Source organism: Plecotus auritus (genome assembly GCF_963455305.1).
Source record: "Plecotus auritus genome assembly, chromosome: 3".
Lineage (NCBI taxonomy): Eukaryota > Metazoa > Chordata > Mammalia > Chiroptera > Vespertilionidae > Plecotus > Plecotus auritus.
Window position 1 is genome coordinate 212,840,180 of NC_137772.1, and position 144,179 is coordinate 212,984,358.

Genomic DNA, 144,179 nt, shown 5'->3' on the forward strand with positions numbered 1-144,179 from the left:
CTTGCAACTGTGGCTGCCTAAAGATTTAAGGCACTAACCCTTCATAAGTCCAACAGAGGACCGGGTCTGAGAATTGATGAAAATGGGCACCATATACATATGTTTTATGTGAATTATATTTTACAGAGTCGTCTTAAAGAAAGTATGTCTCAGCAAAGACTAGAGATGATATCAAATAGAGGCATTTACTAAGTGTGGCTTTTTAGGGACCTACAAATCCTGACAGGAGACACATTTAGGTGCTTCCCTGATGCTCAACCACATCATCTCAGAACTCAATGTGGTCACCTCAGGGTTGCATCAACATTGCATTATTGTTTTAATCACAAATTATAAAATAATCACTAGGCATTACACACATGTGACTGTAATGGTGAATCATCTTTCCAGCCTTTAGCCCTGGGAGAGACTGAGCACCTCCAGCCTGGCCATGACCTCCCCAGGCCTGCAGTATGGATGCTGAAGGCTGCTCTGATTCAGAGGGCTGAGCTCAGCAGTTTGCATTGTGTTGGCTACCTTACCTTCTGGTGGACTCCTTGAAGAGCTCATGCCATTTGTGTTGCAGAGAACTACATTTCCCAAGTTCCCTTGTCAAATAGGTTTGGCCAATGGATTGTGCTGGTAGAAGACTAGAGGGCAGGATGAACCAGACTATTTCTCCTCCTTTTTTTGGCTTCAAATGAGGCTTCCAGTACTGGCTGCTTTTGTTTGTTTGCTTGTTTATGCAATTTCAGCTCCTGGTGGTCAGCCCTATCCTGTATTCCCATTCCTAGTCTCTGCTGCAGATCGCTCACCCAATAATTTTCATTTCTGCCTCTGATCGCACGGCATCCTCCCTATGTCAGCTCTAGAAGTGGTGGTGGCTTTCTGCTCCTGCTACTATCTGAGTTGCCTGACCATCCTTCATTTAGCTTTTTACTTAGCTCTTTCATCACCTGTGAAAGTAATTCTTTGTATTAAATTGTTTCTGTTGGAAATGCTTCAAGTGGTGTCTTGTTTTTGTTATCTAGACTCTCACTGCTACAGCCCCTCAGTCAGTGCTATGTCACCTTCATGTTGGACCTAAATCCCTCATGCAAGGTCTATTGTCTACCAGTTCTGAAACTGGGAAACTAAGCAATGGTTCCTTCAGCTAGTTCTTACATTTCCCTGAACATAACCCAAGTTTTACTGACTTTTTGGGCTTTAGACCCAAAGGGAGGCAAGGTACTTGCCATTTCTTAGTGATCTACTTTCTATAAACACTAATCAAGCTTCCCGAGATTGTCCTTTTGCTCCCCATCCACTGGTTAAACTAAGTTCTCTTGGAGTTGAAAAACTGCTCTTAGTTTAATCATCCATTTTTCCCTTTTCTTTTGATTATTTTAAACTCTATGTTATTCTTCTAGACTTTGGTGTTGGAGACAAGCCTTTAGGTAAAACAAAGAGACACAAACACAAAAATGAGCTAGGGATGCAGAGCATCAAGGACCACACAACACATATCCATTCAAGTGGTCAGCAGCTACATCTGAATTTCAGGACAGCAGTGGTGGCAGGGCTGTTGGCGATGTCCAGAGATGGGGTGTGGTCATCTAGTGCTAGAGGTGCTGCAGTGGTGTTTTCACCAACCAGGTTCGGTAGCATGATTTTGAACATGAACCCTGAATGTGTAGCAACTAAGCCTGGGTTGCTCACTTTCCTAGAGATTTTTTTGAGCTACTCAATGTGATATTTTTGGTAAATCATCAAAAATGTGTTTCTGATACAACTAAGTATCAGAATTAAGAATTATTTATAACTAAATAATAGTTATAGAAACTAGAACCATGCACAGTGTTTTCTGATCCACAAAACCACACATCCAGGTGTACCCAGGAATACTACAATCTGATGAGCTCTCAAAATGGGTCCTCAATATGAATTTCATGTAAATATTCACCAGAAGGGACTGCAATAGTTAGGACATCAATATGATCTTGCCCTCTGAATGCCCTAAAATGTAAGTTTCTTGGTGAAAAACAATAATGAGTGGGATACTGCTGAGTTTAACAATCAATCATACCTACATAATGAAGCCCCAATAAAAACTCTGAATGCTGAAGCTGAGTTTCCCAAGTTGGCAATACTCTGTTCATATTGTCACACGTCGATGCTGGGAGACTGATGTGTCCGGGGACAACAGAAGCTTTGCATTGAGAACCCTCCTAAACTCTGTCCTATGGGAGTTTTCCTTTTGTTGGTTCTAATCTCTTGCTGTAACAAATCATGACCATGTATTTACTAGCATTCAGTGAGTTCTCTGAATCTTTCTAGTGAATGATCAGACCTATAGTGGTTTGAGGAATCTCCCAAACTTGCTGTCAGAAGTTACTGTTGGAAGTGAGGGCAGTCTGAAAGACTGCCCTGAAACTGCAGTTTGGCTAACTCTGGTACTCACATCCCCATGCTCCCCTCCTTTCTCAGACTTTGAAACATGACCTGAATCACAACATGGCATTGTTGTAGTTTTAGAGAGACAGGGCTGACCTTTGCTTGCGTTCTGATTTATTTTTCCACCCACTCTGTCAGTGCCTGGTTCATTTCCACAGCCTTACTCAATCTCTGGTTCCTCTCTCCACAATCTTGCTCACCTTGGACTCAGCCTTACCCAGCTCTGAGCTTCATGGAGGTAGGGCAGATAGCAAGAACTGCTTCTCAGCTGGTACAACTCACTATTAAGGTTCTCTGAGAGTCAGACCTGGCCTCCTGGGACTCAGGGATGACCCTTGGCCCCTGTTTCCCAAACAACATTTTCCTCACTCTCCATCAGTTAGGAACTTAGTGCCACCAGAGAAGGACATTAAGTGCCTGGGGATGGTGGCTTTCCTTTGCATTAAAACTCTCTGTACCCATTCTCAGCATTTCCTGAAGTTGCTTAGCCAGGTGTTTCATAAACCCTCACTGATCATAAGGATCACTTCTGGCTCTTGTTAAACTTCCAGATTTTTAGCATGTCTCATGGAGATTTTTATGTAGGTCTTGGCGTTGGCTCCAGAGTTGTGTTATTTTAACTGAAATAATTAGTGCTTCAGTTATTCTCATAATTACATATCTACTCCTAACTTTTAATTACTATCCTATGTATTTTCACTGCTGGTATTAGGAAACAAATCTGTTTTGCATGCCCTCTGAGTTGGAGGAGTTGTGCCCTAGCCCTGGTGCTGAGTCTGGCAGTACTCCCATCCTGCTGCTTTAGGGCCAACCCTTCTCTCTGGCATGAGGATCTTTCCTGTGCCCTATCCCAGCGTCTGTAGTCTTTCCACACTCGGGTAGATGGATATCGAATATGATGACCAACTCCACAAACAACTTCATTTAATTCAATAAACATTTACTGACTTGAGTTATGTCCCAGGCACTGTGCTAGATGCTGGCAAGATGAAAATAGGAAAATACTCATAGTTTAAAGGGTGTGACAGACACTTAAAGAAACAGCCATAATACCGTGTGATGAATGCTTTAGCAGAAGCATGTACAAAGTGCTATGGAAAATCAGATGGGAGAGTGATTAATTCCTGCTGGGAAGGGTCAGGAAAAGTCACAGAGAAGAGTTTACGTTTGGAAGGTGACCGAAAGTTCTCTCAGAGGTTGGGGGAGGGCATTCCAGGCAGAGAGCCTGGAGAGTGAGAGTGCTCGCTGTGCTCAGGCAACTCAGACTGAGTACCCTGGTGGACCAAGAGCAATGTTGTTTTTTTTCAAGTGTCCTCAGGACATCTTCATCATAATTTCTCAGGGATCCCCCACTAAATATGCACATTTCCAAGTCCCCACTCACACTTATGGATTTAGAATCTCAGGGTTGGGGCCTCAGCACTTTTTATTCTTTACAAGCCCCCTAGATGATTTTTAAACCTGTTAGAACAGTGGTTCTCTACCTCGGAGCATCAGTGGGGATTTTCAAAATATTGATGCCTCAATCTCATCCTTAGAGATTCTCATTTAATGAGTCTTGGGTGTGACCTGGGCATCGGGATTTTTAAAGCTCCCCTGGTGACTCTAATGTGGAGAACCAACTAAAGAATCACAGAACTAGAGCATTCAATTCAAGAGGGTAAAACAGGCACATGGAGAACCACTATGAATTATGATGGAGTTGGAAGTTTATGAAAGATTTTCCATGCCAAGCTGGGGAGTTTGGTTTTGATTTTATAGGTGATGGAGACAAAATGGGGAAGTGGCTCCTAAGAGTTGCATTTCTATTTAGGTCTCAATAGATGGTGGTTAGAAAACAAGACCCCATGTGATTTGTACACTCTTTGTGTTGGGGAAGTGATGCTCCTGGAAGCTTGTCTGCATGAAGTGGCTCAGCTATGCCCTTGGGATAACTGTTCTTTCCTGGTAACTGGGCACTGAGTATTCCTGTTACATTCTCAGAGATTCATTGGGCACCTCTCCTGTTCCCTCTGTTAAAAAATCCTCATCTGTACCCCAGGTGAATTCTGAGCCATGCTAAGTGATGGTGGTGAGGAAGGGGTGGGTTACACATTCACAGAGTCTCTATTAGGCCCAGAGATTGGAGATATAAACTTCAACCAAGTCACTGAGATTCATGAGTAGAAGGAAATGTGCTGTGTAGATTACAATGCCTTTGGAGCACAGAGGAGATCTTTTGGAATGGACCACAATAGCATAGAAGAGGGGGAGGTAGAAAGTGAGGGTGAAAGTACAGGAAAACAATTGGTCACTACCTCAGATCCTGGAACCATGGTGGGTTAATTTGATTACGATAGAATAAGATATTTTATTGGTACAGAATGAAAGGAAAGGAAGTCAGAAGTCCAGTGCAGGAGCCATCTGTAGGCCCTGTCTAGCAGCTGGTCATGCAGACCTCTCTGAAGTCTCTCCCTCTTCTAGATTTTTCTCCTCTTTACCTCTTCTATCTTCTGCATTCCTTCTCTTCTTTAACGATCTGCATCCTTACCATTCATAGTGTTTCCAGGAACAACCAGCAAAGCCCACCAGATTCAAGTTATTTAATGACCCTGAGTCAGAGCCTTTGTTTACTCTTAGAGCTGAGAAAGGTGTGGGCAAATCTTTGGTCCAACCATTTTGTAAGTGAAGAAATAGAGATTCAGAGATAAGTGACTGCCCAGAAAGGAGAAAATCACACCTTGTTACAGACCCATGTCTTCTTTTAAAAAAATTTTTTTATTGTCTAAAGTTTTACATATGTCTCCTTTTTCCCCAATTGACCACCCCCAGCCATTCCCATCCCAGGCAAGCCTCTGACGCCCCAGTGTTCATTGCATGCATACAAGTCCTTTGGATGCTCTCTAACCTCCCCTGTCCCCTACCATTTGTCTCTGGATCTATTCTTGTTCATCAAATTATGTTGATCATTATATCCCACATATGAATGAGATCATGTGATATTTATCTTTCTCTGGCTGGCTTATTTCACTTAGCATAATGCTCTTCAGTTCCATCCATGCTGTTGCAAATGATAAAAGTTACTTCTTTTTTTATAGCAGTATAGTATTCCATTGTGTAGATATACCAAAGATTTTAATCCACTCATCTGCTGATGGGCACTTAGGCTGTTTCCAAGTCTTAGCTATTATAAATCGTGCTGCTGTGAACATAGGGGTGCATATATCCTTTCTGATTGGTGTTTCTGGTTTCTTTGGATATAGTCCTAGAAGTAAGATCACTGGGTCAAATGGGAGTTCCATTTTTAACTTTTTGAGGAAACTCCATGCTGTATTCTACAGTGGCTGCACCAGTCTGCATACCCACCAGTAATGCAAGAGAGTTCTTTTTTTTCTCCACATCCTCGCCAGCACTTGCCGTTTGTTGATGACAGCCATTCTGCCAGGTGTGAGATGGTATCTCATTGTTGTTTTGATTTGTATCTTTCAGATAATTTGTGACTTTGAGCATGTTTTCATATGTCTCTTGGCCTTCTGTATATCCTCTCTCGAAAAGTGCCTATTTAGATCCTTTGCCCATTTTTTTGATTGGATTGTTTGTCTTCATTTTGTTAAGTTGTATGAGTCCTCTGTAAATTTTGGAGATTAAACCCTTATCAGTGATAACATTTGCAAATATGTTCTTTATTTTCCCTTTTCTTTATTTTCTCCTTAGTCTCCATTGCCTTAGGAGCTGTGTCTGTAAAGATATTGCTACGACATATGTCTGCTATTTTGCTGCCTATGGAGTCTTGTGGGATTTTTTATGATTTCTCATCTTACATTCAAGTCCTTTAGCCATTTTGAGTTTGTTTTTGTGTATGGTGTAAGTTGGTGATCTAGTTTCATTTTTTTTGCATGTATCTGACCAAATTTCCCAGCACCATTTATTGAAGAGACTGTCTTGAATTCGTTGTATGCTCTTGCCTCCTTTGTCAAATATTAATTAAGCATAATGGCTTGTGTCGATTTCTGGGTTCTCTGTTCTGTTCCATTGGTCTATATGTCTGTCCTTGTGTCAGTACCAGGCAGTTTTGAAAACCATGGATTGGTAATATAGCTTGCTATCTGGTATTGTGATCCCCGCAACTTTGTTCTTCTTTCTCAGGATTGCTGTGGCTATTCGGGGTCTTTTTTTATTCCAGATGAATTTTTGGAGCGTTCGTTCTAGATCTTTGAAATATGCCATTGGTATTTTAATGGGATTGCATTGAATCTGTAGATTGGTTTGGGTAGTATGGACATTTTAAGGATGTTGAGTCTACCAACCCATGAACATGGTATATTCTTTCATTTGCTTATGTCTTCCTCTATATCAGTGGTTCTCAATCTTTCTAATGCCACGACCCTTTAATACAGTTCCTCATGTTGTGGTGACCCCCAACCATAAAATTATTTTCGTTGCTACTTCATAACTGTAATTTTGCTACTGTTATGAATCGTAATGTAAATACCTGTGTTTTCCGATGGTCTTAGGCTCTAGAGCAGCGGTTCTCAACCTGTGGGTCGCGACCATCGGAAAACACAGATATTTACATTATGATTCATTAACAGTAGCAAAATTACAGTTATGAAGTAGCAACGAAAATAATTTTATGGTTGGGGGTCACCACAACATGAGGAACTGTATTAAAGGGTCGCGGCATTAGAAAGGTTGAGAACCACTGCTCTTTATCTTTTTTCAATATCCTGTAGTTTTCCAAGTACAGGTCTTTTACATCCTTAGTTAAGTTTATTCCTAGGTATCTTAGTTCAGACCCTTGTCTTCTGACTTTCTCTCTGAGCATGTGTCTATGCTGTTGCCATTGTATTGAATTTTTGTGCTTTTCATGCTTTGAGTGGTAAATTTTACATTCATCATGTTTGATTCCTACAACCACTTTGTAGGAAGGCTACATTAATTAATTCCTCATGTTTGCTAAAGCAACTGGAGAAGAAAAGTTCTTTGCTTAGAAATACAAGTTTCACCAGAAAGGAAGTAGAACTTTACAAATAGGGAAATTCAGGTTCACATCATTTTAGGCCATGTGATCAGATTTTTCATGTAGTAGATTCTAGAATTATGGCTTGCTGTTATCATGATCTAGAGTCCCAGAACCAGTCCCCTGGAACAAGGAGAGACTTTGATGATTCAGTGGTTGAGTGCAGGAAAGGACATAATGTGGCTGTATTACTTTGGGACTTTGACCTTTGTCTTGCTTCCTTTCTAAGTCTTCTGGCTTTGTCTTCTGGGGCTCTCACACTTGGATGTAGGAAATGAGCTCATTGCTCCGTCACAAAGCAACAAAATGGTGCCTTCCTTGTGTTATTATGGAACCTGGGGACCCAACCTAGTTTCTGACTCAGTGCCTGGCACACAGCAGGTACTCAAGGGTTTTTGTTGAACTGAGTTGAGATGAAGTCTACAGAGCTGCACTGAATTACTACTGAAACAGCCTTGGAGAAGTCATTTCCATTCTCCAAGTTCACTCTTTCCTCCTACAAAAATAACAGGTGAGAACCAGACCACTTCTGGTGTTCCTTCCCACTCAGAGATTATATATATTTTGGCATCGCTTTTTTAAAAATCTCAGAAATTGGGACCCAGATGTTGTTTTAAAGGTCAATTAGCTCAACCCACAGCTTGTTCAAGGCAGAGCCAGATTATTCAAAGAAGTAGAGATTTGGCAACTTTGTGGCTTGTGTAATAGTAAAAGTCAGCCAAAAAGAATAATTCAGATTAAAAATCATTTGAAGGCCAGTGTTCTCTTTTGCTCAATATCTGTCCAGTTAATGAGAAATAGTTAAGTCTTTGCTTTGTTTTCCTTCTTTGGTTTCTAATGATATATATACTAGAGGCCCAGTACACGAAATTCATGCACGGGGGGGTATGTGTCCCTAAGCCCAGCCTGCACCCTCTCCAATCTGAGACCCCTTGAGGGATGTCCGACTGCCCTGGTAGGATCGGGCCTAAATGGGCAGTCGGACATCCCTCTCACAATCCAGGACTGCTGGCTCCCAACCGCTCACTTGCCTGCTTGCCTGCCTGCCTGCCTGATTACCCCTAACCGCTTCTGCCTGCCAGCCTGATCACCCCCTAACCACTTCCCTGCCAGCCTGATAGATGCCTAACTGCTCTGCTGCTGGCCCGATTGCCCCTAACTGCCCTCCCCTGCAGGCCTGGTTGCCCCCAAGTGCCCTCCCCTACTGGCCCGGTAACCCCTAACTGCCCTCCCTTGCAGGCCTGGTTGCCCCTGTCCTCCCCTGCAGGCCTGGTCCCCCCTAACTGCCCTCCCCTGCAGGCCATCTTGTGGTGGCCATCTTGTGTCCACATGGGGGTGGCCATCTTGTGTGTTGGAGTGATGGTCAATTTGCATATTACTCTTTTATTAGATAGGATATATATATATATATAACTTGCATACAGTAAAATGCACAAATCTTAAATGTACAGCTTGATAAATCTTTACATAATCTCCATCCATGCAGTTACCTCCCAAGAAATGGAGAGAGCTCTCTCATGTCCTCTTCTAGCCACTACCACCCTCCTCCCAAGGAATAGAGGTCTACTTTCCATCACCATAGGCTGGTTTTGCCTAGTTTTGAACTTTGTATGAATGGAATAACGGATTATATATTCTATTATGTGTGACTTTTTTACTCAACATTATGTCTGAGCTTTATCCATGTTGTTTCATATGTCAGTAGGTTGTTTTAAATTGCTATGTATGAATGGTATGACCATATTATATTGTGTGACTGCCACACGTTAAAAATTCACCAGTAGAGAATATTATCTACAGTCTAGGAGAGAAAGTCAGAAGACTTGGGTTCTAATATTAATTTTACCACTAAGTAACTATATGGTCCTTAGTTACCTGGCCTATTTTCCTCATTTGTGAATGAAAAGGCTGGGCAAGAGAATCACTAGCAATTTTTCTAATTCTAAAGTTTGACAAATAGTATATGAGTCACAGACCCAATAAGCAAATGGAAGATAGTCACAATCATATACCTGACAAAGAACTCATATCAAGAATGTACAAGGGACTCCTATAAATCAACCATCAAAAAAATGTTCGAGCCGAAACCGGTTTGGCTCAGTGGGTAGAGCGTCGGCCTGCGGACTCAAGGGTCCCAGGTTCGATTCCGGTCAAGGGCATGTACCGTGGTTGCGGGCACATCCCCAGTGGGAGGTGTGCAGGAGGCAGCTGATCGATGTTTCTCTCTGATGTTTCTGACTCTCTATCCCTCCCCCTTCCTCTCTGTAAAATATCAATAAAATATATTAAAAAAAAAATGTTCGACAACCCAACTAAAAACAGGAAATATGCTGTGTGTGTGTGTGTGTGTGTATGTGTGTGTGTGTGTTACTGTTGTTCTGATGGGGGGAAAATTGTCGAATGGGAAATGGGAAATCATTGGTGCTATGACCATGTAAAAAATATATTTAGATGCTCAGAAACGTTTAGTCATCTACATGTTGCAGAAGCTGATCCTATCTAATAAAAGAGTAATATGCAAATTAACCATCACTCCACTACACCCACAAGCCACGCCCACAAGCCAATCAGGAGCGAATATGCAAATAAACCCAACCAAGATGGCTATGGCCACAGAGAGCAGGAGGGAGGCTTGGGGTTCCCCGGCAATGGAGGAAGCCAAGCTTTCCACCTGCCCTTGCCGGCCTAGGCCTTCCCTCAAGGCTACAAAGTTTCAATGATAGAAGATACATAAACCCAAACAGAAATGGCGGCAGCCACGGAGCTGGAAAGAGCAGGAGGCTAGGGTTGCCCCTGGTGATGGAGGAAGCCAAGCTTTCCGCACACCCTGGCTGGCCCAGGCCTCCACTTAAGGTTACAAAGTTTCAATTATAGAAGATACATAAATCCCAACAGAAATGGCTGCCTCCACAGAGCAAGCAGAAGGCTTGGCTCTGCTCCAGGCTACAAAGTTTCAATTGTAGAAGATAAATAAACCCCAGATACCAGGGCCTCCACTTGGGTCACCAGGGGGCATGGCCGGCCTGCAAACCACCACAGGCCCCTCACCCAGGCTGCCCCACGCCCCAAGGGAACCCCCACCCTGATCTGGGACACCCTTCAGGGCAAACCAGCTGGCCCCCACCTGTGCACCAGGCCTCTATCCTATCTAATAAAAGAGTAATATGCAGATTGACCATCACTCCAACACACAAGATGGCTGCCCCCATGTGGTCAAAGATCCTGCCCCCATGTGGACACAAGATGGCCACCACAAGATGGCCAGCAAGGGAGGGCAGTTGAGAGGGACCAGGCCTGCAAGGGAGGGCAGTTGGGGGTGATCAAGCCTTCAGGGGAGGACAGTTAGGGGTGACCAGGCCTACAGGGGAGGGCAGTTAGGGGTGACCAGGCCTACAGGGGAGGGCAGTTAGGGGTGACCAGGCCTGCAGGGGAGGGCAGTTAGGGGCAAACAGGCTGGCAGGGGAGCAGTTAGGCATCAATCAGGCTGGCAGGGAAGTGGTTAGGGGGTGATCAGGCTGGCAGGCAGAAGCGGTTAGGGGCAATCAGGAAGGCAGGCAGGCGAGCAGTTGGAAACCAGCAGTCCTGGATTGTGGATCGGGCCTAAACGGGCAGTCGGACATCCCTGAAGGGGTCCCAGATTGGAGAGGGTGCAGGCTGGGCTGAGGGACACCCCCTCCCCCCCCGTGCACGAATTTTGTGCACTGGGCCTCTAGTTTTTAAATAAGTATCTTTTTGTATCATTTTTGTGAGGGAGTCACCATATTTAATTTTAGCAAATGTGTTAACGGCATCAAATAAAAGGATTTCCTAAACCGTATAACTCTGCAAGAGAAAGGCGTTATTATTACTTCAGATACAATATGAATGCATCTGACATCAACCACCATTCATCCCAATTGGAGGTGGAACAACCATCGAGGTTGGGAGAATGTCTGAATCCAATGAGCAAATCACAGCTGCGATTTTAATTGAGACTTCTGAGTGGATACGCAAGGTGTACACTGAACGCATAGCAACAGATACATTTTCACTTGGGCAGCCACATTATTATTTCCTCAGACTTTGAAAAGGGAAAGTTTTAACAGAACTATTGGAACTGACCCTTGATTTTCCCCCACCTGTTGCAGTTACTGTCACAGAATGCGTCATCTGTCTCCCACGCGCACAGTGGGAAAACAATTTTGTCATCCCGAGCGAAGGGTGTGTTTTTGCTGTGTCAGGGATGCAGTAGTCTGCATATGGTTCATTGTTCATTTCCCAATGAGGCTCCCTCCCCTAGGCCCTGGAGTTTCCTGCCCGGAGAGCCTCCCTGGGATCCTTATCATTTCAGCAGAGTAAGTCAGCATGAGAGGCCACTGCTAACCAGAATTTTGCCAGAATGCTTGTGGTCTCTTCCTCATCCTTTTTAAAGATGTTGCAATTCTAGTCTAGCCTTCGCAGAGCGAGAAATCATCCCAATGATGTAATCAACCCAGATCGGTCAACCAAAGGGAATGTCCTTTTCCCTCACATTTGCTTCTCGTGTCTTCTTGGGCCAGGATGTCCCTATGGCTCTGTTTCTTTACTAGGGTGACTGACTATTGAATATTCCTTTTCCAGGATTGTGCATTGATGTGTTACACAGACACACACACACACACACATACACACACACACACACACACACACCCCTAATCTAAATTCTATAGTTGTAGAGTGGCAAAGGGTTTCAGAGTCCAGAAAACCTGGATTTGAATCCTGGATTTATCATCTGTTCCTGGATGATAAGCCTCAGCTGTCTTATCTGTAAAATGCAGATAAAAATACTTGCCTTGCTCTTGCTCCTTGGTAAGTCAAGAGAGGCAATGCATTCACACCTTCCCAGAGCGGCCTGGCCCCCAGGAACTGCCTCATGAACAGTGGCCAAAACAATTGTTCCATACATTGTGCAACTTAGGACACATCACCCAGGGCAGAGGAGTAGCCAGCCCACGTTTTGCAGTAAGTTAACCCTTTGTATGCCACAAGCATCTGTACACACAATTAAATTCAAAATATCGTGGCGTGTGGGGATGGTTTCCGTTTTGGACGCGTGGCAGTTAACTGGTTAATGGCAGACTTAGGACAAAATCTAAGGCCCACAGCTCTTTCCACTCTAGAACAAAGGGGACTATGTCCACAAACTGCTTCTGAATGTACAGAGAGAAGGCAAAACAAAACAAAACAAAATGGAACAAAAACACTTCAATGAGGCGAATTATTAAACTTCAGTGATTTCTTAAACTGAGCAGCTTGTAGCTGACATGAAAGGAGGGTTTTGGTTTTCATTTCTTAAATCTACTTTCTCTTTATGTTCCAGCATTGCTTCCCTGTTCGGCCAGAGGCATTTGTATTGCTTTAAGGAGTGTGAGGAGTATTAGAACAGAAAGCAAAAGGGAAGAAACTAATGGCATAGGTTCTTGCAGCCCACCACAGAAGCATGGATTCAAATGTGAAGCTTCTGGTTTGTAACAGCCAGGTTTTGGTGTGAGAGGAAAGAGCCCTTGAGAATCTAAGGGGGAAGGTTCTTTAAAAAGCTGGATGTAGAATCGATGACATAAAATTAGGTGTCAAAGAGAACAGGGGAAGAACCAGATTATAGTGTCCCCTCTTAGGGCTCACAGGTGGTGGTCACCTGATTACAAGAAGGAGACAAGTGGTGGGCTGAGGGTTGGGATGAGCAGGACAGACCTGAGGAGACCCATGGAGGGGGCTGGTGAGCACAGAGGGACATTGTGCCCTGAACACTATGCACTGCCATGTAGGAGAGGGCTGTGTTAGCTGTTTCTCTCAGCCTTTTCCATTGAGGACCTTCTGTAACCAGCTGCCTACATGTCACCCATGGATTCTGTCCAGAAGGGATACCCGGCAATGTCCCAAGATTTTGCTAAGTTCCATATGAGCTATTTATTTTGATATTTCACTTTTTTAATGACCAAAGACCAACTAATAGATGCCATGAAACACAGACACAGTCCCCAGAAGGTGAATGGAGACGTGGAGGGAAAGCCCCTAGCATTCTTACTGCTTGTGCAACAACTGTCTTCATTACTTAGGTTTAATTTTAATTTTAGGACTTAATAGAGCATGGTGATTGAGAGTATGGTCTCTGCAGCCGGGCTGACTGTCTTATATCCTGCTTCTCTCCCCTTATTAGCTGGGAAACTTGGAGAAAGTTTATGAAACTCTTGCTTTCATGTCTGCCAGGTGGCACAGTCACAGTATCTGCCACATAGGTTTGCAGTAACTAAATGAATTAATATGCATGAAGGACTTAGAACAATGCCTACTACATAGTGGATTTCAACAATTGTTATAATTGTTCTGACTATCCATGTTCAGACATACCATGGCAGACGTGTGTGTGTGTGTGTGTGTGTGTGTGTGTGTGTGTGTGTGTGTGTTACAGAGTTGACAAACTCTGACAGTTTTGTTTTTTTAGATTGGACTATGGTTTATTTTTATTAATTTTTATTTTTCAAACTCTTTAATGTTGAAATTATTACATATACCCCCTTTTATCCCCCATTGACCTCTTCTAGCCCACCCCCACCCACCACCCCAGGCCTTCACCACCCTATTGTCTGTGTCCATGGGTTATGCATACAAGTTCATTGGTTGATCTCTTCCCACCCACCTGTCCTCCTCAGTCTTCCCTTCTGACAGTTTTTTTTTTTACAACAACTAAGAGAGAAGTTACATTTTTATTACCTCAACTTTCTGGGCGTAATTCAGGTGATTTTTCTATTCATTCATTTGTATATGCTTTGAAGGAATATTTATTGAGCCCCTTCTCTATGCCTGCCAGGCACTGTGCAAGGTGCTGAGGACAAATGACATATAAGGCAGATACATCCCTGCCTTTATTCAGTTTGTAACCCCAACTAGTCCCTTCTATTAACTCCTTTATCTGATCTGGGGGCCTAGGGCAATCTCTTGTTCTGGCAATGCGGGGTCCTACAGCAAGAAGGCCATGAAATGCATGGTATATGGCTTTAATAATGTCAGGGGAAATTTTCAGTTAATCCCTTGGACTGTGGGTACACTCAGGATTCGAAGGCCAGACCAAAACGGCACGAAGAGAAACAGAGAACTGGTAATTATCTGGTGAATTTGGGTCATGTGGAAAGCCAAACCAAATTACTTTAGCCAAGGAAAAAATGATTTTTTTCTCTTCAGATGAATTAGTAGTTTTAGTAAGGTTTTATCTGGGGTCTCCCCTCCCGTTTTTGCTTTATTCCACTAGGTATTCCCTAGAAACCAGGATATTTTGGGGAACATACAAAGACAAGGACTTTGAGAGAAATATCCATTCCTGGGATGTAATTCGGGGTGCCCTGGTCTTATTTCCACACACATATGGAAAAACCTAAGCAGTGTTCTCAGCAGTATTAAGCTGGCACTGTTATATCATAAATCCAGTCAAATCTTAGGTGTCTAATTACGAACTAAGTCTGACAGCTTCTCCTCACTTGTGAAATAAGCATTTCAGGTGAGATGCTTTCTTATGTCCCTCTTTGTTATAAATTATATTGATTACACTTTTGTGTTTATAAAGCACTTGCAAATGAAGGGAACATGCTTCAATTTTTATGTTTTGGGCCATTTATTATCCTTTTCATAGAAGATTTCAATGTGTTCCCCATCCAGGAAATGGTAATGGAAATTGCCTACTTCAACACGTAATCTATAAAATCTTGTTAAATCGTGTAATGAGAATTTGTCACTTTGTCACCTAGCTTACCTTTTACAACCCCCAGAGGCAAAGTGAAGTGACACCTTCCCCTGCTTGGCTTGGATAAGACACCCACATATTTTACTGTTTTCTCACCAAGAAAACCCTTTGGTCAAAATTTCAGCTAGTCCAAGTCAATTTTTAAGCAAAGTGCATAACCAGAAATTGGCACACACATTTGCATATCACCCTTTCCATATTCAAAAGCTGTCTGAGACTCATTTGATTAAGCATAAAAATAGCCCTGCAAATGCCATTAGAACGGCTGATGAGCATCCCATGTCTGGGCCCTCAAATTTGTATTCTGGAGATGTCTTCCTCAGTCACCACTGAATAGCTTCCCTTGTAAAAACCTGATCATGCTCTCTAGAGTCTGAAGGGATTATTTTCATATTGAGTTTAGAAGGTTTAATTTCTCTATTTCCACTCAACAGAAAGGAAACAGCTGGTAAATTAGGGAAGGCCGGCACAGTTTATTCGGCTGCATAATCTCCTCTGGCTTCTTTGGTTGAGAGAATATCTTTATTTCAACCAGGGGCCCTTCCCTGCCAAATCCCCTCATTAAAGTGAGTTGTGATCAGGAAAGAGTAAATGACATTTTATTTATATGTGGCTCCTTCCAAGCTTCCATATTCTTCTTTAAGTTTCCCTCTTCTACAACTTTTCCTTGGCTTGGGGTGTTTCTTCTCCCTGGCAGCTCTTCACCCCAGGAGGTGCAAAGTTCTTGTCCAGTCTCATAGACTACTACCTACTGCAGCATCTCCTCACCCCTCCTTAGGCTCAACTGTCATCTATGCATTTATCAATTCTACAAACATCAATTCTTACACGCAAATGGCCGTTTGTACTTTAGACTCAAGCAGTTGTCTCTGAGGATAATTTATTGGCTCAGAAATGGAAGTTCTATTTCACTTCCTCAGATTAGTTTCTCTGTTAGGTGGGGGCATGGGCATGCTTCTTCCCAATCTCTGGAAAGACCAAAATACACCTTACATATGGCTACAGGTGGCTACAGGAATGAAGGAGAGAGAAGAGTCAAAGAGAAACCTTTTATACATATTTATTATTTCTCAGTTCACAAAATGAATGCTGCTCATTTAAGTAATAGGGAAGCTTCCCGAACAGTTTTAAAGAAGCAACACCAAACAATATTCCCCAAGTAATTCTTTGATCTCAAAAAAATAAATGCCAGATGGAATGCACAATTTTGATTGACTGTAACGAGTTTATTGAAGGTTGAAAGAAAGTAAAACTTAATGTTGTATTTAACAAAGACTGATCTTTCTCTCTAACACATTCAACCTAGAGCCACAGAGACAAATGGTAATACTGGCATCACCATATATGTGTGTGTGTATATATTTAACATCCAATGGATGTTCATTGTGGCTTAATTTTTATTATTTTTCTGATTATAAATGAGAGGAAGCACTTTTTGCATATGACTATCAGTCATTTTGCTTGTTCATTTTCACAAGTTCTCTGTTTATATCTTTGCCTACTTTTCTACTGGGTTATTTGTATTTTTATATTGGTTTATAAGAATTATGTATAGATTCTACAAACCTTTTTCTATTATGTATATTAAAGCTACTTAATCTTTCTAAACTGTTTGCTCAATAGGTAATCATGAGTACCTATGTTAATCTAAAAATAAAAGGACAAAGTGAGAGATAAAAAAGTATTTATTTGAGAAAAAAAGAATAGCTATTCTGGAAGCACTGATTCAGGCAGAAACCCAAATAGTGTTCCAATTAGAAGTCAAAGGCATGGGGTATTTATGATAAAGAGTAGGGGAGCAATCACATCATTAGAAGAAAGACATTTCTATAGGTGCGTATAGCTAACATTGACACTAATTCTAAACAATGTTTTAAACTTTCAGTCTGGTAGTCATTAGTCTGGTAGTCATCAGTGGGTAGTCATAATATCTGCTTTCTTGTTCCCCTTGCAAACAGTTCTTTGGCACACAATGTTGCTTTAGGCCCAGTCCAAAGGTTATTTTGCCCTGTTTTAGCATTCCAAAGGATTGAGGCATAAGATTTGTAACGCAGTTTCGTAGGGATGGCAGCTCTGACCCTGTTTTAAAGTAGCCCCGGTTATATTATTTTGATACCTAATAGAGTCATTTTGAAGATTAATTGAGATAAAATATGTAAAGCTCTTCATGCAATGCCTGGCACACAGAAATCCCTCAAGAAATGTTTGCTGCTACTATTGTTTATATTTTTATTACCCTGACGTATAATCCTTGGCCCACCACACAATGCTATCAAATTTTTCTCTGGCCCTGACTCAATTCATTTTTCATGCATTCTGTGAATATTTATTGAGGGCCTATTATGTATTAGAGTCTGTTGTAGGTGCTGGGGATGCATCTGTGAGGTCAACTGACAAACCAATCCATGAGCACAACAACAAGTACAATGGGGCAGGGTAAGAGTATGCTATTTAAAGTTTTTAGGGTGGCCAGGGATGGCCTATCTTCCTTCTCAATAGAAACTTGTATGAATTGAGGAAAATCCATGGGAATAACTGGGGGAAGAGCCTTCCAGACAGAAAACAGGAAGTGCAGTGGCTATGAGGTAGGAGTATATGTTTGCCTCTGAGAAACAGGAAAAGGCCAGAGGGGCTGGAGCAGAGTGAGTGGACTTAAGAGGAGAAAATCTGAGAGCAGCCCAAACAAGTTCACATCCTGCCTGGAAGGCAATGGGCAGGACTTTGAATATTATTCCAAGTGTGATGAGAAATTGTAGAGGGAGGATTGTGAGCAGGGAGTGCCTTGATCTGGTTTTCAGTTGAATGGACAACTGGTTGCTATGTTAAGAATAGACTATGGAGGAGTTTGTTAATGGATTAGGGATGCCATAGCAAATTACTACCAATTAGGTGGCTTAAAGCAAAAGAAGTTTCATCCTCTCACAGTTCTGGAGGCCAGAAGTCCAAAGTCAAGCTGCTGACAGGGCACACTCCCGCTGGTGGCTCTTGGAGTTCTTTGGTTTGTGGCAGCATATCTTTAGTCCCTGCCTCCATCTGTCTGCATGTGGCCTGCTCTCATTTGTGTCTGTGTTTCGATGTCCAAATCTCCCTCCTTTTTCTCCTATAAAGATACCACTCATTGGATATAGGGCTCACCCTAGATTCAGGATGATTTCATTGTGGGTCCTTAACTCATCACATCTGCCATGACCATTTCCAAATTTGGTCACTGTCATTGGAATGGTGGGGGGTTAGGAATTGAACATAACTCTTTGAGGGGCAGGCACAATTCAATCCACTACAGTAGTAAGGGGCCATATCAGAATTGCAGGTGAGCTTATGATGGGGATGTATGTCTGAAGATAGTGGGAAGTTGGACTTGGGATACAATTTGTAATAGAGAATTGATGGGGTTTACTGATTAATTCAATTTGGAGTGTGACAGAAAGGGAGACATCAAGAACTCAGGTGTTTTACCTGATCCACTGAGTGAATAGTGGTAACATTTACTGATTTAAAGAAAATGGCAAGTTTTGAGGGGCAGACTTTCCCCATTTACACTGATAACGTGGCATAGAAATTAAGAGCCAGGCCTCAAAGGTCAGATAGACCTGGGCTCACCACTAGAGTTGTGCCTTGGGGCTTGTTAGTCTCCCTAGACCTTGGTATCCCCATCTGCAAAATGGGTGTAACACTATCTCCCTCATGAAGTTGTTGGGATGATTATATGTGACTAGAGGCCTGGTGCACGGATTCATATACCAGTGGGGTCCCTTGGCGTAGCCTGCAGGGATCGGGTGGAAACCGGCAGTCCAACACCTCCTGCCACACCTGCTCATCCTGGCCCCGCTGCACCTGCCGCCACCGCCACTCTGCAGGCTCACTGCAGCTCTGCTGCGATGTCCCAGTTGTGGCAACCAGCCATGAGCCCTGCGTCTGGCACCTGTAGGTCAGCTGAGCAGTGCTCCCGCTGTGGGAGCACACTGACCACCAGGGGTCAGCTCCTGCATTGAGCGTCTGCCCCCTGGTAGTCAGTGCATGTCATAGCGATGGGTCATTCGGTCATTTGGTCGCTTAGGCTTTTATATATATAGATGATATATATAAGGTCTGTGGCAAAAGGCAGTACTCCTTCAACAGATCTTATCTGTTCATTATTTTGTAAGGATTCCCAGTGTCCCTTTGATCATACCATTTTTTGATTCTGGTATCAGTGTGATGGTTAGGAAGACTGATATAGCAGCAGCAAATAGGTTAGAATGGAATGGGGACACATGGACTAAACCAGCAGTCGCCAACTGGTGGTCTGTGGACCACTGGTAGTCCGTGAGGTCTGAAAGGTTGGCGACTGCTGTACTAAACTTTCCTTTGAGAGGTCAAAACAGTGATGTGAAAATAGAAGGAAGGGAGGAAACAGATATGAACCTACAGAGGAAACTGCACAACACTTGGCAAAAAATGAACTGTGAGAAAATATAAAGATATCTGACTTTCCAATTCTGGAAGGTTGGAGAAGAGTAGACAGATGTAGCAAAGCCAAAATGTAGAGTAGCCTTGGAAGGGGGAAAGGACACAGTTTAAATTCACCAAGTTGAAATACTGGCAGTACTACAATGTAGGCATCAAGTAGGGTCACGCCAGGTATACAGTAAGTGCTTGGTATCTGTTGAATGGCTGATGGATCTTCTAGGTCAGCACTGTTCAATAGAAATATGACAGCCACAATATTAGCCATGTGTCATTAAAATTTTTCTAGTAGTCACATTCAATAAAGTAAAAAGAAGCAGATGAAATTAATTTTTTTGCCTTGACTTTTTTGCTCAAGCAGGAAGCTCAAAGCCAAATTTAATATAAAATCAGCAGATACTAACATCAGTCATAGCACATTTACTTCACCCATTTTTCTTTATGGCTTTGATTTCCTTTTTTATTGTTTAAAGTATTACATATAGTATTGCACATTCCTTTTCCCCCCATTGACCTCCTCCCGTCCACTCCCACCCCAGCACATGCCCTCACCCTCCTAGAATCTGTGTCTATTGGTTATGCTTATATACATGCATACAAGTCCTTTGGTTGGTCTCTTATCCCCTCCACCCCCGCCTTCCCACTGAAGTTTGACAGTGTGTTCGATGTTTCTCTGTCTGGGTCTATTTTTGTTCATCAGTTTATGTTCATTATATTCCACAAATGAGTGAGATCATATGATATTTATCTTTCTCCAACTGGCTTATTTCACTTAGCATAATGCTCTCCAGGTCCATCCATGCTGTTGCGAATGGTAAGAGTTCTTTCCTTTTTACAGCAGCGTAGTATTCCATTGTGTAGATGTACCAAAATTTTTTAATTCACTCATCTGCTGATGGACATTTAAGCTGTTTCCAAATCCTAGCTATTGTAAATTGTGAAATTAATGTTAACATATTTTACTTAATGCCAAAATATTATTATTTTAACATGTATTAATTATGTTTCCTTACATGCTGTCTTTGAAAGCCAGTATGTATTTTTCACCTACAGCACAGCCAGATTAGGAACAGCCATATTTCAAGTGTCCATTGGCTGCTGTATTGGACAGTGTAATTCCAGGTGGAGGTGATTGGCAGGTGGTGGATTATAATCACTAAATTTCACAAGAGAGATATCAGTCTGGCATCATCTGCATGGAAGAAGCAACTGGATGATAGGATGAAATTTGTAAGAGAGATAATGCTAGAGGAGAAGGGAACCCAATACTGGTCAGAGTAATATTCATTTTGCAAAGGTGTGAGTTCCCCATTAGATTGCCTGGCCCAAGAAAGGAGGTGGTGAATGAATAGTAGTGATTCAATTCATGCTTTCTCACATGGCCCTCCTGTTTTCTCTACTAATTGCAAGCACCTTGTTCATCTATTTGTTTATTGTCTGTTTCTTTCATATTATAATATAAGTCTGTTTTGTTTGTTTACTGTGTTCCCAGCATAGTATTTCTCACACATTAGGTCTGAATAAATTCCTGTGGGATAAAAGCCAAATCCCTCCTTTCAGAGAATTTATAATATGATTGATAGGCAAGGGCTGCATAGAGGAAAGATTAACTAATGACAGACCAGTAGAGAATTAGATTCCTAATGAATGGTGTTGCTAATGTGGGATCCAGGAGTTCAAAAGAGAGAAAGACCCATAGTGTTTGAAGTACCCTGGAAAGAGAATTTGATATGGGTTATGTCTTAAATGGTGGCTAGCCTTTGGATATCTGAAAAGAAAAGGCTTATGCAAAGATAGGGATGCACATGAATAGTTGTAATAGATATTGGGAAAATGTAAGATTTCAGGATGGAACAATAGCCACTGAGTAGCCACTGCAGTTTCTGAGAAGGTTTGCTAAGCAGAATTTTAAGAAGGGTATACAGAATGGACTGGAGAGAGGAAGGCTGGGAAGTCATTCGTGCAATTCCCCAGAAGGTGATGAGGTTTGAACTATAGTGATACTTTGGGGAGTAGGCAGCAAGAGAGATATGAAAGATGTTTGAATAGAGGCCTCAAAGGACTTTGATTTGGAATAAATATTTACTGGGTGGCCAAATGTGATGTGAAGGACAACTCCCAAGCTCTGAACTTGGTTAACGAGTGATGGTGCCATAGACTGAAAGTTCAAATGGTAAATTCCTTTCAGGGGTGGGGGCTGAGAGGTTCCATCACGGGTCAAAGTTAAAGTGGTAGAACATATACAAGTGGAAATTTCCAGTAAGCCTTAAGATGACTAAGGGATTCAGAGAATGTAGGCTCTTTCCACATCTTCTGTTCTTTCAGCCTATATAGAAAGTGTTTACTTTTTATGTTTCCCTGTGGTTCTATTGATTACATTCTTTCGTGTGGTTTGAAGCTCCTCTGGCTTCAAACCTGTATTTGTTTGGGGTGTGTTTGGAGTTGAGTGCTAACGAGCCCAAGGTCATGGGTTTGAGCCCCAGAAGGGTGAGTTAGTTTCAGGGAGAAGAAACTTGTGTTCTGTGGTTCACAGACTTCACTCTTAACCTTCTCTGCTTGTCTCTAAACAGTGTTGTGTTGGTTCCAAGGGGGTCTGGTGAAAAAGGGTGAGTAGTTGTGTGCAATCCATTAGAACTATTAGAAGACGTGAGTTTGTCTGGGTTGCTTCTTCAAGGAGCTCTGTCTACCTTCCTCTCGCAGCTCATAGGGCAGAGGTCACATTTCAGAGACAGTGTCCTGACCAAATGCAAATGGAACCATCACTTGCCTGGCCACTCACCATCTGTTTTCCCACATTCATTTGCTTTTCGGGTGAAAAGGAATATGGTGACCCAGGAGTGTGTAGTTCCCAATGCAACTGTCTACTGGTAAGTGTTGAAATAGTATTAATTTGACTTTGAGAACTGACTTACTAATATTGTACAAATAAACTTTGGAGAGCATGAACGTGCCCAAAAGACTCTCTCAGCAAGCCTTTTGCTGAGATATTTTTCTTATCAGGCTGCTGTAACTTGCAGCATACTTTATTGGGAAATACAAGTCTAGATTCAGAATTCTTACAAAATGGTCATACAAGGCTACAGAGTAGACTGTGTTGTGTTTAAAAGAATAACAGTGTCCATAGAACAGACCATGGACAAACCCATAGAAGGCATCTCCCACACAAGTACGAAGTTAGCAGCATTTTTTGGGTTAGCATCTGCAGTCTGTTTCTGAGAATACTGTATTTTCAAAAACCAATCTTAGAACTTTTCAAATTGCTTCTCCAGTTGACTATACACCCTGGTCCTGCAGGAGGGACCCCAAAGAGGATTTGGAAGAATGTTATGTTCATATAGAAAGATTCAAAATAAATCAGCTCAACAAAGATTTGAAAATAGGTTCAGCCTAGTGGGTCTGGCTCAGTGGTTGAACATTGACGTATGAACCAGGAGGTTACAGTTTGATTCCTGGTCAGGGCATATGCCTGGATTGTGGGCTCGCCAATCAATGATTCTTTCTCATCATAGATGTTTCTTTCCCTCTGTGTTCCTCTCTGAAATCAATAAAAATATATTTTAGAAAAAATAAAATAGGTTTACTTTTTTCCAGGAACTTGGTATTTGCCACATCAGAGATATTTTTACTATTTGACATTATGGAAAATTTAAAAGGCTGATGACCATCAAATATTATTTAATAGATTGTTAAACATAACAGTGATGACTGGAAAGAATATGGTGTGGAACAAATATGACTAAAAGTAAAAGGCAGAATAACTAAAGTTAGATGCTGATAAATTCAGTAAAACTGGTTGAAAAATACTGGTGGTTTAGGTTGTGCATAATGACAAACAAGTGACTTACTAGTATTTGCATTGTTTCCTCAAACTGATAATATTGACAGGAGTAATTATTTTGGTATTATAGAGGAGACAGCCTGAAATATCATATATGTAGTTAAAAATTATTATATAGAAAATTTGTAGCTCTGCCTGCTGGACTGGGCTGGGGTGGGACGGGGAGGAAAAAGGACGATAGTGACACAGTAAAAATTTGAAATTTTACATTTACCTTTGTGGTGCAAAGATTTTTGGGTCCAAACAGTACTTTCTACCTGTTTTTGCTAAATCACGGTCAAGTTAGGGGAAAAGGTGGTCGCTTGGTCAGTGTCAGAAAAGTGGAGGCCGTGAATCAGAGTGTATATAGATCAGGGTGTGACAACGCCAGGGGAGGAAATGCTACGGTGGGTGTATCTTAGATCCTCAGTTAATGCTCACTTTCCTCATAGTAACAACAGAAGTAGTGCTAATAAAAAATCATACAAGTGTCAGTAATCACACCGAACAAGAGGTGATGAGCAGACTGAAGCTGGACTGGATTTTCAGCTAGTCGTAGAGAAACTAAAAAGGTGAAAATAATAGATTCAGCCAATGTGATCAATTTTCAGAAAGCTAACTTACTACATTTAAGAAACTGCACTTTATTCTGAGATACAGTCATGTTATGAAATGAATTCCCTTGCAATGACATAATGGTGATGATTGTTTTTTTTAAAAACATCCCCACTTTAGCCAAATAAAGATTTTGCCACCTCATGTCAATTTCTTGCAATTTCTACTTTTTATTTGTTGGAAATTTCACTATTTTGAGAAATGTAGAATTTAGGAACTATAACATGATAATGTTTAATCTTCAAATACCAATATGAGATGGATGATGTTATTAGTACCATTTTACAAAAGGGGACACTGAGCCTCACGGAGGTTGATTGATTTGTTCAGAGCCCGCAGCCGTAAGTGTCAGAGCCACATCCGCTTGACTCCAGTACTCACGATATTTGCCATTCCTGTGGCTATTAGTTAGGGTCCAGGCAGGGAGCAGAGACCATTCTAGGTATTTTAAACAGGGTATTTAATACAGGTGATAGAAAGGATGAGTAGACAAGAGAGGGGAGCCAACCCAGTGATGAACAACATAAGGAAGTCACTACCATCCCTAGGACATAGAGAGATGCAGGGAGGAGGTGGTGTTTTGAGAAAAACCTTCTGGATGGATGGGGGGACAGGGTGCTGATGGGAGCCGGCAGGGATCATGGAGGGAGGAATTGCAGTTACTGCCAAAGATGCTGCTTGGGGCAGAGAGAGAACAGGGTGGAAATACCCTAGCCACTTCCTTCCACCTGCCCTCATCTTCATTAGTGCCTTCTATTAGCCACACCTACCCAGGAGGCAGAGAACATAGGGTCTGGGGAATGTAGTCCCTTATGAAACAGAGCAATGAGTCCTTTATGAAACAGAGCAATGAGGGAAATGTTTGGAAATAGATATGAGAGCAAAGAGATAAACAACTGGTACATTCCAGCATAAATATGGATGAAATTATCTCACCATGCCTTTTACTATGGCAGTGGAGTCTAGAGACAAAAAGAGACTTTTCAATATTAACAGTCTAAGATAATTTATTAGGCTGTGTGGTGGGATGGGAATATTTCCATTTCCAAATGATATTTTTTTATTTATTTTTGTTAATTCTCACTGGAGGATATTTTTTCCCCCATTGATTTTAGAGAGAGTGGAAGGAAGAGGTGAAGGGGAGAAAGGAGAGAGAGAGAAACATCAATGTGAGGCAACCACATTAATTGGTTGCCTCCCACACATGCCCCAACAGGGTGGGGAACCTGCAACCCAGGAATGTGCCCTTGACTGGACTAGAACCCCGAGACCCTTCAGGGCACGGGGCCATACTCTCACTACTGGGCAACACCAGCCAGGGCTCCAAAGGACTTTTAAAGCAGAGAGACAGAAGAAATACAGAGAGAAATTTGGTCTTTGGGTAACTCTGTCTTTGGGTACTTAGGTTCTATGAGGGTGGCTGAATTAGAAGCTCTAGGCCAAATAAGGGGACACCACCATCCTGGGTATCAATCCCATTACTGTTTTCTCCCTCTCTCTCTAGAGCAGTGGTTCTCAACCTTTCTAATGCCACGACCCTTTAATACAGTTCCTCATGTTGTGGTGACCCCCACCATAAAATTATTTTCGTTGCTACTTCATAACTGTAATTTTGCTACTGTTATGAATCGTAATGTAAATACCTGTGTTTTCCAATGGTCTTAGGCTCTACAGCAGCGGTTCTCAACCTGTGGATCACGACCATCAGAAAACACAGATATTTACATTACGATTCATTAACAGTAGCAAAATTACAGTTATGAAGTAGCAACGAAAATAATTTTATGGTTGGGGGTCACCACAACATGAGGAACTGTATTAAAGGGTCGTGGCATTAGAAAGGTTGAGAACCACTGTTTTAGAGGAAGGAGATTATTTTAAAAAGAGGCCATGTTTTGACCTAGATGACATTGAAGGAAGACAGAATTCCTCTTAGGGACAGAATTGCTTTTTTGTTTAGGAAAAAAACACCTTTCCACCATATTCAGTAATAAAAGATGAGCAGGGCCCTGCCCCCACCCCTACCCCAGGCAAAGCTGTGATGGGGATAGGTTGCCCTGCATAAGAAGGTGATACAGTCTTCTAAGTTCTTTCTGATAGAGAGGATGAAGGGCTGTGTAGGAAGGAATTCCTGGGAAGAGAGGAAGAGGTCTTACTAAGATGACAGGAGGCAAATGAGCAGCCAGAAATTCCTTAATGGAATTTTTAAAAAACTATTTTTGTGAACTTTACTGAAAATTTGTGGGGACTAAAGGAGGAATTATATTGCATGGTATATAGAACCTTGTAAAAGTTTCTGAAATTTCTCTTAGTAGCAATGCAGTTGGGAGCTCGTGGCCACAGGACCCAAGATGCTGAGCACAGAGAGGATGAGGAGATGAGGAGGCACTGAGAATGCTAGTCCAAGGGAGAGCCCTGGAAACTTTGATGGAGTGAAGTTGGGAAGTGACAGTGAGCAACACAAGGGAAAATAAGAAAGGAAACTTCAATATTATTGTTAATTCCCTAAAATCAAGCTTAAAGCTCCTGAGCCTTTATTTTATATTTAGCTAACTTTCCAAACAGCTCACAGAGGGTTTAAGAAAAGGAAAAGGAACCCAGTAGGTGTGGCTCAGCGGTTGAGAATTGTGGGCTCAATCCCCAATGGGGGCTTGCAGGAGGCAGCTGATAGATGATTCTCTCTCATTATTGATGTTTCTATCTCCCTCTTCCTTCCTCTCTGAAATCAATAAAAATATTTTTTAAAAAAGGAAATGAGTTGTGTTTAAACAATAGAGAAATGGCTAATCTTTCCACATTGTATTCCACAAATGCTGCTATGAGTTTGATATTCACAGTACCTATTCAGTAAAGAATTAGATTTATTAAAACAAAAACTCAATGCTGAGAGATCACATTCTTATAAAATCTCTTGATATGGGAGTGTATTAAATGCTACTTGTATATTACATGTACCATATATGATAGGAAATCTTTTCCCAAATGCTTTATGTCATTGATTTTAACTCACTGGTGGGTTATGTGAATAAGATCAGTTACTTAAACCTGCTTTATTATCCATGAGGATATTTTACAATGCATGCATCTCACATAGTTGTACAAGTTTTTGGAAACATTTGTTTTTAAGTATAATCTGTAAATTCTATAAGATATCTCCATTGTGGTATATGATGAGTTTGATTTTCCTGGGTAAGTTTTCATGTTTATTTGTTGCAATGAACTTGATTAATAAAAATGCTAGGTAACAATAGAATTCTTCAGGAATGACACGTTACACCAACATTGTCCAAAAAGAACAAATTAATCAAACAGGATCAATTTTAATGTGATTACTAAAGAAAGATATATCACTTTATTATGACGCTCTAGCCATACATTTTCAAAATATGCTTATTAAACAGTAAATGTAAGATAATGATTTAGTTAGTTACATTTTTAGAAGTCATTAGGATTGATATTCCTCTTCCATAAATGAATAATAATTTCAAATACAATCAGAGTTCACTTAATAAAAAATATGCTTGTGCACAAAGACAGATGAAATGAATGACCAAGTCATTGAACCCCATTTTCTGCTTTCAAAGTAGCCGGAAAAATTAATTCAGTGTCTGTAAGTTTATTTATCACACTTGGCCTGAAAGTGTGATAAAAACATATGAAGCAAAACACATGATGTCATCCCATTTCTCAGAGTTTATTAACCCTCTTAGCAGAAAGAGATCCGACATGGTATTTGGGGCCCTTATGTAAACTGAATCTGAGCTGCATGATGTTTGAAAGTTTTTGAAAGTTTTGAATAGACATGTTAATGATACACAGACACAGATGAGAGATGCGAGGAGATGCTTGAGGTTTCAGAGTTCCTCCTGCAGTGTGTATAGCAGCAGGTACAAGATAAATACCCAAAAGAAATCAGGGTGTGGGATTATTATCAGTGAGTGAGGGTGAGTGAGTAGGGCCAGTGGGGGGCTTGGAAGGGATTTTAGAGTTCTGTTTTCAGTTTTCCTACTTTTACATCAGCGTATTTTGGGCAAAAGAAAACGAGTAATATTTATTTTTCAGATACTGTTGGCCTGGGAAATTAAAAAAAGAGGGCAGATTCTAAGGATTGTGAAAGATCATGTTGAAGGTGATTCTGTGGGTTAAGTAGTAGGAACTCTGTGTCCTCCATGTTAACTCATATTTCAGCGGGGAAGTGATATTTGGGCTTTTGTGTTCTCGGTTTTTAAATTTAAAAAATGTTTTTTTTTCTCCCCCTCAAAAGACCTTATCAATGACAGCTGAAGAATGGGGAAAAAGAGGGACCATGTTGAAGGTCAAGGTGTAATCAGAAATTAAGAGGCAAGATGTAAAACTTATGTTTTTAAAGAGGTCCCTTTAATTCTAGGCGCCCTCTATATTTTTGAGACAGATACTAAACGAATAAGGACTGGGAGGAATAAAGACAGTTTCCAAAATTCCCTGGGCCTCTGTCTTATCTAGGAAGAGGTTTCCTAAAGCAAAGCATTGTTCCAGATAGGACTTAGTTCTTTAAATTGATATCTTTATCTTGTACCGTACGCACTCAAAGCTTCAGACAGTCTTCTCATCTCCTTTTTTTTTTTAAATAGAAATTATACAAAAAAAAAAGATATCTATGCGTCAGTTTCTAATACCTAACAGGAAAGTCTTTTAGAATATTAAAATATTGATAAGCAAATATGTATTATAGGATTAAACACTAGCATTGAAAACAAACAAACCAACAACAAAGTACCAACAAAATGTTCTTCTTGTTTTTGCCTCCTCAGTTTCTGGGCTTTCTGGTGATTGCGGGAGAGGGGCATAAAGAATCACAATTTTTCTATTTAAAAAATTTAAAATTTTAAAATAAATGATGCCACAATGATGCATACGTCAGATTTATCTTTTGAAAACATTGCTGGGAAAGCCCAGGTGATTTGCGTGGGAATGCTCTTTCCAATGAAGAGAGCTAACAGGATCTGTCTCGAATATCAGTACAATCTTTTTAAGGTTAAAATAGCAAAAACATTTTAGATAGTCTGATTAGAGTTTTGACAAGTCAAATGTACATTTCTATCTAGCCTGTAGTTTTAAAGTCTATGTGGGTTTAACTTATCACCCCTTATTCCAATATAAAAGAAGAAGAAAGAACCAAGTAATTTTGAACATTAAGATATTCATAAAGACTGTATAAAGTAAAAAAAAAAAAGAAGTCTTCACAGATTGTTAGCCATCTCTTTCCATGATTTCTCCTAAATTCTCATCTTTCGTTATCAATCGATAACCCCCAGCTCATAAAGAAATACTTTCCAACACTTCCCAATGAGATTAGTGATTGCTTTTCATAGGAGCTATTGCTCCCTGAGATGTTTAGATGAAGGAAGAATATTTTCTATAAACCAGCCAATGCTAAAAATTTACTCAAGGGAAATGGGGCGGATGCTATTTTTAGAAGGTGAATTTATGCATTTTTTTCTCTTTGTATTTTTCTCTACTTGCTGAATATCTGTTTTAGAGCAGAGAGCACCCCCCCTACCAAAAAAAAAAAAAATCAATAAGTAACTTAACCATCTTTTTAGTTCTGCCATTTTCCTATAAAGTTTTTTTGCCCCATTTATATTCCATGCTCTTGATCCAGGTGTTCAGACTGGGTAACATAGTGCTAGTTTTGCTGAGAGCCAACAAAACAATGGAACCTTGTGATTCTAAAAATTTCCCATCTTCTGCCCCACACCAACACTCACAATTTGGTGAACAGTCTGCTACTTGTGAGCGATAAGAAGTTGAAAGGTGGTGGTGACTAGACCTAGTGCTGCCTTATGAAGCCACCTAGCTATAGAATTGTCGTTTTTACACTTTAAAAAAATATGTCCATGCTTTCTTTTTTCTTTTTTTTTTTTTTAGTCAAGTACTTTCTTAAAGAAACAATAGCACCATGTTGGCATAGCTGGCCAAACAATAAATGGGAAAGCAAAATTGTGCTACATCCTCCAATTTAATCCCATTAGCTCATGAGCTAGTAATGGAAATCCTGGAGCCACAGTGCATGAGATGGTTCCATCTACACGAACATTGACATTCCCAGGAGGGGAAGGATTCTCAAGGCAGCCAGACTTTTTATTTTTCCAGGAAGTTATTATTATTATTATTATTATTATTATTATTTTAAGTATTCCATTGGACTCTCGGGGGAGAGGTATTGGGAGAGTTTTTTTTTTTTTTTTTTTTTTTTTTTAGGTCTAGAAGAGTGGATTCTGATGGAAAGATTCATTAGATTTTTTAAGAGGAGCGTCCTCATCTTAAAATGTTCAAATAGTGCTGTTATACTATGTGGGGAAGCTGGACTAGAAATTTGACTTAGGTATGCTGTATTGTCATTTAAATCGGAAATAAGCCTATACGCTGAAAGCTAATTCCTACCAGTATGTATAGCTCTTTCATAAACATCCTGAAATTTCCTCATTTTAAATTTTAAAGCAAAGCTTATGAAGTTTTGAGTTGTGAAATGTTAGGTGCTCCCTCTCTGTCGATCCTGGGACATTCTGCTGTAGTGTATGGGGACCAATTGACTTTTTCAGTTTACATCAAATTGTCTTCTAGTTTTAATTCATTTGCAAATAAGATGCTGGGTTAGTATAACAATTAGTTACTTCTTAATTCATTGATTTATGATGTAGTTGAAGAGGACCATGTGTTGGAAAAAATTAAGAAAGATGATGTCTTTTTGTCTATTTAAGCTTTCCTCACTGGGGCATCTGGGCTGTGAATAGAATTGCTAAGTGAATCAAGTAAGTCATAGACACTCTTAGAATTACCCTATCCAGCTAGGTCAGCAGAAGAATACATGTAAAATGTTTCTGGGAGTCAGTGATTTTAAAAGGTGCATTCTAGGAACAAGAAATAAAATTAGAAGTGCCATTTTGGGAAGAGGAGTCCAGCACATCACTCCACAGAACCCATATGTGTGGAAACAGATGAAGGACAAAAATGACTTGTAGTTCCTTTGACATCTGTCCATAGTGATTAGAATACCACTCAGTACACCAGAGATGCTCAACTCAAATAGCACTGCGCACTGAGGGTTAAAATGCTTGTTGGCTGAGCAGGGGCATCCACTAAAGAGGCCTTCTTTTTGCATATGTTCTGAGATCCAGGAAGTCTTTAATTTATTTATTTTTTTATTTCTGGCCTCTGAATCTTGAGGTGAACCAGTGGGATGAAAACTAAACATGTAATTTTTGTTTTCCATATATACTTTCCAAGAATAAAAAGGATACAATGTGCATGAAATAATAAACATGGTTGCTTCTCACCAAAAAAGGTCTAAGGCTGATAAAAGATCCCAATGGTGGATGATGATTCATTGTTCTAATAAGAAAATTTTGGTATGTAGACTGGAAACATTTTTTAGGTCACCATGGGCCTGTCCTCAACATTGGATTTTCTTGATACCAATTTTTAGTTGAATGGATAATACACATTCATAGGGGCCATTCTTCTAAGCAGACATGAGGGAAAATTTCTAGTCCTGAAGAAAACTTTTGCCTATAAATTAGCAACTCTAGTCAAATGTATTTTAACAACAGCAACAACAAAATAATAATAATAATATATAGCCAATGATAAAACCAAAATTGATTAAAGAAAGTAACTGTGACTTTTTATAAGATATTATTTCAATAGTTGAAATCTTGGGCCATTTTCTTTAGATTGCCTAAAGACGGAATAACTGTTCAAAATGAATGGAGTATCATAATATTAAAAGAAGTATTACTAGATTTCTAGAAACTGCCTGGAACAGTCAGCGAGTGCTAACAAATCGAGTAATCACCCTTTTGCTGGTAGAAATCTTTTTGTTTTTCTCTTTATTTTCTTTTTATTTCTCTCTTTTCACTTTGTATTAATGGACCCAGGTGCAGAATTTAAAATCAAGTTGTTAATCAAATGTTACTAACTTATTTTGAAAAGTGTTTTAAAAGAGATCAAGCTGCTTGCTAGCTTTTAACAACTAGCTAGTTGGATAATTAATTGGATAGCTTCAATGACAAAAATTGGCATGTCAGGAGCACTTGGCTAATCAGTTTTCTAGCTATGCTCTGAATGAGCTATTTATAGAATTCCTTGCATCCCAGTAACTCAAGGGCTCTGACCCTGCACCCTCCTAGCAATTTAGGATAAAAATCTGGAGCTTTATCTTTTTAATCCTCATACCACCCCTGTGAGGTAGGTAGATGGCATATTGCCCCATTTTGCAGATGAGGAAACTGAGGCACAGAGAGGTGAAGTGACTTGCCCAAGGTCACAAAGTGGTGAGTCCGTGGCCAAGTTGGCAGATGTTTGTTTCATCAGTGAGAAGAAACCAGGGTTATTAAATTCCTAGCCTTCTGCTTTTTCCACTCCTCTCTGGACTTGCCAAACAAATTTGCATCAGTGGACTTTGTGTCTTCATTTTCTCTTGGAAGGCATAATCGGGGGTACTGGATTTCTAGGACCCTTCCCCTCTGTGTCTTCTTTGGCTCCAGGCATCCTTTTTTTTTGTTTTGCTTTCACCTTTTATGAATTTGGCCAGACTCTTTCATATCACAAACTACAAAATAGCACCATTGTACTAAAAAAAAAAGAGAGTTTTACATACTGTTTGATATATCCTGTAATGTTGATATGTGAAATTTACATAGTGCTCTATATGGAAAAAATCAAAGAAAAGTTACTAATTAGGTCGCATACTAACTCATCATTTGAAGGAACTGTTGAGAGTTTGAGACTTTCTAGACTTAACACATACACCTAAGAACGTTTGGCCTCAAAGTTGCAACTGTTTGCATTTTCTTTTTAGCAAGATGTGGAAAATAAAGCTTTGTGTCTACAGCAAATGCATCCAACTTATATTTGGTACAAATGCCACAGATAGAATCTTGTGGGTTAAATATTGGTGTGCTACTTGACTGCTTGCTGCTGCTAGGGAGGAGGCCAAATTTGGCAAATATAACGGTGATGAAGGAGGGTGGGCAGAGATAGACAAACAAGGTAATTAGACACTGTAAAATAAAAAATAAAAAACCAGCCTGTGTTGCATAGAAAGAAGTGCAAATAAAAAAATAATAATAAACCACTTAGACAAGACTGCTGAATGAATGGCTCCAGCAGCCAAGATTCAGAGACAAATTTAGTGCAACTGGATCTAGACAACACCCATGCATTTGTGGCTCTTGAGAGGCAGGGACTAAGATATATGTAGGTAGGTAGGTAGATAGATAGATAGATAGATAGATAGATAGATAGATAGATAGATACATATATTTTTTTCTCTGTAGAACATTAGTAATAAAGGATCAACAGCAATCTACCAACTCCAGGACCTTTTTTAGCAAGGTGCAAAGCTTTTAACAATCACTCCTAAAAACAATGTTTGAAATGTTTACTTGTGTATTTCATTGGGGGAATGCCCATCTTTTGAAATGTTATCAAACTTATGTTTTGGTGGGTCTTCTGGTGTTTAACCGGTAATTCATGCAGAGCAAAGGATCCTGCCGATGGCATCTCATTCTTCACTCCTCAGGAAGGTCTTCCTACATTCTGTAGTTCTTATTTCCTGCATTCCCTCTACTTGCGTTCTTCAAATGTACTTCCTAAAAGCAAAGAAGGAAAAAGCAACATTAACTTGGTGAAGTTTTATATATCCTACCCATCTACTTCTAACACTGGGTCTCAATCTTTTATAGCTTAAGACTCACCAGTCAGTCTAAGAGAGAGCTTGGGCCAGATTTTTCTGAGAAAGACGTATTTAAGTAAATAGGCTTTAGTTTTTAGTGTAGCTAAACCTCATTCAAGCTACTTCTATGTGCCCCTTTTGGCATGTGGACCACAGATTGCTTTATAACCACAGAAAATTGTGTTTCTATTCATCTGCTGCTATCACACATCCATTGGTTAAAAGGGGGTCCTGAAAGTTCCATCTCCTGGCCTGCAGCATCTTTTTTCCAGTGAGAAAAAAAAATCATATTTGGGGGTTATTTTGTATTGTTTTATTGCATTTTTGTTCTGTTTTAATTGCTGTGAAAATATATTTCTTTTTCATTTTTTTCTCTTTGAAGAGATTTAGAATGAGAAGGGTGGGGAAATTTGTAATTGTTTTAGACTCTATAAAATCACAGATATACTGAACTTGGCTCAAATCCTAGCTCTTCCATTTTCTAGCCCTGTGAGCTTCTTGGAGTGAAAATTTCTTGTGTCTCAATTTTATCCATAAACTGGGATAATAGTTTTTACCTTGTAGGATTAAGGATTAAAGGATTAGTACATAAAAGCACTTATAATAGGTCTGTCACATGGCAAGCACTATATAAGTATTATTATTATTTTATCTTACTCTTATTATCATTATTTCATCTTTACTAGGATGTAGCCATTCCTAGACTAAAATTTCAGGGTTCCTGGCTTTGGTGTTACCATTCACTCATCAACAAGCAATGCTTTCCTCTATGTTTTGCTTAGAGCAGAAGCCTTATGATAGCAGGGACTTGTCAGTTCACTGTTAGAGCCCCATGTTTAGAACAGTACCCAGGATTTTGCAGGTGCTCACTACATAGCTGAAGGATGAATTAAATGAATGAGTAAATGAGTATAATGGGCTCTCTGATAATGCGCAGAATCACGTTATTATACTTTTCCTTTAGTTATTATTTTATCCTTGAATATATTTAAATAGCGAATTTTAGTTAGACAAATAAGATGTGAAATGAAATCTAGGAGGAAGTGGCCTTTGCATGCATAAACATAAGATGCTTCTTATCTTGGTTTCATCCCTAGCCAGGAAGCCCTTATAGGAAACGTAATGGATAATTATTGGTATAGAATAGGGTTTAAAGATCTACAGAGGCTTCTTTCTTTCTTTTTTTAGAACATGTTTCCATCAGGACCAAAAACAAGAGTTCTTTCTTTCCATGGTGGCTGGAATCTCCAAATTCGTCCTTCTGGCTAAGGTAATGACCGCTTACCCAGTCATTGTTAGGAGCTTAGAGATCACTGTAAGGGACATTTGTGTTTAACCAGACCTGATACCTGGAGAGGATGAGACACTGGGGCAGAATCAACTACCAATCCCTGAGCTAAGGCCCATAGGGATTTGGTAATTGTTCTTACACATGCTTTTCAGCTCTACCTCACATTGGAGTTAGCACCAAGTCTTTCATAAAAACCAGTTAGCACTTTGTAAGTTGATGGTCAATATCCCGTAGGGACTGAATAGAAGGAGGATGGCATCATTGTATAAAAAATGTTTGTTAAAATATCTAGCTCAGGAGCCACTGGAAAAAAAAGCTTGTGGAACGAAATTGGGCATTTGTATAGGGCAGGGTGAAATGCCATCTGTTTAAAATCCTGGCACTTTCTCCCAAATATCATTGACCTTTTATCCAGCCCACTTAACATGTATTTCTTGCTGAATAAAAGCATCTACTGTTGAACTACCGGTAAATTTGTATTTCTGATCTTACATCTCATTTTGCCTTCTTAAAGGAGTTCTTCAGAAAAGTGGCAGAAAGACATACGGGGCCACAGTGTAGGATCACTATCATCCTAAACTCCTCGTTGCATTTTTGTGCAATTCTCAGCTGATTAGCTATGTGGCTATCTAAACTCCAAATAGCTATTATTAAGACTACTACTTCTCTATCAAACTACTGACCAAATTAACTGAGAGGGCTAAAAATATGCTGATTTGAGTTTTACCTTTTTTTCCTACCAACTTAGACAAAAATATTTTATGACTGTGGGAAACACCCAAACTAGGAGAATACTCAAGAATGAAATAATAACAAATTAAAAGAAAGCCACATGCAATGTTTAATCTTTAATCTTCCTCTCAAGCCAAATTAAATCCCAGATTTGCAGAGGGAGAAATTCAGGTATCTTCTATGTGTCACACATTCGTGAGGGCTGTAGCAAAAAGAACTGAGGTTAGATTGGCCAACCCCATAGATGTTGTCCTTTTCCCGACAGGGAGATGCTTTTCCTTTTGTCTCAAAGCTGAGGTGTAAAGTCTGTACAGAGGGATCCTCTCTATTTCTTCTGGGTCCGTGTCGGCATCACAGCAGAGCCATAGGCAGAAACTCACTTGAGAGAAGCCTCGCCTGCTCCAAGGAGCATGGTTCCTATGCACACACATGTTCGGTGGAGGCCATTCAAAACCAGCTGGCATGTCGTCTGGTTTGCATTTGGCTCTCTTCCCAGGCTCTCACATGGGACTTCTTTGTTGTAGACAATGATAGGGACAAAACAAAAGCACTCAGGGACTTGGTCTCAGTTGCATCTGTTGCTTTGTTCATTGTCTTAATTTAATTATGCTGGCCACCCTTGACAATGGGCAGCAAGTGGAGGCCTGTCCCAGGCAGCCTTTGAAACTGGCACCCACCTTCAGTGCACTTCTTGAAGGGTTATGAAACTGTCCCACATTCAGCCAAGCAAAAACTTTTCACTTCAACAGCTTGTCCAAGACAAACAAACCAGCCGAAGCTGTTTCTAGTATGCAACTAGACAGATTTTTGAAAGGAAAACAGTAGTAAGTAAATACTGTTTCCTATTGACACTAGGGAAGGTAAGCTTATTTTTTAAAAAAAATGTTGGTTCTCTAGCTCACAAGGTTTGGTTGAGGAAATTTATTTATCTGAAGAAAAGGCTGATCTGCTCACTGGGGAATCCGTTTGAGAAGGGCTTAATTTGCCATATACGTTATTACACTTTGTGGATCATACACAGATATTTATGAGCCTGGAAAATGCTTTGAAGGGCTCATTCATATTCTTCCATTATTTCTCCACTCCAATCCTAGCTTCTAGCACTTCAAAGGAAAAGTATGCATAAAATTTTTGATTAAGAAGGTTACTGAGAGCTAGTAACAATGCCAATAATAATAATCTTCATTAACATTTACAGTTTATACAATAATCTCACAATACCTCCTGAGACGATTTCATTTACAATAATCTCATATAGAATTTGAGGCTCACTAAGATTTAGTAAATTGCTTGAGGTTACATAGGAACAAACGGATAGATCCAGGACTAATAATAAAACAGTTTGTTTAACAAAAGAATAACAATTCTATCACTTGAATCCATATAACGTTCTGGATACTGTATTACATATGTTAATTGAATATGTCTTATTTATTTCTGCTAGTTCTTTTGGAAGTGGGTACTAGTGTCTTGCCCATTTTATCTTTAAGGAGTACGAAGCTTCTAAAAGTGATTTCTTGCAGTAAAGATGTGCCTGTTGCTGGCATTTGTACCAGTTCCTTCTGGTTCTGGAGCTCACCAGTTAGCTGCTCTGCCATACTGCCTCCCCAGAGGTCAAACAATATCTGTGCCTCAAGGCCCAAATCTCTCTCAGATAACTGTCATTGATCAAGTCATGAGCTACCCAGGATCCCAGATGGTGTAGATGCTGGTTTAGGGGGTGGGTGCCCTTCCAACTACAAGTGTGAGCTGAGCCCCATTTGTACGGTTGTTGATAGATGATAGTAGCACAGTGTTCTGTGAGCAAAAGCTAACCCCATGGGCATTATAAACCCTTCTTTTCTCCCTGCCTATCTTTATGAGACTTTTGCCTGAGAGAATCTAAATGAAGCATAATTAATAGGCTCTTTTAAATTTCAGGGAGGAAGCAGTGATATTTTCAATAGACTATGTTTCCACCTCTACCCTTTCCAAACAAATTGAGCATTGTGTGACGTAAAGTCCAAGAAAAGCCTCGCACCCTGTAAAAGTGCTGGGAAAATTCTGTCCAGCATGGAATATGTGTCTGTTACATAGCATAAGGTCCTAACTCAGCAGTGACCTTCTCCTAAGAAGGTCAAAAATAGGAAAAACAATAACAACAATAACAAAATGAGGAGTGGATGATTGAAAAGATGATCCAGGCATCAGCCTTCACCTGTTAAGAAGGATGAGCTTGAGCTAGTTTGCTGGCTTGACCTGGAGACACATGAAATTGTGGAGGACAAGTTAGATGTCTCAGTATCAAGTCTGATATCTCTTTACTTCGGGAAATCACAAGTTCAAATTCAGGAGAGTTAGGTCAGCCTTTCCTCCCTGGGAGCCAAGCAAAACAAGTGTCATGTGATTTACTCAGCACTTTGGAATGTGACTTTTACAACCAGAGGTCAAGGTGCACATTTTGAGAGACTCAGGTTCCTGATGTAGTGGCTGCCTCTTTAACAAAAATTGGGAAATATGAAGACTGGATGCGGTGTTGGTCAGCCCAGCCTCTTGTTTTTTTCCTGGAAACCACTGCATCGTATCTCCTATGTGGTTATGGTAACAATGGCCATTTTTTTCTAATATGATCCTCTTCTCCAGTCACAGTGGATTGGCCCCCAGGGCAAGCCCCTTGCTCAACCCCCATGACTGAGTATGGTAGCTATATCAAGGCAGATCCATTCCTTTATTGGCCAGCTTTGGCTCAAGGATTTTCCTTAGACTATACAGCCATCTAGGATGCTTCCACCTAACCTACTCCCTCTCTCTCCTTCACTTGGGATCAGACTTGCATTACCTTCTTCTGATGGCTTGCTTAGGTTTCCCTGAGTCTCTCCTATGTCCTTTCACACAAACATTTCCCCTAATAACATCCTTGCTCATTTAAACCAGTCTCATCTCTGTTTCTTAGAGGACATAGGCTTACACACGTGGCTTGGATCCCAGGTCCCACACAGGAGTTGTGTGACCATTGATTGACAATCACTGTTTTCTATTCTGTAAAATGAAAGTGTAGAGTGGGAGTAACCACCTCATAATGTTGTTATGTTGGCATGTGATATCCCTCACACATTTACCTGGCATAGAGAGATATCTATAGTTGTATGCAAGAGAGCCTATCATTTGAAGGTCCTTGGTTTAGATCCATTCTGTGAACTTGTTAGGAACATCAGTCTGCTCTGGCTTCTGTGCTGTTAAGAGTCCACACTGGGTCTACCTTTGTTAGGTCATTGATTTACCGCAGAGTAAATTATGTTTGTGTTTGCTTCCCCACTAAAAAGTAAGCTCCTCCAGGGCTGTCGCATGGGTCCTTCACCTCTGTATCTACCCCTGCATGGCGCTTTGAGCAAAGTGACAAACCAGGAAATGCTTATTAAATTGACTTAACAACTGGTGGAAGAGACTTCATTCAAGTCAACAGCAAGGCTGCCTACTTCCTGCTGTGCTCTGTACAAGGATAAAGAGCACACAGTCCCCTCCTGTGCTAAGGAAAATACCAACAAAGAGATGCAGGAGAGAGAGCGTAGTGCATGGTGAACACAATGGAGTCCATCTTGACTTTGGATTCTGGTTTGGCCACTTGTTGGAGCAAGACCTTGGCAAGACATTTAACCTTACTCAGCCCAGGTTTTCTAATCTGTACAATGGGGATAATTATAGTATTTACCCTACAGGCTTAATGGTGAAACTTAAATAGAGTGGTTTGCTATAGCCCTTAGCACAGGGCATATGCCTAATAAATACCAGCTATTGTTATGGGTATTGCCTTATTTTTTTCTCTTTTTTGGTAGTTTCTGTTGTTAAAGTACAACCCTTGCTAGGGTGCTGCCCTTTCTCTGGCTGGAGAAACAGTAGCTACCTACTGGTTGTGTAGCACCCCCTGGAGTGCTGGGATATCAGGTGCATAGCTATTTTTTTCTAGGAACTGGTACATCCCTAGGAATCCCCAGAAAGTAGGGAACTCATATTTGTCCTATAATTATTCCACAATGTCCCAACCTAGTCACTGTCTTACTCTTCAAAGGATAGTGGCTAACTCTATTTCAAATATTCCTGCCTATAATGTAAGAAATCACTAACAAAATGGTTTAAAAGCCTGGAAAAAATGAACAGAAATGCCAATGGGCATTTTCCCTCACTGGCCAGAGGTATTTCTGTTGCCTTTAATAGTCTTGAAGGATGTTGTAAAATTCGTTGGGGTCCAGGGCTGCTAGACTGTTGATTTTTATGGGCAGCTTGTTCAGTTAGCTGTTTGTGTTTGTGTTACATTTTTAAATTTTTAAAAAAGTCAAAGCACACTATCTTTCCCAGAGGGAGTTGACTTTGGAATTGCGGAAAGGTTCAAATGTTGTCTTATTTTTAAAAAAGAAACACCACATTCTAACAACTTTACTGATATGTGCTAAAGATTCAGCACATTTTTACCTAAAAACTGAATTTGATTACTTTTTTTCTAATAAGCCTCCAAAATGCCATTATTTCATCTGACTAACAACTTATACTAGAATATTTAAATTAGCATATACAGCAACTTCTATTACAACGTGCTGGGGAGAGGGGAAGCCCAGAGTTTGTTACCTTTGCTGTCATTTCAATGCAATAGCGATGAGCTCACAGGATTAGCAGGAAAGGGTGTTGCCCTCTTCCACTCATGCTGGGTGTGTGTGCCAAATCTGGGCAGCACATTCATAACTGTGTTTTACAGACTGACATCTGTCAGAGGGGAGGGTGGTTGTGGAGCTGGGTGGAAAAGGTGAAGGGATTAAGCTAAAAACAAATGAAACTCATAGACACAGACAACAGCATGGTGATTACCAGAGGGCCAAGGGAGTCGGGGGTGGTAGAATAGGGTTTAGAAGGGATAAATAGTGATGGAAAGAGATTTGACTTGAGGTGGTGAACATACAATACAATATACAGATGATGTATTATAGACTTGAACACCTGAAACCTATTTAATTTTTTTAACCAATATCACCCCAAGAAATTCAAGAAAAAACAACAACACAAAAAGAATAGTGTGTTCTAAATTTTTTTCCTCACTGAATTGAGAGAAATTTTGGAAGTTTGGAAGGCTCCCCTGAACTCTGAGGATGAACAAAATAGCACTCTGACAAGTGGAAGTGATTTGCATCTATTTGAGGTTGATGGGAGCCTTCAGCATATAAAAGTAAACATGCCTGCTGCCAGCCAGTGCTTTTCCAAGACAGAAAATGGCGCAAGAACAATCCATGCGTATGCAGAGTTTTAAAAAATCAGAATTGTTGCATTGTGCCAAAGGCACTTCAAAAGCTACTTTCACCCTAGTGTTCTCTCGATATATAATTAATTAAATTAATTAATTAATTAATTTTACACAGAATTTTGTAAAAACTTTTGGCATATGAATCCCTGCCTGGAAGCCTGAGCCTCTTGGCCAGTTTGGGTTTGATGTAAAATCTCTTAGCCTCTCATTGGGAACCTTGGGGCTATTTTACCCACGAGAATAGTTGCCATCATGCTCAGCTTTTCATAGATTTTGCTCATAACATCCCACCTTCCTATGGAAATTCTGGCACTGCCAATTAGAGGCGCCAAGGAGGATAGTATACACTATTGCCACCTTTTCTCCATAGTGACAATGACCTGTGCCTACTCAAGTAAATGTATGTTCCTTTATCTGATCCAGTGGGAACAAAAGTGTTTGCCAGAGTGGATAGAGGAAGTCAGAGGTTAAAGGTCACAGAAGGGGAAAGTGGTGGCAAAGGCATTTCATAGTTTTTGCCAATAATCTCATTCTCTAGTAGAAGCTGAGGCAGGGGATGCTGGAAAGAAGACTGGCTGGATCCATGGACTTTCAATTGTGCTGGGTCAAGAATTAGACCTGAAAGTTTCTAAGATGCACATTGGTCCTATGTGAGAGTTACTGGATTCTGATGTATAGGGCCACTACAGATCGAATTGGAAGTGGTTGAAGTCCCTGGATCCTTAGAAGATACAATAAAAAGAAAACCAGCTTCTTTCTGTCCCTTCAATAATGTTCCCTTTATTTCATGAACAATATGTAATTTTAGATGAGAACCTTTGAGAAGACAAAGGAATTATGCATTTCCTGAATGATGATTAGATTCACAGGGCAATTTATCTTCCCTGAAAGAAAAGCCAGGAAGCTGTTTTTACCTATAATTTTGAAATGTGATTCACCCCAAATCCCCAGTGGATACAACAAACAAAACTAGAAAAAGTAAAGAAGAGAAAATTCACCGGTGCCCACCCCCCACCCACTACTGTTTTGCTTTGGTTAATTACAGATTGTATATTACCACCAGGGGCATTTAAAGTTGAATGCACCTTTAGCATTCTTATTTTTATCAAACCTCCACTTTCTCAAGAATTAGTTTCCTGACCAATGGATCTTAAAACTATAACCACATTAGTTAATAAAGTAAAAATGGAATTTTCCAAGATGTTTTCTAGCTCTTATTACTTATCTCGCAATGGCCCATCAGAGCTGCAGTTGGGTTCCTTGCATGGTGAGAATGCTTAGCTGCTCTCCAGAAGTACCGGGCATAGACACAAAGACCCATCATCCCATGCCTCTCATTATTTCCCCACTGTTCTCAATTTCTGTTTCTCTCTTGTTGAATTTAAATCTAAGTCTTTATTTATTAATCATCTCTTTTGGTTACTGGTTACTGAATAAAAATGAGGTAGCACTGAAAGTAATAAAGGAGTCCCACTAAAAACGAATCCCAAATCTGTGGGCAGCAGGGAAAGGGGATCAGATTTTAGTTGGGCCCTTGAGAGTGGAGAAGCTGACTTTGACCTTGCAGGTCTGGAAGTTCAGTGGCCACTGAAGAACTTTTGCTAACCTCACCTTCTCCTTCTTTAAAAATGGACTTTTCTTGCTCAGGTCAATAAATATTGTCACTGATTTTCAAAGGAATCAGTAGCTGGTGAGCATACAAACTGAGGAGTTCTGTAGTGAATATTCAAAACCTCATAAAAAACATCCTGCTTCATCTAATAACAATTTCTACCAAAGCCTTGCACTTGAACTTCAGACTATTAACTTTGCCCTTAGATTAGAAGTCAATTCTCATAGACACAGACAACAGTATGGGGATTACCAGAGGGAAAAGGGGGTGAGGGAGATAGAAGAGGGTCAAAGGGAAATAAATGGTGATGGGAAAAAATTGACTTGGGTGGTGAACACACAACACAACATACAGATGAGGTATGATAGAATTGTACCCCTGAAAACCATATAATCTTATTAACCAATGTCACCCCAATAAATTAAAGGAAAATTAAAAAAGAAGTCAGCTCCCTGTTATCTATTAAATATTGCAAAAAATCCTATTCCCTTCTTATAGGCAAGTAAAGAGAATAAATCTCATCTACCCCATGTATGCTAATGAACTTGAGAAATTGCAAAATGTATTACTTAGGAAAACACTGTTTCCTCTTGGTGGTTGGTGGGAGGGAGGTGGTTAGGGGATTGGGGGAGAGAAGGGGAAAGGCTCTCTGGAACTCATTTCTCTGCCTTCCTCTCCACCCTTACAACCTAACAGCACTCACATTAGAAGCTGTATGAGGTTTTGTTTGTTTTCAAGAGATATTTGAAAGAAGATCAAATACTTGTGAAAGGCACTGAATCGGCAACCCTAGAAACTGAAATGTCCCGGAAGCGGTGTGAGCTCGGAAATATCCCACATTTCTATTTATTTTGGCAATGTGACTTAAAACTAGTAAGAGTTGGAGTTCATGCTACAATTAAATTTTCCTCAGACACCATGAAATGAAAACACATATTGCATTTGATTTTAACTGGTTGAGAAAAATGGTGGTTTCTGAAAGTTCATTCTATGACCTAAAAATAAAAGTTAAGCGATTCTCACATGGGACGGCCGGGATTCTTTTTAAGATATAATTGTTTGTAGAGCTGGGTTCTTTGGTTGGAAGGGGTCTTAGGTCATTCAGTTCTCTTTTCCCACCATGTGCTTGAAACCAACTCCCGCATCACTGAAGAGTGTTGGCAGCTTAAGCTTGAAGTTTGGGGGATATGAGACCTACTTCCACTTGAGGAAATCTATTTCTTTTTCAGATGGCTCTATTTTTTTAGAATGAAGTAAAATCTATTTTTTTAGAATGAAGTAAAATAATATTAACAAAAACTCCAATAGTGCTTACTACATACCAGGCACCAACTTGTTCACTATCATATATATATTTGTACACACACACACACGCGTGCACACACACACACACACACAATCACACAATCTCAAATCCTCACAACTGTAGATTCAATTAGATAAATTCAATCAAGTAGATTCCAACTGACAGATAAGGAAACTGAAGTACAAATAAGTTACATCATTTGCCCCAGGTCATACCACTAGTAAGCTAATCAGCATTTGAAGTTAGGCAGTCTGATTCCACATTCTCTACTCGTAACCCACTACATTTTACTGCTTCTACAAGCTTTATAATTCTCCTTCATGCCTAGTACAGAGGTTTGCCCATTGTAGGTGCTCAATAAAAAATTTTTTTCAACAATCTTCTTGCAGGATCCTGATTCTTTACACATTCCCATAAGTTTTTCACATAATCATCTATTTTCTCTAAGAGAAACAGTTGAAATAGTAGAATTTTAAATGATGGCTACTATTCTGCCTACTGCAAGAAAGCATTGAGGGGACTAATAGTTACATAACATTTGCTGTAAAGTACATTTGATTTTAAAGGTGGCAGATGCCACTTTTGGTAATAGGTCCTTGAATGATTTCAGTTGAGGCTAGAGAAGGAAATTGTAAACATGCAACACTTATGTGAGCACAACTCCTTTGCTCTTTCTTTCTTTATTCTGAACTTGCCTCACTATCCTGCGCAAAGACGAGAGGAATCATGTCATCTCAGCAGTGCTGTGTATTTTTATAGATGCCTTTCTACCTCTATTCATCTATCTAGATTACCCATTTCATCCGTCCATCCAACCAATCCATCGATCCATACAACTTTATATACCATGTATCGCTAGGTGCTTAGTATTGATACTAGGAAGGGGGAGATGGAAAGACAATAGCAGATTCTTCCTATTTACTTAGTTCATATTATTCTGAAGTCACATCTAGCCATTCAAGATAATTGCTTTAGAGTTGATAAAAACCCATTCCAAAAAGAAGTGGGTTTTAATCCATAATCTGGGAGTTAAACATTCTTTAACCTGAAATTTCTATTGCTTTTTTTTCCTTTTGATGTCCTTGTCTTCTTTTTGGATGAAGTTCATCATTGGGTGTAATTATACTTTATCCAAAGTCTTGATTTATAGTTGACATTTATGCACTCATCAATGAAAGAAGGAACAGATAATTCTCTAAGGAACCTTTTCATAGGACATTAACTGTTAATTCTTCTGCTCAACTGTGGTCCCTTGAAGAGCCATCTGTGTTTGCTGGCTACTTTCAGATGATAGCCACAGTAAGCTGTGTCTGAGGCTGGTCGTAGAGCATGATGTCTTAGCAGGAGTACTCAGCATCTCCTGGATAAGGTGGCTGGCCACATGAGCTCAGGCACTTGGCTGGCTTTCTTCTGCGCTGATAACCCAGGATCCACATTGCAACCACAACAGCAGTGGCTTGGCTTCCATCTGTGGCTTTGCTATGCTTCCGATGGGACCTTTTTCTCCTAGATTGAGCCTTGGGCATATCCATATATTATATAGCCTGAATTTTCAGTGAACCATGGAGAAAGAATGGCCCTGAAGTAGAAGGCCTGGAAGGGAAATGAAGGACCAGGCAGAAAGGAGGTTTCTTTATACCACGACATCTTCAAAGTAACCTACTTGATGAAATCTTTGCTTCTTGGTTCTTGGTTTAGTCATCTTCTTTTCCCAAGGGTCATCATTTGCTTGGCTGTACACTTACCCTCTCTCAACTCTTATAATCAATCATTTGGATGATCTTGAGACTTTTTGCTTTATTATCTGTGAAGATCCTAACCTACTGTTTAAATCAAGGAAGGTGAAGGAGAAGATCTCTGAGACCTACATTCTATGATTCTACTGAGCTTTTCTTTACCCTCAGGGAAATCCAGCAACCCTGCTCTCATTTACTTCCTTCCTTCTGGTGGGAAAATATTAAATTAGTGGGAGACTTCATGTGGCCACTTTTGCACCATCTTTTTCTTTTGGAATTCTTATTAGTCCATGTTGATTTATGTGCTATTCTCTGCTGGCCAGAAGGAGGGCATCTTAGAACCCAAGCACATCTTTACCCATTTCTGGATCTCAGTATCCTTATCTTTAAAATGGAGTGATTGAACCAAATAATTTCTGAGGCCTTTTGCAGCTCATAACATGGTCCTAGAATTTCCATGGAGCTGAAACACCTAAGATTTCAGGTCTAAAAATCTAGCGGTATATGTGTGTGTTTGGGAGAGAAAGTAAGAGAGAGAAACAGAGGAACAGAGAGTATTCTAGGAGGTGGAATCAGAAGGCAGTAGTCACATATCAGAAGTCTCCTGTTATGGTCTGGATTGTGTCACTTAACCCAAAATTTACATGTTGAAATCCCAACCTCCAGTACCTCAAAATGTGACTGTATTTGGAGATGGTGAGTCAACGTACAGGTAATTAAATTAAAATGAGGTCATTACACTGGGTCTTAATCCAATATGACCATTGTCCTTATAAGAGGGAGAAATTTGGGCACAAAGATATGCATAGAGGGAAGATGATGTGAAGGCACAGGGAGAAGAAGGCCAATTACAAGCCATGAAACAAGTCCTGGAACAGATTCTTCCCTAATATTTCTCAGAAGGAACCAACCTGGCCAACATCTTGATCTTAGACTTCCAGGCTCCAGAAGTACATGAAAATAACTTTCTGTTGTTTAAGCCACCTAGTCTGTGGTATTTGTTATGGCAGCCCTAGCAAACTAATACATCTTTTATGTCTGATTCCAAAGTGCAAAAAAAAAAAAAAGGTTCAGTGACCTTCTCTCATAGGTTACCTCACAGGCCTCACACGCCTTTAGGCAAATACTAGATGCCCTTTGGCCCAAACCTGGACTTGATTAAGACATGCAGCCTCCAAGTTTATTGAAGGAAAGGAAATCTGGGAACTTCTATGACACAATTCAGACTTGTGGAGAATTTGGGGCTAATGTTTAACTCTGGACATATATTGACATGAGTAACTCTTCTATAATAGATTAACACAAAATTTTTAAATGTGTACAAAAGCCTTGATTTTGTAATCTTAATTCTTTTATTTAATTGTTGTTTTTTTTTTTGTGGGGAGGAAACTAGGGCTTATTTGACTCTTTTATAATATTTGTTCTTTTTTCATTCTTGCCACTGCCTTTCTTTGGGCTTTCTTAGGAATTACTTGCTTTGTTTCCATTTTCTCCACATTTAATAGCCACATTTTATAAGAGAATCCTTCAATCCTTCCATCACAGGTATTAGCTAGCTCCTCTAGGCTACTGTTCTTCATTTCCTCTATAGCATTTCCCACTTTTTTTGTATTGCTGTCTACTTCTCTCTCATCGTCTTTGCCCCTCTCTGCTCTTCTCCTCCATTTTCCTTTTTGCTTCTGTGTTCAGTTTCTAGCTCCAGTCTCCCTCCTCTGCTCTTTCTTCTTTCCTTCCATCTGCTGACTTGCTTCCGTCCCCTCCTTCTGTTCCCCTCCTGGGTGTTTCTTTGGCCCACCTTTCCTTCTCCTCTGAGACTTCTTTTTCTTGTTGGTAGATGGGGGCTGATACTGTAAATATCACAAAAATAATGTCATTGAGAACAGGTGGTCTCCTTGGTGTCCCAGAAGACAGCCTGAGAGTCAGCCCAGAATGCCTAGGCTCCATAGGATGCGGGAGATAGCACTGGTGTTGGACAGGTGTCTAACCTCAGTCACCAGCCCCAACATTCCAGAACTTTGGGATTCATCTTATATCCCCACACTCCACCCAACTAGAAATTGAGAGGCACTGGGTCACCTGGGAAGAAAGAGAATTAACCTGCCTTCACCATCCCCAGCACAACTTTCCAGTCTCATTCACCTAAAAGTAACTTCTGTGGTGCTTGCTCCCTGACCATTGGCTGCTGTGTCCTCTGAACACCAAGTTGGGCCCGGTCTCTTTCCACCCCTCAAGGTAGCTCCCTGGAGTCACATCTTTGCTCAGCCCCATGGTCCTCCTCCAGTCTCAGCTGCAGTTTATGACCAGGAAGTAGCAAAGGTGTCATTGTAAACATCTTGGCTTCTCATCTTGGGCATTCTGCACTATGCTAGTCTTGGCTCCAAAGATTAAAACCACAGGTGGTATTTTTTGTTTTGTTTGATTTTTCCTTTTGTCAACAGAGTCCCCACGGAAACACTTTCCTTACTCAACCTTCCTCTCTTCTTCTTCATTCTTCACCTTCTCTTTAGTTCTCATTCTTTTTACCTCATGACTAAAACGTTAATCACTTATATTAACTTGTTTACTCATTCATTCATTCATTCATTCATTCATGCAATGAAAGTTTATCAGGTGACAAACGTGCATCAGATGATTTACATGCTTTTGATGGCAGATATAGTACCTCTAAGGTTTGTTTAAAATCTAGCTTTTAAAAAAGACACCTGCAAATTTTGGTCATTAGAAATTTCTAGGTATTCTTCGAGCCAAACAGAAATTTCTATTTTTAATGTTTTTCTTTAATTATGTTTGCCACTGGATGTGAATTTCAAATAGTTCCCATTTTAGAGTTGTGCTTTATTTTACACTTTTGAAGAATACCAGGACCTGAAAGTTTCCAGGTTTTGTTCTTAATTACAATTATGACAGATGTTAACACTTGCCCAACAGCTGTGTTGTGCAGACACATGGAAAGCACTGTATGTGCAGTAAGTTAATTCTCACAGCGACCTGATGAGGTAGCTATTACCATTCTTCACCACTTTCTGGTTATCTGATGGTCCAGAGCAGTGCAAAAGAGAATTTGCAATGCGGAGTGACCAAAGGGATGGATATCTAGGGTGAGAATGGAGCTATTTTGACCTCTAAGACAAAAGACTAAGCCTTAGTACTGATTGTACTTCATTGGGCGATATATGAATATAACAGTGTTTACCTATTGCCTTTTAAAGTTTAATTAGTCCTTTGAAGTGTCCTATAGGCTTGGTTTCTGGTTCACTAAGGGGACATAATTACTGTTTGGCCCACCCACTCGTATATGACACAGATCTCTTGAGGATGGAGGGAACCCACTCCAGCTGGCTTACCTTCTGAGCCTTGGGGACATCAGTGTGGCGCTGGGCACGGACGGAGCGGGCTGCCTTGGCAGGCTTGAGCGGGGCGCAGTACATCTCCAGTCTCCTCAGATCACAGCTTCGGAAGCAGCACTCATCCACAATTCCTGTCTGAATTGCCCTCCGATTATTGGAGCCATACCCTGTGGGCTTGTCTGTACAAATGAAATGCAGAGTGGCCTGGCTTTAGAGTGGAATATTCCAAATTCATGGTTCCATCTAGACTCTGAAGACTCTCTTCTCCCCATGCCTAGTCTTCCCACACATTTGTATGTGAACGTCTCTTTGAAGCTTCTCCAACAATTCCTGTCCCTATAGACCCTTCTGGATTCTAGTATGTCTCCAGGAACCTGTATCACACTCATTTACACTAACTCATTCACAACATACTTTGTGTTAGTTCTCCTGATGTTCTCAGCAACCTTTAGCCAAAAAACTGTATGACCCAATCCTAGCCTTTCCTTATATATTGGCTTAGTTGAGAAGCTGCTAGGGATATTAATTAAAAAAGGACCATGTTACCTTTTTAGAAAATTTGCATCATTTTTATGTGCAGGATGGCTCAAATACTTGCTCTTTTGCGTAATTGCTTCCACTGTATGAGCATCAGTGAGATTTTAAATCTAGAAAAGACTCCTACTTTCCTGGTGTGGAGGCTGAAACTGGGGGTTGGGAAGGACTTGCTATAGGTCATTCTGCAGTAAAGGGTAGAATCAAGAGTTTAACCCAGATCTTCTCGCTGCCAAGCCCAAGCTCCTCACAGAGCCTAGAAGAACTGTTGCACAACTCTGGACAAGTCATTGAAGCTTCCTGAGCCTCAGTTTATTCATTTGTAAAGTGAGGTTAATGATATCTTCCTTGTGAGGGTTGTTTGAGGATAACATGAGATAATACATGGAAAGTACTTAGAGTATCACTAGACTCATAGTAGGTCCTAAATAAATATTGGGTTGCTTTCTCTGAGCACCCCTTCCCAGGATCTTACATGGTTTGTGAAGAAGCAGTGTTACTGTTGACTGCATGCAGAAACCTTGGAACTTGGAATTGATGACAATACCAATGTGATAGGGCTCCCTCTCCTGTCACCTCAGAGAGACCAGGACAATCAATTCTGTCTTCTTGTAGAATAATTATTAGACTGAGACAGAATGAACTAAACGTCCACCTTTCCTGTGACCTGGATTGCCCATAGGGAACACCATGAGTCAAATTTCTCTTGATATTTGCAAATCAATTAGACTTCTTTACTTGGCAAGTAGGTTTTGGTGTGGTTTCATTTTGTTTTGATTTAAGTACACTTTTCCTGGCTCTAGAATGAAAAGAAAGGGCAAAACAAGCTTACATGGACCTTAAAATGTACCTGGATCCTTTGTAAGCTTTTTGTCGTAGCAGAACTTTCGTTAAATCGAATCTTGCTTATACACCAATATATAAAACAGACGAACGTAAAAGTGCCCCGAGTCAGGCAGGGGGAGGGGGACCCTGTCTCAGCTTTCTCTCCTGTCCCTTAACTCCCTTGGGAGGTTGGGGGGAGGGCTGGTTTTCTCCACTGACATTCAGATTTCATGGTGGAAAATTTATAAACCATTGATCTAGAAGAATCCAGTTAATCAATCTGACATATATTCCATCTTAACTCCTGACACAGGAGACAGCATTATATTTTACATATAAAAAATTGTACATTTGCATAATAATGAACATGTTCTTTAGGATGCAGTTTTGAAAGTCAAAATCCACAATGTGTATTTTGAACCCCCAGGGTCATGGCCCACCACCAGATTAGTGTGGCAGCCTTGTGGCTTGAAGGGCCTTGTGGTGGCATCCTCTGAGAACTCAGGTGTTTTCCCGGGGTTTGGCACAGGAGCCTGGGGATTCTTCTTCATAGAAGGCAGGTGTATTATCATTCTTAGGGCAGCAGAGGGTAGTAACTCAGTGAGGGTTCAGTTTGTGGTCTCTCTAGGTGGGGTTTGCTGCTTTAGCTGGGGCAAACCCTATGGGCTCCTTGTGGAGTCTCAGCAGGGTTTCCATTTGCCATGGAAGATCAGCTAGTGTAGATGACTCAGTCTATAAAATAGCTGTGCTTTTTAGGTCCACAGAGCAATGAATTCAGGGAAAGAGAAATTTAGGACTTTTTCTTTAATGTTCCATAAAGAAGGTACCTTATGTCCATATTTTTAAAAATGTTGAAACAGTGGTATAAAGACTTGGATTTGGCTATAAATGCAGCTATCAGTTATCCTACCACAATCCTAGAAAGATGTTTTTCTTTGTCTATTCATAGTGTCTACAATGGACTGATTGTACTTCATTGGGCGATATATGAATATAACAGTGTTTACCTATTGCCTTTTAAAGTTTAATTAGCCCTTTGAAGTGTCCTATAGGCTTGGTTTCTGGTTCTATATCAAGATATTTAATAAAAAAATAATTTCTTGCCAACTGAGAGGCCACAGTTGAGGGTCCAAGTTTTGCCCTTTATCTTCAAATGCCTCACATTACTTCTTTTTCCAGAAACAAAATAAAGGCACTTATTGCTATGGGCCAGTGGTCGGCAAATTGCGGCTTGCGAGCCACATGCGGCTCGCGAGCCGTGGTTTGCCGCTCTGTTGACTAATGAGTTTGCCAACCACTGCTATGGGCTAACACTAGAAACCCGATACAATGTTGTTTACTAGAAAGGCAGTAACATAATTTGCTCCAGTATCAATTTTGGAAAAAAAAGGATTTTTAATGACCTCTAAATTGTAGCTCTGGTCATTATGACTAATTTTTAAATGTGATAGAGTGAATTGTTTTATCCTTTCTTTTAAAAACTCACCATTAGGCACTATGCAATTCTGCTACAGTGGATGGAATCAGAACCTGGTAGGTGAACAGGCTTAATATATATTGGCTTAATATAAGGGAAAATTTTTCTAACAATTTGGACTCAAAGGTTTTAAAGATGGGACAAACTTCTTTTAAAAGTAATGAATTTCCTATTGCTGGAAGTAGTTAAGTAAAGGTGGTATGACCACCTGTGAGAGATGCAAGGACAGTATTTCTGTTTTTTGTTTTTTTTATTGTTTGAAGTATTACAAATAGTAGTACATATGTCTCCTTTTTTTTTTCCCCATTGACCTCCCCCCCGGCCTCCCCTACCCCCCAGTACATGCCTTTACCTGCCCTCCCCCACACTGTGTCTTGTATCCATTGGTTATGCTTATATGCATGCGTACAAGTCCTTCGGTTGATCTCTTACAGCGCCCTCCCTGCAACCTCCCCTGCTTTCCCGCTGTAGTTTGACAGTCTGTTCAATGCTTCTTTGCCTCTGTATCTATTTTTTCCCCCATTTTTTTCCTTTAGAAAATCTTGCCTCTGCAGACTAGAAATAAACATATAATAACAAAAAATGTTTGAGTCCCAATTTCAATGTCCAACAGTTCTGAGTCCCCGTTTTAATGTCAAACAGTTCCTGATGTGTACATGTCAGCAATGATATCTGGATGGTGGGCACATGGTGGCAATGCAGGTCCGGCGCTCTCTGGGAGGAATACTGTCCTTGCATCTCTCACAGGTGTTCATACCACCTTTACTTAACTACTTCCAGCAGGAAAAACAGGAATACTGTCCTTGCATCTCTCACAGGTGTTCATACCACCTTTACTTAACTACTTCCAGCAGGTCCTGGGCAACCTGCTGCGACACACAGCTGCTGACTGCTAGCGTGGCAAGGCGTTTTGAACACAGTACATGGTGCTATTGTTCTTTCTAATCCAAAGAATCTGTAACAAGTGAAGAAATGCAGAAGAAAACCCATCCAGGCCAAATGTTCAATATGGTTGGAAGCCATTTATATTGTCTTCAAGAAAGAGGTTAGAATACTTTCTAACTCAGAAGATGAAAATTTATTTTCTTTTTATCATTTGAGCTTCCCCAAGATGCTCAAAACGTTTTTCTTTACTTCAGGGGTGGAGAAGGTCTGGCCTGGGGGCCATATGAGGCCCTCAAAATCATTTGGTCTGTCCCTGCCACAGCATTAGGGGTGAGTAAATTTAATGCTTGACCAAATATAGTAGGCTCATTTTAAAGTTGATAATTTTGTAAGGCCCGCATATGATGTTATACATATCATCATGTATTTCTGCCTTTGGCAGAAAAAAGGTTCCCCACCCCTGCACTTGCTGCTAAAACAAAAGACAGGTAACTGGGATAGTTCCTTTTGCAGCTAGGTACAGTCCCAGAGTTCTGTCCTACTGGCATCCTGAAGTGTCTATACACTCACTTGGTCATTAGAGTGAATAGACATTTATAAAAGTTGGCCATTTAACCTAGGCCTTGACTTGTCTTATCGTGTGTGTAGTCACAGTGCACTACTATATCTTGAAAGTTGGCCAACAGACAGAATTCCAATGGTTAAACAGATGGCTTCTATAATAATAGCATTTCCCTTTAAATAATGCATGATCAGTGGAGTAATTCAATAATCGTCAGGGCAAACTTGCTAGTTACAAGGATTTGGGGCAGAATTGTGGCATCATCAAAACCACACCAATTAGCTGAGTTTCACATTTTGTCCGGGTTGCAAGCTCCTTGCTTCTTTCCATCCCTGAAGGAGAAGGTGTAGTGCTGAGAGTTCACTGGGGTCATCACTTCTTGAGCAGAGAGCTCTAGTCATTCATCACTGGTAAAAATGGTGCTACCTCTACTGGTGCTACATGTGGTTGTGTTTCTTCCAGGTTTCTGGGAAGGCAGTTGGAAACTTCTCCCCTTGTTTATTGAGAACGCTTTAATTATTTTAATTTTGCCACTAATTGAAGAATGGGTATTTAAATAATGGAAATGGAAACATTTTCCAAATAGGGAAATATGCAGTTCTGAAGATATGTACTTAATCTTTGGGTTCTGAGGAATAAAACTATTCTCTAGAAATTGCTAACAAAAGGAGGTTCTAAATTTGATCATATTTTGAAAGCAGGAAAAAAGAAGTAAGACAATTCAGGTTGGATTTCAAGGGCTATTTCTAGAAAATTCACAGTTATGAAAACAGAAACCACAATGGGATTATTGTAAAAAACTAATTTGCATTTAATTTTGATTAATGGAGGCTTGATTACATGACCAAATATTACTGTTAAAATCTTTAGAAGGCAGAAAGTTAGGTGTCCTGCACCAACTATGTATCCATAACTTCCAGACATGATGACAACTTAGAAGAACTGTGTATGGTTAGCTTCTTAGCTCAGCATTGCTCCATGGACTACCTTATCTAATAAAAATTTGCTCAGTTGACATAATTTTGCATGGGAAAGTTGGGTAAAATGTGAGTAATTTTAAAGTTGTCTCCACCTTAGCATTTCAATTGCTATTTTCATTTCTGGTAAAATAAGAATCACTTCTCAATATTTCTTACACATTTTGTGGCTTTCTATGGAAAACAGGACTCCTTTCATGAATTTCTAATAGAAAGAAAATTGTGATATGACTATTATCCAGACCCAAAATGTAATACTACCTTGAATGGTTACGATTTTCTGAATAAATAGGATTCACATTTTACTTAAAGCCCCTTGCTAAGTCAATACTTCACCTTTTAAAAATTCTATAGAAATCACACTTGTGTTAAAACATGTGCTTAGTAAGGATAAGAAAAGAAGCTTTTGCTGCTGTAACTAGCCACTCATTATGCACTTAGATTAACGTGAGTATGTACACACACATATTCAAAAATATATCAGGAGTCAAGGGACTTACCATTAGTATCAAAGCTACTGCCAAACACTGTGAAATCAGAATTGGTTTGGGAGAAGTTTTTCTAAAGTATATACTTATTGCCTGCCTTATACAGTTCTAACAAACTCTGTACATTTATACTTTTTTGCAGAAAGATTTTTCCAAGTAAGACTGACCTTTGGCATCTGTAAAAGTGAGCACAGAAAATGTTCTCTCTTCTATGAACTGCATGTCATAAGCTTTTCTTGAAAACCTATCAAATGTAGGCATCGATTTCACTTTGGCCCTTGTTAATTTTTAATTGCCAGTGTTTGCTGGTCCAACTACTTCTCAATTGGACGAGGACATCTTTTCTAGGAATCATGACCCTGTTCAACCTGCCACCACCCCCAGCAGCTGTTTCACAGCTACTAAATGCTCATAACCCAAAAGACCAAAGTCCTCCCATTGCCCAATCAATCAATGTTTGTATATCTTTGGGTCTAAAAGGAATGAAGCAGAGCTCCAGGACATTGCCCCTTTCTTCAAACCCTCCTTCCTTTTGGAAGCTCCAACTCAAGGGCAGGTGTGAAAATAGTGCTATTCAGTCTGCCTCTGTCTCCAAAGGCCAGGTGCTTCAGCACAAGGCCTAGGGACAATAGAACTAGAGATTCAGAGGAGAAACATGACTGTTTTAGGACTCTTTGGAGAAATGGGCCGACAGAGTGGGAAGCAACATGATGTATTACTTTAGCCTGATATAATGCCCTGGAGGATGAGCCTCTTGCCAGGACAGCACAATTTACTAGCTTAGGTCTGTTTCCAGGGCTTGGAGGAGATAGACATAGCCAACAAAAAATTACACTTTGGCAAGAAAAATGCTTTGCTGGACAGAAATGTTGTCCTAAGGGAATGGTTTGGTTTATCAACATCTAAGGTAAAAGATAATCAAGTGCCAAGAGGTCATTGTTATGTTTGAATTATTTCAGTTGGGTCTGGTCTATAAGATAGCTACCACTTTCTGGTTATATGTCTTCAATTATTTAGAACATATTATAAGAATTGAGTATGACCTGCCTGTGCCATCTGTCATACCAGTGCAGGAGGCAATATGTGGAGTGACTGAAAGCACAGGTTTCGGAGTCAGACAGACCTGGATTCTGCCACATATTCACTGTTCACCTTGGACAAGGCACCAAATCTTCTAAGACACAGGTCCTTTTATGTAAAATGGACATAATAAGAGTAAGTCCCAGGGCTATTGTGAAGATTATATGAGAATGTATGTGAAGTATTTTTCACAATGTCTGGTATGTAGTAACTCTAAATAAATGTAGCTATTATTATTATTATGGAGTTGAGTTGGCTAACACAGCTAGCTGGGCAGGTATCCTCTTCCTCTCTTTCTCCTAAAAATTCACACTTTCCAAAATTTTGTTGAAAAAGATGGCCTTTCTAGGTAGAGGAGTTATGTTCTCCATGAAAATGAATTAATAACGTCTTTTGAAAGGATATCCAAGCTTCATGTTGTATATAGGGGTGGGCAAAAGTGGGTTTGCAGTTGTAATACAAATAAATAATACAATAATCAATAATTAATAATGCAAGAATGAGTGACCTCTGTGATTCATGTACTCACCACTGGAAACTGTTTCCCAACCCCCTATAGACTGCCCTGAATAGTTTAATCTGAAATAGACACTTTATGAGAATGGATCCTCCAATCAAGTCAAACAAGGCAAAGTTACATGGGCTCCTCTTGACCTATTGTTACCTTTATTTCTTCCAAATAATCCACTGTCTAAAATAATTGGGTTTTCAGGATTAGCATCCATTTGTTTATTAAAAATTGCTGCGACCCATGGGATGGACAAAATACAGGTTCAGAGGGATTTCCCAATCACTTTCAACCAGCCTATGTCTTTCTCTGCTCTCTCCATTTCACGGTGCACCTCTTTCTTTTCTTTCCTTCATCTGTTTCTTCCAGTCTCCTGCTATTGGTAGCCATTGACCATTCTTTTTATTCACCGATAAACTCATAGGCAAAAGCTCATGCTAAGTGACTAGGCAGCTCATGGTAGACTAGGAATTAGAGTCTAGTTTCCTCCCTGGAATGACTGAGAACTAAGGCCCTGTCTCCTGCCAACCATGCTTTGGGGATAAGCAGCTCCTGAGTATACAATATCACCAGGCCCTCGTAATCACTACTCCATCTTGGACCCACGCCAGAATGGGATGAAAACAGACCATAAGAGAAAGAATAAGAAGGGATGTTGAGGAATCACATACATGGACCTTGGTTATCTCATTTTTTTTTTTTTTGAGACTGTGACGGAAATTGTAAGATGAGTCTGGCTCCAAGCTGGAGATTGTAGCCATGCCACCAGCATTATCTCCTCTACTTACACTGTTATTGTTAGTTTACTCTTTCAGATATGGGAAGAGATGCCTTGTAGGCAAAACAGAAGGCCCTCATGAATAGAGGGGAACGCCCCTCTTTCTGGTGCCACAAAAAGATGAATCAGCCAAAGGGGCATTAAACCACATTCTCTTTAATTTTAGTTTCACTCTAAAGTCTATCATTTCTCTTTTCTTTGCAACTTGGCACCTGCCCTGTGTTCTCCGGGGCCCTGCTCCCTGTCAGTCTCCTCACTTGGGCCTCTGTGTTTTGCTTCGGGCGCATCTGGAGATTTTCCCAGGGGTGGGTGTGACACGGTCAGGATGGCAGGTTAAGAGGTAATGTCTGCCAGGGCAGTCTGGTGTGTCTGAAGGGAGAGATTCAGGAGATGGAGGCCCCTGAGGAGAGGCATCTGGGCCTGTGTCAGGGGGTGAGCTGTCGGAAGGCAGCCTCCACAGCGACAGAAACTGTCCTTGGCACTCCCACAGAGCAGAAACAGCCCGGGTCAGTGACACTTTGAGAGAAAGCGGAGGGAGGGAGGAGAGGGTGGGGAAGGCATTGCATGATATAAATAACTGCATGCTGTGCACTCCAGTGCCAACTGGGTTGTGTGTGATGCCCTTTCATGCCGGTGTGTTGGCATGGGGACTGTTTCTAGAGCACCTAGCACAGAGCAATATGCAGAGAGGGAATGACAAGAAGGCAATATGGTATATTGACAGCAACGGTGGATTCCAGTCCCAGATCTTTCATGTGAACTCACTAGTCACCCGAACTCTCTGAGATACAGTCTTCTCATGTAGAAAACCAAAGTACTAGATAATAAGATCAAGCACTTCTTCCAACAATCTGACTCCAAGGATTATCTGGATGGTTATGCTACCCACTTTTAAAATATATATATTTTTTATTGATTTTAGAGAGAGAGGAAGGGAGAGGGATAGAGAGATAGAAATATCGATGAGAGAGACACATTGATCAGCTGCCTACTGCAAGCCCTCCACCAGGGTTTGAGACCGAAACCTGGGCATGTGCCCTAACCAGGAATTGAACCTGGGACCTCTTGGTTCATGGGTTGATGCTCAACCACTGAGCAACACCAGCTGGGCTATGCTATCCACTTTTTAATCAATAAGGTATATACGGTATCTCAGTGTTTCTCCCTAAAATGAGGGTGATACATAGAGAACAGAGGTTCCATGAAAGAACCAGGAGTTTCCTCTTTGTCGGGTTTAATTTTAGATAAAAACAAGATTCGTGGGCTGAATTTAAAGAAATCAAGGATCAGTGTTGAATTTGGTGGGGGAAAATGTACAATATGGGAGGTAAGTTGGAGTAAGGGGAAGGGATAAGACCATCTATGGGGATTGCACAAACCCGCTCAAGACAGGATACATGTGCAATTAGGAGGAGGATGAGAAGGATGAAATTCATTGGCTGAAGCTCTTAAAACAGTAGAAAGAATCAAACTACATGTTGAAAACCAGGGTCCTAAAGGCTTTGAGGAATAAGAAAAAGTGATGGCCCTCACTTGCTTGGGTGTTTGGAAATGAGAATGCATGTGAGAAGACACTTTCTGGAAATCCCTGGGCCTGACCTTTGACCATCACACTCCCCAAAGCTGCACCTTCAAAGATGAGTAAGTGACAAGCTCTAGGAGGGGCGTTAATATTGTTGACCAGAGTGTTGAACTTCCTAGCGCTCAGTGAGGCCAACATTTTATTTCACTGGTTTCCTTGGTGCCTGTCAATGGTATATGAAGCTTCTGTACAACCTTCAGTTCCTTCCAGGGGGACAGATGTATATTTTCCCTTGAAAATTTCAGCTATGACTACATGTTATCTCATCTCCAATGAAGTAAATGTGCTTCCAGGCAGGTCATCATCTCTGCCATTGGTACCCAACTCCTGCCCAGAGGACAAAATTAGAAGATGACCATTTTAAACATGGCTTTTCAAATGCTACTCCCCCCCTTTTTTTTTGTAAAATAAACTAATGGTAAGGTTATCAAAATTTTAAAATCTGTACAAGGAGTTCTCAAACAAGTTTTAGTATTATCAAAATATCAAGCAAGTATGCAGACTAAGACTGAATGGTTTATTTAGAAAGTGACTATATTATTTTAGGATATAACTTTTCCCTTAATTTTTGATTGCTTAACATGATCAAGAGACTTTAAGTGCTTTGGACATGATAGCAAACTCAAAGTCTATTTAAGAGGCTTCTTAGTAATCTGGCAATCACGGAGCCTGTTAGCTTTTAGCCACCCTCCTACACCCCACCCCCAAAACTATTATTTTTCTGAACTAAAGAGGTGACTATGCAAAAGAAGAAAGAGAGGTTTTGGTTCAGTTGCAGCTTATCTCCAGGCTAAATCCTGTTCTCATCTTTATTTCATCTGGGACCAATATAGTGCTTACATCTCCGAACCTCATTAAGTGCTTTTCAGCAAATATTATTATCAATCAATAAAATTCTCTGATTCTCTTATTTCACTAAATTCAACAAATAAAAATATTTTTAGTTTGTGATATTGGCTGAAAAAATCAAACTCTATTTTATTTTTTTCTTACTATTCAAACATGCTGTGAATGACCACATTGCTCTAGGGCCCCACTCTGAGGCAATGGTCACTTGCCTTCTAGCTAGTCACTCACTTCTGTGAATTTCCTTTCTGAGAACTGGGGACACTTGCCCCAGCAGTCATTTTCAATTTATCACAAAACCTCTGCATGGTTGCAGAATGAGTTAGCTTCATTAGGAACAAGCAATGCAAGGCCTAATGTGCCATAGAGCTGAGAGGGTCCTTTGGGCCAGGAATACTACTTACGGGGCATCTTATTTCCCTCAACACTTGCTTCCTGTCTGCTCTCTTTGGCTCAGATCTGTGTTGGGAAGTCTGTATGGAGGGACTGTTTATGCTAATATTTAGGCATAATTAGCTCTGTGCTAACCAGCTGGAAGTGAAGGCCCAAGTTCAGGGGCGAAGTGTTCTCTTCTAATGGACAGTCTTTTATCAGGGCAGCCTCCTCTCTTCCCAGACTCCCAGTAAGTACAGATGCTCTTTGACTTATGATGGGGTTACATTTCGATAAATCCATCATAAGATGAAAATATCTTAAGTTGAAAATGCATTTAATACTGCACTGAAGAGTATCAATTGTTTACCCTTGTAGTCATGTGGCTGGCTAGGAGCTGTGGCTGGCTCTGCTGTCCAGCATCATGAGAGAGAATCTTACTGCATAACACTAACCCAGGAAAAAAACAAAATTCATAATTCAAAGTACAGTTTACCATCATAAATTTGAGAAATCATTAAGTCAAGCCATAGTAAGTCGAGCCATAGTAAGTCGAGGACCTTCTGTGCCTGCTTCCTTGTAACCCCAGTGCAAGCCTCTCACACCTGTGAGAAAGGAGAATATCACATCTATGGGCCTCCAGATGGGTATGGTCTCCACCACGATGTCAATTAGATGCAAATTTGTATAAAAACTACATATGTAAACCATTAAGTTGATGAGAAAAAATGACCCATCAAGGTCTTGTAGCAGCTTCCATAATAGGGATGGACAGAGAGAAGTGAAGATTTTGACTGTGTAATAGGTTCTGATAAGAGAGTGTAGAGAGAGCTACACATATCCTCATTCCTGAACTGTGCATTGGAATAATTGGCAATGACTTGTAAAGAAAAGAATAAGAAAAAGGGGGCCATTGGTTTAGAAACATTTCAATCTACTTCTAAGATTTGCTAACTTATTGATTTTTTTTCTTTTCAAGAAACTTCTAGTCCTTCTCTTCTTCCTCTTCCTTTGCTTCTGGTTCAAAATGAGACTTTGGTAAAGGTCACTTGTGAAGTCTTAGCCTTCTAGTATCTTCTCATCGAACCAGTGCTCCCACCGTTCCCCGATATCTGCCCTTGGCAGGCATTTCCTGTAATCAGACTATGAATCATCATAAATTCCTCAAATTTTTTCAGAACATCTGTGCCTTCTTTCGCCACATCTTTTTTTTTTTTTTTTTTCTGGCACTCAACAGGCCACAAATCACCCTGAACTTATCTTTTCAGGCTGTTGATGTCTCAATACTCTCCTTTCAATAAAAAATTCTCCTCTCGTCCTTGTCTGTGGCTTTTGGCTTCCCAGCCTTCTCCCCGTTGTCTGGGTTGGTCATCTGTGGACTCGCCAAGAGTGTCTCTTTCTCCTAGCCTTCTATCTGAAATTACGCATTTCTTCAAATATCAGAGTTTCTATGCAGACCGTGCTACCTGGTTTGAGCATAATTAAGCTCCCTAACAGGATTTTAACATAGTAAGGTGACACTCCTTGCAGTAAGAACACTTGAGAAGTCAGAAACCTAGAGGATACTGATTAGCTAATGAGAGAGAAGAAACTATAAAACTATAAGACAGAGTTTTATCCTAGGTGCTCCAGAGAGTGCCAGAAAGACCCAAAGATAAATAAAATGAGATTGGAAACTTTTCCATTAAACACAAGTTTCTTCTGAGATTGAAATGGGGCATTTCATTCTTCTGTTCATTTTATATTTAAACTTATTTATTTGACATTTAGAACAACAAGGGACCTTGCAATAATACACTACCAATATTTCCCTTTGTTGAGTACTTTCTACTAAGCTATTATAGCAAATATTACTTTTCATGTCTTATCTCATTTCCATCCTACAGCAACTACCTGGAGTAGGCATTATTATTATAGTCATCTTACATATGAGGAAACTGAGGTTTAGCAAAGTTAATAACTTAACCCAAGCCAATATCTAGTAAGTTGCAGAGCCAGTTCATCTTAAGTTGAGGACATCTTAAAAGTGGGGGACTTCCCAGGTAAGGAAAAGTCTGAAGTTGACACTGTTACTGGGATTCTCAAAGGTACATAATGCTAATATCCCTGAAGATAACAGTGAGGTCATCTGAGTCAACCCACAAAGCCCAAGGTTTGAGCATGTGCAGTAGACAAGAGTTTTCTCCTAAGTGCTCCAGAAAGTGCCAGAAAGAATGTCATGCATGGCTTTTGCCAGAGAGAGAAGTATGTGTAATCTTGCCATTGAGGGCAAAGCTGGGTATTGAATGCTCACTTTTCACCCAGTGCACTGTGACTCTTTGCAGTTTCAGAAGGAACAATTGGCTCCATCATGCAGCCAGAACAGCTTGTTTCTGATCTCCTTGAATTGCACTAAGCTATAAAAACCTTATCAGAAATTGAAATATAGACATTTGACCCATAATCTTGGCATCCCAACAAATCAGATTATCTTCATTTTTCTAATTTTTTTGTTTTCATCCAGATGCACACATTTTGACATAGCTATAGTCCTAGCCTAAATTTAATGTAGTATTGTTTCTTTCACTTAACAGTATATTGCAAGCATTTTTCATATTGCTACATAATCTTCATAATTATAATTTAAAAGCTACAGAATATTTTATTGAGTAGATCTGCCATCATTTATTTCTTTAACTGCTTTCCCATTGTTAGACATTTAGGTTATTTCCAGTTTTATCAGGATTTTAACTGACATGGCATTGTCTCTGTGCACATAACTTGCTGCCTCTTTGAGATCATTTGTAAGAATTAAATCCCAGGAGTGGAGTTACTGAGTCAAAGGATATTATCAGACAATCCTATTTCTTCTTCTAAAGGTTAGTACATTTAATATTTTTGATGAAAGCTCACAGTTTTGCAGAAGGACCAGAAGAGAAGACCAAAGGACCAAAGCCGAGAATTATATCCAGATTTTCCACCAGGACTAGAAAAGAGACAGCCAAGGTGGAGCACAAACAGGAATCTCACCTGCATCCCATGAATGAGAATAAAAGAACCAATCTCTGTTTTCAATTACTAGTGCCATTTCCTCTGAAAGAAACATGGGTGTAACCAGAACTTGGGCTTGGCATCCAAATGTTTGCCAAGTAGAAGGGAAATGAAGGAAAATGAAATTGATGACAAGAGACCCTGATTCTTAACTTTCAAAATCACCAAGTACCTGTCGATTTTCTTCTCTGGAGTGGGAAGAGGGGGAGCCCAAGGAGCCAAGACAGCACCACACCCCATGGATGGAGTGGAATCTGTTAAAATATCAAACACTCTGCATCTATGCACCTACTGAACCCTCTCTGGATCACCAGGCTTCTGCCCAATTTACTGTCTCTCAACCTTCTTTCAAAGGGTAATACCCTGTCAATCTGCCTCCTCACCCAACTCAAAATTGGCCTCACTACATCTGTCCCCCTTTAGCCATAGTTCTCTCCTGCTGAGAAGTCATGCAATCCCTACTGTTTATTGAGCACCTACTATGTTCTAGAAACTGCTCTTAATACTAAGGATCTGAAGTGAACAAAACAGACAAAAATTGAGATAACAGGTCGTTGTCCCTTTTATAACCCTGATGTCTGTGATAACCTTAAAGGAAACTGTAGTGCGGAGTTGCTGAACTCAATGGTTCAATGACAACTGCCCAGAGCAATTAAGTCCGAGTTTATCAAGAGAAGTTGTCTTTAGGTCCCCGTGGGAATTCTTGTCTGAGGACCTCATTCCCACTAACTTCTCTGGAGGTGTAAAATGATTTCTTTGTGCATCATAAACTAGCACTAAACTATCTATTAGCCTTTATTTTCTGTTTCATGATGACCGGCCCAATTCCTCAATTTGATTTGAAGCATCTTTGGGGTAGAAACTGTGTCTCATATTTCTGTATCTAGAAGCACAGCACTGGCCACTTAGCAGGCACTTCATAAATGCTCACTGGTTAGTGGATTGAAAAGTCAAAAACACAAACAGTACACAGAGAAACACAATGTAAAGAAATGTTTACAGTGGAAAGAAAAACACCAACATCAGCCAGTCTCTGTGTCTGTTTCCTTTCTCATTAAAAGGGTATGATAATACTATCATATATCTACCGGGTTGTGCTGTGTTAAGGCACATAAGGGCTGGGAACCACTAGGGTCACAGAGGAAGCACTCAGACCATTAATAGATTAATCATGAGGCTGTGTGATGAAGTGGTTAGAGCGCTGGCTCCGCCATTTCTAATTATGTGGATGTGGTTAAGTTACTTAACCCAAGAGTTCTCATCTGGAAAGGGGAATGCAAACCCACCTCACGAGTATTTGTGATGAATGCATGAGTAAACACTTACCAAATATTAGTTACAGTTACTCAGCAAAGAGTCAGTGAGTGAATAGCCATTATGTGCCTGAACTCAGGGTTCAGACTACAGATGAGGACAAAGTGCTTCTCCCCCACCTTCCCAGAGCTAACTTCAGAGAGGGCCGGGCAGTTCACAAGTTACTTTCATACATATTCTGCCCTTCAGTCATTTCAACAACCCATTTCGGAGGTAGATGGAATTATTCCCATTTTATAGATGGGAAAACAGAGTTTAAGTGACCTACAAATCTGGAGGTTCCTTTGATTACAAATGGTAAAAGTTCTCCACCCACATACTAGTACTTGCCTCCTAACCCCCAAGCAAGGATGAATTTCAGGTTCATTGATCTTTGGGGTCTCTGGAAGCAGCCAGTGCTTCTCATGAGCCTGCCTTAGTACCCTCTATAAGGGCTGGTTAAAACATCATCACTGGGCCCCACCCTCGGAGTATCTGTATCAATGGGTCTGGGCGGTGCCTGAGACTCTGCATTTTCAACAAGTTCTCAGATGACGCTAATGCCTCTGTGATGTGGACGTCCAACATGCGTGTATAATAGATGATTAAGTAGCAGAGCACTAAGAACAGGCCAATGAGGACTGCAGTCCTGGGAAAGACCTCTTACACTTAAAAAATCTCCAGAAAGACTTTGTATCTCTTTTGATAATTGCCTGATACAGGTATCCATATGTTTGTCTAGTAGCAGAATCAGTTTTACTGCAAGAAGGAACATAAAAGCCAGAATCCTCCAAAGAAACCAAACTGAAATGAAAAACACATGTTGACTTTTTTCCCTTCCCTGCATTTTTTATTGGCACAAGTCTGTGTCATCCTGACTGCCAGCTAGCACCTGAGGACAACAAGCTAGGTCACAGGGAAGGAAATCAGAGCTTTAGCAAATTCTCTGGCCAAATGCAGAGCTAGGAACACAGGGATATCCTATGATATTGAAAGCTGCCTTTGCTAAGTACCCGGTTCACTTTATTTTCAGGCTTTCAAAATTGCCAGGTGGGTATTTAAGCCAGTCTACACAATTGTCAAACCTAGTTCAGAAGACAGACTCTTTGAGAACCCAAATCGACCTTTTCTGTGCCTTCACCTTTTCTGTAACCTCCCAGGTGGAGTGGAACAGGTCGGGTGGGTTTTTGGCACACCCTCAGGAACACATCATCAAAACATCCTTTCACGAATCATTCAAAACTCATGGCAAAGGAGACAGAAAGGAAATACAGCACTGACGATTGCCTATAGAACCGAGGTGGTTACATAAACCAAGGACATTCAATTTTGCAAAAAGGAAAAAAATCATAATTTGTCACCCAGACTACACGTAATCACCAAAATTTCTCCAGCATGTGGCAGAATCAATGCTGCAGAGGAAGCAGAGTTAATAAAGCCAACTGCTTCCATACAGGAGAGGCAGGAAGAGGGCAAAGGCTGCTTCATTTCCTTGTTTCTTCTCTGAGCCCTTCTCCTGAGACTGTGTGAGGCTCCCATTGCTTTGAATCAAATGGTGCCCTGCAGGCAGGAAATCCATATTGGGAGCACGGGAAGGGAAGCTGGCTTGGCAATTATAACTTTCCTCTAGGTCCCTGTTTCCATTTTCCATGAAAGAAGGAGTTGGGTTTTTAATGATTCCCTTTCTAGTCACTTCCTTTCAGTTGCTTTGCTAGGTCATTTCAGCACACGCCTTCTTCACAGACCTATTTCTGGAAAAGAGCGGAGGGACAATGACCTCATTTGCTAATTGGGAAGCCAAATGGGTATCCCCAGTGTTGGCGGGTACTTCTGTTTTGAAGGTTCTCCCCATCCTCCCTGGATATTTTTCAGGCAGCAATCAGCATGAGGTGGCAACAGGCACAGGGATACTTATCAGCGCCCCCTTGTGTACTGGGCACTCTACCAAGGCTCGGGGAAGCTTGGGAGGAGGTAGAACACTTGGTCTGGTCCCAAGATACCCATAGGCTAATAAGAAATGTGGACCAAGAGGTTAACGTGATCTGAGAGCAGAAACTTCTTAGACTTTAACACCAACAGGTCCTTAGGAACCCTCCAGTCCATGGATGATTTGGGGTAGGAGTCCCGTGAACCTCCTGCACAATGTGCAGTTATATATGTTTGTGGATTTTCCTGGAAATAGGAAATTTGGACACTTAAAAGATTCTAAAGAGGAAATAATGCCATTTCTGACAACATGGATGGATCTTGAGAACATCATGCTAAATGAAGTAAGTCAGAAAAAGTTAACCTATATAATTGTATTAATCAATATCACTCCAATAAATTCAATAAAAAGACCCAAATGATTTCACTCACCCATGGGATATAAAACTGAAAGAAACAAGTGAACAAACAAGTAAACAAAAACTCATAGACACATACAACAGTATGATGCTTACCAGAGGGAATGGGTTTGGGGGGGTAGTAAAGGGTAAAGGGGGGTTAAATATATGGTGATGAAAGATTTGACTTTAGGTGCTGGGCATACAATGCAATATACAGATGACTTACTATAGAATTAATTGTATAGGTCAGTGGTCGGCAAACTCATTAGTCAACAGAGCGGCAAACCGCGTTTGCCGACCACTGGTATAGGTGAAACCTATGTCATCTTACTAAGCACTGCCACCCCAATAAATTTAATTGAAAAAAAAAAAAGATTCTCAAAAGGGTCCATGATTTGAGGAAACCAGTGAAGTACAGGTCCAGACTCCCAGAGAAGCTAGTCTGTCCCTTTCAGAAATACCCAGGCTGGCCTGCACACTGGCTGCTGTGATTAGAATCATATTCCAAATGCCAAGTCCAACATCAAAAGACTTCAAAGGACCCAAGGTATCTCTGCAGCCCAGCATTCACCAAGCGTGTTCTTTAAGAGGTTCCATCTGAAAAGCTTAGGAATCAGCTGCAAACCTTATCACGCTGGCAAGTCTTAAAGTTCACCAGCCTATTTAAGTGAAGAAATCTGTTTGATGTCAGTGAGTCCACTCTCCCCAATTAATGGCCCTTTGGATCCCTGTTTTCCAGGAATGTCTGTTACCTTTCTGGGGAACTAAAGAAACTGTATCCTTAAATTCCCTCTGTTTATCACATCTTTTGATTAAAGAATTGATAGAGTCCTTTGTAAGTGTAACTAATTTAACTAAGAAGCAGCACATTATCAGCCATTAGCATCCCAGCAAAAATTAAGTCTGAGAGGAGAGACAAGAGGAAAGTTGGTTTGCTAAAGGGGATTGGTTCAGAAAAATGGAACCCTGCCTGCTAAGTTGTAAGATCTTTAGAGCCCCCTCTTTGGAGAGGTCTCTCCTGTCTCCTGCATCTCCTCCACCACCCTGAGGTCTATCATTCCATTGTTTCTTTAAAACACGTATCAGGATTTGACACTGTAGTGTTTATTTATAGTGCTTATTTATTGGTTCACTTGTACTTTGTCTCTCTCCTCCTCCACCCTTTTTGGAATGTGAGATCCATGACAGGACGTCCTCCTCACTGCTCTAAATCCAACACCCACCACAGCTCTGCAGAGAGTAAGTGCTTAATGAAGACATTTTGCGTACATCATGTGCACATTACACTGAATGGACATATACCCAGTGCCTCTATCATTTGTGCTGGAAAAGATGTTTGTTGAATAAATGAATGGAGAGGGGGGTCTGCATTGCTTTTCATGCTCCAACTGTGCTTTGGGTCTTGGGAGGAATGAGTGATATTCAGGCCCTTCTAGGTTGGATATGCGTTGAGGCTTCTTCCTCAATAACTGAAATAACAGACAAGAATGTTTTTCAGATTGCACTAAGGCAGAAAAAGATCTTCAAACATTAGGAGGTAGGATTAGAATTAAAATGACCTTGTACAATTTAGATTTGGGGAGGTTGTTAAAAACAGGAGGATGTTTAAAATGGACAAAAGTGGACTTCAACTGGCAGAGACCAGCACTATAGCTAAATAGCTGTGGGCACTGAGTGAGCAAGAAAGTACTACAGCAAAATTGTAACATGAGGCAGGTGAATGTTGGGAATTATGAAATGAAAGCCTAGAGTAATCCTTCCACAAGTCTTGGCATCGCTGAGGTTTTAATTAAAATGGGAACTCAGATTTCACCCTCCTATTTTAAGACTCATTTGGGGAAGCTGGAAAGGATCCATATAGGAGTTAAAAAAAAAAGATTAACTGGATGGAAAATTAAGATTTAGCCCCCACAAGAAAAGGCTAGGAGGTGACTTAATCACCACTGCCAGGTATAAGCAGGGCTATTATTACACAGAGTATTCCACCTCATCTCCAGGACTCAACAAGGGTAAACAGACTCCTGATACTTTGAATGTGTTTCTACTAAAACATCAGGAAGAATTTCTTGATTATTAGGGGGAAACGTGCAGACCCCAGGGCACTGTGGGAAGCTGCCCTGGAGATTTTTAAATGTAGGATGACAACCATCTGCCTTGGAAGGCTTAGATAGAGGCAGGGGACTGGACCTACGAGCCTCTTGGCTTTCCTTCCATCTTTGATTCTGTGTTCAGATTCACGGCTGCTAAGCACCCCTATTCTACAATAATCCTCCATTCCCATCATAAGACAGACCCCACACTGTCAAAATCCTGATGGTGTCCCCTGGGAGGAGCTGGATTGTTCTCTTCTGAATGGGAAGGAAATGGATAGTGTTGCTTCAGCTGCTTCCCTTCTCCAGCCCCCACAGAGAGAGGCCAACTCTTGTCCTGATGGGCCTCTTTAAATACTGGGATGGCCTCCTCTCCATCTTGTGTGGGATTAGAAGATGTGGATCCAGTTGGAGACCATTGACACCGCCAAGAAGCAAGGAACATCTGAGGTATGAGGTACTTCAGAGCTCATTCAGACCGATCCCCCTGCTGCTAAATGAGGAACCTGAGATCTTGAAGGATTGAACGAGTCTTTCCAGGTCATGCAGCCAGTTCTTTCCAACTGGGACTGAAATCCAGGCCTTCTACACTATGTCCTCACTACCCGTGTTTGTACTTCAGTTGGAAGAAACATTTTTAATGCAGGCAGAATATCTAAAAATATATCTTCATTAGCTGAACATCAGGTGAAAAAAATGAGCAAAGAAGAATAGAAATTCTATTAGTAGGTTATGGATACCTGGCAGCATTATTCAACCTGAGTGAGCAAGGTTGGGTCATGTTGGGTCACCCATACTTTTGAACAGGTCAATTTCCCCATATGTAAGTGAGCCTTTTGAACCAGGAACATTATTTAAGGCTTATTCCAACTGCAATATGTTAGGATTCTATGATTCAAAATTTTGGCTACAAAAAAAAATGACTAGAAACTCAGTTGCTGGGCTAAAGGAATGAGTTCTTGTGGAGATCATTTGTGATGTAACTGGATGATGCTCAGTCCCTTTAAGACTTCTCAGGTCTCCTACTGCTCCTGCAAAATCCCAGGTACTCATGACTCTTCAGCCTCCTACCCTTGATTCATCTTTTAGAGTGGCTACAGGGAAGGGAACAGGTGATAGAGGATGTCAGGTTCAGGGATTAAGAGTAATAAACTAGGAGTGGGAAATAGTTGGCAAGCAAATTGTGGAGTGAACAGACTGGGAGAATTGTGGTGCTCCAGATTTTCAGAGCTTTGGAGAAAGGCATGGTCTTCCCAATGAATATGAAAAGGGTTCACAAGCCATTTTATGTAGATATTGATAAAAGTGTGATGCAAGGAGATTGGAAAACCTGGGGACATTTGGTTTATATATGCACTATCTTATTCAATTATTACAATAACCCTATGAGATGGGTATCATTATTATTCTAATTTTAAAGTTGAAAATACTAAGTCTTAGAAAAGTTTATTCATTTCTCTCAAGATCATCCACCTATTAAGTGGCCAAGCCAAGTTTCAAACTCAACTCTGTCCAAGCACTAAATCATTCTACTTCAATGCTTCTCAATTTAAGAAGAAAATCCCTGCCTACACAAAAACCAATGGGCTGAATTTAGTGTATCTTAGAGCATCTTCTCAGAGAAATTTAGTATGAGACAATAAAAAATTAAGCCCAGTACATCTCTTAACTTATTTACTGATATGACATAACAGATAATACCAAAGAGGAATATTTTTCTTTACGCTTTTCCAGAGTGACTTTCCATATTAGTATGCTTGGCCTGATAAACAATGACATGAAAATGAATTCTACTTGCATTCTAAAAAGCCCACTATGGTCCCCCTTCATTGTTTTAGGTTCCTTTTGAGCTTTGCTGATATTATTTGTCATTTCTCACAGTGATGAGAAGTTTATTAATTGTTTTTGTCTTGTTCAACACCATCCAAAAAAGACAGAAAGGAAAGGGCAACTAAGGATAAAGCCATTCTCTTGAGCAGCTACTCATTACGCTAACACATCTGGCTAATGGATAGGGTATAAAATTGCTCAAGAAACACAGCCACCAGGAGCATTGTTCATATTTTTATGCCCAAATTGGTCTAAAGCCTAGAGCAGAGACAGCCTTCTATGCAAGCAGAATGATAATAATAACAATAAATGTTGTCTGAACATCTATGCACCAAGCACTATGCTAAGCACTACTGGTCATCTCACATCATCCTCCAGGAACCTAAGGGGGAGGTTTTATTTCAGATTTTAATAGCATGGAAAATAGTTTAGAAATCATGCATCTCATCAAGTGATGCTGCTAGGATTGGCATCTGGATCTGGCTGACACTGGGTCAACTTTTGATTTTGTAATGCATAGGTGAGCTCCTAGGTAATATGACTTAAAGAGCTCTGGCATGGTCCTTCTAGCAGGGATTTATACTCATTGCCCCAAATCCATTCTTTCTCTTTCCATAATAATGGAAACACTAATTTTCAGTTGACTTTATTTCCTAGCATCCCTTGCAGCTACATGTGGCCCTTTACTCAAATTCTAGCTAATAGAATATAAGTGAAGGTACCATATGACAACTTCTGGGATTATTCCTTAAAAGACAATTGTCATGCATTCTTTGCTTGTTTTCAATCTTCCTGCTGGCTGTAATGTTCATGCTAAGATGCTCCACCAGCTATCTTGGGCCATATAGATGATGGCCACGATGTTAGAATAGTAAAGTAGAAAGCTAGAAGGAACCTGAATCCCTAAGGATTTTGTGGAACAGAGCTGCTGTTCACCAGATAGTTCAGCCATGTATCTTGAGACTATGTATCTTGAGACTTCTACATGAAATAAATAAACTTCTATGTTGGTTAAGCCAAAATAATCCTGGAACTCTGTTACTTGCAAAATATCTTAATTATAACCACTTACTGAATGAACAAAGTTAACTGAACATTACTGGCTGGCTACTAGTACCTCAAATGTCTCCATTACAGTTTTGTTCCATTGGTTTATGATATATTTATACAGAGCTGCTAGGAAGGAAGGTAACAGACTGATCACCCAGGATGCATGAATGGAGTAGGAGGAGGCACAAAATAGGCAAGTTTGAGGTGTCTATAATTCTGTGTCTAGTCTCTGTAGGTGCTGCTACAGGTGCATAGGGGCCAAAATCGAAGGGGTAGAGCAAAGCTAAGGCCATCCTTGCTCTTAACAATATGGAAGCGGTCCAATTTCTATTTTGTCTGCTTAACAGTTCAGTTCATGGGCTGTTCTTTTCTAGGAAATTCACCCAGATCTGTGATTACACAGAGCAAAAGTTCAGGTTACATCAGTATTGAATTAATGGTGATGATGATACCTTTGAATCAGCAGTACTAGACTGAAACAGGAGAGTTAGGGTCATATGAATAAAAAATTCTCTCAACACTGCTTCAGCTTTATTGGGTAAAAAGGGAGCACCCTCTCTGAGCAGCCATTCACTGATTTATTCACTCATAAATTCATTCAACAATCTCACTGACTATCTACTATTGTCAGGCATACTTTCTATGGATTAAACCTAAGGACATTTAAATCTATGGTGACAAAGTCATTTTTAATCTATTCTTCCTGCAGAATTAAATGCAAATCAATTTAAAAACAAGTTATTTTAAAAAGCAAAACAAACACACTATTGGTTACCTGGCATATTTAAGGCACTATCCTAAGTGTAGTGGAGGATGTTAAAATTGTTGGATTGGCAAAGCCCTGGCTTTCAAGGGGTTTATCACCCAGCAGGAGTGTGAAATAACATATGAATAACCATAATACAAAGCAGAATGAGTTTAAGTGCCTTAGCAAGTACAAGCTACAGTGAAGGTTCAGAGAAGGAACCCTGCTGAGTCACTGAGGGGCTTTCTCCATTCATGAGGGAGGTGACCATTTCATGGATTGCTCCAACACCATTGCTATGGTTTTCTGTTTGCAGGACAGGGGAGACAGTAGAGTTGTTCTAACACTGGGGGGATTTTAGCATAGGCCTTTGATCAGGACGTTGAAGTAGGCATTAGTTCTCAGTAGAGAGGTTTTGTGAGTTTGAAGGTCTTTTCCAACACTATAATTCCATAGTTCTTCTACCTTTATTCTTGACAGAAACTCTTACCCTCTGGACTTCCTAAATCTTGTCATATTATAACCACTTGGCAGAAATGAAGCTCAAACATGGGTAGGCACAGAGTCCTCCAATGTCCTACCTCATGGATTCTCCTTTTCATCTCTACCATGAAGATGAGACAAACAGAGTGTCCAAAAGGAAGTGCTCAACCATGTCGAATGTCAAGTCCCCTAATGAATACTTGAAAGTATTTTAGTAAAGTGATGGACTCTTCTGAGCAAATCCATCCAGAGTAGATCTGACTTTCAGGTGTGGATTTTTACATAGTAGTTTCTTTAAAGGAGAAGCACTCTTTTCCAGGGCTTTTATATTGTTCCTTTACCACTCTTTCTTTTTCTTACTAAATTTTATGCTTTTCTTGCCCAGTTCACTCATTTACTGCTCAAAGCTAAAAATCTTATTTTTACACAACTTGCATAGAAATTGCTCCATTACAAAGAATAAGGGAGTAGCACAAAGAGCTAAGTGAACTATTTTGGCTGTGACAGGAACTGTATTTGCCTTTTGGCACTGCTTTCTGACTTTCTTTGTGAACTCTCTCCTGCTCTGATGGCCCTAGCAGTTTTCTGCCATGAATGGAAACACAGCCACCAGGCAATGCTCCACTTGGAGACAAATGGACTCCTGATAGCTCTAGGACTAAATTAGACCTGATAAAACACTGCTTTTCTGGATTTCTCAATTTCTTTCACCCTGGGTTTGGAGGCCAAGGCTATGCACCATCTAATTTGGAGATTATGGTTATTACTCTATGTTGGCAAATGTAGATAAAGGACACAGTTGTTGTTTTTTCTTTCAAACTAATTTGGTGTACTTAAACAAGTTTTCTGCTATTATTTATTTTGTTGTTTTCAAGTTATACATGCTGTTTGTCAATATTCTATTTTTTATCTATGCATATAGCTTTGATTAATTCTTTCCAATTCCAATAAGACTCTAGTAATTCCTTGGGTAGATTTTCAGAAGAAGGGTCTTGGGTCATTTCTCCTAAACTTCTGTTATTTGCGGGCTCTAGGAATATAGAATCACAGAAGTTCAGCCTTAAAAGAGGCTTCAGATGATCTTCTCATAGAAGATTAATCTGATAGTTTCAGAGGAGAGCAAGGAAAAGGATTTTGGCAAATGTCAAAATATACATTCTAATGTCATATCAACCGAGTCACAGTCTCTGGAACTAGATCAACAGTTCTGTTCCCATACCTAATGTAGCTTGTACATTTCCAGAACTCTTCTAGGTAGACCAATTGACTCCTTGATAGGAATTGAGTTAATCGATGGAGTTGTATAAATATCTGTGATTTCCTTATGTACTTCATCTTTAAGGATTAGAGAACAATTGCTCTCTGTTTCAAAGAACACTTGAGAATGTCTCAAACAAGTAATTTGAGAACTATCGAATGTGTCCTACCATTCTCTGTTTTGTTTTTTTACACAAAGTGGGTAATAAATTTTCAGGAAGCCGGCACCTTGAGATCAAGGAGCCAAGATATAGACCAATGGACATTGAATGGTTTCCCTTCCTTAACACCTCAGGAATTGTGGGCTTTAACCAGGACAAGAGACTCCAATGTACCTGGGAAGTCTCAATATGTATAGGAAAACAGAGAGGTACAATGAGTCTGACTTCAGATGGAAACCAACATGTCACACAGTTTAAGTTGCCTCCCTTGGTTGATTGTGATAGAAGAGGAAAGACCAAGAGCCCCAAATGAACCTAACAGTGAGGCTTCCTTGCCACAAAGAATCTAAAACCAGCGGCTATAACGGTGATGTGCAACAATGCATACTAGAGGAAAATAAGAAGAAAAAAAAGAAGATGGGAGATAGAAGAGAAAGTTATACCAATGGTTGGGAAGGAAAGAAAGCTTGGGGGATGTACTGTTTAGTTCCCCCAGATCATCCAAGGGCATGAGGTCTCACCATTCCATGTTCTCTCTTAGCCATCTGTATCTTGCTGGCTAAATCTAAGCACCTAAGGCAGAAGCCCTGTCAGTTTGGTTCAACTCAATATTGCCAGCACAAGGTACAGAGCCTGTCATGTAATAAATGCTCAGTAAATATCTGTACATTCATTCATCACATTTTAGAACTCAACTTTGTGGTTCTATAATGGTCAATCTGTCTAATACTGGTCTTGCTGATTAGATAATTGTAGGCCACTTTAGATAGTTACTAGTATTTGACATCCTTCTGCAAGGTATAGTACTGTGCTTATTGTTGTTATTGACTTTTTGAGCTTGGAGATAAGTAATGTCAAACATTAAAAGTATACTTTTTTAAAAAAAGACAAGGCATTCTCTTCCTACTGGCTAACCTCACCTATGGGACAAAAGATTCTTCCAGGCCAGAAAGGAGTCGGGTAAAATAAAGAGAGCTTGGGTTGGAAGCCACCAGAGCAGATTTTCTAAAAGCATATCTTTTTTAGAGATTTTCTAAGAGATATTTAAACAGCAAAGCAATTTGAGGACATGGGCCCTAAAGAGAGAACAGCACCTGTCTTGCTGAGCAGCCCAGTCTGGAAACTGCTGGGTTAGCAACACGTTGCACCCTGTGAAAACTTGTGACTTCAATGTGAAAGAGAGAAGCTTTAATTAAGTTGGGTGTTTCTGTGTCTCCCACAGGAAGGTGGTATTTGAGGGTCGAGAAGCTGAGAACTTTATCAGAATAAAGGGAGCCTTTTTAGAAATCCTGGAACCCCACTGTGCCTGGTGCTATACTTTACCCCTGTGTGGCTATGTCTTTGCCTTTAGAAGCACTGCTACCATTAGCATTCTTTTGCAGGCAAGCAGGGCTAAACCTGAAATGGTATTCTTGGTCTGTGGCCTGGGATTATCTACACTGGGCTTTTATAAACTTTTTTATGGGTTGCAGGTTTTAGAGAGTGGGAGAATTCCCTGTGGGGCCCAAGATTTCTTAGTTTTTTTTTTTGTTTGTTTTAAATTAGGAAAGAGGGTCTTAAAAGGGTATGCTGGGTTTAAGGGACATTTCCTCAGGCTTCAACCAGTGGATTTTGTTATTCAATACAATTCAGGCAATGCTAATTGAACACTTACTACATGCAAAGTACAGTTCCAATATCTGGGGATGTAAAAGGGAATGTGATATCCATTATGGACTGAAGAAGTTTGCAGACAAGCACATACTTAACTCTAATACAAGGTTGGAATCACTGCTATAGGTACAAATAAAGAAAAGCCTGTATTAGGGAAAGATAAATTCTTACTGATGGAGATGGATGAAATCTCACTAAGGAAGGAATATATAAGCTTGGTCTTGGATATTACCCAGTATTTCCACAGCTAGAGAAGAGGGGATGGCAAAATAAAGGCTTGCTATGGGCAGTGTGCTGAATAGGTGGTCAGGGACCATGGGCACTGGACTCAGCAGCTTGAGTTAAGACCCTGGTTTGTCTAACTTAGAAGCTATGTGCCTTTATGCATATTATGTACTTCTCTGTGGCCTCACTTGTAAAGTGAGGATAATGATTGCACCCACTTTAAAGGTTTGTCATGAGGATTAAGAGTTAATACATATCAATCTTAATACAGACAGTACCATGCCTATAATCATAGCTCAGAAAGTGCCTGCTATTATTATTCTTTAATACAAATGTTGTTCTAACCTCTGTCTCTGGGTGTTATCTTGTACTATGCTCATTGCACCAAAACACCTGGCTGGCTGGCTCATGCACATGTCCATGTGTCCTGTTTTCTGCTGTCCATGTGCTTTTTCATTTTTTTCGCCACCCAAAATATCTCCATCTATCAGAATCCTATCTATTCAAAGCTTATCTTAAATACCAGATGACTTCCCAACAAATGTGAGTAACCTTATTACACTAAATAGGCGTCATGGCAAATTTTTGGAAGCTGCCTTTCTGAACCTTGCCATTAACCGAGGCTACTACCAACCTCTGGGGTGATTCATGAGGTCGGAGGAATGTCACAGTTTCCCTTCCTTCTCCCTGGAGGGGAGTGCATGCACCAGGGGGGAGGAGAAGAGTCATCCTTCTGTTATTTCTATATTTCACTGAAAGATAACAGCAACACAGAAGGAACAAGATAAAGCTGGCCACCTGTGTGTGCTAGTGTTTCACTTAACCAGATCTAATAGCCATTGCCATCTTTGTGATATGCCAGAACTCAGACCTCTTCATGAAGGTCCCAAGAATATTCTGGGACAGGCTGCTTTGAAAATCGTTTTATAGATTGAGCCAGAGGAGTGATCCAATGTGGATGGAAGATTTCCCACCCAGGGGTCAACCGAATCAGTAGTCAACATTGGATGTAGAGTTGGGCTGTTGGCTAGAACCTCAAATATTTGATTGGGAACTGGAGGATGAGTGGGAAGAAGCCTTTCCTAGTTTGTGTTTACCTATCAGTCTGGGAACAAATTGGGGATCTCAGGCTCATGTTTCCACATCTCACTGTGTCAGGGTCCACCATTGATGCAGTACTTGGCAGAAAAGTTCGGGACTAAACAGACTTCTTTCCCACTCAGCTCTTAAGCCTGGAGAATCTGAGCTGGGAGCGCTGGGGGAAGGGCAGGAAAGGAAGGGAGGACCTGGCCCCAGCCAGCCACCCACAGTGCCATTCCTGAGTTTTAATTAAAGGGGAAAATATTGGCTCTGACATTCTCGATTTGCAAGATCCAAATGTATCTTGACTTTTTAGAAGTACCAAGGTCTCAGGTTTCACTGGAACGATCCTGCTCAGAACTTCTGACTCAAAACCTAGGGCTGCTCAGCTTCTCAGTAGTCGAATGCACAGCCAGTGCTGTGGCAAAGTGACATTCGATGGCTGTGAGTTGCACAACAGCATGAGGTCAGCCTTCGGATGGGAGCTGGCTGTTGAGCAATGGCATTTGGAAGAGAGAGGTAATGCACAGAAACCTGTCCAACAGTTCTAAGAATTTTATATCTCTAAAATGGTTCAATATATTTCTTTATGTGTTGGGACCTAGGCTTTCCAAATCCCTGATTAGTGTGATAATTTTTCCAGAAATCTCCCCTGAATTTTGGGTCAGGCAGTGAATTTCCAGTTGACAGCTAAGCTCATTTTAAACTTTTTTTTGTTGTTGTTAATCCTCACTTAAGGATATTCTTGCCATTGATTTTTAGAGCATGGAAGGAAGGGAGAGAGGAGAGAGAGAGAGAGAGAGAGAGAGAGAGAGAGAGAGAGAGAGAGAGAGAGAGAGAAACATCATTGTGAGAGAGACACATCAACTGGCTGCCTCCCACACATGCCCAGACCAGGGCCAGGAATGAACCTGCAACCCAGGTATGTGCCCTTGACTGGGAATTGAACCCTCAATCCTTCCATCTGTGGGCCGATGCTCTACTACTGAGCTACACCTACAAGGGCAAGCTAAGCTCCTTTTAAATATCCCACAGTGAGACCAAAATAGGGCATTTAACATAGGGGAAGAATTTCTCAGTAGGGTCCCTGCTTATTGTATCTGTCCCTTCTTCCCAATCACTCCTACCCCAGCCTCTTCCTTAATGCTGAGTTTGGGGTGCCTGAAATTAAGAGCATCCATGAGGCAAGGTAGGGAGACTCAGGTAAGATTTTTTGTCTTTCATTGCCACAGGTGGGAGACATATATTCCAGTTCATTCCAGTGCTTAGTAAAGGATGGGAGCACCCTGCTGCTTCATCCATAAATCCTCCTCTCAGGATAGACCTAGATAGCATGGATGGGGAGCTCACATTTCTCTCCCTGGTCCTGGGGAGAGTTGAGTCATGCACACGAGGACAAGGATTTGGCTTATCAGACCTGAAGAACTGGGATCCTTGGAGGTAACGTTCCCTCCAGAATGAAAGGAAAATGGCTGCATATCTGACAAGTGCTCAGTAGCAACAGCTCTGGGATGTGGCCCGTCCTCTACTTAATCTTTCCCTTCCATCATTATGCTCACTGCTAATAGGTGTTTGCTAAAGATCCACAAGTAGGTGGTGGTAATTTGGTAAAGAATCTCCTTCGTGAAAAGATCATTTTTTTTTAACCTTGATATCTCCTTTTTTTTTAATACATGGAAACAACCAAAGTGTCCTTCACTAGATGATTAGATAAAGAAGGTAGATACATACAATAGAATACTACTCAGCCATAAAGAAAGATGAAATACTGCCATTTGCAACAACATGGATGGATCTTGAGAAGATTATGCTAAGTGAAATAAGTCAGAGAGAAAAAATTAAGAACTGTATGATTTCACTCATATGTGGGATATAATACAGAAAGCAGCAAATGAACAAACAAAAACAAACTAACAAAAACTCATAGATATAAACAAAAGTATGGTGGTTACCAGAGGGAAGGGGGGTTGGGCATAGTAAAGGGTAAAGGGGGCCAAATATATGGAGACCGAAGAAGATTTGACTTTGCGTGGTGGGCTCACAAAACAATAAACAGATGATATAGCATAGAATTGTACTTGAAATCAATATAATTTTACTAACTAGTGTCACCCTGACAAGTTTAATTTAAAATATAGAAAAGGACTTTTTGTAATAGCGTATGGTGACCATCTTGAGAGCATCTGAGGAGAAAGTTTTGCCCTTTTTGAATTCTTAATACTGACAGTCAATTTTTCCACATAAAGAAAGGTGTGTGTGTGTGTGTTTTCTAATCTAGAAGGTAAGGAGTAGCCCTGGCTGCTTTGGCTCAGTGGATAGAGCATCGGCCTGTGGACTAAAGGGTCCGGGTTTGATTCTGGTCAAGGGCACGTGCCTGGGTTGCGGGCTTGATCCCTAGTAGGGGGCATGCAGGAGGCAGCCAATCAATGATTCTCTCTCATCATTGATGTGTCTATCTCTCTCTGTCTCTCCCTTCCTCTCTGAAATCAATAAAAATATATTTAAAAAAAGAAGAAGGTAAGGAGCAATCCTGAGGAACTGATGAAGTATGAACAAATGTACTTCAAAGACTAAAAACTGAATTCTAAACTCAAATGTCTTCATTTAGGGAAAATCAGAGAAAACACCTCAGGGAGGAAAAGGTGTCAATTCTAGTACAATTCTACGCTATATCATCTGTATATTGAATTGTGAGCCCACCACACAAAGTCAAATCTTCTTCTGTCTCCATATATTTGGCCCCCTTTACCCTTTACTACGCCCAACCCCCCTTCCCTCTGGTAACCACCATACTTTTGTTTATATCTATGAGTTTTTGTTAGTTTGTTTTTCTTGTTTGTTCATTTGCTGCTTTCGCTCATTTCTGTTCAACTACAGACTTTCAGCTAGCATTAATCTAATCAAAAGGGAAGAAATCCATTTATAATTGACATAAATGATAGTTCTATTTTTAGTTCTCTTTGGCGTTCCATGTTTCTCTGTGGGAGACTTTCCCTGAAACAAACGCCTACTTTTTGAAACAACTGTATTCTAGGGACAGCCTTGATCATTTCTGTTGCCCGAGAGATGTATTTAATTAACTACTTATCCCTCCTTGAGGATGGTGGACTAGGGCAGCATTGCTCAATGTACAGCGACTCCTAATTTTGCTGTCACAGGAAACATACCTGACCCAAAAGGAATCGCAGTCCCCTGATCTCTGCAGGAAGATGCATGAATGCCAGCTTGGCTAACCTACTTGCAACTTCAGAATGTACCCTGCCCTAGTGCCCTTCAATTCGAACAACCTCAAGTTATCTCTGGAAACCTGTAGCTGACCTTGATTCCCTGAGAATTTTGTGATGACTCCATAGGTATTATCTCACTTGATACTCATGGGATCCTTTATCTCTAAGACCTTCCCTGGCAGGTTCTCTTTAAGCCCCTTCCAGCCAGGAAATCCAAAGGTAAAAGAATAGCTAACACCTATGAAGGGTGCAGGGCAGGGCTTATTGTACCCATTTTATAAGCAAGAAAATTGCCCAGAGGCACCCAGAGTATAACCCACAAAGCCTTAGAGTGTTCAGGTCTCCTCACTTCATATCTTGCGTACACAGTAGTCCATAAAATGCTCCCGAATTTAATTACATTTTAGAAGAGTGACTTTATTCATTTTAGCCCATATTTAACAACTGGTCGTTTTTATCAAAATCCATTTAGTTGCATCCAATTCTGGAACCACTGAGTTTGAACTCAACAGCCTTGTAAGTTGTTGGCAGTGCTTCTGCCAGGGCACACAGGGGTGAGAGCTCTTTTCTGGGCATTTGGTACCTTTAGAAATGGACACTTTTGAATGCAGTGTGCAGAGCTCTTTCCGTTTCACTCTTTCCAGGGCACTGGAGCTCCACCTGGCTCAGCTCACTATTTCAGCAGGGCCCTCAGGAATGAACTGACTCCTGTTATTCTGACACTTGTTGACATATGGAAGGGTTTGCTGATGTTCCTCGTGAGACATGCAATAGTAAATTAATCAGAAGATCACAGCCAGCTCCCAAGAAAAAGGATCATGTTCTGTTTACCTAAATTCCCTCAGCAGTTTCCTTCAGAAAGGGCATTTCTCACTCCCTACTTGAGATGCCTAAAAGTCCCGGGGGCCTTCCTACTCAGCCATGTCTGCATTTCAAATGAGTTCTTGCCTTCTTGTGGATACACAGAACCAATCTAGGCCTGGGCAGCCCAAGAAAAATGGGTAACAATTAATTCCATGTACACACTGACCATACTGTGTACGGGGAATTTGTGGGATAATACAGAGGTGAATAAAGCAGTCCTCATCGTCGAGGAGCTTAGAGCCAACCAGATGGTATAGAGCATGAACACTCACCAAAAAATCAATATAGAATAGGAGAGAAGTGTTGTGAAAATAATATAATTGCTACTCAGAGGAAAGAAAGTTGACACCTAGTAAAAGATTTTACAGAGAAGGTGACATTTGAAAGAAGAACAGAAGGAAAGTTCAGGAAAATAAAACATATGGTAGTAAGTCATCTAGGCTGGCTGTTGGACTATGTAAGGGGCATTTGTAAACTCAAATGCCTGTCAGAACCAAGCAAATTATATAAAGAAGTCAAGTGGGCCAGAGTAAGTAAATAGAGAGTGGTGGGGATTTCAGTAAAGCAGAAAGCATTTGTCAATCTAGAGGGGAGAATACTTTAGTAAATATTGATAGATAATTCAAAGTTTTAGAAAAACACTGTATTTGCCAAACAAAATACTTCTGAAGATTGGATATGACTTACATACTGCCATTTGGTGAATTTTTCTGAAGGGAAACATGAAGAAATACAATTGGAAAGTTAGATAGAGGACTTATATAAATACCTTAACATCAAATTGGGGAGTTTGGATTCAATTTACTTAGCTGTGGATGGTCACTGGAAATTGTTTAGAAAAGGGATAAAGCGATTAGAACTGTGCTTTAGAAAGATTAATCTCATGTGAGGGATGGCTGGTGTCAAGCAGTATTGGACACAGAGCAATCATTGAGGGGGCTGTTGCAATAGTTTTAGTGAGTAATGAGGAGGACTTAGTAGTGATGGGAATGGAAGGAGGGACACGTGTAATCTTCTAGTGAACTTGTTACAGCTGTTCTGGATCTTGGTGCAAGACAAACCACAATGCTACAACTCGCTGTGTTTGAAAAGTGGGGTTTGATGGTCTCCAGTATCCTAACCACCCCAAGTGATTGTGTAACTTGTCCATTGCATTGGCTGGGAACCTGACCTTTCCTGCTTTGCAAGGTCATTGGCCAAAAACTCCACTTGCTCTTGAAGAAATAAGCTTTTGATCATCTCTAAATTATTGAATCTTTGGTTTTCCAGAGTTGGGTTCTTTGCTTCCTATGAGGACTTGATTGTCTTTGAAATTCTATCTGAGCTATACACTTGTTTGAGGAGAGCTATGAAATTCCTTAAAGGTAAGTTATGTGTCTTGTTCATATGACACAGTAGTGGCTAGTCTCGTGCCTGCGTGATATACAAAAACAATTCATGAGTGTTGAACTGAATAATAGAGAAAGGTGTATGGTTAATATCCAGCGAGATCATTCATATCTGGGGCGGGGGTAGCATGAGTTAATCTATGCTTAGACCAGATAGGTATACAGATGAATAAAACAACCCTAGAAGGCACTGCGGTGAGCTTGAGGAACACATATCCTGCCACTCAGGAATTCTGGCCAGCAATGCTAGATGACCCAGTTTTTTAAGAGAAGTTGTTAATATTGCTTTTATTTAAAATCTCTTGATTTTTTTATATTCCAAGATTAAAAAAATATATTGAGTAGACCAAACAAAACATGTTTGTGGGTTAGATTCAGGTGGGTTGGAAGTAGGGCCTGGCCTCATTTTGTGACATCTGTTCTGGAGTATTAACTCCAAGAAGATAGGGTTATGCTTTACTTATTCTTTTCACTGGAGGCACTCAGTGAATGGCATGGACTGGAATAACATAGGGGATAAGTACTCCTGTCTGACTCAAGCTTGGGGCTGTATGATTGATGTTTAATGTGTCCTCACATGCTATCATGAAACCTCTGTGAAGACGTGTCTTCATCCTCCCTTGCATTGCTTAACACAGAGCAGGTACCTAGCCAGTGATGCTATAATTAAATTGGTTAGTGCTATAATTTTACTTCCATACATGGTACTAAAGCACTGAGCAAAGGTAATGAAAGAAGAATGCTAATAAAGAAACATACAATAAGCTACATATCCAGTTGTATTTCTTAAAGGATTTTAGAGATTTCTATGCAACAACAGTAAACATTAGTTCTAAAAAAGGTCTTATCTTGTCAACATTCTTTCAATGGGTAGAATGCTAAGGAGTCAGGGATATTGTTGTATTAAAATGCTGTGGATTAAATTCAAACAAATTAAATATATAATTGCAAGCTAAGTCCAATATCACCTTATCCTAGAGTTGAATACCATCAAGAAGTGGCAGGTACTTAAGTTTAAGAAAACATATGTGGAAAAAAGTAAAAACTATACCTGTGATGTATTTATTTTCCCCCAGAAAATTATGAAAATAAGTGAAATGTCTTACTTTACCTTAATATAATTGTTCCAATGGACACAGGTTTTGAGACCTATGGGACCAATCACCAAATTTATCAAGTTATTTAGTAGTAAAGCACTGAGAAAACTCAGGATTCCTTAATTCCCAAGTTCAAAGTCCTCCCTTTTTTAAAAAAATGTCATTCAAGGAATAGAAATTACAACTGGACCTCTGTCCCTCTTACCTGTCCTGCTGTGGGAGAATGTCTTTCTGAAGCCATGTCCTATAGGTAACTTGACCTTCATTAACAGGCTCAGGCTGGGGAGCATGCTGAGTTCCAGAACAGGTCTAGTGAAAGCTGTCACCTAGGGAGTCAGCTGTCTCTTTGAAAAACAGTTTCAAATTTAACCTTCCCCTTCCAATGGGTGACAGAAACCTCCTTGGCTTAGCTTAAAACCATTTCTTTTAAATCCCAATAGCAACCCTAATGAAACTAACCAACTCAGAGTCATAAGAAATAATATTAGAACCTGGCTGGGCATGACAAAGGAAGCAATTTGACATGAGTAAAACACACATTTGTCCACTTGGTACAATTAGAAAAATAATTTTAAGGACTCTTGCTTGGCTATTCTTAAAAAATAAAAAAAGTAACGATTGAAAAAGAAACTGGCAAGATCTTAAGACTGGATCACAGTTTCTGGCCCCAGAGATAGATTTGGAAATTGCAGCCACAGCAATTAGGAGTTCAAATTTTCAGTTCACAGAAGGTCAGGCCATGGGGATATCCTTGGAGCAATTCTATATTTCTTCTGACGACAGGCTCCACCAACTTGAGAGAATTGGGACTTGATGCAGTTGAGTCAGCATACATATTGTTAACGACCACAAGCACGTTTGACCCAACAACATTTTCCAAGTCTTCAGTGAAAGTTCAACCCTGACTATTTTGTGTTTTCTCTCTAAATGGGTGGAGTCACCAATCAACAGGTACCTGTTGTTTCCTGTGATTCCCTAGACCAGGGCTCCTCAAATATCTATGGAGAGCCAAAAACATCACTATATCAAACTGAGAATGGAGTTATAAGATGAATGCAATTAGCTGGCAGTCAGGACTCTGCAAAAAACATAACCACCCCTGTAATGGTGAACATTTGCTGTGCTTGACAAACTCGCAGTGAAAAAACTGGATCCATAGGAAGGAACATGCTGAAAATGGCTTCAATATGATCCTGTATTTTCACTCAATACCCATTGATTGAGGGTGTCCAGCCAAAAACAATGAGAAAATGAGCCAACACTAGTCTCACCCTTTGACCATATTATTTATAGTTGCAGCTGAAATATGTTATATGTTTCAGGAATAACAAAGCATCCATATGGAACAAATATTTGGCAGTATGGCAGCTGATGAAACCAGGAAAAATTAGACAAATTATCAATCTCTTGCTCCCAAATTACCCAAAAAAGAAATTAGATCCGTTTTCAGTAGCTTTGCTTTCAAATGTCTTCTTTCTATGAGTCACCACTACCTTCTGCCAAACTAAATATGTCTATGAACGGCTGGAAACTTTAATGGAAAGAAACATAAAACTCAAAATACGTAGGAAAATTTAAGCTTCTTCATGGAAGACCTTCATAGAAGACTAGCAAGTCAGGAATATGTGGAGACAGAAATAATGCATCAACAGTTTCTTTTGTTTTGTGCAGCATCTGACTTAACACGCAATACAAAATGCATAAACATGTCAACCAGCTAACATTACTTCAAATTAAAATTACCTCTAAAAATAATTAGCTCATTACTTTTTTTAAAGCTTCCAATCCATCAGACTACTAAGGTCTATGAAAATCCATAGTCCTATAGTCAGGTTGCTCAGATTTGGACTTGATGATGTTATTCAATTGGTAGAAATTGGAAAAAAGGTTTTTAGAAATGGTTAAGGGCTTGAGCTTTCAAAGACTACCCTGATGGATTACACCAGAGACTATGATATAGCAGTTCACTCTGTGGTTGCTAGTACTACCTTCATGTGAGTTTCAAGGTTAAGTTGAAAGTGTCCCACTGTGCATTCAGTCCCACTGAATTGTGGTCCTGGCTTTTCCAGCAGCATGCTTTGTGACCTCATGCACATCGTGTTTTTTTCTGGACATTGCTTTCTTCATCTGGGAAGTGAGAGCACTGGACCAGATTGCTCTATATGGTTCTTTCTAGCTCTCCAATTCTTCAATTATGCTTTGGCAAATAGAGCAATTCTCATAGTGTTCTCTGAGGGCTGGTGCTCTATCTGTTATACCTGCCTTGGGGCTTATTTGCCAGGGATGTAGTACCGTTTGTTGAGTACCTTCCCTTCACTACCCCTATTTCTTTTAGTATGAATGCCTCAGATAAAATAAGATAAAGGAATTGAGTGGAGGCTCTGATTTCATAACCATTTTCATTGGTGGAACCTATTTGTGAGGCCTCCTATGGTAGCCCTTGAAAACTCCCTGTTGACTAGAATTAGCTTATTGTTGATCTAGAAGTTTCATTGGGGCAACCATGAAGGGCTTTCAAGAGCTTACACTCAAATCAAATGGACTTAAAATCTATACCTTCAGTCTCAGATCCACAGTGGTGGCAGTAGCAAATGGAAAGTCATGGGGTATATTCTGGAGACTGGTAGATTATAATAGCTTTTGGAATAACTTTTCCAACATCAAGTCAAGAAATTTTATTAAGTGCCCACCACTGGATGCTAGGGAGGTCAGAAACAATTTTTAAAACTTACTTTCTTTTTCTGAAAGAGCTCAAAATAGAAAGGATGAAAATTCCCACCAGCAGTAACTGGTATTTGATTGTGTGGTTCAGAAGTGTCTTAGCTATGCCAGATGTTGTGTCTCTGGGAACCATTAGATGTGAAGCCTCAAGGATAGAGTCAAATAGTCATTGGTCCACGTGCTGATAAAACTCGCAATATTGATTTCATCAAAACCATGCTTAAACAAAAAAAATTCAATTCCCCTAAGTCAGGCTGTGATAAGGAAGCAGTTTAGATGGGCAACCTGAGAGTGTAAAGATACTTTTCTGATTAGTGAGTACATTTTCTGCTGAATACTACTTTTTGTGGTTAAGCAGAAATCACCAAGAGCTTACTTGGGAGAATAGAAATCTTTTGCCTACGTGTATGATGCTTCAGTGACTACCTAACCACCTCATGGAGACAACTTTTTCTTTTTTTTTTTTTTAATATATTTTATTGATATTTCACAGAGAGGAAGAGAGAGGGATAGAGAGCTAGAAACATCGATGACAGAGAAGCATCGATCAGCTGCCTCCTGCACACCTCCCACTGGGGATGTGCCCGCAACCAAGGTACATGCCCTTGACCGGAATCGAACCCGGGACCTTTCAGTCTGCAGGCCGACGCTCTATCCACTGAGCCAAACCGGTTTCGGCAAGACAAACTTTTTAAGCAAGCCCACTCAGTGTGGTAAAGTGATAGGCCCCATCTCTTTATCTCCTTCCAATGAGGAGATAAGCAGTGATACTGAGTGAGCATTCTGAAGATCCACTAATTAACGCTTGGGTCATCTAAATGCAAAGTGATACATGAATAGCAGAATACCAACATGCTTTTCTTTTTCATTAATAAAGTTGAGAAGATACACTGCCAAATTAACTTTTCTAGATTGCAATTATTACAGAACCATTGAGCTAATGGGTCAATGTTATTAATGGTTGAAGCCAAACCACCGAATTAATTTATGGATGGTGATTAGAGGGACACGGCAAAATATTCGATTCAGTCCATCAGTAGTGGCACATATGGATGGCCCTTTCAGTTTCCCAAGCCCGTCTATAGTTCAGCCCGAGGTGCAATATTTTTAAACCCATTTTAGTATCGAGGAATATAAGGTCCAAGGATATTAAATGACCTCCCCAAGGTCATAAAGCTGTTAAGTAGGGGAGCTGGGTGAGGCCCAAACATGGAACTTATGATTTCCAAATTAATATTTTGATCTTCTCTTTCTGCTTTCTGGTGGGACTGCTTATGGGCAATAAAAGGACTGTGGCGATTCTGAGGTAGGAAAAACACAAAAAGGGAGGAGAAAAATTGTGGCCACTGTCTCTCAACCAGGCTTCTTCACTTGTGAAGAATTGAGAGTTGATTTATTATATGACCAAGAAGAGAATGGCCACAAACACTGAGGTCACAAAGATAACCAGCTTCTCTTTAATTTGTTCCAGATGGTCACAAACTTCTAAGCACATAGCTCTGCTCTGTACCATATCTGTCTCCCTTTACTCCTGTGACCAACATAAATGAGTTTCATGCCTATAAGGCGAAAGGGAGGGCCTGCAAGCACCTTTTATTTAGCCTATAGGAAGAGCTTTTTATTTTTTCAGAGAAAAGCTTTCAAAACTGCAATCACTCTTCTCATTGCTTACTCTGGGCAATGGCCCACAATCTCCTGATGAACCAGTGTTGGATCATTCATTTGTATTGCTTGATTCACTCATGGCTTTCCATATCCCTAGTCACTTCTCTTCCAGTGACTTCTCTAGTCCAGTAGTTCTCAGTGAACCCAGGGACATGTGGCAATGTCTGAAGTCTGAAGGCTTTTTTTTTAATTGTCTCGACTGGGAGGAGGGGACTACTGGCATCTAGAGGGTAGAAGCCAAGTATGGTGCTAAATTTCCAAAAAGCACAGGACAACCTCCCGCCCCCAACAGAAATGATCTGCCTTCAAATGTCAATAATATTGAGGTTGAGAAATTCTGTTGCCAACAACACTGCAGGGAGAGGTGAGTGGGGGAGTTGGAAAATGAAGTAGGATTTAAAAGCCTGCTATTTGGTCTCACAAAGAGGCTGAGGCTGGGGACAGGGAGGAAGGAGAAGCGAGGGGGCTGAAATTGATAGTGTCCCCAATTCTTTTAAATCGAGAGTTCTAACTCTCTGTGCTCCTTTCCCCAGTTTCAAAGATAATCGGGGATTGGCTGCGTGTGGATTGGCTCAGGGCAGACTTTCTTAATCACTTCCCTCTGATGAAAGACCCATTTCATCAGGGTAAATGGCACAGAGGTGGTACCATCTTCCCAGCAATACTCACAGATCGGACTCTGTGACTAACACATTTGCAAAGTTTCAAAAGACCCCTCCAACAGCCTTTCTACTGCCTCACAAAGATCACGGATGAAAGAAGAAAGTCCAAAGAGATTCATAGAGTATTTGCTTGGAAGACTGCAAAAAAAATCAGGTGTAAATTTTTTTTTTTTTTTTTTTTGGCTTGGGGCCATGGGAGAAATCTCCAGAAAAAAAAAAAAAGTTGATCCAACAACTGGTCAGATTGTTTCAGATTTTCCGGGAGCACAGCTTTGCTAAGTCATTCCAAAGCAGTTTTACCCAAGTTGACATTGGAGAGAATAACCAGAGCCAGAGTAGTATAATATATAGTAACACTCCAAGTTATGACCCGAAGTGGACTTGGAAGGCCTGAAGCACAACTGAGGGCTTTGAGCACAGTATAGGTAACAGGTAGGGAGTCACTTCAGTTTGTGCGAATTTCTACAGCACAGAACAAAAGTGATAACTGAAGTCTTAGGTGAGTTTATTGGAATAAGAGAGCCACCAAGACTTCTATTCATTTGGATGAGCTTGATTGGAGGTCTCTCCTGATCAGTTTACCGTATCAGATGACTTTGACATAGGCAGGGTTCATTGCTACTCAAGGCAGAACACTGCATTGGAATCAGAAAACAGAATTGACAATATCTCCTTCTGCCTCTGCCACTAGTTAGCAGTGCCTTGGATATGTCAGTTTTCTCTGTGTTTCATTCTTGGTGTTTGACTAGATTATTTTTCAAGGGCTTTCAAGCTTGTAGCAGTTTTTCAGGTTACTTCCTTTGAACAATGAGGTAGTTTTAAGAGGGAGATATTACGGAGATGAATACTTAATCAATTATCAGGTTCTTGGGTGTCTTCCCAGGGTCTTCACCATGCACTTTGTTGGGGAGCATATAAACTCTTATCCCTGCAGAATGGCTGAATGTTTAATGTTTTAATTTAAAAGACTGTGTGGTTTCCTCTGGTTGCACAATTTCTCTTTGTGTCCATGCGGCTGCTGATCAAATATTGCAAAGCCATCAATTACCCTAGGACAAATGCAGAGGGCCATGTGCAAAAGTTCTGGCCCATTACATAAAGCAATATGCCAGATGCAAAGTAAGTGAAGGGTTTTTCTTGGTATTCAGGGTTCAGTGAAAAAGTAAGAGGAGCAGCTATGCCAAGAATGAAAAGCCAGAGCTTGCCAAGTGCTTCTTTAAGTGGCTTTAGCCAATGTGAGACTAAACAATGCATTAAATAGGCATACAGCTTACTGCAGTTAAGGAATTGCATGTCAAATAACAGCTCTTTGCTATGTTTTAAACATGATCTCGCATATAGATAAAGACAAACAAAATGCTGGGTTGTCATCTCCTTCATCTAACAGCTAATAAGGCCTGAGGATTTGAACTTTCCAGGCAACCGAAAGTAATGCTTTATGATGTCAGAGCCTGCTGATGTCTCACCCAGAGGTGTAGGATGGAACTTTGCCAGGGCAGCAGCTCTGTGCAAACCGATTTTTTGCCACCACGGTTGTTAAAGACGCCTGGGTGCATAAAAGAACAAAGGCTTTGAGTCCATTGTTGTCGAGAACAATGAGAAATCTCCTTGGGAGATCTTGTGCCTGTTTTTAGTGTGTCTGATTCTTTGTATGGGCTGTGAAATCAGAAAGAAGGCTGCTAGAGGGATGATATCGGCTCTTCACTGAGGCCTTGAGGAATACTGGCATGGTGTATGATGTCTGGACAAGGTCTACAAAGACACAGAGAATTTTAAGAACACCCAAACTCTCTTTTGGATCCAAAATGTCTAACCTACCAGCCACTGAAGATACGAGACATTCCAATATCGTGGTCCCCAAACAACTGGTTGGGTGATACCTGTATCCAACTTGGCTGCTCCCACTACTCATTTCACGGTTAAGTTGGGGAAGTCTCTTTCTGCCTGGAACACTATCAAGATGATAGTGCCTTGTGACCACCTCTCCCTTACCCCCTCTCTCATGGCACCCTGAGAAAGGTCCTTGGTCCAAATAATCAGCTCTTCTCCAGTAGGTCTTTGAGAAGAACCAAAAGAACTAATAATTGCAGGAAATGAAAAGTTGAGGTTTGCTGGCAGAGGAAGAGGAAAACTTGAAATTGGCCTGAGGAGGGACTCCCCCAGATCATATTGCATAATCTGGTACCTATAGGTGAACTATAGTGTTCGGTCTGAGTGGAGTCCAAGAATCCAGTCTGGGAAGGTTCTTGAACAGCGGCAGCCTTTCATCAAAGAAGACTTTTCTTGTGCACCTTGAGGAAATTCTGTCATTTCCTAAAATTGTCTAGAAGGTGAAATTACATGGATATCTCCCTCATGCCTCCTTTCAAAAAAGTGTTCAAAGTCAACTAGTCACCCAGGGGTTCTTGTTCCTTATTTGTCAAAAGAGGACTGGGATTTTGGAAGCATCTCCCTTTGCTACAACACTTTGGGCCTCTATACAATGTGAAAGGCCAGATGAACATGCCTTAGCTTTGGTTCTGGATCCATCCAGTGAGGTAAATGATAAAATCTCAGTGTCTCGCATTTCTCACTTGTCCAGTGAAGCAACAATTCTTGCCATCCAAGACTGAGGTATAGATAAGATGAGAGATACTACTGAATTTTGAAAAAGTAACTATACTAGTCAAGCATAAGACATTCTTCCTGTTAGTGACCCTACTGTATAACTGTTTCTGCTAATAACAGATTTTATAAGCTGCGCCTAAGGAGAGAAAATGAGTGCATAATAAATTGGCTGTTCAGATACCTCAATCTTTGCAACAGACTCTGCAACTAATCCCAGAACAGAATAAATAAGTATCACGTGTATGGTGCTTACCATGTGCCAGGAAAAATTCTAAGTTAATATATTCGATTGTATTAATTTTTAAACCCTTACACCAGTTCTATGAGGCAGGGCCCATTTCACAGATGAAGAAAGTGAGGAACAAAGAGGTTAAGTAATTTGTTCAGGGTCATCTCCAAGTAAGCTACAGAGGTGGTATTCGAACCCTGGATTCTTGGCAAAAGAGACCATATTCTTGGTGTTGGGCCTTTCACTCTTTTGCTTCTTATAATTTTCCATCAGGGTTGAGATGATCTTGAAAGCATTGAATAAAAATGGAAATTATTTTCTAATTTTGGATAGAAACCATCACTTTCGTAGTGGTTCCTTGGTCCTTAAATATGTCACTAGACATATTTAAAGAGTAGTAGCAACTACTTAGGGTCAATATAAAAACATTATTTTTCTTTAAGAATATCTGTGGCTTATTAGCTTAGTGGCACTAATGGTGAGGTCAGGGTATTAAGATCAAACCCTACATATGCCAGTCAGTTTCAAAGAGAAGAGTTTTTCCATAGCCAATGACTGTACTCCTAACTTTGACCAGCTGTCATACAAATGCATGGCTGGTGGTCTGAGAGGTACCAAGTCAAAAAATGCCAAGGTGCAGCATAAATTCAGCCCCACTCAAGCAATGCTAAGTAAATTGGGTGACTATATCTTTGAATGACCCAAATTGTACCATCTCTTCTTTAATTTGAAAGGCAGCATCAATAGGCTGGGGAAAAACTTTTGGTCAAGGTTTAGAAGTCTATAGATTCTTATTTTCCCCCTCTAATTTAATAAAGGGCAGCTAAAATCTGACCTCACTTGTCCCCATCATGTCCAAGAGAGTGAGAAAATGTAGATGAGACCTGTCCGTTGGTCCTTCCTAGCAAAGGAAAATGGCAATCCACTTTCATGAGGTATGTGCTCCTTTGACCAGATGATTTGTGTATATTCTCTGAGGGGTTGAAAACCAACTTAAACAAAACAAAACAAAGAAAGTGGTTCCTCTTTCTTTAAGTGGGTGTAATCTTCTATCTTAGGGAACAAACAGAATCTAAAGAGGATAAAAGAGATGAAAGATTCTTTGGTCACTATTTAAACCCAAGGTCCACCTTTCTTGAGTAGTGCCAAATCTTTGTTAATTACAACCTAGACTACGAGTCTGTTCAGATTAGAAGAGGTCATCTACTTTAACAAAATCTCCTTGTTTTATAGACAAGGACATTTCAGCCCAAGAAGTTTAAGTGTTTGCCAAAGTCTTACAGCTAATGAGTGACAGGTCTGGGAGCAGTTTTCTGAGCACGATATTTCAAATGAAAGAAGCTTGAGTTAATAATAATAACCTAGATGAAGGAAGATTGTTTCAATCAATAACAATGAAATTCATGGCAAAGTTTCACTTGAACTCTATACAAACAGTATGTTTCAACACACAAAGAATGCCATTTGTTTATCCAGATCTGTTCTTAATAACTATGCATTGGAAGTACGATTTATAAAAGCTATAAATCTGAAAGATCTGAAAGGGTAACCAACTTTCTTTTCTAATTGATTTACTTTCCTGTTTTTTCCAGACTGCCGAGGTAAAGCATATACAATTTATTTAAGGGATTGTTTATAGACTCCTAAAACTAAAAAGGACCCCAGAAACTCACTTTCTTTTAGCTGCTTTTAATTGAAACCATCCAAGATGGTTGGTTGTCCACCAGTACTTTTTAAGTCTCTCCAAGGAGAGAAATTCCACAAGCCCTTGAAGCACATGTTAAAATGGTTAATGGCTCCCAAAAATTATATCTATAGTAAACTTAATGTTTCCTGTTTCACTGCAAGCTCTTTTCCTCTTGCAGTTCCACACAAAACGAGGTCATAACAAACCACCCTCTGTGAAAGCTCCATCAATCTGGTAAGATAACAGCTAGCTGTTTTTCAACGTGCCACTTCTATTAAGCCACCATTTTTCTCATAGAACTATGAGCACACAAGACTGGCTGATACACTCTCTTACTGTGATGCATAGGGAAGAATCAGTAATTAACTCTTCATTGGAACTTCCATTTCAGAAAATGTCTGGGGAAGCTGCATTAATTATAGAGGAAGTGTTTCATTTAGCTGGGAAGATGCTTACAAAAAAGATAATCTAGATGGTTGTTTTCCACAGTGCTCTAGTGGGACTGGGGCATGTAGAGAAATATGAGCTCATTCACAACACTGGGTCAATCTATACAAAATTAGCATGACAGAAAATTTTATTCAGTTGTGTTTCTAATAAGGTTAAAAAAATTCTTTCCTTGTTAAGCATTCTGGCCCAACAAAAAAGATAGATATGGAGGCAGTTTTCTTTCAGATGTTTGAATTTCACACTAAGATAAAAAACTGCCTTCCACTACTAAAAAAAAAAAATAAACAAATCCATACTTTCAAAATGGGTCTGCAAGCAGCTTAAATTACAAGGCACAGCCACAATAAAACTTTGAAAATAAGGGTAAAAATATAGTAAGAGTCAATTGACAGGGGATGGAGGTGGAAATGACTGATTTGTTCTAATAAGATTTCAAAGACTGTAAATGTTTAGAGCTGACTTCTCTGCACACAGTAAATCTCAGGGGACAAACAGGAAACTAAATAAAATTTGTTGACAACAGTTAATGCCTGTAAGAATAATTGGCTCAGACACGAAATAGACCATCATTGTAGCTTGGGGGATACCTAGAATTCAGCCATAAGTTTGTTAGTATATATTGCATTCATTTTAAAAAAGTAACACAGTTTTATCAAATAGCTGCATAAATATGAGGTGAGAATTGTCCAAAGTACTTGATAAACCTAATTCTTGATGGTGTTGAAGACTAAGATCTCAAACAAGTAATTCCATTTTATTCAACTGGATTCAATTCAATTCAATCCTGTCAATGCAACAAATATGAGCCACTACTATAGTAGCCAGGCATTGAATGAGGTACTGGGATTTAATGGTAAATAAATATAGCATTTCACATCAAGGAGCCCATTGAGGGGGTAAATCCTGGTTAGGTGATTTCAAAAATGGGACAAAATATTCAGGAAAAGTATAAATGACTATAATCTAATCTCCCATGGTTATTTTTCTCTTATGACACTTGATAATACTTACGTGCATTTTTTAACCTCCCAACTAGATACTAGCCTGTGAATTCTTTGAAGGCAAAGTCAATCTCTCTCATTTGTTTCTGGGTCTCATTGATGACTGGTATAGGATCTTACACAGACCAGATGTTCCATCAATGTTTTGAGTTAAAGGATTTAAATGGGCTAACTTCTCTTGGGCAAACAGGATTATCCAGTTGAGTAGAAAGTTAATAAGAATACTTTTGTGCATGAGGGTCTACATCAGGGAAAGGATTTACATAAGCCACAGAATTGTATAAAACAGAACTTAGGAAACATAGATTCTCAATGACAATACTGACAATAATAATACACAATTTATAAAACACCTTCCTTTTCAAAGTCATACTCTAAAAATCAAGAGTTGCCATAGACAAATGTACCCTTTTCAATTTCAAAGCATTTGCTTAAATTTGATTATTGTAATAATAATAAAAGAATCCTTTCAGTGACTTGAAGTTGGTTTCCATCATAGTTGTCCAATACTCTTAAGTGTCAGTGTGAACATATATATGTACCATGGGGTTACTTGGGATGAAATTATTCTTTCCATTTTCACTTTTACCATCATCATCATTGGAAGATCCAGTTTCCATGCACTATGCATGGAAATCCTGGAGCATATCACATTGAACAGGACACTTCAACCTGGCACATAACAGAAGACACTTGTGGGCTTGGTAATCACCTGGTGAACTGGATCAAAGGAAACTACACAAATGGATTATCAAGGCAAGAGAAATCCTCTTGAGGACTACTTATTCATTTTTAATGTGGACCGGTAGCAGCACAGTAAAGAGCAATGACAACCCATTGCTGAGGGAAGGTGATGTGACACATTTGCCTTTCGTAAAACAAGTCTGCTGCTTGATAAGAACCCACCTGGTGAACTCATTCATCTGCACTACAATCAGGAGCTGGATAGAATCACTTTATTGTCAGAAAAATAGATGAATTAGCTCAATTAAAGTATTGGCTGGAAACAGAGTGGGATTTTGCCCATTCAAATAGCAGAAAGCACATCTCGTTCTCTGTCACTAGTTGTTTAAATTCTATTTCTTGCCAAATCCACAATGTGTACAGATCATCAGCCCTCCTTTCAGCCTCTTCCTTCCCATCCCTCCACCCACCCCAGAACCCCATACATGGACTCCTATCCCAGTGCTCCTCCTATACCCCTTCCCCACACCCACCAGCATCTCTGGGAAGAAGATGAGAAAGACTTGAAATGTGTGAGTCAACCCGGGAGCTATTCAAAACAGTGTGTGACTGAGGTAAGCTGTCTACACTTGAGCGATATGAAGCTCTAAGAATGATTCATGCTCACCGAGGACCTGAGCATCAGTTTTCTGGAACACTCTGAAATTCCAAAAAAATTATACAGAATGAACATCTGGCATCAGATTTCACTGTTCTGTAATGTACAAGCTTCTGGCATAGATTCTTTAAGTGATGAGTTCCCTCAGGCAGCACCGACTTTTGTTTATGCTTATTATTTGCAAGCGTTGACTTGGCCATCTACTTTTTATTGACTGTCGACTTTTTAATCACCTGAGACCTCCGTGTGGAATAAGTAACCCCACACTTGTCAGAAATCCCTTTCCAGATGGTGATATCAGTGGAGAGCCTCAGAAAAAGGCTGTGCCAAAGGAAGGCAATAAATAAAAACTCAAGGTCAGTTTGTGTAGAGGGCAAATGAACCTGGCATTTCTGTTTGCATTTAAGGGAGCCTGTGTATTTGCAAACGTGCCTTTGAAGGAAGTTCAGCTTCTGTCTGTTCCTGGTGATTTCATATAGCATGGAGACATATTGGATGTGCCCTCTTAATTTTTTCCCAAGTCCATCTTATTATCTTACTCCAAATTACTTGGCACTTCAAACAGGTCTACATGTTTCCATATGTTTATATGTGCACACAAGGGTTTAGAGAACAAAACCTCAATCCCTGAGGGTCATTCTGTCCCCTCCCTTCACTGAAGGAAATGGGAATGGTGAGGGAAGAGCATAATAGTTGCCCGAGTGCCCATCAGGAAATAGTTAAAAGACAAACTGCTAAGGAGGAAAATTCCATCTGAAATCTACAAAACCTGCCACAGCCCCACGGAAACACTAAGCTTACTTTAAGGTGAGGAATTGCAGATTGAGGGTGGCTGCCAGCCACGGGCAGTCATTCAGTTATTCACACACTCTCTGCGGTTGTAAATCCACAGAGCTGCGAGAGGGAGGGCTACTTACTGAAATAAAAGCCCCTGTCTCCACACACGAACTGAAGAGCATCCACCAGCTCAGCCCCGCAGAGTGTCTCCGGTCCAGCTGTGGCAGAGCTGGTGAAGGTGAGCAAGCACAGGGCCAGGTAGAAGAGATGGGAGGACGACATGATGTGCACCTTTACCTGCCGAGGAAACAGAAGGAGGGTCATGTTTCCTCCTGGGTCCTTGTAAGAGGAATAGGGGGAGGGGGGGGGACAACGGTGCACTGACCCCGCCCCCCATTCCATCACTGTCATGAATCAGAACCACCCTGCACAGAAGGGCAACAGTGTGCACGAGAGACCGCAGGGTGGCCTGGGCTGAGCACATCTGGGCACCAAACGACCTGTGTGTAATCCCCTTGCTACTAGGAAACTTTGGAGAAGTCCTCCCTGGACCCCTTCTTTATGGGTTCCTAACCTTTTGAATTATCAAAAGTTAAATTGTGCTCAGTCCAGATTTGGTGCCAAATATGTTTTATTAATTTACATCCTCTAAAGACAGGCCATCCACAGATGGCATATGCATTCATTATTGACCAGAATATTAAATTAACCAGAACATCCTTCTGTAGCTACTGATTAAAAAGAACTTACTGTGGCTAAAAAAGGACTTATAAAAATACTATATATCATTATAGAGTTTTTCTTTTTTGTCACTTAAGATTGAGAGAGAGAGAGAGAGAGAAAGAGTGAGAGAGAGAGAGAGAGATTTCTTACCTGGGGGATAACCTACAGAAGTTAACACAACCACAAGTGGAAATATAAAAAAGCAGAAACAAGAAAAAATGTGAGGATTTAGGGATGAAATTGACTCTTGCTAAGTAGACCCTACTCTTTCTGCATTCTAAAGCCCTTTGTGTCAAGCTCAATATCAAATCAACACGTGTGTAGAGAATGCCATTCATGAACAGGGCACTAAGCTCAAAACCTACAAAAGCTTTTTTTTTAAGACCCAGGAATTCCGATTTCACCTCTTGGAGGGACTTATGTGACACTGGATCCATTTTATAGCAAAATATACTGAGGGACCCCTGGTTGGCTTCACTTTGCAATGACAGACAGCCAAGTGGCAGCCCTGCCAGAGAGAGAATTCCTGTGGCTCACAGCCCCATCCTCACTCTCAGTAGAAGAAACAAGGCTAAGGTGATCATTAAGTGTTTCCATATTGCTACTTGTGGCACAAAGCTGTGGTTTCTTCCAGGAAGGCTCCCAACTCGAGCAGCTTCCCTGTTCTGAGATGCATCTACTTTCAACAGTATTGGAAGAGGCATCAGAAGAGGTTAAGTGAAGGACCCTATTAAAGGTCATGGAGATAGACTGGAAGCTATCAGGATAAAAAGAGCCTCTTTGGAACCTCCTGGTAGTGGCAGGTCCATTCAACCCCATCACTTTTGGAGAAACAGACTCAAGTCATTGATTTTCTGCCACACTCCTTGCTCTCCATGCACTCTCCACTTAATGCTTCTACATCAGTGGCAAAGTGTGCCCCATCCTTTTAATTCAGATTTCCATGTTGGTAGCCAAACCTTCAGCTCAGAAATTAGGTGGGGGAGGGCTTAAACCCTGGACACTTATTAAACAGTTGACTACAAAAAAAACACCTTCTATTTGCAAACCATCATAAGTAATGGGCATAAAATAGAAGAGGAGGTAAAAGCATAGCACAATTGAACATTTCTTCCATTTTTCTCCATAGGACTCTGTTGGAGTCTTATGGAAACCCTCCACCCCACGAATCCCAAACCACTGAGACTTCTAGAAACAAATCATCAACCAATCCTCATTTTCCTTAGTTATAAAATAATTGGTGGGGCTCTTCCCCTTCCATATTTCCAGTGGAAACCTCAACAAAACCAACCCAACTGTACTTCATTGCCCTTTCAAAGAGCTATTTGTAATTGGTCTTACAGAATATACCCACACTCTGGCAATGGGTCAGTTCTCAGATGTATCCTTATGCTATCAACCTTATTTCTCCATAGTAATGCTCAAAGCCAAGCACTTGCAATTATAGATGCCTTTGAGTTCTTCAGTTGTCATGTAATCCAGGGGGAAAGGTAATCAACTTACAGCCTTACTGAATTGATAACATCAGTAGATGTCAAAACTATATTTTAAATAGTTATTTCTGGTATAACACATTTAAGCCCAGCAATACATATAAATCTCTAGCATTTAAGAATTTAATATATTTTACAGCTTTTTCTCTTTTGCTTAATTATATTGTCAGGTAAATGTCAGCACGTACAGTTCTAGGATAAGATAGAACCTTTAATGCATGCTCCTTTAGTTCACAAAACAGTTCAGTACACCCACAAAGAACCAAAGAATTTATCACCTTATGTGCCCCCAAACAGAAAACAATAATTAACTTGTTTAGGAGTTAAAAGTTTGAAACAAGTGGCCCCATATGTTCATCATTTCCTTGGCCTTTTATTTTGCCAAACACAAAAAAAATGGAGAGAGAGAAAGGAAAGATATGATAGAGAGAAAGAAAAGGAAGAACCAGAAAGAGAAGAGAAAAAAGAGGAAGAAAAAAATATCAGAACACTCTTTCTCAAAAATCCCCCACAAATCCAAAATTTAAAAGACTTTTCTTTTTATCTTAAATCAATGGAATATCAATTGATTCCAGATGTCTGGGCTACAATGAAAATGCCCAGCAGAATTTGAGGGCAATAGTCAAAAGAAAATACTCACTGTAGGTGTAACCATTTTTGTTTGTTCCAGATCTTTTACAGCAGGTCAGGGTGGGTATTATGAGACTGATGTGAATAGAAAACTGAGGACTTAAAAACATGTGCTGCTTTGTGGGTGGGGTTTGTGAAAGCATCTAGTTACATTTGGACACCCAAGCAGGTATGCTATGAGTCTGGGTAAACTGCCTTTTGTCCATTCAAACAATGAACAAATTATACAGCTTGGATTTGAGTCAATCTTTTCCCTTCAATCAAGATACCCATTTCCATTGTACCCCACACGGTGACCCAGGCTCCAGCCCTCTCCCTTACCCTCTTCCCTCTGACTCAAGCACTTGGAAAATGTCTTGAGACTCAGAGTACAATCCATCACCTTATGAGTTCTGCCTCCAGATAAGACATCTTTCCTCCCTGAATTACATCTGAAAGACCACTCACCTCCCTCAAACCACTTCCTGCCCCCAATGCAGGAAAAGGAACAACTTATTGCTAGCTCTGCTTTTGAAAAGTTCAGCATACACAACATGAAAAGTTCATTTGGAGACAGTTTTCCAAACTTGTAATTAAGGCAGACATAACACTCAACGGCCTCTTTTAGGGAGACAACTCCCTCAGCTGTCAGACCACATAGCATATATGTATGTTGTCTTGATTTCTTTTTAAAAGCAAAGTAGCCAGCCTGTGTCTTGGCATCTCAAGGGCAGCAGAATCAGGTGCTCAGATAAGGATGGATCCTTAACTCCTAAGCCACTTACTCAGAAAAGTCCCGGCAGTGGAATATTTGAAAGCAGCAAATGAATGCTGCAGTCAGGGGCAGGGACATTTTATGAATTGAGACCTCAGGCAATTTCATCAGGGAACCAGTGACAGCAGCTTAAAAGTGCTTGCAAATTGGAAAAACACAAGTCTTGAAGGATATAATTTTGCTGAGAATGGAAATTTGAACTGGGGCCAGTGATTGGAAACGAGAAGTCGCTGCACGGACGGTGGCAGCCAAATTGACCTAAAGAGACTTTGTAGCACCGAGTGTAAAATCAGAGTTTTACAGCACAACCCCCCAAGCCCAAACTTCGCCCGAGAAAGTCCTCTTTAAACCAGAAAACTTGGACCAACAGTTACTAGAAAGTTTCCGCTTCCCATATACAGTATGCATTTGTTTAAATTATATGAATACACAAGGTCAGCAAGAGTTGTCAAGTTCTTTTTCAAGAGCAAATTAAACTCCTCTCTAATTTGGACTTTCTGGGCAGAAGTGCAAAGAGTTCCGGGACCTTAGCTCCAAAGATCATATTTAAAAGCTTTAATATCATCAAATATGTAATTCTCTGTATGTGGCATGCCATGTAATAAAAATCCTGACAAGTTACACACACACACACACACACACACACACACACACACACGAGAACAATTTCTTAAAATTAAACATCTGCACCTGCAAAAAAAAAAAAATTCCCAAGTTCATATCCACTCTCGATAGCCCTTAACCATAGACAGGATTTAAAGGAATCTTCTCTAAAGACACCACGGAACCCCTGCGAAGTGGAGGATTTAGCATAAGTACCTTGCAATAGTTTCTACTCATACATATCTCCGTGTAAAGGCATCTATCTCCCGGAGCTATCTTTTCAAATCCCACAGAATTGCACATTCAGCAATTTATAAATAACTCCCAGTTCCGAAACAATGAAAATTCTAAAGTGAATAACATTTCTAGGCAGAAGCAAACAGTACACAAATGAAAGCAAATCCCCCAATGACTTCAAAGAGTAAGAAATATTTACCTTCAAGGAATCACAAAAGCAGCACTTAAATAATTGGGTTGGAAGACTGCTGACTTTTCCCATTGCTTGTGAAGTGCAAAGTCTGGAAATGAATTGGTTAGCAGGAATAATGAGGCAAGAAGAAATCCAGAGAGATGGGAGATGTTGAGAGCAATGTCACATTTCAATTTTGAGGACTTTATTCCATTGCGCAGGCTCTATCTGCTCTGAATTTAGCAGTGACAGTGAGATTTAGCAAACAGAAGAGGGATTTAGAGAAAATCCTCACATTTATCTACAAAACACAGACACTGTAGACAGGAAACAGCTGGGGGAACATTTGCCTTCTCTCTCTCTCCCTCTTCTGGCAAAGTTATCGAGTAAGGACTTTTTTGGGCATTGTGACAAATAACATCATACCTTTGCATTTTAAAACTAGAGCACAGAAGCATTTTTTTCCCCTTAAAAGAAGGTGTGTTAGTGACAGGGTGAGCAGATATTAAAAATATTGATGCTATTATAGGAGATGAGGATCTGATCTCTGATTAACTTTCTCCTGGGCATGAAGACACACATCTGTTAATACACCTTATCAGTATTAAAGGAGGGTATGTGGCAGGTGGGCAAGCAATTTTACATTCTAGAGCAAACGCAAAATAAAAAAGTGAAGCAAAGACACCCCGAGCAAACCTACGATTTTAACCCTGAAATGACTAAGGTAGACTCGGTTGGAAGACAGCACTGGGGTGACCCCTTGTCCTACTTGCCAAGCCAGAGAAATGATCTCATTTCCCAGAACCTAGAAAAGGGGCAGGCAGCATCGCAATTGGCTCCCTTTAGGACGACACCGGTTCATGCTTTTTGCCCGCGACAAGGCAAAGACTTTGCTGAGCTGTAAAGCCAACTGAAAAAATAAAATCTTTTTTTCTTCCTTCTTCTACTAGGCTACCTATCACCGCCCCCCGCCCCAGGGGAAAGGGCAAGCTATTTTCCCATTGTTCATATTTTTCTACATAACTCGAAACTGTGTGTTTGTGTGTGTGTGTGTGTGTGTGTGTGTTTTCTTTCTCCAGTGTTTGTGTATTCTAAATAACACCAGCTGGCTAGCAATGCCCTCTCAAGGGTTATGATGTCATTCAAATCCCTCCACTGGATGCGTGGCTGGCAACATGGCCCAAGCCAGCTGTTTTGCTATTTATAATGAACGCTTGCCTTTGCCGTTGAGACCCAAGTTCTGATCGCTCGTCAATAGAGTTTGTACTGATTTCTCTTTGGTTTTGTGAGGTTGTAGATAAGAAAGTGGACTATGAAATAAAGTTGCGAAAGTCCAGATAAGACATACCAATTTCCCTGCATGTCTAGCCAGGCGTGGCTTCCCAGGGATGGTGGGAATAACCTGGACCCTGCATTCCCCTCTCGTGATTGCCAGGGGCCACGATGATACTGATGTGTCCACTGAAGGCAGAGGTCTGCTGGGAACCGTGGTCTGGAACGTCATGTTGCCCTGTGGATAGAAAGTTGTTTGCAGGTGTCAGTGCCCTCAAGGCAAACCTGGCTGGTTTCAGAAGGGGGGTCGGTTTGATCCTTCTTCTGTGTAGTTAAAAATTTGCAGCGAGGTTCACCTTCCAGGAAGAAAAGTTAGAAATTATTTGAATTTAATGCCGTTTTAATGGTGCACAAAGTCAGCCTCATATAGTGAGTGCCTACTAGGTGCCCAACTACACGCACCATGGTCAAGGCACCACAGGGCTCTCGGCTGAGTGGCGGAGACAAAGAGGAAATGGTCACTGTCATGTGGTGGGTATCTGCTCTTTTAAAAATATGAACAGTGCACACTGTGGGGGAGGAACAGATTCTCTAGAAAGACAGGGAAGTGAAACCCAGTTGAAAATCCAGAATGGGGAGAAGGATGGATCATGAGAGGCTTTGGGTACAAGGTTGGGAAGTTTTAGTGGATACAATTTGACCTGAAGAGAATACAAATGTGCATCATCAAGAGATGGCCAGGTAGGCATCTGCAGGTGTGTGGGCAATTCCTGTACTTTAAGAAAAATGCAAGGCTTCCTTTAATGATATCCTCTTCATGCATTTAATTTATGACTTGATGTACCCAAAGTCTCTTTTTTTCTGCAGCTTTTGCAGATCACCCCCTTTGGAAAAAACCAAGTCTGTCCTCCTCTCAGACTTTGATGATGAGATCGTATAACCAAAGAGCTGCACCTATCTTCCAGGTAGAAAGAATTGCCATTCCACCTGCACAGCGTCAGGTACTGGCTGGAGTCTTGTCTCTGAGTGCCTTGCTCCATCACCAGGCACCTTTGCAGGTGAAGGCCAGGGCTTTCCCATTGCAGCTTTAGCATATTTCAATTGTCCCAGGATGTCCTAGGGGTTCACTGCATCTCTCCAAGGCTGGAACCCAGTCCGGTATACCCTCTGGTGTGCCCTGGGCAACCATGTCCTGTGAAAGTCTGCTTCAGGAGACAGGACACATACCACTCCACCAGACGCTGCGCTCCTGTGATATCGACATACTGACTCACAGTCTCTTGGTTTCATAACCCCAATTACCCTTAAAGGATAATTGAGTTTTAATTTATGTCCCAGTTTTTATGTCACAAAGAAAACTGAAATGTCAGTGAGTCGTAATTATCATCAGCTGTGCTGTGGAAACACTCCAATGTGAGCTCCCAGTTTCCAATAGGGAAAGCAATTTCCTGAAGTGATTATTGTATATTTCAATGTGGGGAATGGTCTATATGTCTGGGTAGGATGAGCCAACCAAAGAACAGGGCAGTGATTTCCTAGAGAAATGGCCATATTCTCCGCTAATTCCAGAGTCAACATGAAAGTGAAAGGGTAATAAATACGCCACATGATTACTTTGTAATGACTGAGCAAATGAATGCACCTATTACTAGAGAGTCCAAGGTGATAGTAAATCTAATCTCCAGGACAAGCTCAGGTCATGGAGTTCCATTGGAGAGAACATATGGGCTCATTCTAAAATGACTGAAGGACTGTGTAGTCTCCTGCCTGGGACAACCTGGAAGCTATGGGAATTGTGTGCCAACAAAATAGCTAACTGCACAAATGTGCTCATCATGAGAACATACACTCCTAGAAATTCAGATTCACAGGTTCACCTTTTGGGTGTATAATGCCTGCTTTGGGTATACATGCTCTACCCTAAAGCCTACTTCTTGAGTAGCGTATTTGCAGTAAGCTGCTGCCTCAGAAGATTTCTGATACCTTCCTTTAAAAACATAAAGTTGTTCATCTCCTTAAAGCACAGGCTGAGTGAGAGTCACAGAAAAGGGGTGAGCAAGGCCCAGTCCCCCCTCTTGCTGCTCGAGCCATGTTGCCAGCCTTCCCCGTGCCAACTGCAGAGGAGCTGATCCCAAAAGGTAACTTCATATCCATGTGCAATAGGGCATATTTACAATTTATTTTATTAATGTTTTTGCTGACTCCCAAGAAAAGCTCAGAATGGATATTTGGAGGCAGGAGGACTTTGGAAGCAAATAAAGGGTGAGGTCTAAGGTTCTAGGGCCACCCACCAGGCAAAGAACTTGGGGAAACTATTGGATGTGTGTCCTGGATCATGGTTTGTGGAGAGGGTTGGTCTGGAAGTGTATTCTCCAAAGTTTGAGATCATGAGCTTGTCAATTCAGAATGTAAAACTCAGAGGAAAAGGCCGGACCTCAAAAAATACAACATGCTGCCAAACAAGGGGACTAACGTCAGCCCCAAAGATCTGCTCAGAAGGGGCTCTGTTATTCCTCAGAAAGATCTTATGTAGCTCAGGGGAGTTGCTTTAAATCCTTACAGGAGCATTTTCCCCACAGCTAGGGAAAATCCTCTCACTAAAGAAATCAATGTGTCCTTTTCAACATCAAACTTGGATCTTATTTCTTCTAAAATGTCAAAAGGGCAAATGCTGAAAGCAGTCAGAAGCAAAACTGCTGTGGTTTGGGGGCAGCAAAAGAATTCGTCGTAAAGGCAGACGAGTCACTGCATGGGGCGAGGATGGCTTGGTGGAGTGAGAGGATCCGAGGATTCACCACAATTGTCCCAAGTTGAATAGAAAATGGGGAAAGGAGACACCACTTCCGAACTTTACAGGCTGTACCCACCAAGAGCTTTCTTTTGGAATAAAAAAAAAAAAAAAAAAAAAAAAAAAAAAATGTGCGCGCCCTCTAGTGGGCTGAGGGGAAACTGCCACCGTAATCTTAACCATTGACGTGTGGCCTTTTTTGGGAGAGTGGGCGTTTTGAAAAGCTCTGGATTAAAATATATTTTAAATTGCACTGATCTTCAGTTTTATGAATCCTTTGAAAATAAATAAGCTATGTTTTAAATAGGAGGAAAGTGCTAAGGGGAGAAAGAAAGAAAGATCATCAACTTCGTGAGGACACAGATGTATTCTTCACAGCAGGATTCCCCACGTTTAACTCCTGGTATGGGCTCAAAACACAGTGTTGATTGAACAAGAGTCTGGAAAATTGATGATGGTAAAAGTAAAATATTTAACATAAAAAGGAAACTCTCTGAGAGTGAAATGACCAATTCCTAAAAAGGAAAAAAGAAAAATAAGAAAAGTGAGGGAGTGGGCAGCAAGGGTAGACAGAAAAGGGACTTATTTAAAATGATACAGATGTAGGTGCTCACGGATGGATCCTAAATCCAGTCCCCTGTCTGTTCAGCATGTTCCACCACATCAGTATTCACCATGTGTGCTAAAACTCAAATAGTCAAAGACACGCCATCTAAGAACCACATATATGTGGAAGTGGTCCCATTTTTAATGAACTTTCTATCCTGAATTTACCAAGAAGAGATTCTCAGTTTGGTACTAGCCTAGGTTCCACGCCTAACACTTGCTAATCTTCCTTTTTAAACAACAGCAAATCAATTAGCCAACCAACCAAACAAAGACACCTTAAACCCAAAGGCTTAACTGGCAGTCGTTTTATGCAGAATTTAACAGTACTGTTTTTTTGTTTTTAAGAATACATTCTACTTAGGGCAAGTACTGCTGTTTTGAAATAGACACTTTAAAGTTTTGAAAATATATGTATCCAAGTCTTAAGAATGTAAGAAAAATACTTGAAAGTAAATAAATAATATTACAAGTGGCAGACAGTTATGATGAAATGTGTACAATTGGTGTTTGGATGTCAGGCGTTTGGGATTACTGCGGCATAACATGTCATTCATTAGGGGAAAAAATACCACAGTGAAAAAGCAGGGAACAAAGACCCTGGACATAAAAAAAATGCCACCACATAAACAAATTAATTATATTTCTTGATAATTCAGAGACCCTGTAGACTCACACATTTTTCATACCAGCCTTTCAGAGTTGGGAGATGTTGAAAAAGGCTTGGTAGAGTGAATAACATTTAAGTCTAGAGGCATGAGTTTACTTCCAAGATGGACAGGAATAGTAAAGGCTATTCCAGGCAGAGGGAACAGCATGGACAAAGTTATCTAGGAATTGGAAGGTGTTCAGTGTTTGGGAGATCTGGGAGCTGACGCTGTAGCCACGCTCTCAGACCCCTGCACTGTGGAAGCCCTTTATTCTCCTCTTCCCATCAGTAGAGTTTACATAGCTGCAAGGCTGGAAGCCAGTCTCAACTCCCTCATGATTCCCCTGTGTATAAAGCTTCGTACGTAACTGAATCTGTGATTAACTCTGGGAATGGCATAGTGCCTCAAGGTAAATACGCAACAAGAGACTCTGGTCACATTATAACGTAGGTCAATCTGAGCAGTCCTGGGTAAGAAGAACTGCGGTGTAGATTGATCACCCAATTCTCATGCCAGAGGTTCCATTTTGAAAGATTTAATTATAGTCTTTATGCCTTGGTAAGTAGGTTTTAATGGGAAAAAATGATAACTCTTGATAAGGATTTTTCCACTGTAAGGGTTGAGGCAAAAAGGTCTTGTTTCTGGTGAACTCTGAACTTCCTAGAAAACCTGGTTCATTAGACACTTTACTCTTCATGTGGGTCACTTAAGGAGCTTTCCCTGTGCTCTCTGAAAGCAGGGCACAGAAACTCCGGCTTCAATTCTTTTTTTTTTAATGGGTAACCAGTGAGTACTGGATTTACCCACTGTCAGCTTCAATCAAGCTGAACATCTGGATGATGCTTTTATTTTTATTGATTTCAGAGAGGAAGGGAGAGGGAGAGAGTGAGATAGAAACTTCAATGATGAAAGAGAATCATTGATCAGCTGCCTCCTGCATGTCCCACACTGGAGATTCAGCCTGCAACTCGGGCATATCCCCTGACTGGGAATTGAACTGTGACCTCCCAGTTCATAAGTCAACACTCAACCACTGAGCCACCCTGGCCAGGCATCTTTGATTCTTTACTTAAGAGTAGCTGCTGGGAACATTTCAGACTTCTTGGTAGGGTTCCCTGCACAAACAGAAGTTTGAGTGATCTGTTGAAGAGAAGATACAGAATCTAGGGGCGCCCTTGTTAATGATCCATCTGGTAAGCATACACCTATGGAGACTGTACCTCATCCTCCACCCAGCACAGGCCCTTGAACATGGACTAAAGGTGTGCCATGCATACTTTGCAGGCATTCAGATGGACCTACAACACACTTTTCTCCTTTTCACACCTTGGTGAAGGCCTCAACTTTTTTCAAGGCTCAAAACAAGTATTTAAACCCAGTTGGATTAGTCAGGGTTCTCCAGAGAAACAGAACCAACTGGGTCAATACTCTATCTATCTATCTATCTATCTATCTATCTATCTATCTATCATCTATCTATCTATCTATCTAATCTATCATTTATCCATTTATTTTAAGAAATTGACTTACGTTATTATGGAGACTTGGCAAGTTCAAAATCTGAAGGGCAGGCTGAAGACACAGGGAAAAGTTACAATTTGAGTCCAAAAATCATCTGCTGACAAAACTTCCTTTTCTTCTGGGAAGGCCAGTCTTTTTCTATCAAAGCCTTCAACTGATTGGATGAAGCCCACCCACTTTATGGAGAGTAAAACACCAATGAAAGTACAGCATCATACTGTGCAGCATGGGGGGAAGGAAGGGCTTACACCACAAGCTTTACTCAAGGTCTACTTATTTAAATGTTAATTTTTTTTCTAAAAAATACTCTCACAGAAACATCTAGAATGTTTTATCAAATATCTGGGTAGTATGGCCTGACCAGGTTGACACATATAATTAACCATCACACCAGTGGCTCTCATAAAGGGCACTCACTGGTCTTCCCTCACTAAAACTGAACAATAATAATAGTTTTTACCCAGTTGCAGAAAAGAAAACTCAAGTTAATAAGTTACATTTCCAAATTTTTCCTTCCATACATTTTTCTTAAACTTTTGCCTCTTGTACTTACTGTTCTCTGATCTTTGCCAAAAAAAAAAAAAAAAAAAAAAGTCACAGGACACTTGCCTTGATTATACCATTAATAATTTACAAGATGCTGCTCACTGATGACAAGAAAATCAAGTGTTTTATATTTTCCTTCCACCAAGGGGAATAAGTGTGCATAACACACACACACACACACACACACACACACACACACACATACACACACTCACACTCATATGACTCAAACACATGCACACAATCATACACATAAACATCTGTGCTTAGTTTCTCTTGCCATTCAAAACATCCTCTCCCTCAGCGGCCTCCTCTCTTTCTGATGCTCATCCTGGTTTCTTCATAACTTGTTATTGTTCAGTATATCCTTAGTCCCAGTATAGTGCTTCATTTCTAATATGTTTTCAATTAATATTTGTTAATTAATAATGACAATAACCAATAGCATTGTTGAGTATCAATTATATTTAATCTTTTATTTCATATTATTTTCATTATCTTGCTTAATTCTCACCTGCCTCAATGAAATATTCTTCTTCCACTTTCATTTCAAAATGCTCCGTTCAGTTCATAGAATATATCAGATTCTCAAAAATATTTGCAAAATGAACGAAGAGAAAATTGAGCTAAAAAAGTTAAATGATTTGCCTAATGTTCCACAGGTAGTAAATGACAGAGCCAGGATTCAAATTCAGGTTGGTCTTGATACACAAAACTCCAAGGTTTACACATTCTTAGTAGATGGATGCTCTCTTTCGTTATTTTGTGGTATAAGCTCCCCCTTCCCCCCATGCTGCACAGTATGATGCTGTACTTTCATTGGTGTTCAACCAAGGAGTAATTAATTCTAAATATGAGTTTAGAATAATTGTAATAGTCATTTCCAAAATAGGCAGTCTGAAAAGTTCAGAGATGAACTCTTAGGATATTGTCTGGTTATAGCCGTGTTGGAGCATCTTAGGGGAAACCAGCAATGAAAGATTATGCTTACTGGTCCTCATCCCTACCACTTCCAGCCCGAGCTACTCTCAGAATACATAGAGAAGAAAACAAGTGCATACAGATCTTTCACTGTACTGGGTTGCCTCTAATAAGACAAAACAAACCACCAAAGCTGTAGCAATAGACAACTACTCTCCAGAAGCTGGAGGTACAAGAGTCCCAACCAGAAGCTCAGGCAAAGCCTGCCTCACACAGGAAGCCATTTGGATCCATCTAGTTATAGTAAGATCAGAGGTCAGGTTCCCTGGGGTGTAGTCTTCCTGGAGCTTTAGATATGGGTCTCTGAAGTAGAGCAAGTTACACTGCTAAACATCAGTCTACTGAATCCCACTCTGATTTGAACAAATTTTGTTATGATGAGACATAAGGGTCTAAACATGTCTCACTTAATGACAATTTATGCTCTACTTCTTGGAGTCCTAGAGGCTGGGGCAAACTCAATCTCTGGCATCTATACTTCCTACGGTTAGGGAAGCATCTATAGGTTGTGAGATGGATAACTTAGGAAATCCCTGTCAACCGGACACTTGTGTCTTCTCAGAAAGCTATTGCTTTTCTTATCTGGCCATTTCCAAATGGCTCATGATGGATTAGAGACAGTTCCTAAAGGCTTGCTGAACTTTCTGCAATTCAAGGTAGGATGGTTTGACCAGATTATGGGCTCAGTGGCTAGAATTCTGGCTTTTGTTCCCAGTTAGTATTTGTGTTCTTTTTTACCCCCCTTTCTTTCCCCTCTTTTGCTGGCTAATGAATACTAGCTGAACTCATTCCCTTTAATCAACTGCTCTCTGGCTTTACATCCCTGATTCTTCCCAAGGAAAATGGTGACTTAAGATTTGGATCTTGCTGGGGCTAGAGCACTGCCAATCCAACTGGCAGGCTCCTTCCCAGTTGGGTTCCCATCAAGGTAGCAATCCCACATCCTGGACTGGCTAGCGGCTCTGCCAGGTGCCAAGGTTGTTAAACTGACTCCATCGCTTTGGAAAGCAAGAGACTTCCAGAGGCAATTGTAGCATTTGCAAAGTTTGGAGAGAAGCTGGGGCTGCTGAGTGAGGGCATCTGTTTTTCCCAGGAGGCTATCTAGGTCATGCCTTCCAACATCTGGACTTTTCCAACCCACTCATTTTTGTGGCTTTTGCAGATAAAGCAAGTGTCATCAAACCACAGACAATTTGCCATGTGTTGCCTCTGTGGACAGCCTCAGTGGGGCAAAGGACCCTTGTGATCCAAACCCAACCAACTCTTCAGACCCAAACATGAAACAGACAAAACATAAAACCCAAAGCTCCTGGGGAATAAGATCTTTTCAGTGGGAGAGAGGAACCAAGAACAGATGCTACGTGTATTCAGGAATAACCAGGCAGTAGCAATTGTTAGCATTTAGCACCGGTGGGGATAAATTTGCATTTCTGCAGTTTAGAAATAACAGTTCCACAGGATTTTCATTGAGTCCATTGAAAAATTCCAGTGGCAACCATGTCCCAAGTACACCAAACTCAGGGCTGTCTGATTCTACACAAGAAATCCACTTCTGAAACACACGACTGGAAGGTGCATCTCATCCACTGGGGCAGTGCAACCACACACAATGAAGCTGGGTTCATCCCAAACTAGAGGAAACATTCTTCTCTTGGGAGGACTGAACTATGCTGCCTGGAAAATAAGTTTACACAGCTCAGTGTCAAGCAATTAGGTTAAGTCCAGAAAATGGACAGGAAATGCCAGGGCTGGACTGACATGGGTGCCCTGAGGTACAGCATCACTTTGAATGGGACTGTTATTTACTTTCTTAAATAAATATCATGTGGCAAAATCATGCCTTATGCAAACCAGCTTAAATGTGTGATGTAACCGTGTTAACACGTTTTTATAGTCTTGGAAGAATGCAATGGGATTGAGTCTATCAGTCACGATGTAAAGAAGCTGAGTATACGTTCCAGATGTTCATTATGTCCCAATCACGCACTGGGAGCAGAGAAGAGCCTTTCTCCTTGCCCAGGAAGTCTGATTTTAGTCCTTGAAGACAGACACACTGAAAGTCCAATATGTTTGGAATTATAATGCTAAATCCCATATTTCCAATGAAGTAAGTGTATGTGTGTAAAACAAAACAAATACGTAAAAAACATGGGGAAGAAAGAAAGAACAAGCAAAGGCAATCCTTTAGGACAGTGGTTGGCAAACTCATTAGTCAACAGAGCCAAATATCAACAGTACAACGATTGAAATTTCTTTTGAGAACCAAATTTTTTAAACTTAAACTTCTTCTAACGCCACTTCTTCAAAATAGACTTGCCCAGGCCATGGTATTTTGTGGAAGAGCCACACTCAAAGAGCCAAAGAGCTGCATGTGGCTCACGAGCTGCAGTTTGCCGATCACTGCTTTAGGACCTTGAACTGAGGTCTCTCCCAGTTCAGCCTCATTTCTACGGTCAAACTGAGCCTTCACTGAGAAGGTCTAGGGGCATGAAAAGTAAATGCAGATGTAGATCAGATCAACTGTATCACTGAATAACTGACCTTTGGAAACTCAGACAGTTCAATGTCCTCCACAATCAGAAAAAATAAGCAACCTCTAATGAGTCTTCTCATTGGAAGGTATTAGACTTTTTAAAAGTACTTAGACATTTAGACTGTAGATAACTGCTTCACAATGTTCTTTTTCCTGGAGTGTACTGCATTGAATCACACCAACTTTTTGTTGATGTTATTATGGAATCAATCAATCCCAAGCCTCTTACAATTCAGCCTGAACTGATCTTTGCAAACAAATGTACCTCATCTTACATAAATTCATCTGCCCCTCTGGTCAAAGTGCGCTACCGACTATACTCTAGACATGCTTTGCCCTGTTTGTACCTTTAGCTTCTGCTAATGTAGCTTCACCTCCACCTAAACCCCAGCCCTTTCAGCACATTTTCCAATTCCTCAAACCTCCTGCCATCTCTCCTGAGCCCCTCTCCATGCACCAGCTAGAAGAGATGACTTTTCCTTGTGATCTCTCCTATTGCCTTGTTCGTGCCTTCTCCCCTTGTGTGCACGCACTTATGTGCATATGTAGACATGTATTCATGTATTTATTGATTCCCTCATCCATAAAATAGTCATTGAACATAATAGACAACATGCTAAGAACTGGAAATACAATCTATATTTTTCTACGTGTATTCTTATACCCAGCATCGGGATGACTTGATTGTGGCACTGACCCACTTTGAAAAGAGGCCTAGAAACACAAAGAGAAAATGTGCTGTGGACACTTAACTATGGACTTTAAGTAAACAACATGGACCCAAAGTAAAAAAAAATGTTTAATGAAGGTAGAGAATAGGCTAGACTTGAAGGATGGTAGATACTTTAAAGTTGAAATAAGATTAGACATATAAAAATCTAGAAGTAGTTCTTAAAAATTGAACTTGTAAAAATGACCTGTTATAGTCATCATGGTTTAAAGAAGCAATAACAAAACACTAAAATCTCAAGTTGCCTCCAACCTCTTAGTTGGCAAAAAAAAAAAAAGCTTAGTCCTAAAAGCTGAATCAAATGTTCTCATTTGAAATTGAAGTTTCTATAAATTGAAAACATAGAGGTAGGAAACAAATATCCAAATGTTCTTGAAAAATGAGCAAGCAAATGGATTAAGAGTAAATCTCAGTTAACTAATCTAAATGCTACAGATAAAAATTTTACTCTACTTGCCATGGGCCATATAAGGTTTCATCACGCCTGCCTGGAGACATTATAATGAACACAAAGAAGTCTTCTAAAGTGACCTCGATAGTCTAAAGTCTGCACAGAACAGACAACTCTCCAGTGTAGATATTTGTATCTCCATTGGTGCCCTTCTAACCACAGCTCCCAAGCCAAAATTTCCAAGCTAAAAAGTCCAAGAAGCTCTAAATCAACTACCCTGACCCGCATCCTCTTTCTGTGTCAAGCTTGTGAGCTCTGCCATACCAGGTCAGTTTCTGATTCTAGAGAGGTAGCATCATGGTTCTAATTGAATGTAGTGAGTATTCATGAAACTCTGCTGTCTTCCCAGTTCCTTTGGTAGGCACTGTAGGGACACAAAGAAATACAAGATATGGTCTGCGACCTTAAGGAGCTTGCTATCTTGTTTAAGAGACAGTAAACACAAAAATAAAGAGAAGCTATTACTATTAAATACAAAATTGAACACATGATCAGTTTCTAATTTGTTTGATTATTGTTATTGCTGTGGTGGGCAGAGAGGGAAGAATGGGCCCTTGACCTTGCTTGGCAATCATACTTCATTTCCCTTGTCTATTCATTCACCTTTTCTTGTAGATGGCTGCTTCAGATTTTCTCTTCTCTCTCAAGTTCTCTACCACCTATACCACCATCTCCATCCTTAGTTGAAGACCTTACTTCCTATTTCATCAAGGATTAGCAGCCGTAAGAGACTCTCGGCAAGCTCCTCCTCAACACTCACCTTCATATGTTTTTCTTTCCTATTAACAGACATAAAGGTCTGTGCTCCTAGTTGAGGCCAATTGTACCCACCCTTGCCTTTTCAAGGATCTCACTCCAGAAATTCTTTTCCTTTTTCCTGTGTTCTCAATTAGCTCTTTCTCCTGCATCAGTCTTATTAGCCTGTAAGTAAGCTGGCCCTCCTTTCATCTTCATTCTACTTCACCATGGAGCTGCTACCTCACTTCTTCCTTTTGTTATAAGCATTATTTTGTTTTAATTTTAAAAATATTATTTTTATGGGGAGCAGGGGAAATCACTGCTAAGGATTTCTAAATGTCTGATTCCAACAGGGGAAAAAAAGACCTCTTAAAAATTTGCAAAAAAAGGGGGGCGGAAATAAAAGTAAGGACTGGTGTACTGTAGTGTGACTTCATAGCCAATAGTCTAGCAAGTGCATTAATACCCCCAGGCCTTAATTTCTTTGTGCAACTCTGATTTCTTAGAGTAGATTCTTTGGGACACAAATCATTGGCAAATAAGGTGCTGCTACTTATGTAGTTGAATTATAACTATAATAATTTTGGTCTATTGGCAAGGAATAATTTAATCTATCTCATAGAACCATACCAAAATTATGTTAGATGTAGGTAGATACTGATTGGAGAAAAATCATGATAAATCAGCAAGTGAAGTAAACAAAGCCCAACTGGTAAATTGCCAAGACGGTTTCTAAAACAGTCAATCTATAGACGTCTAAATGAAGAACATGAACAACTTGATAAATACATACCTATCTTCAGCTATCTTCAGAAGCCAATCAATGTCATCTTTTCATCTTACTGCTGAGTACTAGGAATCTGGATGGCAAATACAGAAACCATGACCATCTTCTCCCTTCATGATCAAACTTTATTACTTGACCTCATAGAAGAAACTACAGAATTGCAAATCCAACATTTAAAAGAGTTACTATGTATATTTTTGCTGAGGGTAAGCATGGAGGGGCAACAAAAACATATAACTGCTACCAGTACTTGATATACCATGTTTCAAGACAAGAATCAGAAATACAGCATTGGTAGAAGCATGGAATTTTCAGATCAGAAGGGACCTTAGAAGCCATCCCATTTGATACCTCATTGAAATGGAGAAAGGAAGAACTGATGAGGGATGAGGCAAGAGACAAGAAGGAAGAAATGCATTTTTTGTTACACTAGAGGCCTAGTGAACGAAATTCGTGCATGGTGGGGCTGTGTACCTCAGCCCAGCCTGCACCCTCTCCAAACTGGGACATCCCTCTCACAATCCAGGACTGCTGGCTCCCAAACGCTCGCCTGCTTGCCTGCCTAGTTGCCCCTAACTGCTTCTGCCTGCCAGCCTGATCACCCCCTAACTACTCCCCTACCAGCCTGATTGACACCTAACTGCTCCTCTGCTGGCCCGATTACCCCTAACTGCCTTCCCCTGCTGGCCTGGTCCCCCCCAACTGCCCTCCCCTGCAGGCCTGGTCCCCCCCAACTGCCCTCCCCTGCAGGCCTTGTCCCCCTCAACTGCCCTCCCCTGCAGGCCTGGTCCCCCCCCAAAACTGCCCTCCCCTGCCAGCCCCGTCACCCCTAACTGTCCTCCCCTGCCGGCCTGGTAGCCCCTAACTGCCCTCCCCTGCAGGCCTGATAGCCCCCAACTGCGCTCCCCTGTAGGCTTTGTCCCTCCCCTGCTGGCCTAATCTCCCACAACTGTCCTCCCCTGCCGGCTATCTTGTGGCAGCCATCTTTGACCACATTGGGACGGCCATCTTGTGTGTTGGAGTGATCGTCAATTTGCATATTACCTGTTTATTAGATAGGATATGTTCACAAATGTGATATTTTGTATAAGAGAAAAATGATAAATAGGGTGACTTCTTGAACACATTGGTGGGTACCTGCGTGGAAAAAAACATTTCAGATTTGTGTGCCTTTGAAAAGAGAGACAACATTTTTTAAAAAAGGAAGTTTAGAAACAGATTTTGGGGTGGGTGGGCCAAGCTTAAAGATGGTCCAGGTAGGGGAATAGAAGCGTTATGTTGGAAAGAGAAAATAACTGCCTCCCAGAATAAGAGTTGCAGAAGTTGAGGCAAGACCTGGGTTTTAATTCCAGAAGTATCTCTGAATACTTTAATGGCCTTAGGCAAGTTATTCATTCTCTCTGAACTTTCCTAGCTACAATCCCAAATTGAGACAGACTAAGATTTTAATCCCAGCAATGTCACTGACTGCCTGAATGACCTTGGACAAGTTATTCATTCTCTGGGAAACTACTTATTTATAAAATTGGGATATCAATGCCTATGTCAGAGATTGAGCACACAAAAGGTGCTAATAGAGCAGATGTTATTAGTATAAAGATGTTTGTATATATTTGGCATAAATCACTAACCTATAAAGTTCTTCAATTTGAAAACTACTTTGTGTTATCAACATACAGAGTTTCCTGATGGCCTCTCTTTGGTTGGAAAACTGCGTCAAGGTCAAGGTGACCTGTTTCAAACTGACCTGGGTATTCCCAAATTTATCTAAGCCTTAAGAAATAAGCCAGCTAACATGAATGACTGCAGAGCCCTTAGAAAGTATCACTTACAGTAAAATTTACCATCCCTGTTATTAATCTACAGTGGGCACCAAATCTAAAAAAAACTACCACCCCCCCAAATTTCAGATTCTGAAATTTTATTCAAATCATAAATAATCACATTGTTTTTCCTGCCATACTTACTAGCTATAATTTAGAAAGACATCAAATATTAATATTTATCTGATTTTGACTATTTGATGATGGAAAAGTTGAAACTGCGATCTTTGTTCCTCCACATTAACTCTCTAAACAATTAGTTGAGGTGAAGTGGGGAGCAGGAAGGTGGGTCAGAGAAAGCAAGAAACAGAGGCTCAAAATCTCTTCCCTCCAACTCCTTAAGGAAAACAGTCTCTTTTAAAAATACGAACAATCCCTAGAAAGATGACTGTTTATCCAGAGCTTAATTAGAATTGCTTTGGGGTTCCATATAAGGATAAGAGAGCTTATGCTTTTTAGAAAGACTATATTGCTTTCCACCACTTCACTGAAAACTACTTCATCTGAGAAAGGAGGCTACAGTCAGAGCTGGTTACTAACTTTCTTCTAAAAGACCACATGGACTAACCCCATCATGCTTTTGATCCCTCTTTACATTGTAGGCCACATCTCATCATGGGATTCTACACTGCTTGTGCATCCCTTAATCTGACTTAATCTATAGTCCTTCCACCACATTCTTCTAATGTGTTCTCTGGAAATCAGGACGTCTTCAGAAAAATCTTCCATTTCTTCATCTTTTGTTTCCCCTTTTTGCTCTAGCTGAAATCCATCTGCTTCTCGAGGACAGTGATTTTCCCCAGCCTTCCATTGGGATTGTTCTCTCATATTTCATTTACAACAGGGTCTAGAGATGATGGTGTCCTCCTTATTGCTTAAGATTACTTTCTGATCTTTGCTATTTCTTTCCTAAGCTACTCCACTTCCAGCTCCTTTAGACTGCAAGCTATCAGAATATGCTACCATCTCTCTCATCTTCTTGCTGTTACCCATTGTCTTCCAGGTCATTCCCCTTCTTTTGTTGAAGATTTGTTATCTGGATCTTGCCTTTATTTCCACTATTGTTCTTGTCACCATTCTTGAGGACTTCAGCATCGATAAAATCAGTCCATCTAATGACCTGTACTCTGAACTCCTTTATTTGCTAGCATTCAGTTATGGGTTCCTCCACTTTACCTCAGCTACCACCTCCCATACTTACATTCTAGACATTGTTAGATAAATTATATCCAGCAAAGCTTGGTTGGTAGACTATCAGACTTTTAATCTGAGAGTCTAGGGTTTAAATCCCTGTTTGGGCATCAGTGGCTTTTTTTTTTTTTTAAATATATATTTTATTGATTTTTTACAGAGAGGAAGGAAGAGTGATAGATAGTCAGAAACATTGATGAGAGAGAAACACCAACCAGCTGCCTCCTGCACACCTCCCACTGGGGACGTGCCCGCAACCAAGTTACATGCCCTTGACCGGAATCGAACCCGGGACCTTTCAGTCCACAGGCTGACGCTCTATCCACTGAGCCAAACCGGTTTTGGCATCAGTGGCTTTTAATCCTTACTTAGGTCACCAAATCCTATCACATAAAAATGCCAACACTGAAGTGTGCTTCTGCTATAAATCAAATTCAAGTCATTTTTCATTGATTTCAGAATATGCTATATAAATGAGATAAAGAGAAGAAACTACCTCCAAAATCTTCACTTCAATTATCCATGCCCTGCATACCATCTTCTCTGTCCAGCTCACTTCTTTTTGTACTCTTCCTCTAACCATTTTTCGTCCCTATTGGGATCTCTAATCTTTTGATTCTACAATATTTTCCTACCATATCTCCTATGCTCTTGCTTCCTTTTTTACCCAACTTAGATTCAATGACCTTCACTTTAATCCATCCCCTTGTGTATGTATACCTTGTCCATCCCTCCTCCTATCATACTTGTCAGGCAAAACCCCAACTCTGAATCTCTGTCATCTCCATGCCTGCATCTGAACAGCTGAGTGTGACTGAAGAAAACAGGTAATCAGGCTGAAAGCCTCACACTAGATTTTTTACCACAAACATCAAGTCAACTTTCAACACTACCTGGAAATCCAAGACCTTTCCAGAAATAATATGTAGAAAATTGAGAGAGAGGAAACAAGATGACAAGCAAGAAGACTGGGTAGGATTCAGATGAGAGATTCTGAAAAGACATGATGGGCCATGGACTAGAGAAGGGGTCACAGGAATGTAAGTCAGAGAATACTCTCCAGAAACATTTTGGAGGCAGAACTGGCATGATTTGGTAAATGAAATCAGCTTTGCTCATATCATGAACCATCAGGTGGAAGCTAGAGACAATGGACAAATGAAATCATTCTAAATTTGAGATATTACCTAAAGTACTTCATTGGAAGATTTGGAGGGGACTTCTTAGGAAGATCATTTCTTTTCACCCTGAACATCCTTCAACACCTTTCTACTTCAGACTTCTCAAAAATAGTCTTTGTGCTCCGCTCCATTTCTATTTTTATGGCTTCCATTCTACTCCCTCTTGTTATTTGTTTTCTCCAATATAAAAGGATGGAGAGAAGATACCTCTATTAATTCTAAAAATTATTTAAAAGAAAAAATCAATTCAAAGAAAATTGAGTAGAAAGTGAAAAGTAGGAAATATGCTCATTTCAATTTGGGACATTTAAATTTCTCTATTAAGTGACAGGGTTAATAGGCAATTGGATATAATTGTTAAGGATGTAGACCTGGGAATTATATCTATTGTATTTACCCACCTAGAATTCATTAATCCTTCTTTTAACAATTTCTTGGTATTCTCTGGGAAATTACTCTTATTTTTTTTAAATATATTTTTTATTGATTTTAGAGAAGAAAGAAGAGGGACAGAGAGATAGAAACATCAATGATGAGAGAGGATCATTGATTGGCTGCCTCCTGCATGCCCCCTACTGGGGACCGAGCCCGCAACCCAGGCATGTGCCCTTGGCTGGAATCGAACCTGGGACCCTTCAGTCTGCAGGCTGACGCTCTATCCATTGAGCCAAACCAGCTAGGGCTGGGAAATTACTCTTATTCCCCTTCAGCAGTCTCATCACTGTTCATCCCTTTATCTTCCTATGCTTATTCTTATCTGGTTATTTGTTTATAGCCTGGAATATAAGCTCCATGAGCTTAGGGACTTTGACTTTGTTGTTCACTGTTTTATTCGTAGAATGAAGAACAGTACTTAGCACATAGTAGATGCTCAATGTGTGTTAAATCAATGAGTGTCAGTTTGGTTAAGGTTGACCTCATTCTTACCTCCAGGGATGGTGATGTGCTCAGGCTTAAGAAAGTAATCAATGATTGGTTTATGATGGGCACATAAACCAACATGGCCCTAGAACTATGAGCATGTTCTTTTGGAACTTCAAGGGGCCACAAAGGGGAGTCTAGACTAGAAACAAAATCAATTCAGATGGAAACTGAGCTGAGAGAGAAAGAGAATGAGGTCAAATCCTGATGCCATTATTTAAGATCCTGGATCAAGACAAACATGTTACATGAGCCAATAAATTCCATCTTTTGTTTAACTTTGCTCATTGTTGCTTAAGTTGAATTGCATTTTCTACTATTTATAAGCAAGAATTGTGACTAATACAGGTTGTAACTGAAGTGTTATAAATAGATGACATCACATGGAAGAGATAATGTGAAAACAGAGCACCAGGAATAACCATATTTCCGGCTGAATGAAAGAAGGAAACTGAAAAAAACAAAACAAAACAAAACAAAACAAACAAAAAAAATGCAACAACACATAACCAAACAGCTTAAAATGTAAAAGAAGAACCAGCAATCTCTAGTTCACAGAAAACATATAAAGAATTTCAAAGAGGAAGAGGAGAGGTTAGGAGTATTGAACTCAAACTCAGAGTGTCATAAGAGTGACCTAGAGGACTTGCTGAAACACAGATTGCTGGGCCCCATCCCAGAATTTCTAATTCAGTAAAAAGTCATGTGGGGCCCATGAATTTGAGTCTCTCACAGGATCCCCGGTGACGCTTTTTTCTTCCTTTCTGTCCGTTTTCCTCCCTCTCTCCCTCCCTCCCTCCCTCTCTCCCTCTCTCCCTTCCCTCCCTCCCTTCCTTCCTTCCTTCCTTCCAATATATTTTTTATTGATTTCAGAGAGGAAGGGAGAGGGAGAGAGATAGAAACATCAGTGATGAGATGGAATCATTGATTGGCTGCCTCCTACACATCCCATACTGAAGATCAAACCTGAACCCCTAGCTTGTGCGCTGACTGGGAATCAACCATGACCTCCTGTTTCATGGGTCGATGCTCAACCACTGAGCAACACTGGTCAATCTCCCTTCCTTCCTTCCTTCCTTCCTTCCTTCCTTCCTTCCTTCCTTCCTTCCTTTCTTTCTTTCTTTCTTTCTTTCTTTCTTTCTTTCTTTCTTTCTTTCTTTCTTTCTTTCTTTCTTGTTTCTTTCTTTCTTTTTTTTCTTTCTTTATTTCTTTCTTTTCTTCTCTGATTTAGGGACCACCTCTGAGAATAACCACTATAGGGTTTTGAATAAGGTGAGATTTTAAAATGTTTTTTTTTTTTAATTTGAAAATGTGGGAAAGGATAACAGTATTTGTGTTGTGGTGAGTAGAAGAAGATGCAGGGAAGTATGAATGATTGGGAGAAGAAGTGGAGGCAGTGCAAATAGATGCTTCTATCAAGGAGCTAAATTATCAAAATTAATGAATGAGGGAGCCAGTTATAGAGAATGACAGGGAAAGCTTTTTTATTTAAAGATAGGAGAGATTTGGGCATATTTAAAGTGGTTCATGTGCTCAGAGCAAGGGAAAAAGTAAAAGAACAAGGCATTTAAAGAGAAAGAAGAAAGTTTGAAAAAGCTGCTGAGAAGAATGGGAAAAAAATTGACCATGACAATCACAAGTTTTATACAAAACATCCAGAGCCCTGCTGTGGTTGGAGTTGGTGATTATAGATGGAAGGACTTCTTCCCAGCAAAGCTTGGCAGTCCTGGTTGAGGAGCAGAGAAGGCAGATTGTGGAATTTATCCAGGATAGGAGTGAATTTCCTTCTTGTTCTTTTAAAAACAATAATACCTCCATTAATTAGCGCTCTGGGAATAAAGCTCTTTACTATGAAAACAGGCAGTCTGAAAAACAAAAAACATGTCCATAAATCATGAAAGTAGACCATTTGTAGTCTTATGACAATATTGCTGAGTACAGTTTCTTTTTGTCCTGAACCAGACCTTAGTCTAGATCAACATGTCAAATCTCTGAAGAATATCTCCTGTCCTGGGTCCCCCTGACCTACTTCAAAGGTCTGACATCTCTGATCTCTTCAACCCCATCCCTTAGCAAACCTGGGAGGGGTTTGATAACCAGTCTAGCTGCTGCCAATTAGATTATTGTAATCTCCCACTCATGAATTGCTTTAGTCAAGGCTATGCATTTTCACTGCTTTGTTCCAACTGTGGAATAATATTGGATTTAGCTTTTTTACAAGTGTAGGTATCAACTTAAAGGAGGAGGATTGCAGGTAATAGAGCTAGTTTGTCTGATCTCCTGTGCTCAGTATTGTATCCAGGGGCCAGGAAGTAGTCTGACACAGAGAAAATTCTCAACAAGTATCTAGTGAATGAATGAACAAATGAATAAATGAACAAACAGACAATAAAACTGACCATGAGTCTGGGATGGGGAACAGACATTGCTGATGGAAGAGCAAAAAATTACTACTGTGATAGAGGGTACCTTTTAATTGAGCTTCCTTGTAACTCAACCCTGAGACAAAGATTTGAGGGCAACTAGTTCATTTGGGAGGTGATCCCAGGAGCATTGGTTAGGGATGTGGAAGTGAGGGAAGGAAGGGAAGGAAGCCAATAAAAGGGTACATTTATTAGATGGTTGCCACTGGGGATAGCTGAGGCTCAATTCCATTGATGTGGAATTCCACTGTTGTTGGTCAGAGTTGTCCCCTGCTGAAAGATGAAGGAAGTGGGGCATTTTTAAATCAACTCTGATTTGTCATTGACTGAGGACTGTACTCGATGTGTTCACTCCCCACCATTCCCCGCCTACCCCGTGAGTGAACAAAGCTTGCTCTTAGAGCCAGGGAAATCCCTCAGGCGAAAAGGGCCAGGTGCTTGCCCTAGGAAGCCATGAATGACTGAGGAAGGGATATGGTGGGGTGTCAAGAGCAAAGCTCCAGGGCCTATTTATTAGTATCTTTCAAAATTTCTAATGTATACATATTCTGTGCAGAAATTGTGCTTGTACAAATTTACACACTTGATAAATGTACATATTTGTACAAACACACATATACACACAAGGATATTCATGCAGAATTATTTATAGTAGCAAAATTTTGGACACAATCTCAATATCTATCAATAGGATGCTTGTTAAATAAATTATGGCACAATCATATATCAAAATCTTATGTGGCTGCTAAATAAATAAGATTCTATTTGTACTGATACAGAAAGATGTCCAACATATATTGTTGTTTAAAAAAGCAAGAAACATAAAGCTTTGAATAGTTTGCTACTATATATATATGAAAAAAGGAAATTGGGAATGGGGGAAAAGGCAGACAAGGTGAAGAGGAAATATATTTTTGTTGCCGTAATCAGTTGTCCTGCCTAATTTTAAAATACGTTTATGTAAAACCTATTTTAAGTGAGTAATTGTGTGTGTGTGTGTGTGTGTGTGTGTGTAAATTGTAGTTAATAAAACAAAATAGAAATTCCTTCCCCTACCTCCATTCCCAACTTCTAATCCCAAGGAATTTAATTTCAAATGATTCCAGCCATCCTTTGGAGCTCTTAGATGTGCTAATTTGAGATTATTCCATTCCAAACCAATCATGAAAGTGACCTCCTCCAGGCTTCATTCCCTGTTGCATTTTTCACAGGTCCCTGCTTTCCTGGGACCAAAGAAATGGTAGCTGAGGAATGCTTTTAAGACAAACACAAACAACAATTAAGCTCTGGCAGCAGTTGGGCTAAATGCTTTTGATACAACATTACCAACAGAAATGTTCTCTTCCTTGAGGAAAGTTTCTCGAGTAGTTAAGACACTCTGGAGCAGGGTTGCACTCTCCAGGGGTGCCGGAAAGTCTCAACATTTGGCTGGGCAGTGGCGTGTCACAGAAGTGTCTAATTAACATAGGTCTTCATTTTGAGGAACTGGTGCTTTTTCTATAGTGCTGGGAAAGAGAGGAACTAATTTGTCCTTATGAAACTGGTAAACCACTGCTGTTCCTTCTGCTTTCTCAGCCTCCCCATGAAGAGGATTAATCAGCTAACTGCTCAATTTTATCAGCACAGGCAGTCACATTTAGCATAGACTTCCCAGATTAGATGGTTCAGTCTTTGCCAGGGAGTTGGAGAGAAGGGGAAGGTACAGAACTCCCATTTCTCTTAATTGGCACCATTGAATAATGATAATAATAATAATAATGATAGATCATAAATTTTCATTGGGATCATTGCAACAGCGAACCCTAAATGGTCTCCCTCTCTCCAGTCTTGCCACTTTTAAAATCATCTTCCAAAGTGTGGCCATAGTGATCTTTCCAAAATGTGAGTATAATTCTGATAGTCTGAACTCCTTCAGTAGAACCATATTTTCCTATAAAGTAAAATACATTCACTAATTAGAGTACTCAGAGCCTTTCATGGTCCAGCCCATGCCAACTTTTCTAGCTACATCACTTACCGTTTCTCATTCTTTGTATTTTTGAGCTGTGCCTGTGAATCCCTATCTGCTGCTCATGTTCTCCAATATTTCCAAGCTCAGGGATACCTTTTCTGACCCTGTGGGTTCCCATGGCCCTGTTAGAATCCCTCTCTATTATAGTACTTATTACATTGTATTGAAAATCATGTTTCCCTGTCCTTTATTAGATGGTAAACTTTCTTAGGTAAAGACAGTCTCTTATCTTTATAACCCATGCAGAAGGCATTCAATACAAGTTGTTTACATAGATCAACTTCCCTCTATCCTATTCACATCAAGTGCCTCTGCTTGCATGCCTCTGGCTTACCACCTGTGTAGACATCTCATTTTACTCTTAATAGTTGGAGTGTTATAGGTTGGGTTCCCCCCAACAAATGATTCTGAAATGGAGATTTATATGCAGGAGGCTTTGGGGATAGTCTCTCAGGATCAGCACCCATGGAGGAAGTGAAAGAATGGATTGGGGAAAAAAGAGAAGTTGGTATAGTAGCAACAAGGCCTTAGCTGACCCCATAGAGCGTTCTGAAGTTGGGATAGCCCTTCAGAGTAGGCCCAAGTTGGGGTAAGGAGGCTGAGCTTTTATATCCTTGCATCAACCAGATATTGGATGCAGGTTGCCCTGAAGGGAGTCATGACCTTATGCAAAGTGGTTCTTTTCAGCCACAGACAATTGCTGTAGAGGCCTGAGAGCTTAGAGCTATTGGTGGGCAACATTTTCAGCATTTGAATGAATATGCCTTCCAGTCCCTAAGGGGAATCTGGGCAGTGCAGTGTTCTGTAGCAACTCCTTATTTAGACCCTGGAGATTGAAGGCCTGTGTTCAAATGTGAGCATCACATTTGCTAAGTGTTCCAGTAATCTATTGTTATATGACAAAACACCCCCAAACTTAAAAACAACAATCATCTATATATATAAAAACCTAAGCAACCAGCCGGCCAGCCAGTAGCTATGACACACACTGACCACCAGGGGGCAGACGCTCAATGCAGGAGTTGCCGAGCTGTGGTCACTTGGCACCCAGAACCAGAGAGGAGGGAGCCCGGTTTTAGGGTGTGTCACCTGAGAACCGCCCTTTCACAACCCAGGACTCCTCAGGGGATGCTGGAGAGCTGGTTTCGGCTCAATCCCCTCAGGCCAGGCCGAGGGACCCCACCAGTGCACAAATCCATGCACCGGGCCTCTAGTTTATTTATAACACAGATCTGCAATTTGGGTAAGATTCAGCAGGGACAACTCATATTTGCTCTACCTAGCATCACCTGTAGCAGCTAATTTGAGGTTAGAAGATCCACTTCCAAGAGGGCTCACATACATGGCTGGCAATTCCCACGTGGACCTTTCCACACAGGAGCTTGGGTTCCTCACAGCACGGTGGCTGGATTCCAAGGAAGAGCATTCCCAAAGAGTTAAGCAGAAGCTGCATCACCATTTCTGACACAGCTTCAGTGGATAAGAGCCTTTCTCAAAGTGCAGTCTGCATGCCACCTGACTCAGACCCACCCAGTCTCAGACCCACTGCACCAAACATCTACACTAATAAAAGAGTAAGATGCAAATTGACCATACCTTCGTGACACCCACCAGCCAATCAGGAATGACTATGCAAATTAACCCAACAAATGGCAGGTTAATTTGCATACACAGGTGCTGCTCGGCTGGGGGCGGGGTGGGATGCTTGCATCATCGCCATGGCGATGACACAGGCGTTCCACATTGCCCCAGCTGCTCCGGGCCTCTGGGCAGCGTGGGAAGGCGGAAAGGCGGCTCTGGGCCAGAGCAAAAAGATGGCTCCAGCCGGAGCGAAAGCGGTGCCGGCAGCCAGGGGAAGGAAGGCCTGTTCTTGCACGAATCTTTGTGCATCGGGCCTCTAGTATGCTATATTCAAGATTCTTTGACCTTGGCTATACACTGGAATTATCTGAGTAAGTAATTAAATATACAGGTGTCTGCTAAAAATATAAATCTTACCTTAGTCTGTTTGGGCTGCTAAAACAAAATGCCACAAATTGGGTATCTTATAAGCAACAGAAATTTATTGCTCATTGTTCTGGAGGTTAGAAGCACAAGATCAGGGTGCCAGCACGGTTGGGTGAAGAACCTCTTCTGGGTTGCAGACTTCTCATTCCATCCTGGCTGAAGGGGCAAGGGATCTCTCAGGGGCATCTTTTATAGGGGTACTAATCCCATTCATGAGGTGCCTCCTTTAAGACAAAATCACCTCCCAAATGCCCCATTTCCTTATCCCATCACCTGATGGGTTAGGATTTCAATGTGTGAATTTTGGAGGGGACACAAGCATTCAGATCATAGCTGACCTATAGATTGAGGAAGTCTGTAATCAATCCCCAGGCATCTCTGTTTTTCAGTTTGTTTATTTTTTGAACAAATGTCTTTGATGATGCTAATGCATGTTCAGGTACTCCTAACTTATATTTAGAAGTTCAATGGATGGTATTATTGTTCGACTCATATCTTTCCATCATTTCCCTCTTACTCCATCCTACCATTGTGGCCATGAAGATACCATGAAAAAGGCTGCTAGGAGAACCGTGCCAAACCCTGAGGAGCTCTGATGAAAGCACAGGAGGAAGGCACATTTATTCCTATTTAGCCTGACTCTTCCTCCCAAGTACAGGCTCTTTACTGAAGCAGGAGGGGCACAGGTAGTGGCAACCGAAATCTTCATTCTGGAGCTGCAGTAAATGAGAGAGACCAGGAAGGAAAAAGTGAGAAAACCTAGGAGAGGAAAATGTGGCAGCTTCTATGGGCTAGGGAGTATCTTCTGGCCCAGCACTGTGATTGTGGAATTTTTATAGTCACCTTTCTTCTGCCTTGAATATTAGCATATTTGCATGGGACCTAAAATGAAATAGAAATGCAAATAGCAGATCTTACCAGTCAAAGCAAGAGAACTAACAATTTTAAGCCAGTATTATACACATGAGCTTATTTAAACCTCAGTACTTTGAAGCAGTACAATAATTATATTTCCACTTTACATATGGAAGTTGGGTTTTATTTATAGGAAATGTGATTTCTACATACATCTCAGAAGTCTGGTGAGTTGCACAATTGTCAGGGCAGGAATGTAATACCTGGTCTTCAGGCACAAGAATGACAAAAAAAGAAACTTTCTAAGTAAGGTTCTCATATTAATATTTTAAAACATTTTTATGGTTTAGGATATGGCTTTTGAAAAATTATGGATTCTTTGAATGAAGGAAGAGATGTTTTCTTTATCATTTTGCTCATTTAATCTGTTGCAAAAGTTGAGAATGTTTTGAAAAATTTGACAGTCTCTTGGATTCTAAAAATCTATTTTATAACTTATGTCAGATGAAGTCTCTACCTCCCATAACTGCACATGTTGCCCTCAAGTGATCAAATGCCCTGGTTTGCCTAGGACTGAGGGATTCATGGGACAGGGACTGTCACTGCTAACACTGGGAAAGAATCAGACAAACTAGGATGAATTGGGACAAATCAGACTATTGGTCGCCCCAACTTAGATACAGAACACAGTTATTTCATGGTCCTCCCCATAAAATGTTGTACTCACCAACATTTCATGATGGACATTTCTCATGTCTCTCCTCTTTCCCCATCCCTCAGTTTTTTAGGAACAGATACAATTATCTGCTCTTGTGCAGTGGGGTTCTGTGCCCCTTCCCGAAGCCTGGGAATCAGCCCTTTCATGGCCCAGTGGCCTTGGTTTCTAGTCCAAGTAAGCTTATCACAATATTCCTGGAACAAACACTGTGCTCTCCTCAAGAGGAATGCTGGCAGCTTCTATCTTGTCTCGTTACTGTTTATTAAACTGCACCTTGTTCCAAATGGACAGTTTTGTGAAGGGCCCTCCTAATCTGTGCTAATCTTTCCCCATTCATCTTGTGAACCCCAATGTACTTGCTATACAGTGCCATATACACTGAGTGGCCAGATTATTATGATCTCTGAACGCATAATAATCTGGCCACTCAGTGTATATCCTATATAATAAAAGGCTAATATGCAAATTGTCCCCTCGACCAGGAGTTCTACTAGCAGGCCGGCCAACCGCCCATGTCCCCTCCCCCTGGCCAGGCTGGCTGGACCCCATCCATGCACTAATTCATGCACCAGATATATGTATATATATATGCACATACACACACTGAGTGGCCAGATTATTATGCGTTCAGAGATCATAATAATCTGGCCATTCATTGTATAAGGACATGACTAGCTCTGCTAAGACAAGTCACTAGGCTCCTCTGAGTTCGGATGCCTTATCTAGGAAAGGGAGGAGTAAAATAAATTATTTCTGAGATTCCTTCCTGCCCTGATATTTCATTGTTTCATTGACTAAGCAGAATGTAGCTGATCAAAGCAATTTAAAAAAAAATCCTCAGCCAAGGATATTTTCCCATTGATTTTTAGAGAGAGGAAAGACAGAGAAATATTGATGTGAGAGAAACACATTGATTGGTTGCCTCCTGCATGAGCCCCAACCAGGGCCCGGTCTGGGGAGGAGCCTGCAACCAAATACATGCCCTTGAGCAGAATCGAACCCAGGACCCTTTGGTCTGCAGGCCAACGCTCTATCCACTGAGCAAAACCGGCTAGGAATCAAGGCAATTTTTTACATGTAGCCTGGAAAACTCACAACAACACTCTTCAAATATGTGCCAGTACAGATAAGGGAAATAGCAAAAAGATTAAACCTTAAATCTTTCCTAACTATGGGGTAACAGTGGCCATTTGTGTCCCCACCATGAGAATGTCCTCATTATCAGAAGTGGTGGAATACTATTTAAAGAGTTGTTGTTGAGTTAACTACTTAGAAACAAAAATATGAATCCTTTTCTCCACCCGAAACACATATACTAATTTTGAAAGTATTACTAAATACTTTATGCATATTTTAGGAAATTTGGAAAATACAATATAGAGAATGACAAAACCAATAATCCCTCCATATGTATGAGGGTTATATATAAACATTGGCATCTTTTGTGAAAAAAAAAAAAAAAAACAACAACCACAAAACACAAAACATTGTACTGTGCTATTTTATAATCAGCTTTTTTCACTTAACAATAGATTATACTTTCTCATTTCATCGTGATATATTGTATTTCATTGTCAGTTGTATTCCATTTTGTGGGTAACCATATTTGATTTAATCAAGTCTCTCATGTTGGATACACAAGGGTTTTCCCCCTCAAGTCTTTATAAACAAACATATAATGAATTTCTTTCTCACAAGATAGTCTTAGTGGTGAATTTCTAGAGTACAAATTGTATACATTTTTGGGTTTTTAATATGGACTGTCAAGTTGTCTTCCAAAAGGTGTCCTCAATTTATACTTCCTCTAACAGGATATGAGTGTGGCTCCTCTTTGCAGCTTTGCCAACAATTAGTCATGACCAGAGCTCACATTAGCCAAGGGGCCTTGGGTAGTGACAAAGTCCAATGTGAAAGCTGAATTCTGATGTTGCTCTTTGACATTGATGTGTTTACAAAATATCCAAAAATAGAACAGAAAACAAACAGACTGACCATTTAGAGTCAGAGTCACCCATTGAGTATTGAAGCATCTAGACATACATCAGGGATTTTTCACCTGGTGTCTGTGAACCTTGCCCCAGACATCTATTCCACTCAATAGAAGCGCCTGCTCCAACCTGATTAAACCAGAAGCCATGACTGCCATGAGGAAATTTGAGAATAAGTAAAGTGTTTATGATAAAAAGAGTGAAGGGAATTTGCCCATAGAAAGTGTACTTGACATATGGATCAACTTACTTCATCCTGAGAGTATAGTGTGGGGATTTGTTGTACCCAATGAGGAAACTGACAACACAAAGAGGGAGCCTAAAACTGCCCCCATGGTTATGCAGCTAATTAAGAACAGACCTGGGAACTGAACCATGGTTTTTCTGATGCTAGCCCATTGCTGTTTCTGTTATAACACAAAGGCCTTCCTAGAAAGGAAGAGTAATGCTGGGATTAAACATAAAGTGTAAAAATGATGTCAGGCTAACAGCATGATGCCTAGCACACAGTAGGTCTTGAATGCATCTGTGCTGAGGAAGTGAATAGAGGACCGATATTTCCTTCCTATCTTTGACTTCAGGTGAACTAAGCAATGGCAAAGGGATTGGTAAGCTTTCTCCTCCATAGAGTTGTTGAGTCCCAGGTTTCATCCTTAAATAAGGTCCATATTTCCTTCCCACCTAGTTAGTCCAAATGGCTGACAATAGTTTTGGGTGCCATGTCTGGGTGGGAGAGGCAGACTGATTGATAAGAACTTTCGGTTTTGAGTAGGCAGCGTACTGGCTATTTCATGTTGTTCACTGTAACTGTTTAGATATAAAATGCTGGTGTTTCTTTTTATTCTAAGTATTCATGACAAAAAGATGCCTACTTCCTCTTTCTTTTCAAGATCTTGGGGACAGCCTTTCCTCCTTCCATTGAGGAGGGACAAGTCAAATTTTGCTTGCTCTTGATATAACAACACTTAGTAATGTGGCCCACCATCCAGGTGTTGGCTGCTTTGAGCAATGGTAGAAAGAGGGGGAATGGGGAAAACTTTGATGGGGAGATGTGAGGGTAGATGTCCCACCAGGTCAGCAGCAGCACAGCCCTGGCATGAGGACTGAGATAGGACCAGGACACTAACTCCTAGGCTGGGAGGAGAGTGGATAAAAATGTGGCAGAGGGAGAAGCAGAGAGTCTATGTGGGAAATTCAGACCCAGGAATAACCCACAACCTTAAGAGTTAGATCTTGGGCCCAAGGGAGCTTAAGGTCTAACATAAAGGGACTTAGATATGAGAGCTAAGCAAATCAGGGCTCTTTCAACCTTGCCTAGAGTCTGGGCCAAACTGAGCTAACCTGTGTGCTGGGGTGAGGACTAGGATGGGATGGGGTGGGGGCAGGAGGACTGGTGTAAGGATTCAGGCAATCTGCATTCACAAGCTTTAAAAGTTTGCCTTGGTTCATTCCTCTAGTAAACAGTTATTGAGCTCATTTTCTGTACTAGACACTGTGCTAGTTGTTGAAAATAGAGCACTGGATAAGAAATTATCTATCTTCATGGGGCTTATATGTTAATGGAGAAGAGGGGTGATAAGCAAGGGAACAAATAAACAAATAAGATACATACTGTGGTAGTGTTAAGTAAATCCTAGGGTGATGGACTAGAGAGGATCCAGAGGAGGCCCATTGTAAACAGGGTTGTCCCAGGGCAGTTGATCAGGAAGGCCTGAGGGAGGAAGAACAGGCCAGGCAAAGGAAAAAGCAGGTACAAGGGCCTTGAGTGGGAATGGATGCAGGATCTGGAGTCACGGAAATGCAAGGAAGCCAATGTTGGAGAAGAGATGCTATGAGATGAGGCTGGAGAGATGTACATGAGGTAGGATGGACAGGAACTTGGGGGTCCCAGCTGGAATTCTGGGTTTTATTCTGAATACAACGAAAGCACATTGGAGGGTCTTCAGTGGTGGAATGACATAATAAGAATTGCACTTGAAAAATTTCACTCTCTGGAATTTGTAGAGGGACAACAGAGTATCCAGGTAAGAGACTTCAAAGCCCTTTGGGGGAAATCAAAGACAGTCCTTGACTCTTTGTGAGATCTCCCAGAAAAGACATTTGGCAACGGACCACACTGCTCTTTACAAATAAAACTCATATTGAGATGGAATCATAGTCATACTCTAATTCTATGGGTATTCTTTTATGACGATATATACATGTAAAGAAGATGGAGAAACATATGTTTGGAAAAAGTGCTCCCAAAACTCTTTCTTTCTTTCTTTCTTTCTTTCTTTCTTTCTTTCTTTCTTTCTTTCTTTCTTTCTTTCTTTCTTTCTTTTTATTTCTCTCTCTCTCCCTCTCTTTCTTTCTTTCTTTCTTTCCTTCTTTCTTTCTTTCTTTCTTTCTTTCTTTCTTTCTTTCTTTCTTTCTTTCCTTCTTTCTTTCTTTCTTTCTTTCTTTTTATTTCTCTCTCCCTCTCTTTCTTTCTTTCTTTCTTTCTTTCTTTCTTTCTTTCTTTCTTTCCTTCTTTCTTTCTTTCTTTCTTTCTTTTTTCCTTCCTTCCTTCCTTCCTTCCTTCCTTCCTTCCTTCCTTCCTTCCTTCCTCTCTCTCTCTCTCTCTCTCTCTCTCTCTCTCTCTCTCTCTCTCTCTCTCTCCCCTCTTTCTTTCTTTCTTTCTTTCTTTCTTTCTTTCTTTCTTTCTTTCTTTCTTTCTTTCTTTCTTTCTAGTCAAGTACTTATCAGCCCCCTGCTCTGTGCAGGAAAAATGGAAGCTTATAAATATTGATTGACAAACAATTGATGTTGAACAAACCATTAAACTTCTTTGGTCCTGTTTCTTCCTTTGTACAGATGAGAGAAGCTGTGCAGGGGTCTCACACTCAGAGTGCCTTTTTACAATGTTAAAATTTCTTTATGCAGAAGTTGGATGGAAGGACAGGGTGACATCACCTGAGAAATCTCAACATCAGGATAATCAGACAGGACTGGCTTCCTGAATGGCACAATGTAATCTATGTCACATTCCCCGTAAAGTTGTCTTGCCAGAAAATTAAATAATGGTCTGGCTTAGCCTCTAGATCTATGCACCGTCTTTCAGGAAATAATGGGTTGGAGGAGCCTGTGAAAAGCTTCCCAGAGAGCAAGAATGCAACCAGCCAGATCTAATGTGGGCAATACTACAGGACAATGACCTGCTTTCTTTAACAAAATCAATGCAAGGTTTTAGATGAGGAGACACTGTCATATTAAAGGAAACATATTAATATCCTGTGGTATCAATAAAATGCCATTGGATTTTATAGAAAAACATCTTCCAGTGTTTCATGCTACAACATAGATGAAAAGGAAGCCAGTGTGGGAGAAGAGATGCTACATGAATTAAGGCAGCACACAAAAACAAGAACTGTAGGATTCCATATATACAACGTACCTAGAATAGTCAAATCCACAGAGACATAAAGTAGAATGGTAGTTGCCTGGGGTTGAGAGGAGAGGACTTAGGGGTTATTATTTAATGAAGACAGAATTTCCATTTGGGAAGATGAAAAAAGGACTAGAGACAATGATGATGATGGTCACACAACAATATGAAAGTACTTAATGTCACTAAACTACACACTTAGAAAAGGTTAAAATAGTAGATTTTCTGTTATTTTTATTTTACACAATAAAAAGAGGTCCTTAGGTGCTAGAAACACATTGGAGTATGAATAATATGATGACCAGGTTTGCTAGAAAATGATCAAGTAAAACCAAACCAAACCCCAGGAGGATAGAGAGGAAACAGGGCTTGGAAAATGCATATAATTGTTGAAGTTGAACGATGGGCTATGGGGCTTTATTACCCTGTTCCTTCACTTCGGGGTACATTAAATACTTGATAATATTAAGTTGAATACATCTATCATTTTTGATATGTAGAATTTCATTTTCTGAGATGCTCTGAGCATTTATACTTTTTTTTAAAGGATTCAGTGTAAAAAGAAAGTCATCCCAGCAGCCCTCTTGGTATCTTGAGCTGTCGGGGTATGAAACTGAGCATGAAATAGGTCTCACCTTGAGGAGGAGGTCGTGGAGGCTGCTTTACATCGAGCAGGGGTCCTCATGAGTTATATACCATCCTCCTGCTGCCTTGTCACATTGCTGGGGAGAATAAACGAAATTGTATCTATCAGTGTTCCTCACTGCTACCTCCAGCTTAGAACCATTGGGGAGCTTTCAAAGACACTAATGCTCAGCCCCTTCCCCAGACCAGTTGAGCCTGAATCTGGAGGTGGGCCCCAGAGAGCAGTACTTTTAAAAAGCTCCCTATGTGATTCTAATACACAGTCAAGGTTAAGAACCACTGGTCTGTGAGCCACCCGGTACCTAGCTGGTGCTCACAAAATATGGATTGAAAATGAATCTGGAACTAATTGCCTAGTATGTTGTGTTTCAGTCCTTTGATAAAGCCTTTTATGGGAAATAATTTATATGCTACCTTTTCTCCCTCCCACCCAGGAGATGCAACTTTCAAAGGCTATAAACTTGATTCTTGAGCCTCTGCTAGAGTGGGCACAGTTATGCCCAAGAGACTATCATGGTGGCTGTTAGCAAAAGCCTGGAAAGATAAGAACAGTTTCAAAAATGTTTTGGGGGCATGACAAAAACCCCATTGTAACACAGCACTCATTGGAATAACATTAAAGAAAAGTGAATTATGCCTGTTTATCAAAGGGAAAATGAAAGCCCCTTGGACACAAATCTTATTTTGAAGCTGAAGCCTTTAATCAGATTGACAATATAAGATATGGTTCTTCTATGAACGAGGAATGATAAGCAGCCATTTGCAATCTCAGTATGCGGCTGTTGGTATTTAACTGTCTGTTTCACCTCTGATGTGTTGAGACTGGATAGATTTGCATAGCAATTCAAGAGAGAAATGGGGTCCTTGCTCTGAGTTAGTTAACTGTGGAGTGTAAACAACTCCACATATTTTTCTTCCTTTACCCCTGTCCCTTGGAATTTGGAGAGAATATTCACCGGGCAGTCACTTCAAACAGACTAACAAAAACAAATGCTCTAAGCTTTCATCGCAGGTAACTCTTCTATGGAGCGATAGAATACATGATCCTAACTAAGCTTTAAGTGGAGGGGGTGGGAGGGCCCATCTTTTCCTTTTCTTTCTTTCTTTTTTTTGACTTTGAGAGCAAGGTCAACATTTATTATTTTTTTTCCCTTTTTTCTCCCCTTTATTGATTAAGGTATTACAAATGTGTCCTTATCCCCCCATTATCCCCCTACCCCCCCACTCATACCCTCACCCCCTGGTGTCTGTATCCATTGGTTATGCTTATATGCATGCATACAAGTCCTTTGGTTGATCTCCCTTAGCCCCGCCCTCCCCTGCCTTCCCTCTGAGGTCTGAGCATCTAATCGATGCTTCTCTGTCTCTAGATCTATTTTTGTTCATTGGTTTATGTTGTTCATTATAATCCACAAATGAGTGAGATCATGTGATATTTATCTTTCTCTGACTGACTTATTTCACTTAGCATAATGCTCTCCAGCTCCATCCGTGCTGTTGCAAATGGTAGGAGTTCCTTCCTTTTCACAGCAGCGTAGTATTCCATTGTGTAGAGGTGCCAAAGTTTTTTAATCCACTCATCTGCTGCGAGTGCCCATCTTTTTCATTTTCGAAAGCCAAGCAGAGTAAGTGGTAGAGAGGAGCAGGGCTGCCAGATTGAGCAAATAAAAATGCAGGATGCCCAGTTCAGTTTGAATTTCAGGTAAATATGGACAAATATTGCTTAGAATAGACTTATACTAAAAATATTCTGTTTTTGTTTGAAATGCAAATGAAACTGGGCATCCCAGTATGGTGGTGAACTATGGCCACGGAGGTAGATGGCCTCAAGGTGGAGGTGTTGGACATCAAAAGAGAAATAGTGCTGTGTTTAAAACACAATTCAATCTTTATATTTTACACCTTATCTTGAAGGAGTGTCCTGAGTCACCAAGTCTAAAGGGTGGATTACAGGTTTGTGACATGTAAAAATAATGAAGCAGCTTGATTAATTTTTGTTTTGCACCAGCTGGTCAAGACTCTTCCTGAGGAAGTAGGGCACCTCTCAAAGTCACTGCCGAGTCACCACGAGTCACCAATGTCAAGGAATCCTCCAGGTGTGGGCTCGGAGCTCTCGCCCCATGGACCTGAGCTGCAGCCGCACATCTTTCTCAGATGTGAACAGCATTGATTGGGCCTTACAGAGATCCACCGCCTACTGCCCAATTTCCATTTGGTTTTCTAAGGAGTAAATGTTTGTTACTCACTAATACTTAGGCCGAGGTTATTGAGAAATTCTAGGGAGATGGAGAGTGAGCCTGGGTTAGTGGCTGGGAAATACGTGCCCCTTCCAGACAAAGCAAGCATTCAGAAGAGAATGCATCGGAAAGCCCCGTTTGAAGGGTTATTTCCTAGAGCCTTTCCGTGAGAGCTGCCCTTCAACTTCAACAACAATAACAACAACATAAGCAGACGGTGGTGAAAGCAGAACTAAGGGTGGAACCTCAAGCTCACACTTGGGACTGCTGCCGCTTGTCACTTTGGGATCTCCAGGTGAGCACAGACCCTTGGGAATATCTTTCCATGACAGTGACCTCAGATGCTGGTTTAACTGTCCAGCTAGGGCTCACCCTGACATTTCAGCAACTAGGCAGAGTCTGCAGACTTAGGGTGACAACTCAGATGTGAGGGAGAGCTGCCCAACAGGGCTGCAGAAGACTGTTCAGGAAACTTCTGCTTTTTAGGATTTTTTAAAATCTTTTTTTTTTCTTTCTGTCATCACGAGATGCTGGTGACTGAGCTGTCATCCTCTTATCCCGTGATCATGATGGTCATTGTGCTCAGATGACTTGACTGTGCTGATCTTGGCGGAGGGTAGTTTCTGCGCCCACCCCCCCCCCCCGCCCCAGGAAGGGGCAAAGAGACCTGTGGGCATGGGGCAAGGGGAGGCAGGTAAGACAGGGAAAAGGCAAAGGACGGTGTGTGTCAAGAGAGTGCTGTCCTGAAATGGGTAGGAAATGGTGATGTAAAAGGAAGAATTGCTTTATTGCATATGCAGAGAATTTCTGCAAAAAAAACCTTCCAGAAACTTTCAGAAGCTTTTACCCAGGCAGAGCTGGACAGGCACTGCAGAAAGGGTCAGGCAGGCAGGGGAGACTTCTGCTTTTATTTGTTCACTCCCCACACTGTTTGGTTAGATTTTCTTGTGTATCTGTTTTTAATGGGAAGTTTTAGAAAAGACCAATTTAATGAAAACAAACGAACTCATAGGACTTCATCTGTCATTTTCTATGATCCAGGAAAAAGGGCTTCATCTACCAGCTGTGTGGACTTGGCAAATTAGTTAACCTTTCTGTGGCCTGTTACCTCATCTGGAAAATAGGCTTAATAACAGTGCCAGCATCTTGGAGTGGCTGTGAAGATTCAATGAGAGGAGTGTCAAGTGCTAAGAGTTGGTTTTCACAAGCGCTCAGTCATCCTAGCTATCGCTGACATCATTCAAATGCTGTCCTAAGACAAAATGTAGCAATTTAAGCTAGTTTGTCCTAAAGATGGTGTTTAATGGACATGGCACGTGACCACAGCAGCTGGGTCTGTGATGGATGATGATGATGATGGTGGTAGTGGTGGGTAGATGGTTCTCAATGGCCAGCATGTCAAGAGCGGGAAAAGGAGCAGCTGTTCAGGACTGAAGCAATAAAAACAAACAGAAGGCCAGGTTGATGGGGTCACAAACGCATCTGTCATCATCTTAGTAAAATAAATTGTCTGCCTTTTGTCACGTTCTGAATATATCTGAGGTATATCTAAGAGGAACAGAAAATGTGGAGTGGCCCACAAATTATCCTTTAATTTGGTGAAAATGTAGCCTTCCCTCCCTCCTCTTAGAGTAATGTATGAGTTATCCAAGTAGAAATGTCAAGTGAGCAGAAAGAGCTACACGTAGGGTGTTCAGAGGAGATAATAATTGGACCTGTGGGTAATAATAATCGGAGCACTCACCGTGAGGGAGGGACTCCGACACAGGATAGAAATCCACAGGTCTTGGGAGGAACAGAGGAGTAGGAAGGACTCCAGGGTAGGGGTGTGTTCTTTAAACCATGGCGGGGGAGGTGGGCCATGCTGAGAGGGAGGGCTTGTTCAGCAGTGTTATATGCTGTTGAAAGGAGACAGAAGGTGAGGACCAGTATAGTGTACTTTGGATTATGTTTGAATTTTTCCATGGGTACTGTTGAGCAGGAGGATCCATGTTTACAATGAGAATGGGAAAAAGTTTCGGTAGTCAAATATAATTGGGAAATGCTGTGTTAACCGTTAGCTGTTATCTCCACCAATGGGCTTTTCAGAGTCTTTAGTACACAAGCATTCATTGTGAGTGTCCAAGAGGGGGATCAAGTAAAGAGCATTTCCCATTGGCCCACAAAACTCTTTATGTGCATAACGTCTCATGGAACCCGTGTTTCACAGCACACGTTCTGAGCAGGATCAATGCCTTCATTGTATGGTAGAAGAACCTAAGACCCAACGATTAGAAGGGACTTGGAGAAAATAACTTGGTTGGATTAACAGGCATGGAGGGAACCTGTGTAGGAAGCACAGGGGCTTCTCAAGGCCACCACTGCTGTGAGCACAGGCCTCAGTCATGCTGGGGCAATCTGGTTCTACTTGGAAATATGAAAACAGATGGAGAGACAGCCAATAAACCTTTGTATGTGGCATGAAAGAATACAAGGCAGGACATAAATCTACTGGCTCTGAGTTCAGCTTGGCTGGAGTTAAGGACAAAAGAAGCTGTGTGTCCTTGCAAGTTACTTAACTTCTAGGTGTCTTAGTTTTTTTAATCTATATACAGGGGTAATCATGGCATCCCTATCAAAAGGAATTTTTGTGATGATTAAATAAATTAATATTTACAGACAGCTTAGAATAATGCCTGACCTAAGTAAGTGAACAGTTCGTGTTATAGCTATTATTGGGAGAAGAGAGGGAACTATGTTCTATCCCATAAACAGGGCAGCAGAAAAAGCTACTCTGGCAAAAGAAAGAAAAATAAACAGATGTGTCAAGAGAGGTAGAGAAGAATAATAGAGATATGTCTTTAGGAATCTATGAGATACTCTGTGTCTTTACAATAAAACCCTCTGTTAGCTTATGATAGCTCAGTAACCTGCAAACAAAGAGATATAATGAGTACAGTGGTTGCGACAGGATTTGAACCCGAGTCCCCTGGCTTCTAGTCCAGTACTCTGATTATTACTGTACACAGTTTGTCTAGGACATGGCTGTAATTTAGCAGGGGAAAAAAACAACAAAAAACTCCCAGAAGAAGAAAGCCGATCTTTGCAGCCAGCAGCAGAATGTGTCTGGATTTAAATGAAGTGTCCCTGGTTTCAAGAGGCAGACTTTTGACCCTCCAGCTGTTGCAGCCCATCTGATTGAAGAGGCTAAAGGTATTGCAGAGACTCAGGGCACTGAGGACTCTGAAAGCATTTCAGCCCCTCCCTTCAAGAATTTCAACTCAGTGCTTAGTCTATGACATCATCCAGACACTGATGCAATGGATCACTTTGGTCTGCTGTGGATTCTGAGTTTGTCTTGAATGTCCATAACTCCAATATTTGGTTTGTATACTTCTCCCAGCCTGGAATGTTCTACCCTTCCTTTAATGCCTGTGGAGGACCTCCTCTGGCAGTGGGACCAAAAATTACAGTGGGTTAGAGAAGAACTGGGGAATGGGAAGGAGTTGTTCAACTGCCACTTGACTGGATGCTCCTGGCATTCTGACTCAGTGGGTCTGGGATGGGACCCAGGAGTGTGCCTGTTAGACAAGCACCCAAGATGATTCTGAGGCTGGAAATTTAGGCACCTCTCTTTGAAAACACCCCATACATTTTTATTCAGACCTTCAGGGAAGATTTCCAGAATTAAGGAATGTATGGATTAGGACTTTTAAAGACAATTTTGATGTTGACATTTAAAGTACTGTGGGAGCTAGCTTTTTAACTCAAGCCTCAGTTTCCTGGTCTGTTAAATGGGGCTAATGAAGGAGACCTCTGTGGAGGCTGCTGTGCAACTCCAGTGAGCTCAGTGTAGCTGAAGGCAGTTTGTTAGCTGTAAAGTCAGTGATAGTAATTATTTTATGTTAAAATACAATTTCTCCTGGAAGGGATCTCAGCAGCAATGGAATCAAATGCTGACATTTTCAGCAGGAGAGAACTGGAGCAGGAACCTCTCTTATATTCCATTGTCTCCCCTGACCTAGCTCAGTGCCTAGTGTGTAGCCGCAGGCTTAATTTCTGTCGATAAGAATCCAATATTTTTAAGCTTTTGAATATACATGAGTTATCATCCAAGATGCTGATTGGCTGACATCAGTTATCTTTGGCTGGATACTAAATAATAAAGAGGAAAAACTGGTTACTAATGTGGAGAGGCAAGGAAAAGGCAGTGAATAGCAGTGCCAAAATAGCATCAATAATTATGTCTTACAAAGCCTGTATGAGTAAAAAATGAAGTGTCTGTGTGACATGAAATGAATCATTCTGTGAATAAGAGAAGAACTCCTATTTATTCAAATGCTTTTTGTCTCTCCCAAACATGTGCCCTTAAACAAAAGTGATGGACAGCTTTGCTGGTATCTCACATAAAATAGGTGTCTAATGCATATATATCTAATATGTAAAATAACATATGTATCTAATGTAAAATAGATGCAATTCTTCTTGTAAAAAAAACATGGTAATTCAGTAGTAAGTTGGTCTGAACTGCTTAATGCTGATTACATTTATATATGACTAGAGGCACGGTGCACAAAATTCATGCACTGGGGAGGGTGTCCCTCAGCTCAGCCTGCACCCTCTCCAATCTGGGACCCCTCGGGGGATGTCCGACTGCAGGATGTCCACAGGGATCGGTCCTAAACATGCAGTCGGACATCCCTCTCACAATCCGGGACCTCTGGCTCCTAACCACTCGCCTGCCTGCCTGATTGCCCCTAACTGCTCCCTTGCTGGCCTGATTGACACTTAACTGCTCCTCTGCCAGCCTGATTGCCCCCAACTACACTCCCCTGCTGGCCTGATCACCCCCGATGCTTTAATTAGTATAGATATGACCCTTCACAGAAAATTTTACTAACCCTGCTTTACAATAAGGGCTTAACGATTGAATCATTGGGACCAGACACCAAGACTTCCTTTCTTTGAATAGTGGAGGGAATAATTATCTTGTCTTTAAGTTGCCCTGAAATTAAAATGAGATAATGACTTAGAAAAGTATAAAAGCACCATATAAAGACAACTGTCTTTTTAATGTACTGAAAAGACAATAAAGTGGTAAAATGAAAAACACTATTTTTATTCTCCCCCTTCCTTCCTTTACAGCCTTTATTTAAACTTTGAAATGTATAAAAATTTCACTCCAATTTTCATTTCTTTACATTCAATATTATTTTGTATTGGTTTTGGGTTTTATATTAGTTACAGAATAGTGGTTAGACAATCATATACTTTACAAAGTGTTCCCGATATTTCCAGTACCCACCTGGCATCATACCATCATTACAACACTATTGACTATATTCCCTATTTAAGTGACAATGGGTTTACAGGTTCCTTCCAGTCTTTCTTTTGTGTTGTTCGCCTTTCCTTCTCTTTCTCACTTCTTCCCTCATTTTCCTTACATAGAATCTCAATTGGCCATCAAAGCTCAGTGAAGGCACTGGGACACGCCAGTTAGCACTGGGAGCTTCTCTGAATCATGTCAGTCAGTCCAGTACCCTGCAGTGCAGCACCCCTCCACTGAGGTGGCACCGCCCCTCAACCCCCGCCTCAGGGCTGCGGGTCCTTGCCCTTCTGTCTTGGGGCCACTGCAGAATCTCTCTCTCTGCAGGTGAGGCAGATCCCTGCCTGCCAGTCCCCTCCACCAGCCCGAGCCCCCTCTGGTGCACCCTGCCTTGCCAGGTTTTTGCCTTTGATCTATGGCATTGGTGACAGCACACTCCTAGCAAGCCTGGTACCCAGAGGGGCACAGGGTCAGTTCTTTGCCCAGAATGCTAGCATTTGCAGATGTCACCCAGAGCCTGCTGTTGAAGGCAGCGCCTGTGTTGGGTGTCCTCATAGAAGAATGGTGAGGCGCTGCTCGGCGCCCCTTGGAACACCCACCTCCTGGCCAGCCGCTTTGCCAAAGCTGTGGCACTCGCCCTGGAGCCACCCCTCAGGCAGACCCGCAGTTGGGCCTCATGCCTCTTCTTCCACATTCGGCCTTCATTCATCCCTCTCTCCTGCAGTGCTTGGGCTCCAGACCCGAAAGAAAACCAAGACCAAAAAGAACAAAGCCCAAAGGAAGTGAGTCTTGAACCCCCACATCCCATTCTCTGGATTTCTTCCTGCACTTCCTCTCTGTGTCACATCTTGAATGGGCACCCTGTGGCCCAGCCACATGGCCACCTGGCAGCCTGGTAGAGTCAGTCTCCACAAAGCTGCAGCCAGAGGCCCTGTCTGGGTCTCAGCAACCCCATGCCTGTGATGTTCACGGGCCCCATGGGAGTGGCTAAGCAGGCCCAGCTGCTCCTCCCGGGTGGTGATGTTCCCGGAGCCCCACGGGAGTGGCTAGGTGGGCTGGCCATGCCTCCCCTGGGCTGCAATGTTCGTGGGGCCCCACGGGAGTGGCTAAGCAGGCCCAGTTGCTCCTCCCCGTAGTGGCGATGTTCCCAGGGCCCCGCAGGCATGGCTAGGCAGGCCGCTGCCCCTCCCGGGGCCTGTGATGGACCCAACCCCGCAGCTGGCGTCTGGCACTGCCCACCTCACCTCCCAGGGCCCTGATGAACTGGTACCTTGCCAGCGGTGTCTGGCACTGCCCGCCAGGCCTCCCCTGGCCCCCGATGGACCTGGACCCCCAGGGGCGGGCCATGACGCTGCCCGCCTTGCCTATGTATGCAAATTTACCCAACATCTTTGATAGTTTAATTTGCATACTTGCTCTGATTGGCTGGTGGGCATGGCTTGGCGTAGCGGAGTGATGGTTAATTTGCATGTTCCTTTTTTATTAGTGTAGATAAACTTCTATTTGACTTACACTTTAGTTATTTTGGGTTTTCTGCCATTTTCAGCCAAACTGAATCTTAAGTGATACTGGCAGTGGCAGGCCTCTCTCACAGGGCCAGCTCCAGATCATGGCAGAGAAAAGGTCAAATGTGTCCTCTGCAGAAGGGTCACAAGAAAGAACCATGCAGAAGGGGCTGAGCACCAATACATTGTTCCTTCTTCCAAACGCCAATCAGGTTAGTCATCTATCCCCAGGGAGAAATGACTGGAGGCACCAAGAGAGACCAGGAGTGATCATTTAGGAGGCCTCTCCACATGGAAATACAAGACTTGGAAAAGAGAGGTTCTCCTGATCGTGGGAAATATGAATGCATCAAAGATGGCAAATTCTGCCATCAAAGGGAGACGGTGAGGAAGAGGAAGGACGTGGAGGGGTTTACATTAGATAATGTAAGATAGCATCTTATATGTGCAAAAAATGGAGAAAAGGACTTTGGGGGTGGGAGCAGTTACTTTGGCTGAATTGAAATGTAAAATCCTAAGCGATACAGCTGAAAAACACCTTCCAGAGCATCTGGTCCAATAATCTTCACTTTACTCATGAGAACCAGAGTGCCTAAGAGAATGTTTCAAACGTTGGTAATAGGATTCCTATGGGTGCCATTAAACTAACCAGGACCAGAGCTCCATTTTACAGAGAAAGAGGTGGAGAGGCTAACAACTAGTTTTTCATTTTCTGGCTCTGTCCTCTACTTCTGGTCCTTGTGTGGGACACATTTTGATTTCCACTTCGACTGGTCTCAGTCTCCCTATAGCTTTTGGTGAGAGAGATGGTTACAACTTCGGGAACCTCAGAGGTGGGGGCACCTG

General features: G+C 40.8%; 1 protein-coding gene across 5 annotated transcripts; it reads right to left on the bottom strand.

The window, feature by feature from the left end:
• Positions 1-30,280: 30,280 nt before the first annotated feature.
• Positions 30,281-101,882, bottom strand: IGF1 (insulin like growth factor 1; the record flags this gene model as incomplete). Of its 5 annotated transcripts, none has more annotated exons than XM_080659953.1 (5): positions 99,759-99,858; positions 97,043-97,199; positions 49,045-49,226; positions 47,496-47,547; positions 31,230-33,674 (listed from the first exon to the last, which is right to left on the bottom strand). In XM_080659953.1, the coding sequence occupies exons 1-5, from the start codon at positions 99,771-99,773 to the stop codon at positions 33,649-33,651; spliced, it is 432 nt and encodes a 143-aa protein (XP_080516079.1). In that variant the 5' UTR covers positions 99,774-99,858. The 5 variants fall into 5 exon arrangements, with proteins under 5 accessions (XP_080516078.1, XP_080516080.1, XP_080516079.1 ...); XM_080659951.1 differs by lacking the exon at positions 99,759-99,858 and adding an exon at positions 101,542-101,868 and having other exon boundaries at positions 31,236-33,674; XM_080659952.1 differs by lacking the exons at positions 47,496-47,547; positions 99,759-99,858 and adding an exon at positions 101,542-101,882 and having other exon boundaries at positions 30,281-33,674.
• Between the last annotated feature and the right edge of the window lie 42,297 nt (positions 101,883-144,179).